This window comes from Aegilops tauschii, chromosome 1 (genome assembly GCF_002575655.3).
Source record: "Aegilops tauschii subsp. strangulata cultivar AL8/78 chromosome 1, Aet v6.0, whole genome shotgun sequence".
Lineage (NCBI taxonomy): Eukaryota > Viridiplantae > Streptophyta > Magnoliopsida > Poales > Poaceae > Aegilops > Aegilops tauschii.
This window is the reverse complement of record NC_053035.3, coordinates 415,837,080-415,981,258: the sequence shown is the minus strand read 5'-3', so window position 1 is coordinate 415,981,258 and position 144,179 is coordinate 415,837,080. Positions and strand designations below refer to the sequence as shown.

Here is a 144,179-nt window from a genome sequence, read left to right as displayed (position 1 = left end):
TGATGCTAGGAAAAGTGATTGAAATTATCATTGATCAAACTTATGCACCATGCTAGCATTCACATTTCATAAATTATTTCTCTTATCATTTACCTACTCGAGGACGAGTAGGAACTAAGCTTGGGGATGCTGATACGTCTCCAATGTATCTATAATTTATGAAGTATTCATGCCATGTTTACAACAATTATATATGATTTTGGTATGATGTGAATCGAACTAACCCGGATTGACGCAGTTTTCAGCAGAACTACCGTGGTGTTGTTTTTTGTGCAGAAATAAAAGTTCTCGGATTTGGACGAAACTTTTTGGAGAATTATTTTGGAATAAAAGAAAAATACTGGAGCAAAGCCCCACTGGAGGGGGGGGGCTGCTGCCCACTAGGCACCAGGGCGCGCGACCCGCCTTTGGCGCCCCCTGGTGTGTAGTGCCCCCTCGAAGCCCATATCAACGTGAGACCGATGCCAAAATCCTATAAATACAGAAACCCCCAGAAATAACCCTAGATGAGAAGTTCCGCCGCCGCAAGCCTCTGTATCCACGAAAACTCAATCGGGAGCCTGTTCCGGCACCCTGCCAGAGGGGGAAATCATCACCGGAGGCCATCTTCATCATCCTGGCGGCCACCATGATGATGAGGGAGTAGTCCACCCTCGGGGCTGAGGGTTTGTACCAGTAGCTATGTGTTTGATCTCTCTCTTGCGCGTGTTCTTGATTTGGCACGATCTTGATGTACCACGAGCTTTGTTAATATAGTTGGATCATATGGTTTTTCTCCCTCTCTATCTTGTTGTGATGAATTGAGTTTTACCTTTGAGATTTCGTTATTATCGGATTGAATACTTTTATGGATTTGAGAACACTTGATGTATGTCTTGCATATGAATACCCGTGGTGACAATGGGGTATTATATTGATTCACTTGATGTATCTCAACTCGCGGATTCCCGAGGTGACATTGGGGTAATCTATGCATAGGGGTTGGTGCATGTTTTCATCCTTGTTTCTGTGGTAGAAATCTTGGGGCACTCTTTGAAGTTCTTTGTGCTGGATTGAATATTATGAATATGAAGTTGTTTGATGCGTATCGTATAATTGACTCACGGATACTTGTGGTGACATTGGAGTTGGTTGATGCGTATCATATGGTGTTATTTTAGTATGAACTCTTGGGCTGTTTGTGACACTTATAGGAATAGCTCGATAGATCAATCGGAAAGGATAACTTTGAGGTGGTTTCGTACCCTACAAACAATTACTTCTTATGTTCTCCGCTAGATAAGAACTTTGGAGTGATTCTTTATCGCACATTGAGGGATGGTTATATGATCCAATTATGTTAGCACTGTTGAGAGATTGCACTAGTGAAAGTATGAACCCTAGGCCTTATTTTCAAGCATTGCAATACCGTTTGTGCTCACTTTTGTTACTTGCTACCTTGCTGTTTTTTATTGTTCCTATTACAAAAATCAATATCTACTATCATTACTACATTTGTATCACCATCTCTTCGCTGAACTAGTGAACATATACAATTTACCATTGTATTCGGTATGTTGGGGACACAAGAGACTCCTTTGTTATTTGGTTGCTGGATTGTTTGAGAGAGACCATCTTCATCCTACGCCTCCCACGGATTGATAAACCTTATGTCATCCACTTGAGGGGAAATTATTGTCCTACAAAACTCTCCGCTTGAAGGCCCAACACGGGTGTACAAGAATAAAGTTGCATAGTAGACATCAGTGACTTCACCCAATGTAATCTCCATAAAAGTACCACCCGCGGCGGAATCTAAAAGATTTCTAGAAACGAAGTTCAATCACGCATAATTTTTTTGTATGATCATCCACAAATTTAAACCATGACTAGGGCAATTTCTTATCATTAATTTCATCCTTTCCCAAGATTGGGCAACATGTTCATGCTCAAGTTGCTTGAAGTTCATAATTTGATTTCTAAGGGAAATAATTTTTGCAGGAGGAAAATATCTACTAATAAAAGCATCTTTGCATCCATCCTAAGAATAAATGCTATTTCGTGGCAAAGATGAAAACCAAAATTTTGCACGATCCCGATGAGAACGGGAATAATTTTAACTTCACAATATCATTATCCACATATTTTTTCTTTTGCATGTCACACAATTCTATGAAAGTGTTAGGATGGGATGCAACATCTTCAGTAGGAGTACCAGAAAATTATTATTTCATAACAAGATTTAGCAAAGCGGCATTAATATCACAAGTCTCCGCACTAGCGGCAGGACGAGCAATCGAAGTACTAATAAAATAATAATTATTAGTATTAGAAAAATCACACAATTTTGTATTTTCTCAAGACATCCTAACTAGGCAAACAAGGTAACAAGCAAGCAAAGAAGCAAATAAGAAAAAGGCGAACGGATTTTTTTTGGTATTTTTGTCAAAACTTTTTAGAAGTGGGGGAGATGAAAACGAGAGGCAAACGACAATTAATATAAATGCAAGGAGATGAAAGTTTATGCGTAGGTACTTGATAGTTGTTTATGATGTCTCCCCGGCAACGGCGCCAGAAATTATTCCTGCTACTTGTGAGCTGCGTTGGGATTTTCCCGAAGAGGAGAGGATGATGCAGTACAGTAGAGATAGGTATTTCCCTCAGTAACGAAACCAAGGTTATCAATCCAGTAGGAGAACCAAGCAACGACTAGTGAACAACACCTGCACACAAACAACAAATACTCGCAACCCAACGCGAACAAGGGGTCGTCAATCCCTTGACGGTTACAAGTAAGATTAAATTGTATAGTTTCTGATAGATAGATCGGACAAAAATGCAAAATAATAGTAAAAAATTGCAGCAAAGTATTTTTAGTTTTAATTGATGATAAAAGATAGACCCGGGGCCATAGTTTTCACTAGAGTCTTCTCTAAAAAAATTAGCATACGGTGGGTAAAAAAATTAATGTTGGGCAATTGATAGAAAAGCAAATAATTATGACGATATCCAAGGCAATGATCATGTATATAGGCATCACTGAGGGAGTCCTGGACTAAGGGGTCCTTGGGCGTCCGGCCTATTATCCATTGGGCCGGACTGATGGGCTGTGAAGACATGAAGGCCGAAGACTGTACCCGTGTCCGGATTGGACTCTACTTGGCGTGGAAGGCAAGCTTGGCGACCGATTATGAAGATTCCTTCTTATGTAACCTACTCTCTGTAAAGTCTATAGAAACGGAGGGGTTAGTCCGAAAAGGATATACACATTACCATAGTCATATAGGCTAGACTTTTAGGGTTTAGCCATTACGATCTCGTGGTGGATCAACTCTTGTAATACTCATATTCATCAAGATCAATCAAGCAGGAAGTAGGGTATTACCTCCATAGAGAGGGCCCGAACCTGGGTAAACATCGTGTCCCCCGTCTCGTGTTACCATTGATCCTAGACGCACAGTTCGGGACCCCCTACCCGGGATCCGCCGGTTTTGACACCGACATTGGTGCTTTCATTGAGAGTTCCACTGTGCTGTCGACAAAAGGTTCGATGGCCCCTTCAATCGTCGATAATGACGCTGTCCAAGGAGGAACCTTCCTCCCCGGACAGATTTTTGTGTTCGGCGGTTTCGTACTGCAGGCCAACTCGCTTGGCCATCTGGAGCAGGTCGATAGCTACGCCCCTGGCCATCAGGTCAGATTTGGAAGCTTGAACTACGTCGCGGATATCCGTGGAGACTTGATCTTCAATGGATTTGAGACCGCGGCAATCGCTCCCCCTCGCTCCGATGAACATGACTTAAATCTGTCATCAAATCACATCCAGGAGATGGTTCCTGTTGCTGCAACGGCCTTAGAACCAGAGCAGATCGTGCCATCCAAAGCCATAGAGTCCTCGGTGTTGGAGCCGCACACGGACTCAACACCCTGCAATATTTGCGTCAACGGAACTTCGGACTCGTCTCCGGCTATAAGTTCCGGACCGTGTACGCCTGCGGACATCGAGCTAGATCGGTTATCGATGTTCGAATTCAGCGCCGCAGACGTTTTCCAGCACTCACCTTTGGGCGAGGTCTTGAACTCTTTAAAGAATTTGTCCTTGGAGAAGGACTCGTAGCCGAACTATGTTCGGTTCGAGTTAGAGGCTGATGATGGGGAATTTTTCTTCCCACCCGCCACCCACTTCATAGCTACCGTCGAGGACTTAACCGACGAGCTCGATTATGGCTCCGAAGACATTGATGGTATGGACGACGGTGCCGACAAGGAGCAAGGCCAAGACCCGCCATTCACTGGACGTTGGACGGCCACCTCTTCGTACGACGTGTACATGGTTGATACAACTAAAGGATCTGGCGACGACAAAGAAGAGCCAGATGCGAATAAACCCTCTGAGACGCAGTCCAGGCGTCGGCGCCCTAAACGCCGCTCTAAGTCACGTCGCTCAAAAGACAGCAACACCGGAACCGGAGAAAATAGTACTCCTAACGACGCCGAAAACAATGAAGACCCTGTTGGAGCAACATCCGAACAAGAGAAACAAGACAATGAGCAAGTTAACCCTGATAAACAGGCCACGCCCAATGACCCGGATGATGATAGTTATCGTCCACCCTCCGAGGATGATGAGAGCCTTGGCAATGAGGACTTCATCGTGCTTGAGGCACCCCTCGAGCAGGAGCGCTTTAAGCGCTAGCTCATAGCTACTGCAAGAAGCCTAAAGAAAAAGCAGCAGCAGCTCCAAGCAGACCAAGACCTACTCATCGATAGATGGACCGATGTCCTGGCAGCCGAAGAATACGGCCTCAAGCGCCCAGCCAAGAGTTACCCAAAACGCAGACTGCTACCTCAGTTCGATGAGGAGGCACCAGATCCCATACCTCCCTCGCGCAATGCGGACCGACCACCACGTGGTCGGGATAGGGCGGCGGACCGACCACCCCGCGGTCGGGATAAAACGACAACTCAGGTCGAACAATAGCCCGCCCCACGGCCTCGCAAAAACAGGGACAAAACAGCTTGGGACCATACATACGACCTTCGGCAGGAATTGGACAGTAGAGCAGGACACACCAGTTCAATCTATGGATCGCGAGGACGCTTCCCTACTCGGGATGACAGCTACCTATTCGGGCGTGACAAACTTAATCACACCCAGGCCAATAACCGCAGACGGACTTCATCGGAGGTGCGCCGTGACGCGGCCCGCTATAGAGGCGCCGCACACCCTCTCTGCTTCACAGATGAGGTGCTGGATCACGAATTGCCCGAGGGGTTCAAGCCTGTCAACATTGAATCATACAACGGAACAACCGATCCCGCAGTGTGGATCGAAGATTTTATTCTCCACATCCACATGGCCCAAGGAGATGACCTCCACGCTATCAAATACCTCCCATTAAAACTCAAAGGACCAGCTCGACACTGGCTAAATAGTCTGCCTGAGAATTCCATCGGCAGCTGGCAGGACTTGGAAGAGGCTTTCCTTGATAACTTCCAAGGAACTTATGTCCGGCCACCAGATGCCGATGACTTAAGCCACATAGTTCAACAACCCGAAGAATCAGCCAGAAAATTCTGGACTAGGTTCCTAACCAAAAAGAACCAGATCGTTGACTGTCCGGATGCTGAGGCCCTAGCGGCCTTCAAACACAGCATTCGTGACGAATGGCTAGCGCGCCACCTCGGCCAAGAAAAGCCGAAGTCTATGGCAGCCCTTACAGCACTCATGACCCGCTTTTGCGCGGGTGAGGACAGCTGGCTGGCTCGTAGCAAAAACACAGCCAGCGAGGCAGGCCCCTCCGAGGCCAAGAACAGCACCGGCAAGCTCCGGCGCAATAGACACAAACGCCAAAGCAATGGCGACAACACCGATGACACCACAGTTAACGCCGGATTCAGCGGCTCCAAGTCCGGCCAATGGAAGAAGCCCTACAAAAGAAACAATGAAGGACCTTCCAGCCTGGACCGCATACTCGACCGCCCGTGCCAGATACATGGTACCCCGGATAAACAAGCCAATCATACCAACAAGGATTGTTGGGTTTTCAAACAGGCTGGCAAGTTAAATGCCGAAAACAAGGAAAAGGGATCACAAAGTGAGGACGAGGACGAAGAGCCTCGGCAGCCGAACACCGGGCGGCAGAAGAAATTTCCCCCTCAAGTCAAAACGGTGAACATGATATACGCTACACACATCCCCAAAAGGGAGCGTAAGCGAGCACTTAGGGACGTCTACGCGGTAGAGCCAGTTGCCCCAAAATTCAATCCGTGGTCGTCATTCCCGATCACCTTCGATCGTCGAGATCACCCAACTAGTATCCGGCATGGCGGTTCAACCGCACTGGTCCTCGACCCAATCATCGACGGATTTCACCTAACACGAGTCCTAATGGACGGTGGTAGCAGCCTCAACCTGCTCTATCAGGATACAGTGCGGAAGATGGGCATTAATCCCTCACGAATCAAACCCACAAAGACTACCTTTAAAGGAGTCATACCAGGCGTAGAGGCCCGCTGTACGGGCTCAATCACGCTGGAGGTAGTCTTCGGTTCTCTGGACAACTTCCGAAGCGAAGAGTTAATCTTCGATATCGTCCCCTTCCGCAGCGGCTACCATGCACTGCTCGGACGAACCGCGTTTGCTAGATTCAACGCAGTGCCACACTATGCTTATCTCAAGCTCAAGATGCCCGGTCCACGCGGCGTCATAACAGTCAATGGCAATACGGAATGCTCCCTCCAAACAGAGGAGCATACCGCCGCCCTAGCAGCAGAGGTATAGAGCGGCCTTCTCAAGCAGCACCATAATACGGCTGCCGAGCCCCTGGACATCATTAAGAGGTTCCGGACTACACTGCAATAGGACAGCGCGGCACGTCAAGAGCTCGATTAGCAATTCAGCCTCCGTCCCAGTCCCGACGAAGTAGTGGCATTCGTACCTCGCGTACATAATTACGCACTCAAAATTCCATGGACATCGACGGAGGCACAAGCTAGCCCGGGATCTACAGTTCGGCTAGACCGATCCCGGACACACATATAACTTTACTATTTCCTTTTTCCTTTTTCGCAGGTTTCTCTTATGCGGGCCTCTTTTGACGGCCTGATTTATGATCCTGTCAAAGGACAAATACACCGGATCGACATGGAGCACAGGCGTACAGGGGCAGCCCTCGAGGCCAATCCAACGATCGCTCTGTCTGTTTCCAGGACCCACACGTGATACGTCCATTTTGCATCATGCTTTTATATCAATATTTATTGCATTATGGGCTGTTATTACACATTATGTCACAATACTTATCCCTATTCTCTCTTATTTTACAAGGTTTACATAAGGAGGGAGAATGCCGACAGCTGGAATTCTGGGCTGGAAAAGGAGCAAATATTAGAGACCTATTCTGCACAACTCCAAAAGTCCTGAAACTTCACGAAAGTTATTTTTGGAAATAATAAAAAATACTGAGCGGAAGAAATACCTGAGGGGGCCCACACCCTGGCCACGAGGGTGGGGGCGCGCCCTACCCCCTGGGCGCGCCCCCTGCCTCGTGGGCCCCCTGTTGGCCCTCCGGTGCCCATCTTCTGCTATATGAAGTCTTTCGTCCGAAGAAAAATCATAAGCAAGCTTTCGGGACGAGACTCCACCGCCACGAGGCGAAACCAATCTAGGGCTCCGGCAGAGCTATTCTGCCGGGGACACTTCCCTCCGGGAGGGGGAAATCATCGCCATCGTCATCACCAACGCTCCTCTCATCGGGAGAGGGCAAGCTCCATCAACATCTTCACCAGCACCATCTCCTCTCAAACCCTAATTCATCTCTTGTATCCAATTCTTGTCTCTAAGTCTGGGATTGGTACCTGTAGGTTGCTAGTAGTGTTGATTACTCCTTGTAGTTGATGCTAGTTGGTTTATTTGGTGGAAGATCATATGTTTAGATCCTATATGCATATTAATACTCCTCTGATTATGAACATGAATATGCTTTGTGAGTAGTTACGTTTGTTCCTGAGGACATGGGAGAAGTCTTGCTATTAGTAGTCGTGTGAATTTGGTATTCGTTCGATATTTTGATGAGATGTATGTTGTCTATGCTCTAGTGGTGTTATGTGAACGTTGACTACATGACACTTCACCATTATTTGGGCCTAGAGGAAGGCATTGGGAAGTAATAAGTAGATGATGTGTTGCTAGAGTGATAGAAGCTTAAACCCTAGTTTATGCGTTGCTTCGTAAGGGGCTGATTTGGATCCATATGTTTCATGCTATGGTTAGGTTTACCTTAATACTTTTGTTGTAGTTGCGGATGCTTGCAATAGAGGTTAATCATAAGTGGGATGCTTGTCCAAGTAAGGGCAGCACCCAAGCACCGGTCCACCCACATATCAAATTATCAAAGTACCGAACGCGAATCATATGAACGTGATGAAAACTAGCTTGACGATAATTCCCATGTGTCCTCGGGAGTGGTTTTCTCTGTATAAGAGTTTGTCCAGGCTTGTCCTTTGCTACAAAAAGGATTGGGCCACCTTGCTGCACTTTATTTACTTTTGTTACTTGTTGCTCGTTACCAATTATCTTATCACAAAACTATCTGTTACCTATAGTTTCAGTGCTTGCAGAGAATACCTTGCTGAAAACCGCTTATCATTTCCTTCTGCTCCTCATTGGGTTCGACACTTGTACCTATCGAAAGGACTACGATAGATCCCCTATACTTGTGGGTCATCAGTCACTTACCTCTCGAACTAGAACATAAGGCATATTGGGCCATTAAAGAGCTCAACTATGATTTCAAACTTGCCGGTGAGAAGAGGTTATTTGACATTAGCTCACTTGATGAATGGAGAACCCAAGCCTATGAGAATGCCAAGTTGTTTAAAGAAAAAGTTAAAAGATGGCATGATAAAAGAATACAAAAGCGTGAGTTTAACGTTGGTGATTATGTATTGCTGTACAACTCTCATTTAAGATTTTTTGCAGGAAAACTTCTCTCTAAATGGGAAGGTCCTTACGTTATCGAGGAGGTCTATCGTTCCGGTGCCATAAAAATCAACAACTTCGAAGGCACAAATCCGAAGGTGGTGAACGGTCAAAGAATTAAACATTATATCTCAGGTAATCCTATAAATGTCGAAACCAATGTTATTGAAACCGTAACGCCGGAGGAATACATAAGGGACACTTTCCGGAACATTTTAGACTCCGAAAAGGAATAGGTATGTGGTACGGTAAGTAAACCGACTCCAAAACAGTTCTAATGGCAATTTTCTCCGTTTTGGAATATTTAGAAAAATAGAAAAATAAGAAGCAGTCCGGGAAGGACACGAGGCCTCCACGAGGGTGGAGGGCGCGCCCTACCCCCTGGGCACGCCCCCTGCCTCGTGGGCACCTCGTGCGCTCTCCGGACTCCGTTTTCTTGCATGATACGTATTTTGGTCGGTAAGAATTCATTATATAATCTCCCGAAGGGTTTGACACCTGTATCACGCAAATATCCTCTATTCTTCTTTCGAGCTGTTTTTCTGACAGATCTAGATCATCATGACGTTTCCAAGTGCCCCCAAGGACAAGTTCTTCGAGAAGGTCATCAATCCCTACCTCGCGGAGGTGCTGCAACACCCTCAAACCATTGAGATGCATGAGGGGGTGCTGCACATCCGTGATGTTGAGGGACCGAGGAGGACCGGAAGCGTGGAGACAAGGCTCGAGGCAATGGAACAACAAGTTTTCAAGTGCCAGGAGATGGTGGAGCGTGGACTTGATTCCAATCACATGATGATCGCAGAGTTCACCAACAACCACAAGCTGGATGCCAAGGACATTGGGGAGGCCATCTTCAAGCTCCACGAGAAAATCGAGCACCTCCAAGCCCAAATCTATGACCTGCAAAACCAAAACTGAGTATGAATATAGATTCAAGAGAATGAGTTTGGCTGCAGATTTGAGGATCCCGGAGACTCGATCATCCTTCTATGATGGTGAGCCCATGCCTTGGAAGAGGGACGACAAGCCTGCTTCATCAACAACCCCATCACCACCACTTCTGAGGAAGGAGACATAATCACATGGGTATGGGCACTCCCCTTGGCAACTGCCAAGCTTGGGGGAGATGCCCCGGTATCGTATCACCACCACATCTCCTATCTTTACCGTTTTTCTTAGTTCGATCCTTTTTAGTAGTATCTTGATCTAGTAGAATAAAGTTTTGGTATGATCTAGTTTTGAGTTTTGCTTTATGATCCCTCTATGTAATCGAGTTCGTGAGCTATATATAATAAAGATTAGTGTTGAGTCAAGGGCTTGATTATCTTGCCATGATCTTGAGTGAATAAAAGAAAGAAAAAGGAATAAAAAGAAACAAAGAGATCATATTGATCTTATGGAGAGTAATGACTTCACATAGAAAGAGTATGATGATTAAAAGTTGTTGAGAGTTGACAAACATAGCTTTGGTCATCATTGCAATTAATAGGAAGTAATAAAGAAGAGAGGTTTCACATATAAATATACTATCTTGGACATCTCTTATGATTGGGAGCACTCATTAAAATATGACATGCTAAAGAGTTGATGTTGGACAAGGAAGACAACGTAATGGGTTATGTTTTCTTATATCTGAGATAAAGTATATTGTCATGGATCATCCAACATGTTGAGCTTGCCTTTCCCCCTCATGCTAGCCAAATTCTTTGCACCAAGTAGAGATACTACTTGTGCTTCCAAATACCCTTAAACCCAGTTTTGCCATGAGAGTCCACCATATCTACCTATGGATTGAGTAAGATCCTTCAAGTAAGTTGTCATCGGTGCAAGCAATAAAAATTGCTCTCTAAATATGTATGATTGATTGGTGTGGAGGAAATAAGCTTTATACGATCTTGTGATGTGGAAGAAATAAAAGCACGGACTGCATAATAAAGGTCCATATCACAAGTGGCAATATAAAGTGACGTTCTTTCGCATTAAGATTTTGTGCATCCAACCCTGAAAGCGCATGGCAACCTCTGCTTCCCTCTGCAAAGGGCCTATCTTTTATGTTTATCTTCTACCTTATGCAAGAGTCATGGTGATCTTCACCTTTCCATTTTACATTTTATCCTTTGGCAAGCATAGTATGTTGGAAAGATCTTGATATATATATCTAATTGGATATAAGTTAGCATGAACTATTATTGTTGACATTACCCTTGAGGTAAAAGGTTGGGAGGCGAAACTATAAGCCCCTATCTTTCTCTGTGTCCGATTAAAACTTCGTAACCACAAGTATTGCGTGAGTGTTAGCAATTGTGAAAGACTAAATGATAGTTGAGTATGTGGACTTGCTAAAAAGCTCTGACATAGACTCTTTCTGATGTTATGATAAATTGCAATTGCTTCAATGACTGAGATTATTGTTTGTTAGTTCTCAATAAATTTCTGATTCATACTTTGCATTGTGAATAGATTATTACTTGAGCATAAGAATTCATATGACAATATCCATATATGTTGTTGTTATGAGAATAATCATGATGCCCTCATGTCCGTATTTTATTTTATCGACACCTCTATCTCTAAACATGTGGACATATTTATCGTTATCGGCTTTTGCTTGAGGACAAGCGAGGTCTAAGCTTGGGGGAGTTGATACGTCCATTTTGCATCATGCTTTTATATCAATATTTATTGCATTATGGGTTGTTATTACACATTATGTCACAATACTTATGCCTATTCTCTCTTATTTTACAAGGTTTACATAAGGAGGGAGAATGCCGACAGCTGGAATTCTGGGCTGGAAAAGGAGCAAATATTATAGACCTATTCTACACAACTCCAAAAGTCCTGAAACTCCACGAAAGTTATTTTTGGAAATAATAAAAAATACTGAGCGGAAGAAATACTTGAGGGGGCCCACACCCTGGCCACGAGGGTGGAGGGCGCGCCCCCTGCCTCATGGGCCCCCTGTTGGCCCTCCGATGCCCATCTTCTGCTATATGAAGTCTTTCATCCGAAGAAAAATCATAAGCAAGCTTTCGGGACGAGACTCCGCCGCCACGAGGCGGAACCTTGGCGAAACCAATCTAGGGCTCCGGCAGAGCTGTTCTGTCAGGGATACTTCCCTCCGGGAGGGGGAAATCATCGCCATCATCATCACCAACGCTCCTCTTATTGGGAGAGGGCAATCTCCATCAACATCTTCACCAGCACCATCTCCTCTCAAACCCTAGTTCATCTCTTGTATCCAATTCTTGTCTCTAAGTCTGGGATTGGTACCTGTAGGTTGCTAGTAGTGTTGATTACTCCTTGTAGTTGATGCTAGTTGGTTTATTTGGTGGAAGATCATATGTTCAGATCCTATATGCATATTAATACTCCTCTGATTATGAACATGAATATGCTTTGTGAGTAGTTACGTTTGTTCCCGAGGACATGGGAGAAGTCTTGCTATTAGTAGTCATGTGAATTTGGTATTCGTTCGATATTTTGATGAGATGTATGTTGTCTATCCTCTAGTGGTGTTATGTGAACGTCGACTACATGACACTTCACCATTATTTGGGCCTAGAGGAAGGCATTGGGAAGTAATAAGTAGATGATGGGTTGCTGGAGTGACAGAAGCTTAAACCCTAGTTTATGCGTTGCTTCGTAAGGGGCTGATTTGGATCCACATGTTTCATGCTATGGTTAGGTTTACCTTAATACTTTTGTTGTAGTTGAGGATGCTTGCAATAGGGGTTAATCATAAGTGGGATGCTTGTTCAAGTAAGAACAGCACCCAAGCACCGGTCCACCCACATATCAAATTATCAAAGTACCGAACGCGAATCATATGAACGTGATGAAAACTAGCTTGACGATAATTCCCATGTGTCCTTGGGAGCGCTTTTCTCTATATAAGAGTTTGTCCAGGCTTGTCCTTTGCTACAAAAGGGATTGGGCCACCTTGCTGCACTTTATTTACTTTTGTTACTTGTTGCTCGTTACAAATTATCCTATCACAAAACTATCTGTTACCTATAATTTCAGTGCTTGCAGAGAATACCTTGCTGAAAACCGCTTACCATTTCCTTCTGCTCCTCGTTGGGTTCGACACTCTTACTTATTGAAAGGACTACGATAGATCCCCTATACTTGTGGGTTATCAACACGCAGCTCACCTTTTAGTTATGGCATGTCAAATAGCCGGTTGCTTATTGTATTATTTTGTACCAATGTGCTTTGACGCATTAACCCAACCATAATGGAAACAGTTCATGATCCAAGTTCAAGGGCCCCAGATCCTATCTCTGTTCTATCTCTGTTTTCCTTAATTACTTATTTACTAACAACCGTATACTCTGGTACGTTTCATATTCGCCAGGGGCTCCCGATCGCCCCATAATACGGCAAAAAAAGTCCGAACACTCCTTAAAGATAAGTTCGGCACCCCGAATTTAGCATTATATGCATTGGCTCCGAATCATGTCTTTGGTCAATAGTTGGGTTGCCCAGCTCCTGTGCTTGCTACCCTACGTTTCGCTAAATTGGCTAGGGTAGTAAAGGGAGAAATACTGCGATTGTGCCCTGGCCTTGACCAGATGAGCGCCTCAGTAGAAAAAGCCGAAAACTGACTGTCATGATACGGCGAGAGCCGGTCAGCTGTTTGAGGGTTACAAATCGTTGGAGATTTTTTTTCCGCATTACGGGAAGGATCGGTAATTCCCGATCAGATGCTGACAACACTCTGGTTCGCACCAGGGGCTGCGCCCATGCTTTATTATAAAACTCCTATGGCTAAGTGAGGGCGTTTAAGCCGCATAGTCTGATTGCCTTGTTCGTTGCGCTAAACAACTCCTTCAAGGACCATACAATTGGATCAAGATTGTTTAGATCCCATCCCGAACCCCTCTGTACTACCTACGTGAGGGCAGAAGCCGACGACTGGCCAACCCTCAGATTACATCCAACACGGCCGCACAGGAGGAAACAATTAAAGCATAACAAAATTATATTACAAACAGGCTTTGTTTTCATAATACAAGGTAGGGGCAACATGAATACATTTATTCAAATACAATGTCCTGCGAACATTGTGCTGCCGCAAGGCGAGACCCCTCCAGGACATCCGCAAAATACCGTTCGGGTGTGCGGTGCTCCTTGCCCTCTGGTGGCCCTCTGGTCACCTCGACGGCGTCCATCATACACCACATCTTGCAACGGGCGAAGGCCATGCGCGCGCCTTCAATACAGGTAGAGCGCTTGACGATGTCCAGTCGAGGATAGGCGTTCACCATCCGCCTCACGAGTCCGAAGTAGCTGCCTGGCATAGCTTCGGCGGGCCATAGCCGGATTATCAAATCCTTAATGGCTAGTTCGGCCACCCTATGCAGCTCCACCAGTTGTTTCAGCTGATCAGTGAAGGACACGGGATGCTCTGGCGCCGCCTATTGTGACCAGAATAGCTTCTCCGTAGAACCCCCTCCTTCGGCTCGGTAGAACTCCACGACGTCTGACACACTGCATGGTAAATCCGCAAAAGCCCCTAGGGAACTCCGAACCCGGGCTAGTAAAAGGTACTGCTTCTCCGCATACTTGCTTTGCATCTTAAATGCCTTACCCGCTGTGATCTTCTTGGCCTCCTAGATGTCCTGGAGGGCAGCCTGGGCCTCATTCCGTGCGGTCTCCATGCTCTGACAAGCCTTGGCGAGTTCGGCCCCTTGAGCCGACGCATCATGCTCCAAGGCCTCACATTTTTTCACCGCATCCTGGAGCTCCTGCTGGACTTCTTTGACCCGGGCCTTGAGCTTCTTACGGGCGGCTTGCTGCTAGACAGCCTTCTCCTCGACCTCGCCCAGGGCCTTCCTCAGGGCCTCGACCTCGGTCGCGGCTCCTGCACATATTACGCCACTACGGTCAGTATACAACGCTTCTTCTTTCCGAACACATAGCAAGTCGTCATTCACCTTGCTTCTCATGGAGCCGAATTTTAACCTCGCCGAGCTTGTTCTCGGTACGCTCCAGCCTCTGCTTCAGTTCAGAGAGTTTGACAGCATGCGAGGTTGCGGCCAACAGCGACGCCTGCTTATCCATAAATATTACGTTAGTCTCCTATAGCAAATGATTGATCCTCTGTCCGGTTCTTCTGCCGAACACCGGACAGTGTCTCAGGGGCTATTGTCTACACGGGGTTCTTCTCTTTCTTACCTCGAAACCTGTCAACAGGTTGCTGCAGGCTTCATTCAGTCCACTCTTGGCGGACTGAACCCTCTCGATCACTACACCCATAAGGACACGGTGCTCGTCCATAACGAAGGCGCCTCGTAGCGCCTCCATCAGGTTATCCGGCGCCCCTGGATAGACAGGGGCCACCGGTGGAACCGGCGCACCCCCCTCCTTCAAAGGGGGCTGCTCGCCCGACTCCAGAGCCGTATGGGTCTCCGGAATCGTATTCAGCTGAGGGCCAAACTGGATGCGGCCCTATTCGCCAGTCTCCATGGGGATCGGCTCCCCCATGTGTCCGGCAGTGGAGGTCTCGCCTTGTGGCACCTCCCGGACAGCGTCCTGGGCTCCTCCCTTCAGAGCGGTCCTCCGGGACAACACTTCGGTGTCGTCCCTGGCCCCAGAGGAATAAGCAGGCGGTGGCGACATGCTCGCCATCTCCGACGGAGCCAACAAACCTCCAGATGAGGATCGCTGGATAAGGTCGCGGGCCGGACTGCAATGGTACAGTTAACTATGTCAAAATAATGAAGAGAAAGGGCCGGATGTGCGCATGAGCGAGCCATGTCACTTACGATGCGGCCTGGGGCTTAGTGCGGGGCGTCGTTCCGGACTGCTGTCAACGTCCCACGCGGTATTGACCGCTGGGACGCCCTTCCCCTTCTTGGGCGTTTCCGCCTCCAGATGCGCCGAAGCCGCCCTCTTCTTCCTCCTCTCCTCAGGGGGAGGGTTGTTTTCCTCTTCCTCCTCCTCTTCCTCGTCATTGTCCTCAGGGACAGAGGAATGAGCTTCGTCGTCTTCGGACGTCACGTCCGAAGTGCCCTTGTGACGGGGGCCACTCTTGGCCCCCTTGGCCTTCTTCTTGGCCTTCTTCTCCGGCGCCTTATATGGCGCCGGCACCAGCATCTTCGCTAGACGCGGGATGACCGGTTCTTCAGGCAGCAGAGCCGGACACTGGATCCGCTTCGCCCTCTCCATCCAGTCTTGAAAAAGCAACAATAAAAGCTCAGGCATCATCCTTGAAACAAACAAGTGGAGAATGCATTAAAAATGACATACCTCGCTAGCGAGGTGTTTAGCGTCGTGCCCGCGATCTGAATCTGCGGCCGGTGGTTTCTCATTGCCCTTAAAAAGCAACTTCCATGCACCTCCGTGAGTAGTCTCGAAGAGCCTCACCAGAGTCTGGTGCTTCTTCGGATTGAACTCCCATAGAGGGCGGCTTCGGCGCTGGCACGAAACGATCCGGCGAACTAGCATCACCTGGATCACATCAACGACCTTGTCAGGTGAACACCAGTCCGGACTCTTCTCGACCCAGGAGGTGAGTCGCATAGGAGCGCCAGAGCGGAATTCAGCAGCTGCGGCCCAGGTGGTGCCGCGAGGTTCTGTGATGTAGAACCACTGCTTCTGCCACTCCTTTACTGTGTCCACAAAAGTACCTTTGGGCCAGGAGACGTTGGACAGCTTGCTCACCATGGCTCCTCCGCACTCCGCGTGCTGGCCATCCACCACCTTCGGCTTCACGTTGAAGACTTTGAGCCACAGCCCGAAGTGGGGTTGGATGCGGAAGAAGGCCTCACACACGACGATAAAACGCCGAGATGTTGAGGAAGGAATTCGGGGACAGATCATGGAAATCTATCCCGTAGTAATACATCAGCCCGCGGACGAAAGGGTGGAGTGGAAACCCCAGCCCACAGAAGAAATGGGGATGAATACTACCCTCTCGGTGGGCTTCGGCGTGGGGACGACCTGTCCCTCGGCCGGCAGACGGTGGGCGATCTCCTTCGCCAGATATTCGGCCGCCCGAAGCTCAGTAATGTCCTCCTCCTTGATGGAGGAGACCATCCACTTGCCCTGACCTCCGGATCCGGACATGGTTGCTTGAGTGGAAAGGAGATGAGAGCTTGGGCGCTGGAGCTCGAGATTGTGAAGACGGAGACAGAGAGAGGGCGTGAGAGAGGAAGGGGGAATTCTTATCCCCTTATAAAGGCAGCAAATATTAAACGCCTCCTCATTCGCCTCGAAACTCGCCTATTCCCAAGGCCTATGTAAACGACACGGTTGGATTACCCACGCCCGCATTGATGAGAATCCCGCAATAAGGGGACACGATCTCTGCTTCGACAAGATGTGCCAATGGCAACCGCGACAAAACATGGAGCGGCAGACGAAAAAGGTTCGAAATTATGACCGGACAGACGTGATGTCATGTTGTAAAAAGCTGTCAGCAGATTAGACTCGTGTAAAAATATATTCTCTCTGCGGTTGTGTATGGTGAGTGTAACAGGTCCGGATACTATCATCGCATCCGAAGACTATCTTGGAGTTCGGAAAAAGGGGGAACCCGCCTTGCAACGCCGAAGACAATCCGCGCACCGGACTCCTCGTCATTGAAGCCAGGTTCAGGGGCTACCGAGGGAGTCCTGGACTAAGGGGTCCTCGGGCGTTCGGCCTGTTATCCATTGGGCCGGACTGATGGGCTGTGAAGACATGAAGGCTGAAGGCTGTACCCGTGTCCGGATTGGACTCTACTTGGCGTGGAAGGCAAGCTTGGCAACCGATTATGAAGATTCCTTCTTATGTAACCGACTATCTGTAAACCCTAGATCCCCCGGTGTCTATATAAACCGGAGGGGTTAGTCCGGAAAGGATATACACATTACCATAGTCATATAGGCTAGACTTTTAGGGTTTAGCCATTAAGATCTCGTGGTAGATCAACTCTTGTAATACTCATATTCATCAAGATCAATCAAGCAGGAAGTAGGGTATTACCTCCATAGAGAGGGCCCGAACCTAGGTAAACATCGTGTCCCCCGTCTCCTGTTACCATTGATCCTAGACGCACAGTTCGGGAGCCCCTACCCGAGATCCGCCGGTTTTGACACCGACAATCACGTCCGAGACAAATAGACCGAAACAATACTGCATCTACTACTATTACTCCACACATCGACCGCTATCCAGCATGCATCTAGTGTATTAAGTTCATAGAAGAACGGAGTAACGCCTTAAGCAAGATGACATGATGTAGACAAGATAAACTCATGTATGAAATAAATCCCATCTTTTTACCCTTAATAGCAACAATGCATGCGTGTCATGTCCCTTTCTGTCACTGGGATTGAGCACCGCAAGATCGAACCCATTACAAATCACCTCTTCCCATGGCAAGATAAATCAATCTGGTTGGCCAAACCAAACCAATAAATTGGAGAATAAATATGGGGCTATAACAATCATGCATATAAGAGTTCAGAGAAAACTCAAATAATATTCATGGATAGATCTGATCATAAACTCACAATTCATCGGTTCCCAACAAACACATCGCAAAAAGTCATTACATCGAATAGATCTCCAAGAACACCGAGGAGAACATTGTATTGGAAATCAAATAGAGAGAAGAAGCCATCTAGCTGCTAACTATGGACCCATAGGTCCATGGTAAACTACTCACGCATCATCGAAGGGCAGCAAAGATGATGAAGAGCCCCCACCGTGACTGAATCCCCCTCCGACAGAGTGCCGGAAAAGGCCTCCAGATGGGATCTCGTGGTTTTGGAACTTGCGGCGGCGGAAAAAGTATTTCGTGGACTCCTCTGTTGGTTTCACGATTTTAGCGAATTTATAGAGGCAGAGTTAGGTCAAACGGAGCCATGTGGGCCCCACAACACACTATGGCGTGCCTACCCGTGCCCTGGTGCCTTGTGGGCCCATGGTCTATCGTCTGGTCTTCTCCCGAAGCTTCTAGTGTCTCTTTTGTCCAAAAAATTCTCCAAAAAGTTTCGTGGCATTTGGACTCTGTTTGGTACTGATATTCTGCGAGACCAAAAACAAGCAAAAACCAACAACTGGCACTGGGCACTAAGTTAATAGGTTAGTCCCAAAAAATGATATATAATTGATTGAAAGTGTATATAAAACATCCAAGATTGATAATATAATAGCATGGAACAATAAAAGTTATAGATATGTTGGAGACGTATCAGCTGTCTTCGTCAACAGGTCAAGGTCGAGGTGATCTATTCCACTTCTTGTGTAGTCCGACGGGTGGAGGTCGACTGCAAGCTGATACTATCAGGGGGAAATTGGCTTCAACCTCGGCGAACTGAAGACGAGGCACAATTCTGAGCTATCTGAGGTGCAGCCAAGGTTGAATACTGACTTAGGGGCTTCTGATGGTGTAACAGCCCAGGGGTCCCTCGCCATGTCGTCTATTGGCCTGGTGGGCCGGCTTGAGGACCCCTATGTCGGTTCTGCCCTGGGCCACGTTGGGCGGCCCATGGCATTCTACTAGAAGACTGTGGAGTCATTGTCGTTCAAGACAATGAAGCCAGATCCATGGAGGACTCCTCTCTACTATGTCGACCAGGACTCATGTAATCCTAGTCTGTCGATATCTTATATAAGCCAACGTTGGGCTAGTTGATGAAACACATACACAACATACAATCCCTGGCACTTTACATGTACTTTGGACACATCCCAACGCAATATATGAGCAGCAGGAGTAGGTTATTATCTCCTCCGTAAGAGACTATACCTGGGTAAATCCTTACTTTTGTCACCATCCAGCCAAGTCGCCTAGCTAGTATACACTACCGGGGGATCTGCAGGATCCAGCTCTGACACCGGTGTTGTCACATCCCTAGCCTTGCTATGCACTTGGACTAGCTTGGTTGCTGCATCATGTATAAATTTCATTTAAACTTGAATTGGGGACTGTTAAACCCTAGCATCAAATGAAATTCAAATAGGTTCAACCTAAAATAATCTTCAATGAACCCAAAATGCCCTTTGAAAATGTTCATGATTTCTGATAAAGGTGAAAACCTCTGCCAAAAATGATGAACATATTTCTAGGTCATCTCTGGATTTTTGATTTAAATCATTATGTATTTGAATTTGAGCATTTAATTACTATAAATATTTAAAGTGCTCAAATAATTCTGAAACTAAATGTGGGCCACTGGATTAATCCAGGGAGTGTCCACAAATTATTTCAGGATTTTACAAAATGCTTTAGTATTTTTACTAAAGCCAAAACAGTTCCAGATAAATAGAAAACATAAACAAATTAGAAATCGGAGAGGGAGGGATGCTCACCTGGGCCTCACCTGTGCTGGCCCAGCCCACCTGGCCTGGTGCCAGTCATCCCTAACCTCTGCCAGTAGGCAGAGGCGGGACAGCGCACGCGCGCGCGAGGCGCCACGCCTCCTCCTGCTTGCCGCCGAGCCTCTGGACGCGTGGATGAACGCCCCGGAGCCGTCCCGATCCATCCAACACCCCCACTCCCCCCTGCTCTCTCCCTCGCCTCTGCATCGCCACAGCCGGCCGCCGCCGTCTTTGTCCACCACGGCCATCGTCCATCACTCGCCTTGCCGACGCGTCAGGATGAACCGCGGCGCCGTCCTCGTCCTCTCCGCCGAGCCACGCGTCGTCAGACGCCTCCGAACGCCGCTACGGCCTCGTCTTCAACCTCGGGCATCCGAGATCGTTGCCGCCGTTTCGACTGCTCCAGCCCTTCCCCGAGCCCACCGAGACGCTCGTCTGACTCGCCGTGAGCCACTGACCTTTCTCTCCCTCTCCATTCTCGCTCTCGTGCGTCGTAGCCACCGCACCTTGCTCGCCCGCACGCACCGCCGCATGTGCTCGCCGCCGCCGTGTCTCCGGCCACCTAACGGTCCGGCCGTCGTGCTCAGCTTCCTCCCCCCGCCGCGTAGAGCATGTAGGAGCCCCGCACGAGCTACTCCGCCCACCGTAGCGTCGACCCCGAGCTCACCCGAGCTCCGGCGACCGCCAAGGTCAACGTCGGCGATGACTCTGACCACCCCAGGCCCAACCACCTACACCACTCGACGCGGATGAGTACCGCGTCACGTAGATGCCCTCCATCGGCCATTTGGTCGCCGGAGGAGGAATCCCGCACCTCGCCGCCGCGTCTGGCTTCGCCAGCGTCGAGTCGCCGGCAAAATTGACTCGTTTGACCAAGGGTTTGACCTCCCCTGGCTCAATGACAGGTGGGGCCGCCCTTCTAACTAACCTAGATTAGTGTTAACTAAACCTAGTTAGTTTAGTTTAGTTACTGACACACGGGGTCCACTGGTCAGTTGACCTGGACCGGCCCTGTTGACCTGCTGACGTCATCATGACGTAGTGCTGACGCAATAAGCTATTTTCTGGATTTAATTTAATCCAGGAAATTCCAGAAAATGTCCTAAACTTCAAAAATTCATAGAAATTAATCTATAACTCCAAATGAAATAATTTACATATGAAAAATAATCAGAAAATTCAATCTTTCCATCTATACCATTTTCATGCATGTTGGAGCAACTTAAAGTTGCTGAATTGGACCAATCAAATGAATGGCATTTAACTAACCACTTATGGAGTTTGATTTTGAACCTTGAGTTCAAACCAACTTCATTTAACTCGTTGCTAGTTGCATTAGGTCAATCAACAACATATTGCCACGTCATGATCATGCATCATATTGTTGCATTGCATTGATTGTGTTCTTTCTCTGTTGCCGGTGGTTGTTCCCCCCTCAGTAGACGTATGTTTCGACGATGAGTTCGATGACACCGATGAAGAGCTATATCATCTTCAGAAGTGCCAGGCAAGCAAAACCCCCTTGTTCATTCCGATACAATCCCACTCTCTCGCTCCTGCTCTCTTTTACTGCATTAGGACAACAGCGATTCAACTGTTACATGTTGCGGTAGTTGAACCCCTTTCCTCTGCATGACCTGTCATTGCCACAGTAAATAGATGAAACCCACTAGCATGAGTAGGAGTTGTTTGAGCCTTGATGTGCCTACTCATTCATGCTTGTTTTTCATGCCTGCTATTGCTTAGAGTTGTGTCAGGTCTGATTCACCGGGGATGAATTGGAAAGTTGTGAACATGTCCTACTGTTGAGAGCTAAGTGTGTGAACACGATTTGGTAAAGGTAGCAGTGAGAGGCCATGTAGGAGCACATGGTGGGTTGTCTCATTGAAACCGTCCTCAGGAACCGAGTTCTGTGTCTGTGATCCATGAACAGTTACTACCACACATTGGGTTCCGGTAACTCGACCCCTCTCGGCTTATTAATCGCCTCGATCTTTGTCCAGGAGTTGCAACTAGTTTCTGGTGTTTGTAGGTAGTGTTAGTAGTCTACCAAGTGGCACCCGGTACAGGTGGGCTTGGGACAGACTAGGCACCGTGGTCGGGTATACCAAGCGTCTCCCGTTTGGTGGGCTTAGGAACCCTGTACACATCGTTTGGGGCCGTGAGCGACACCCCGGCCGGATCTCCTTGCGGATGGAACCCGAATAGGCGATAAACCTGGACTAGAGACTTGCGTGGTTAGTCAGGTCATGGACGACTCCCTCGCCAGGCTTCCGCTTGAAGGTTGCCGAGATACACGACGTGTACATGGTGGTAAGTGGCGAGAGTGTGTGTGAAGAGGTACACCCCTGCAGGGTTAACATCATCTATTCGAATAGCCGCGTCCGCGGTAAAGGACTTCTGGGTTGCTTGTACAGTTCATAGACAAGTGAAAGTGGATACTCTAAAATGTGCAAGATAAGCGTGAGTGCTATGGATGGCCTTCTCGTAGGGAGACGGGAGCGGATCCATAGTGGTGTATTGATATGGTGAATATGTGGACTCGTGTGCGCCACCTCAAAAGAGTTACTTGCAGTCGTAGTACAGGATAGTCACCGAGTCAAAGCTGGCTTGCTGCAGTCAAACTCCACCACCCCCTTTGTTGATACTGATGCATATGTAGCTAGTTCTGATGTAAGTATTGCTGGGTACATTTGTACTCACGTTTGCTTAATTTATGTTTATGCAGAGAGACTTCAGTCTCGCTAGTAGTTCCGCGTGGACTTCGACGTTTAGCTTGTTACCTCAGCTACGATCTTGTGCCCTCGGCAGGGTCTTGTAGATAGTCAGGCTTCTCAGTGTTTTTTTCATTTGTAGTTGTCTGTACTCAGACAAGTTAAGCTTCCGCATGTGTTTGTTGCTTGTATGACTTGAATGCTGGGTCATCAGACCCATGTTTGTAATATCTTGCTCTTCGGAGCCTAATGAATAAATACTTTGAGTTATAGAGTTTTGTTGTGATGCCATGTTGTATTTGCACATATCGAGCATATTGTGTGTATGATTTGAAATGCTTGGTATATGTGGGATCCGACAACCTAGTTATTTATCCTTGGTAGCCTCTCTTACCGGGAAATGTCTCCTAGTGCTTCCACTGAGCCATGGTAGCTTGCTACTGCTCCAGAACACTTAGGCTGGCCGGCATGTGTCCTTCTTCGTTCCTGTGTCTGTCCCTTCGGGGAAATGTCACGCGGTGTCTACCGGAGTCCTGTTAGGCTGCTACAGCCCGGATTCTCCGGAGTCCTATTAGCCCAGCTGCTACAGCCCGGATTCACTCGCTGATGACCGACACGTTCGTTGTCGGGTCATGTATGCATGTCCCTGTAAGTTAGTGCTACTTTGGGTTCACGACTAGTCATGTCAGCCCGGGTTCTCTGTCATATGGATGCTAGCGACACTATCATATACGTGAGCCAGAAGGCGCAAACGGTCCCGGTCCAGGTAAGGTGGCACCCGTGGGAATACCGTGCGTGAGGCTGCAAAGTGATATGATGTGTTACATGCTAGATCGGTGTGACTTAGGATCGGGGTCCTGACAGGTGTTCGTGGAGCAGCAGCCACCGAAGTGGCCTATCAGAGCCACCGTCATAGCCATGGCCACTCCCTCCTGGTAGGATGACATTGCCTGTCAATGGCTCCTTTTGTCAAGTGAATGGTTCGGGGGGCCTGATATGATATGTGGAGATGATGAGGGCTCCGTGATTTTTGGGATATATAAATGTCTCTACTACTGCAATGATGCTCTGGAGGCTGAGATACATGCGATAATGGAATGTATTGGTTTGGCGATCCATCGGACTACCTTATTAGTATTACTCTAGTCTGATTTTTAGGACAAACTCGCTCACTTTATTGACCACTCAAAGAGTTCATAACAATACATTGAATATAACGGGGCTGACTAAGCCAAATATGTCTACCAACAGAAAGATTTAGAGCGAACTTGGCGAGGCTATGTGTCTCGATATTGGACTCCCGTCCCTCAGAGATGAAGGAGCAGGATTGGAACTCCCTTGTAGTCATGAGGATTTCTTAGAAGATACTTGCATGCTTCCCTCGAGCTGCTTGATTGATGTCTTGAATCACTTTTTTGTAGTCTGATGTAACCACTATATTGCTCAAAGATAAATCCTTTGCTAAGGCCAGGGCTTCACAACACACAAATGCTTCTAGTGTTGCAGGTTCAATCACATCTTGACAATTAATGTTGGACGCTCCTAGATATGTACCTTCCGAGTCTCTGCAAACAACACCAAAAAAGCCAATGTTCGAAGATCTTGACAACACCCAGTCCACCTTGAGTTTTGTGAACCTAGATGGTGGAGTCCAACAAATTCTCCTCGATTCGATAATCTCCACTTGATGGTTCATCAGTTTCTTTGGTTTGGAAGCTTCCAAATCTTTAGATATCACATGATGAATTGGTCTGTTGCATGAAGGCTTTGAAATACCTGTTCATGAATGGCCTTCCGGCGTGCAAACCATATCACCCATAGGGTTACTAGAATTGTCACAAAATCGATGTGAGGCATCAAATCCATCAAAGTGAATACCAACGTTTTGCTTTAGGTTCAACTATGTTGCTTATTACATCCACCAGATATTGGTCAAATAATGCCCACACATGAGATATGTTGTAATCCAGCACAAGATTGGCAGATCGTTCGATAAATCAAATTATGGCCAGTTGATTGCTCCATTGCTTTATCCGCAATTACAGATAGATCTTTGGACAAATTAGCTTATAGCCATTTGATTGCTCCACTTCTTTATCGGAGATTACAGACAAGTCTTTGGACAAATCAAATTATGGCCAGTTGATTGCCGAGATCAAACACTCGATGGAAGATAAGGTTTTTTCTCTTAAAAATTCTCATTAACAAAATAGGGTTGCCGATTGCTTAACACACTTTTGGTGTAGCGGGGATAACAGCTAGCTTAACCACCCCTACATGTGTTACGAAGCTTGTTGCTATCGATTGTAAACCTATGACCATTAAATAAAAACCCTATACCCCCTCCAAAAAAGGGGCATCATTCGCTCGAGGGAGCTTCCCAGCTCAAAACAGTGTTGTTCGCTCGCGGGAGCGTCCTGAAGCGTACGATCATTCGCACCAGGCCCCAGTGCATCTTTTTTATCCGGTTTTATTTATAAACTGAGTCAATCTTTTTTTGAATAAATTCAATCAATCATTTTTTAACACAGAACATACACAGATGCTCATACATACGCATGTGCTCATATATACGCACATACAATCACCTCTATGAATGTGCACACACACGTCCTACCCCTATGAGAACCCCCGAGAGACTGAGTCCGCACATCATTTCAAGATTGACGAATTCATCACAGACACCTTCGTAGTCGACAAGAAGCCGCCGCCATCTCGTTTTCCTGAGCAGGACACAAACCCTAACAAAACTTGAAGGAGCACCTAAAAACGGAGCCATCCCGTCGGCAAGGGCCAGGATCCATCGCGCACCCATGGCCCTAAGGCCACATGAGACGTGGCAGATAGGCGGCGGCGCCGCTGACGGAAGGCAGAAACCCTAGGCGCCTTTCCTTAGAGAGGAGACAAAGGGATGAGGGATTTGTTAGTTTAAGAAATGTCAGGAGGTGTGTCTCCTGCGGATTTGTCCTTGGTGGATTTGCTCGGATCTAGTCGTAGTTCGTCTACGTTGATGTGTTTTCAGGTTGGATCTTTCTGATCTACGCTACTCTTCATCGGCGGCAGTTGCTGTTCTGCTGCGCTGGTCCTTTGAGGCCTTACCACGACGACTTACCGACTGTCTACTACAACAAGTTTTGCCCGACTCCAGCAAGGGAGAGGCAATGACGGCGGCGTGCCTTCGGCTCGCTTCAGTGCTTGTAGTCGTCACTAGGTGGTCTATGTATCGAGATGTAATTTTTATTATTTCTGATGTTTGTTGTACGACCAAGATTAAAGATGAATAGAATGGAATTTTTCTCGAAAAAATGGCAGGAAATTTATACTTTATAACCAAGCCATACTATTTTGTACTCCTTTATTGGTGGGGTACTACTTTATAACTAAACCATAGTACTATTCTTGTTATTGTGTTATAAAAAGATATTTGGTCTCCATGACAACTCTCAGGCACATACCTACCTAGTAGCATGAAATATAAATGAAATATAAAAAGACCCAGTGAGGCAGATCCAATAGATCTCGGCCATCCATTAGCGTTAATCCGACAATCCTTATTGTCCTAATGGTGAGCAACTAAACACGTTTAGCGCTAAACGCGTTTACTGCTAATCAATCCTTTCTCTTCCCGATCCCCTTTCTTACGTACCCTTTCACATGAAAGGAAACTGCCACAGTGAACCGCCCCACAGCGCCGCCCCATCACCTCGCTTCAGCGACGCACGCCGCCCCCATCGCCTCAACTCGCAACAGCTTCAAGGACGCCGCCCCTCACATCTCCATGCCGCCTCTACCCATCGCCTTTGCGTGGCCTCGGTCGTTGCAGCGACGCCGCCGCAACTTCAAGGACGCCAGTTGTCGGGGACACCGCCTAGACCGCCTGGCTGACCGGTGGGGGCGCGTCGGAGGCGCTGCCTGGACCGCCCATCGCCGTCGGACCTGTCAGGGACACCGCATGGCCGTCCGTTGGCGTCGGGCCGTCGGACCATCATGGACACTGTCTGGACCGTCTGCCCGTCCCTCTCTGTCGGGCCTAGGTCGTCAGCGCCGCCATCAGGGGACACGTCGCCGTCAAACACGTAGCCGCCGGGCCAGAGGTCTTTCATCTCTGCTTTCTTCATTTCTTCCGGAGAAGATTGATTCACGTTTCACTGAACAGAAAAGCAGCCTGTATGCACTAAAAATTGAACCCAAATCAGGATTCGTAAAACTAAACCAAAAGCAGCCTTCTATGCACACATTCAGCAGTTATTAAGCATTGCCAACGTGCGCTATGAAACAACTAGAGGTTACATAGTGATATGGAATTTTTGGTAGCAGCTGGGTAGTGGATCAGGTGTGCTGATTTCAATGGATTGTGCTTGATGTTTGGATTTCTGCCTGAGGACAAGGTATGTGCCCCCTCCCCTGTTCACTTGCATATACCATTAACTACTTGGATTAGTATAATTTTCAATCCATTTGAAGGAAGAGATGGACCTGCCGCTGGTGGTGCTTACACAAACTATTTCTTTTGATACTACTTTTCTAAAAAAAAATTCAGGTATATCTTCAAGCCAGATTAAGATTACACATGCGTTGCACACGTACATATTTACTAGTAGCATGAAAAATCTGTAATGTCAAAAGAGAAATTGAATCACCTCTCTTTTCTACCACCTGATTCTCGATGGACACGGTCCACATTTACCGCCCAAGTTAATGGCACCGCACACAGATGGACCCACGCACCAGCTGGCCCACGCTGCCTGCCAGTTCTATGCGCCTTCCACGAAGAAATCCGGCCCCACCTGCCGGTGACCCTCCAAGCACCTCCCTATATAGACTTCCTCGTGTGCGGCCATCTCGGCCTCCCTCTCTCTCCTCCATTTCTCTCCTCCTCCTCCTGCCACCGATCCCGAACCAGGGAGGAACCCGGCGCGAGGAGGGCAAAGGAAGAGAAGAGGAGATCACCGAGCCCAGCGCGCGCACAGGACAGCAGGCGCCGCGATCTCGGTAACCACCATTCGCCGGATCTCTCACCTTCCCCCGTCGATCCTCCTCGCGCTCGATGCGGCTCCATCTCTGATCCGATCGGTTGTTCGGTCGGCCGATTCGTGATCTTATTTTGATGTTGCCGTGATCATGTTCAATCTGCGTAGTTCCTGTGGATCGGGGGTGTTCGATCTCATTCATCATCCTGTCGGTGTCCGGTAGATGCGGTCGGTTTTTTGACGGTGTGATTTGAGGAATCTGCCGCGATTGACCGGCTTCGGTCGGCCCAGCTTTGTTCTCACGCGGGTGCTCGGGAATCCGGCACGATTCCCGCGCGAGTTGGTCGCGAATCTGGTCCGGTTTGGCGCTGTTCGTGCGCAGTGCAGCGGATCTGGTTGCTGCTCGCATCAGATCTCGTAGATCTAGTTGGGTGGCTTCGATTCTAGAGTTTTTTTTAATACCAGTAATTCTTATAACGAGCCTGTGTCTGTGTGGATCTATGGGGTTGACGCCTTGGCCTTAAATTTGTCTCGTTTGGTTTCAGCACAGGAGCGGAGATGGGGCTCACGTTCACGAAGCTGTTCAGCCGGCTCTTCGCCAAGAAGGAGATGAGGATCCTCATGGTCGGTCTCGATGCGGCTGGTAAGACCACCATCCTCTACAAGCTCAAGCTCGGAGAGATCGTCACCACCATCCCCACAATCGGTAAGCCCACTTCTACGCAAATTTTCTGTTGCAGCATGTTGTTTATCTTGTTGTTACTTTGTAAATATAGTCTCAATATGTTGTGGCAGCTTTAGCTTAGGACCGTGTGAATGTAATGGGTGTTCCATGGTAAGCAAGTTAGAGACCAATTTAGTGCAAAGATGGTCTTGCCTGCCTTAGGAATAACATTAATGCTTTTGACAATGAAGATAACTTGAAGCTCATCTCGAGTTGATTATATGTCTCATTTGTATCTTATTTTGGTAGCTTATGTATGTGCTACTTTCTGTAAATGAACTTCACGCGCCATGTTATTTGTACGTACATTAAAACTTTTATATTTGAAAAGCAACAAGTTGTTGTCCAAAAGAAGCCTAATCAAAGACAAACCATTCATGTTTAAGATTGCAAGTTGTCTGCTAATTGTTTTGCATATCACCAAGTTCAGTTTGATAATTGAGCTTGGGAGTTCAGTCAAGGCAGGATAGACTGTTTGCACTGTAATTGTGATCACACAGATCCAGGTGTGTTAGCTCTATCATAGTGACCACACAGATTCAGGCGTGTCAGCACTGTCATAGTGATTACAGATCAAGGCGTGTCAGCACTGTTATAGTGATAGTGATTAGTGATAACAGTATAACACTAACTCATGTCATTTTGATTGTTGCTTATATTGGATGAAAACAACTATGTTTAGTAACCACGACTCCTAGCGAACGCTGAATCATTCATTCCAAAGTGTCCAACTCATGAGCAGCATAACCACTGGTGTTTGACCTTGACATGCCTGTTATTTTTCTATTAACAGAGATATGCATCTCATGCTGTTGCTGTGTGTTCAGATGCTTATTTTTTAAATGTTGATTTTATCAAGGATTTTGACCATGTTCATGTTCTAGATCTTTACTCTGCTACTTTGACATCACTGTCTACATATGCTGATGAAATCTGAATGTTTTTGAATCTGCAGGGTTTAATGTCGAAACTGTAGAGTACAAGAACATTAGTTTCACCGTTTGGGATGTCGGGGGTCAGGACAAGGTAAGCAAAGTTCCTAAAGGCCAATAGTTTATGTTTGGCCACATGTACCCTAGTTTAGTCATTTATATAGCAGTTGCGCAATTGAAATTACACTGAGGTGCATGCCTTCTTTGAATTGCTGTTAACTTCATCTTCTAATTGGAATTTGGAACATGCCATCGTGTTGTATTGAATATTTCTATCTTCATGACGTGATCTATTTTCCTTGTGTGCTTGTCACCTAATGTTTTATGCACTTGCTCAATACAGATCAGGCCCCTGTGGAGGCACTACTTCCAGAACACCCAGGGTCTCATTTTTGTCGTGGACAGCAATGACAGAGAGCGTGTTGTTGAGGCAAGAGATGAGCTTCACCGGATGCTGAATGAGGTATCACCACAGGGAATAAACCAATGTCAACACATAGACCACTATTTAAATTCATAAGTGGCTTATGTTTTGTAGATTCCTTCACTAGGTTGTCGGATACCTATTGGATGTAATCTCTTGTCTATTACTTACCATAATAACCATATTAGTAAAGATGCTGCCTTGTGGACGTTTAGCTCTTATCATCATTTCAGTGACACAATTATTAATGATGGCAATGCTGTATTATTGTTATAGGATGAGCTGCGTGATGCTGTGCTGCTGGTGTTTGCAAACAAGCAAGATCTTCCTAATGCCATGAACGCTGCTGAAATCACTGACAAGCTTGGCCTGCATTCTCTGCGCCAGCGACACTGGTATGGTTTCTAATCTATGGTGAATGAAAGTTTGTGCACCGTTGCGCCATATTTTTACGATTGATTTCCGTTTCTTCAATAACATGCTTATTTCGTATAAGTACATTTCTATGTATTGGAAGGAACAAAAACATGAAACGCTTGCGTCTGTGTATAGCATTGTCTTGAGGTGGTACTATTATTGTTACACAAATTAAGCAATCAAGTAAATTACTCATTTGGCAGCATCCAACATACTCCCTCCGTTCCAGAATAGATGACCCAATTTTGTACTAACTTTAGTACAAAGTTGGGTCATCTATTTTGGAACGGAGGGAGTATATTTTATGGCCTTTTTCCATAATGACTCTATTTGCTACATGTGCTTTGATCTTATGTTTTGATAATCATTTCAGGTACATCCAGAGCACATGTGCTACCTCTGGAGAGGGGTTGTACGAGGGGCTTGACTGGCTGTCCAACAACATTGCCAACAAGGTGCGTAAGCTGGCCTTACTATGTGCCTTGTTATTTGATCAAATGATTGAACATCCATACTTATGGCAACTAGGTCCATTTGATACTTTACGAACAATTGATGGTTTTGAATTAGTGCAAACACACATGATTTCCCAAGCTGCCACCTGGAACATAGAAATAAACTGTACCTGGCAGCTTTAGTATATGAAAATGCCCCGCCTGTGCATTTTCTCTTCTATTGTTGCTACTTAGTTTTACTCTCTTTGGCTTCTTTTGCTCGTTTGATTTCTGCAACTAACCACCTGTCTGTAATTTCCTGATATAGGCTTGAAGCATCTCGGCAGGGGCTTCTATGGATCTGGATAAGCTGGATATTCGGACTAATACTGCCTTTACGTATTATAAACTATATAGTCTTGACAGATAATGTGGGTGTTTTGGAAAGATAAAGCTCTCTGTCAAAGAGCTAGCTATCAGATTGTTTTCGTGGGTGTTAAATTGTCCGTGGCGCTGTTTGTTTGCCCATCATGGTTTTACTATGTCCGCTCTGTACTCTGTACCCGCCACTCCGACAGACTTGATACATTGTAGTATTGACTTGTCTTGGCATAGTTTGTCAGTGTGTCTTCTGAATTGCTATCTCTTGTGTTGATTTCATGTGCAAAGTACATTTTCCATCCCGAAACAACGTGATCAACTGGAAATGCTGTGCAGGGGGCATTGCATGGTCTGCAAATTTTATTGTATGTTAGGGAAGGCAAAAAATGGTTTAGACAGTAATATTCCCCTTCCCCAAGTTACCAACACGCTATTGGAAATAGGAAACGATACACCTTTCAACGCTCGCATCAGGTGGAAGCGTTTCCACGGTTGTTGAAGCGGAGCACCTGGTTGAATTTGCCGTTGAGCCATATGAAAAAAACTCACAATTTATGACATTTTAGGCTGGACCACTTAGCTCGTTAAAGAATCTAAAGTGTTATGTGGGGAGAAAAAAAAAATGTATACTAAGAGCATATAGAGACGGGCGCCTCAACACCTGGGCGTATGGTCTGGTCACTGGCCGGTAATAAAAAAACCGATCAAGACATACGTCTCAATCCGGCCTTAAATGCCGGTGCTCACCGCCACCCCTCCTATCCAGCCCAAATCTGAGGCGGATATGGGGTGGCCCAGCCCCGGTCAAAAAATGATCCAACGGGCTCCTCAAACCGGTCTGAAAAGCCCGCGCTGACCGGCACCCGGACGGACGGCCGGATAAAAAAGAAGCGATCTAGACGGGCACCTCAAACCATTCTCAAACGCCCGGGCTGACCGGCATCCCTCATATCCAGCCAACTTTGGGGCGGATATGGGGTGGCTCAGGCGGACGGCCTGGTCAGTGACCGGTCAAAAGAAAAGCAATCCAGACGAGCGCCTCAAACCGGCCTGAAACGCCCGAGCTGACTGGCACCCTTCATATCCAGCTCAAAGCTGGGGCCAAGGTTGTCAGAATCGCGATCCTGTTATACGATTCTACGATCATGATAGTGAAGATTCTATGATATGCGATCCTACCATCGGAGCTCCGATCCGATTCAAAATCGCGATTCTGACAACCTTGGCTGGGGCGGATATGGGGTGGCCTGGGCGGACAGCACAGTAAAAAAAAAGCGATCCAGACGGGCGCCTCAAACCGGCCTCAAATGCCCGGGTTGACTGACGCCCCTCATATCCAGCCCAAATCTGGGGCGGATATGGGGTGGCCCGGGGGCGCCGGGCGCGTCCGCCACGTCGACCCGATCCACGCTGGTCCATCCGACCCCACATATATCCGTCCCCATCCGCTCCATGGACAAAACCCTAGCCACTCCACTTCAGTCCACTCCACTCCACTCCGCCCCAAAGCTCCCGTCCGGCGATCTCCGGCCTTCCCCACAATGGCGGGCTGCGAATCTGACTCAACCAGTCCAGATCCGTCTACTGGGGTCGTCCCGTGCGGGTTGGAGGAGACTATGGCCCATCCACATTGCCCTCCGCCGCTCCCTGGAGGACCGGACCCAACCGACGGTGGGATCTGTCCGGTGCGAGACATTGCGTCGGTACATTGGGCGCTCGGATCCTCCGAGCCTGGATCATCGTGGTCCTCCCGGGAGCCTTCCAGTCTCCCTTTCCCCATCACTGGTCCGCCGGAGTATGAGTGCTAGCGGGGCCGGTGTGCCCGCCGTGGGAAGTAAAGGATGAGGGTGGCCGAGGCCCGCCTTGCTCCCGACATGGCGGTGACGCACATTGCTTGAGAGGAGGAAGCCATCCGCGCCCGTATCTTAGGGAAGCGGCAACAGAGGAACACGCGCGCCCTCGCCCTAGATCAGAATTGGGCTGTTCGTGCCATGGCCAGACCCCCCTCCCCCCCCCCCCCCCAGGAGGAGAAGGAGGGGAGCGATGGGTCAGACAACTCCGGCGAAAAGCAGATTCGGCTTGATCCATACTACGTTTTTGACCGCTACTTCCGCGAGAAGGGCGTCAAGGGCACCGGGAAGGGCAAGGGCAAACATGGACAATCTTCTCCATATTTAATATGTAGGTAGAACATGCTAAATTTTGATAGTGTGATGGCATGTCCTGATGTAGCAGCCGAACGATGTGTGTTGCATCGTTTATGTTTACGTTGCAAGAGTCTGTATGGATTTGAGGTATGCTAATTGAGATGTCTAATTATGAGAAGGAAATTTTGAGATGTGACCGTTAGTTTGCCAAAGTCCGGCTATAGGTGCTCTATGAGTTGCAACTCTGCATATTTGGCCATTTGAGCAGATAATTAAGGACATCGATGATTTTCTTACTGAAAGAAAATGGGTTGAACCTACCGTGAGAAAGAATTCCATCTCCTTGTCACAACGATCATACGAAGGTTGGTCTCAAAAAAAAAAACGATCATACGAAGGTTGTTTGCTCTTATTCAGTCTTAACCTTAAAATTCTGTAGCCTTGTGCTTTCTCGAAAACTCAAAATCTAATATAAATACAAAAGGCTGCTAAAAGTTCTTGTCGCGTCCACATAAGACAAATGGAGTAAAAATGTATGTAAAAATTCAGTTTCATCAGCTTTCAGTTTTAAGTAGAGGATGAGGTCATAACACACGACAATACGTAAGATATGGGTAGTTGGATGGAGAGATAGTGGTATCCCAGCCCACCAGGGTGGCATGATATGCCGGCTCTCATAGAGGTAGGGTGTACGTGTGTGTCTTCATAGAAATGAGTGTATGCACATATGTATGAGCGTTTACTTTTGAATTTTTTAAAATAAAATCCATAGAAGAGAAACAAAGAGACGGTAGATAACTTTTTACCTGCCCACGTATGCATGCCTGGGTGTTGTGCAATCAGCATGTTGTTGAAAACACAGACCACATATTTTTCCGCTGTCCATTCGCAGATGCCGCTGGGCCTCTATCCGAATGTTGATCTCTCTGATGCTCCTATTAGGGATAATTTGCACCAGTTAAAGCCTGCATTCAATGTTACTTTCTTCATGGAATTAATTGTGCTGGTTGCTTATCGAGATTAGATAGACCCCTCCCCCTCCACCTTATATAGGCGTTAAGATTACCAACTAAGCAAAAAAAAATCTGATGTGGCATGCTAGTTAAGAAGAGAGAGAATAGTACGGTGACACGAGAAAGAAACGGTGCTAAGAGCATATCCAATAGCCGCGCTATATAAGCACTGCGCTGGAAATTTTGGGTTTTTAGCGCGCACGCAACCGCTCCGGGAGCTCCAGGCCTCCAGCGGAGGCGCAATAACCACGTGCGCGGCATAAGTAGTTCATCGTGCGGTCCGAAACGCCATCGCACGCCGTTTATTTGCTGCGCCCGCTCCCGCGCGCTGCACACTCGAGCGCCCGCGCCGAACCCTCTATGCCGCGCCACTTTCGCCCCGCCCACGCCGCAGCCGGCGAATTCGCCCGATGGACGGACGTGCCGACGTCCCCCTCACCTCTTCCTACACCCGCGACCCCTCCGCCGCCGCCGCAAACCCTAGTGCGGGGAGCTTTGTCTTTGCCTCCGTCGGTGCTCCTCCAAGCACCGGCATCGCACACGGGCTTTTCATGCCGCCACGGACGACCTCAGCGGCGGGTGGCGTCGCGTCGGCGCCCGCCATGAAGCCACGTGCCCCCCTCTCGAAGCTCCCAAATGCGACGCAGGCGAAGAAGGGCAAGGTGTCCGCGAAGAAGAACAAGGCGGCGGACGGCTCCTCTAGGCGGCCGAAGAAGAAGCTTGAAGGGCGTGCGACGGACGCGGCGGCGACTGAAGTGCCGGCGAGCTCACTTGTTGAGCCGGCGGCCGACACGCACAAGGTGTTCGATGAAATGCCCACAAGGTAAAATTTCGCCAACTTTTGTTGTTGTTGTTTTTTGAATGCATACATATGGATAGCTTATTTGCTTTATTGTATATACTTTGTAGTTTCAATGATGAGGCATATATGTCAACTATGGGTGTTGGCTCCAACAATTCTCATTGGTCTCAAACCAATGAGATGCATTTCGATGATCATGAGTTGAGGTGGACGAGGATGGTGAGGGCATCGTTGATGCACCGAAAGGAAGAGGGGGCAACTACACCATGGACGAAGACATCTTGCTATTACTTGGTTGCAAGTGTCGAGAGATCCCTCCGTTGGAGGGGATCAAAGTAGAGATGCATATTGGCTCCGGATGAAGGAGCACTTTGATCTACACAACAATAGTGGAATTGACCGCTCCGGAAGATCTCTTCGCTCCCGGTGGTCGACAATCAACCAAGATTGTCAAAGGTGGGCGGCCGCACTTAAGGCGGTTGACTCGTTGAGCCCAAGTGGCACTAATGATAGAGATAGGGTAAGTGTCATTTCTTTCATGATTCTTTCATGTTCATCATGCTTCTTCTTGGTGTTTCAAGTGCTAACTTGTTCTTTTGTTTGTAGCTCACTATTGCACAAAACTTGTTCCAAGGAGAGGAGAAGAAGACCAAGAAAGGGAGACCATTTACCTTGCCTCATTGCTATGAATAATTGAAGGATGATGAGAAATGGAAGCCCCATGATGGTGTCGATGAGGAGAGCAACAAACGCAAGCGAACTATTGATTTGGATGATGATGATGAGGAGGCATCAAGTGATGACGGCAAGAGAATCCCTACGCCAACTCGGTTTCGTACTCCAAGCCAAAAAGACCAGATGGATGCAAGAAAGACGGAAAAGAAAAGAAGAAGAGGAAAGGAGATGACGAGCTAAAAAATGCTATGGAAGCTATTGTGAACGCAAGAAAAGAAGCGAACGAGGTGAGGAAGATGGCAAGGAACCAAGATGCCGCGGCCGAGGAGAGGAGGGTGGCGGCCGAGAGGAGGAAGGTGGCATTGGAGGAGAAGAAATTGGCCATGGAGGAGCGAACTAGGTTGTTGGAATGGGAGAAGTACTTGTTCTTCATGGACACATCTACCCTCGATGAGAAGCAAAAGGAGTACGTCAATCTTGCCGTGAAGAAGTCTTGGTCCAAAAAAGAGCCATGGTTGGTATGGGTGGCATGCACGACATGGGTGCAGTGGCGACAGCAGGTGTATGCCTGTGTATGCACGGGAATACCCAAGATTTGGAAGGGAAAAAATTATATACATGTCAGCCCAAAGCAAAGTAGCAAACGCAGCCCACAAAATCTCTGGTTCGCTCCAGTTCGCACCGACGCCTCTGAAAGGATCGATATAGTTGACTAGGGGGGGGGGGGTGAATAGGAAACTAACAATTTTTAGCTTTTCTTTACCAAATTAAACTTTTGCATCAAAATAGGTTGTCTAGATATGCAACTAGGTGAGCAACCTATATGATGCAATGACAACAAGCATGCAAGCAAATAAGAGATATAACACGAGTAAACTTGCGAAAGTAAAGGGATGAGATAACCAAGAGTGGAGCCGGTGAAGACAAGGATGTGTTACCGAAGTTCCTTCCTTTTGAGGGGAAGTACGTCTCCGTTGGAGCGGTGTGGAGGCACAATGCTCCCCAAGAAGCCACTAGGGCCACCGTATTCTCCTCACGCCCTCACACAATGCGAGATGCCGTGATTCCACTATTGGTGCCCTTGAAGGCGGCGACCGGACCTTTACAAACAAGGTTGGGGCAATCTCCACAACTTAATTGGAGGCTCCCAACAACACCACAAAGCTTCACCACAATGGACTATGGCTCCGCGGTGACCTCAACCGTCTAGGGTGCTCAAACACCCAAGAGTAACAAGATCCGCTAGGGATAAGTGGGGGAATCAAATTTCTCTTGGTGGAAGTGTAGATCGGGGCCTTCTCAACCAATCCCGAGCAAATCAACAAGTTTGATTGGCTAGGGAGAGAGATCGGGCGAAAATGGAGCTTGGAGCAACAATGGAGCTTTTGGGGGAAGAGGTAGGTCAACTTTGGGGAAGAAGACCTCCTTATATAGTGGGGGGAACAATCCAACTGTTACCCCCCACACCAGCCCCGCAGAGAGCGGTACTACCGCAGGAGGCAGCGGTACTACCGCTGATCACAGCGGTACTACCGCTCCCCCGGGCGGTACTACCGCTGGGCCCAGAGCGGTACTACCGCGGTGGTCAGGGCGGTACTACCGCATATGAGCGGTACTACGGCCCCCACTGCCGCGGCTAGTACCGTAAAACCCGACACGAAAAAAGACCCCTCGAATCGAGGCGGTACTAGCACGAGACCGTAGCGGTACTACGGCTGGGGGCTACCAGTGGTACTACGGCTCTAGAGCGGTACTACCGCTTGTAGCCATAAGCGGTACTACCGCTCCGGCCCGCGGTACTACCGCTGGGACCAGAGAGGGCACACTCAGAAGGGGAACGAGCCCATCATAGAAGCGGAAAGGCTCGGAGGGGGGCAAAGGAAGTGTACGTGATGATTCTGCCCTAGCCTTTCCAAAGCGGACGCCCTCTTGATAGTACGGTGATCCCTATGAAACTAGTCCACCAAACTAATTCGAAAGGACTACACCGTCTTCGCTTCAAGCTCCGAGGGGAGGGAATCGTCTCGTGCCAAAAGGATGAATCTCTGAAAACACTCAATGCACACGATTAGTCCGCAAAAGCATTGTCATCAATCACCAAAACATCTTAGGGATAAATATGCCCTTACAATCTCCCCCTTTTTGGTGGATTGATGACAATACGGGATTTGCACAAACGGGAAAAGACAAAGGACATAAGCAAACCCCAAATCTCTAAAATATAGACGGGCTCCCCCTAGATGTGTGCCATCAAGATAAGTGCTTTGGACTGCACGACACACATACTAGGATCAACACTCCCCCTGTATTTTAGAGACCAACAACCTAAGCGAGATTCAAGAGAGCAGGATATATAACATAATAAGCATGCAACTCATGAGATACCAAATGACTAGAGACATAGATAAAGATATGATAAGGATAAGGTAGCATATAAGGTAGCATATGTCTCACACCATATGACTGGAACTAAGGTCTTATTGAACACAAAACCAAACAAAGCAAGGTAGCAAACACAACAACGAAAGCACAAAGACAAAGACACACTCGCAACACAACGACGCAAATCCCTAAACTCTCTCCCCCTTTGGCATCGAGACACCAAAAGGGGCAAAGAGCTAACCTACGGCTCCAGGTGAGAGCATGCTGAGGATCTCGAACATCAGGACTCTGCGTGATCATCTGCATCGCCGTCCTCGGCCGGAAACTGCTCGGCATCTGAATCGGTCCACGGACAGTGCTGCTGGATCCACTCCTCCTCAGTGATCTGACCCTCAGAGCCGCTGGTGACTGTCGCACCCAACTGACGCATAAGCTCCTTGTGACGCCCCCTTGCCTTCTTCTCAGCCACATGAGTCATGTACTGACCGTGAGACTCCATGCAGAACGGCTTCTTCATCTTGTGTTTGAGCTTCTTTGCCCAAGAGGGCTCTGCCGCAGAAGGCTCTGTCCCAGAAGGCACATAATCCTCATCGTCATCATCGGCATCAGTCTCGCCCTCAGTCTCCATGGCAGTAGCAGAAGATGGAACTCCAGATCTAGGAATGCCCCAATTATCCTTCTTCCTCAGACGCTTGATCTCATGAGAAACCAACTCTCCAGTTTCCATGTGCTCCTCAGGATAGGTACGTCTCCAGGCCTTCTCAATGAGCAACATAATGAACGGACCATAAATCGGGCACTTGCGCTCAGAAATAGCAGCAAGAAGTTCAGACCACATAACATGAGAGATGTCCAGGGACTCGCCAGTGTTTGCGTCCTTCTCACGCTGGCAGAAGAGAAGCATGTCCACGAGATAAGAGTGTACCATGTCCAGATTCCCGATACGAGGGAAGAGAGTCTCGCGGAAGATACGGTGAAGGATGTCCAGATAGGTAGACAACTCATAGGTTTCCTTCCTGGTCTCAGGGTTGACCTTCCGAGTACAGTAGGGCCAGAGAGCTTGCTTGTGAGTGGAGGTAACATTGTGGTGAGGACGAAATCCGACTGGAGTCTCGAGCCCTTGATCTTCCACCTTTAGCAACCCCATGAAGGCCTTCCACTTGACAGCTAGCACCTTCCCATTAGTCATCCAAGTCAGAGTCCTGTCTTCATCAGTTCCTAGGTGGACAGTGGCAAAGAACTGAGCCAGCAAATCTGCATCAAAGTCCTTGTTGAACTGCATGATCCTGAGAATGTTCAACTGAGAGCACATCTGAAGGGCATCACCAAAGTACTCAGGGTCCTTCTCCATAGCATCCGTGTTGATGGAATGAACATTGACAAAGAGGTTCTTCTTAGCCTTGATCACGTCAAAGTAGGTGGCATACTGAAACCGGTTCCAGAACGGGCAATTGACAAGGTTGGGTTCTTGGTCTTCCTCATATGGGTTGCGGCGACGCCTGTCCCAGAATTCCTTGCTAGTCATCTCAGTCACCTTCTTGCCACTTGGCTTCGGCCTGTTGGCAGTCTTCTTCTTGAGAGGAGGATTGGCACTTGAGGAAGCACCCACTGGCGGCGATGGAGCACTGGAAGAACCACCTGCAGCCTCAAATGTGCGGTACCGCTTTGACGTTGAACGCCCGGGGTTGACACGGCGGACTTGCTGCTCAGGATGTTCATCACCTGGAACCAAACACACGGACACACGAAACAACCAGAAGGAACGATCAAAACCAAATAAACACAACAAATATGGATCAACATGTGGTAAGAAACGATGGAACTGGGCATCCGGCGGTAGTACCGTGCCTGCACAGCGGCAGTACCGCACCAGCGGTAGTACCGCGCCTCCACAGCGGCAGTACCGCTCTGTTGGGGAACGTAGCAGAAATTCAAAATTTTCTACGCATCACCAAGATCAATCTATGGAGTAATCTAGCAACGAGGGGAAGGGGAGTGCATCTACATACCATTGTAGATCGCGATGCGGAAGCGTTGCAAGAACGCGGATGAAGGAGTCGTACTCATAGCGATTCAGATCGCGGTTGATTCCGATCTAAGCACCGAAGAACGGTGCCTCCGCGTTCAACACACGTGCAGCCCGGTGACGTCTCCCACGCCTTGATACAGCAAGGAGAGAGGGAGAGGTTGGGGAAGACTCCGTCCAGCAGCAGCACGACGGCGTGGTGGTGATGGAGGAGCGTGGCAATCCCGCAGGGCTTCGCCAAGCACCGCGGGAGAGGAGGAGGGAGAGGGATAGGGCTGCGCCAAGAGAGAGGTGTTCTCGTGTGTATGGCAGCCCCAAATACCTCAAGTATATATAGGGGAAGGGGAGGGGCTGTGCCCCCATCTAGGGTTCCCTCCCCAGGGGTGGCGGCAGCCCCCAAACCCATCTAGGGTGCGGCCAAGGGGAGGAGAGAGGGGGGCGCCAATAGGGTGGGCCTTAAGGCCCATCTGGACCTAGGGTTTGCCCCCCCCCACTCTCCCTGCGCCTTGGGCCTGGGTGGGGGGCGCACCAGCCCACCTGGAGCTGGTCCCCTCCCACACTTGGCCCACGCAGCCTTCTGGGGCTGGTGGCCCCACTTGGTGGACCCCCGGGACCCTCCCGGTGGTCCCGGTACATTACCGATAGCACCCGAAACTTTTCCGGTGACCAAAACAGGACTTCCCATATATAAATCTTTACCTCCGGACCATTCTGGAACTCCTCGTAACGTCCGAGATCTCATCCGGGACTCCGAACAACATTCGGTAACCACGTATATCTATTCCCTATAACCCTAGCGTCATCGAACCTTAAGTGTGTAGACCCTACGGGTTCGGGAACCATGCAGACATGACCGAGACGTTCTCCGGCCAATAACCAACAGCGGGATCTGGATACCCATGTTGGCTCCCACATGTTCCACGATGATCTCATCGGATGAACCACGATGTCGGGGATTCAATCAATCCCGTATACAATTCCCTTTGTCTATCGGTATGTTACTTGCCCGAGATTCGATCGTCGGTATCCCGATACCTTGTTCAATCTCGTTACTGGCAAGTCTCTTTACTCATTCCGTAACTCACATCATCCCGTGATCAACTCCTTGGTCACATTGTGCACATTATGATGATGTCCTACCGAGTGGGCCCAGAGATACCTCTCCGTTTACACGGAGTGACAAATCCCAGTCTCGATTCGTGCCAACCCAACAGACACTTTCGGAGATACCTGTAGTGCACCTTTATAGCCACCCAGTTACGTTGTGACATTTGGTACACCCAAAGCATTCCTACGGTATCCGGGAGTTGCACAATCTCATGGTCTAAGGAAATGATACTTGACATTAGAAAAGCTTTAGCAAACGAACTACACGATCTTGTGCTAGGCTTAGGATTGGGTCTTGTCCATCACATCATTCTCCTAATGATGTGATCCCGTTATCAACGACATCTAATGTCCATGGTCAGGAAACCGTAACCATCTATTGATCAACGAGCTAGTCAACTAGAGGCTTACTAGGGACATGGTGTTGTCTATGTATCCACACATGTATCTGAGTTTCCTATCAATACAATTTTAGCATGGATAATAAACGATTATCATGAACAAGGAAATATAATAATAACCAATTTATTATTGCCTCTAGGGCATATTTCTAACAGTCTCCCACTTGCACTAGAGTCAATAATCTAGTTCACATCGCCATGTGATTAACACTCACAGGTCACATCACCATGTGACCAACATCCAAAGAGTTCACTAGAGTCAACAATCTAGTTCACATCACTATGTGATTAACACTCAATGAGTTCTGGTTTGATCATGTTATGCTTGTGAGAGAGGTTATTAGTCAACGGGTCTGAACCTTTCAGATCCGTGTGCTTTACGAATATCTATGTCATCTTGTGGATGCTACCACGCGCTATTTGGAGCCATTTCAAATAACTGCTCTACTATACAAATCCGGTTTACTACTCAGAGTCATCTGGATTAGTGTCAAAGTTCGCATCGACGTAACCCTTGACGACGAACTCCTTTTCACCTCCATAATCGAGAAAATTCCTTAGTCCACTAGATACTAAGGATAGGTTCGACCGCTGTCATGTGATCCATTCCCGGATCACTATTGTACCCCTTGACCAACTCATGGCAAGGCACACTTCATGTGCGGTACACAGCATAGCATACTATAGAGCCTACGTCTAAAGCATAGGGGACGACCTTCGTCCTTTCTCTCTCTTCTGCTGTGGTCAGGTCTTGAGTCTTACTCAATACTCACACCTTGTAACACAGCCAAGAACTCCTTCTTTGCTGATCTATTTTGAACTCTTTCAAAATCATGTCAAGGTGTGCGTTCTTTGAAAGTATCATCGGGCGTCTTGATCTATCTCCATGGATCTTGATGCCCAATATGTAAGCAGCTTTATCCAGGTCTTCCTTTGAAAAACTCCTTTCAAACAACCCTTTATGCTTTCCAGAAATTTTTTACATCATTTCGGATCAACAATATGTCATTCACATATACTTATCAGAAATGTTGTATTGCTCCCACTCACTTCTTTGGAAATACAAGTTTCTCATAAACTTTGTATATAAACCCAAAATCTTTGATCATCTCATCAAAGCGTACATTCCAACTCCGAGATGCTTACTCCAGTCCTTAGAAGGATTGCTGGAGCTTTGCACACTTGTTAGCATCTTTCAGGATTGACAAAAACCTTCTGGTTGTATCACATACAACCTTTCCTCAAGAAAATCTTCGAGGAAACAATGTTTTGACATCCTATCTGCAAGACTGCTAATACAATTCCAACAGACTCTTAGCATCGCTACGAGTGAGAAAGTCTCATCGTAGTCAACTCCTTGAACTTGTCGGAAAACATCTTAACGACAAGCCGAGCTTTCTTAATGGTGACACTTACCATTATTGTCTGTCTTCCTTTTAAAATCCATCTGCACCCAACAGCCTTACGACCATCAAGTACATGGATCCTCTCTCGGATTTTATGGCCTCGAGCCATTCGTCGGAATCCGGGCCCACCATCGCTTCCCCATAGCTCGTAGGTTCATTGTTGTCTAGCAACATGACTTCCAAGACAGGATCACGTACTACTCTGAAGTAGTACGCATCCTCGTCGTCCTACGAGATTTGGTAGTGACTTGATCCGAAGTTTCATGATCACTATCATGAGCTTCCACTTCAATTGGTGTAGGTGCCACAGGAACAACTTCCTGTGCCCTGCTACACACTAGTTGAAGTGACGGTTCAATAACCTTATCAAGTCTCCATCATCCTCCCACTCAATTCTTTCGAGAGAAACTTTTCCTCGAGAAAGGACTCGTTTCTAGAAACAATCACTTTGCTTCCGGATCTGAAATAGGAGGTATACCCAACTGTTTTGGGTATTCTATGAAGATGCATTTATCCGCTTTGGGTTCGAGCTTATCAGCCTAAAACTTTTTCACATAAGCATCGCAGCCCCAAACTTTTAAGAAACGACAACTTAGGTTTCTCTAAACGGTGTCGTCTCAACGGAATTGCGTGGTGCCCTATTTAAAGTGAATGCGGTTGTCTATAATGCCTAACCCATAAACGATAGTTGTAATTCGATAAGAGACATCATGGTATGCACCATATCCAATAGGGTGCAGTTATGATGTTCGGACACACCATCACACTGTGGTGTTCCAGGCGGTATCAATTGTGAAAAACTTTCCACAACATCTTAATTGTGTGCCAAACTCGTAACTCAGATATCTCTATGATCATATCATAGACATTTTATCCTCTTGTCACGACGATCTTCAACTTCACTCTGAAATTACTTGAACCTTTCAATAATTCAGACTTGTGTTTCATCAAGTAAATATTCTCAGCATCTACTCAAATCATCTGTGAAGTAAGAACATATCGATATCCACAGCGTGCCTCAACACTTCATTGGACTGCACATATCAAATGTATTACTTCCAACAAGTTGCTCTCTTGTTCCATCTTACTGAAAACGAGGCCTTTCAGTCATCTTGCCCATGTGGTATGATTTGCATGTCTCAAGTGATTCAAAATCAAGTGAGTCCAAACGATCCATCTGCATGGAGTTTCTTCATGCATATATATAGCAATAGACATGGTTCGCATGTCTCAATCCTTTCAAAAACGAGTGAGTCCAAAGATCCATCTACATGGAGCTTCTTCATGCGTTTTATCCCAATATGACTCAAATAGCAGTGCCACAAGTATGTGGTACTATCATTACTTTTGGCATGAACATGTGTATCACTACGATCGAGATTCAATAAACCATTTATTTTAGGTGCAAGACCATTGAAGGTATTATTCAAATAAAAAGAGTAACCATTATTCTCCTTAAATGAATAACCGTATTGCGATAAACATAATCCAATCATGTTTATACTGAACGCAAACACCAAACTCGATGGTAGAGGGAGCATGCGATGCTTGATCACATCAACCTTGGAAACACTTCCAACACATATCGTCATCTCATCTTTAGCTAGTCTCCGTTTATTCCGCAGCTTTTATTTCGTGTTACTAACACTTAGCAACCGAACCGGTATCTAATATCCTGGTGCTACTAGGAGTACTAGTAAAGTACACATTCATATAATGTATATCCAATATACTTCTGTCGACCTTGCCTGCCTTCTCATCTACCAAATATCTAGGGTAGTACTGCTTCAGTGACCGTTCCCCTCATTACAGAAGCACTTAGTCTCGGGTTTGGGTCCAACCTTGGGATTCTTCACTAGAGCAGCAACTGATTTGTTGTTTCATGAAGTATCACTTTTGCCCTTGCCCTTCTAGAAACTAGTGGTTTTACTAACCATCAACAATTGATGCTCCTTCTTGATTTCTACTTTCATGGTGTCAAACATCGCGAGTTGCTCAAGGATCATCATATCTATCCCTGATATGTTATAGTTCATCACGAAGCTCCAGTAGCTTGGTGGCAGTGACTTTGGAGAACCATCACTATCTCATCTGGAAGATTAACTTCCACTCGATTCAAGCGATTGTGGCACTCAGACAATCTGAGCACATGCTCAATGATTGAGCTTTTCTCCCTTAGTCTGCAGGCTTAAGAAACTTGTCAGAGGTCTCATACCTCTTGACGTGGGCACTAGTCTGAAATCTCAATTTCAGTCTTCGGAACATCTCATATGTTCTGCGACGTTTCAAAAACGTCTTGTCGCCACAATTTTAAACCATTAGCATCACACACTGAACTATCACGTAGTCATCAAAACGTGTATGTCAGATGTTTCGTAACATCTACAGACGACGCTGAGGTTCAGCACACCGAGCGGTGCATTAAGGACATAAGCCTTCTGTGCAGCAATGAGGACAATCCTCAGTTCACGGACCCAGTCCGCATAATTGCTACTATCAACTTTCAACTAAATTTTCTCTAGGAACATATCTTAAACAGTAGAACTAAAGCGTAAGCTATGACATAATTTGCAAAGACCTTTTGACTATGTTCATGATAATGAAGTTCATCTGATTATTGAACTCCCACTCAGATAGACATCCCTCTAGTCATCTAAGTGATACATGATCCGAGTCAAACTAGGCCGTGTCCGATCATCACGTGAGACGGACTAGTCATCATCGGTGAACATCTCCATGTTGATCGTATCTTCTATACGACTCATGCTCGACCTTTCGGTCTTTCGTGTTCCGAGGCCATGTCTGTACATGCTAGGCTCGTCAAGTCAACCTAAGTGTATTGCGTGTGTTCCGAGGCCATGTCTGTACATGCTAGGCTCATCAACACCCGTTGTATGCGAACGTTAGAATCTATCACACCCGATCATCACGTGGTGCTTCGAAACAACGAACCTTCGCAACGGTGCACAGTTAGGGGGAACACTTTCTTGAAATTATTATAAGGGATCATCTTACTTACTACCGTCGTTCTAAGCAAATAAGATGCAAAACATGATAAACATCACATGCAATCAAATAGTGACATGATATGGCCAATATCATTTTGCTCCTTTGATCTCCATCTTCGGGGCACCATGATCATCTTCGTCACCGGCATGACACCATGATCTCCATCATCATGATCTCCATCATTGTGTCTTCATGAAGTTGTCACGCCAACGATTACTTCTACTTCTATGGCTAACGCGTTTAGCAATAAAGTAAAGTAATTTACATGGCGTTATTCAATGACACGCAGGTCATACAAAAATAAAGACAACTCCTATGGCTCCTGCCGGTTGTCATACTCATCGACATGCAAGTCGTGATTCCTATTACAAGAATATGATCAATCTCATACATCACATATATCATTCATCACATCTTCTGGCCATATCACATCACATAGCACATGCTGCAAAAACAAGTTAGACGTCCTCTAATTGTTGTTGCAAGTTTTTTACGTGGCTTGTATAGGTTTCTAGCAAGAACGTTTCTTACCTACGTAAAACCACAACGTGATATGCCAATTTCTATTTACCCTTCATAAGGACCCTTTTCATCGAATCCGTTCCGACTAAAGTGGGAGAGACAGACACCCGCTAGCCACCTTATGCAACTAGTGCATGTCAGTCGGTGGAACCTGTCTCACGTAAGCGTACGTGTAAGGTCGGTCCCGGCCGCTTCATCCCACAATACCGCCGAAACAAGATAAGACTAGTAGCGGCAAGAAGAATTGGCAACATCTACGCCCACAACTGCTTTGTGTTCTACTCGTGCATAGAAACTACGCATAGACCTAGCTCATGATGCCACTGTTGGGGAACGTAGCAGAAATTCAAAATTTTCTACGCATCACCAAGATCAATCTATGGAGTAATCTAGCAACGAGGGGAAGGGGAGTGCATCTACATACCATCGTAGATCGCGATGCGGAAGCGTTGCAAGAACGCGGATGAAGGAGTCGTACTCGTAGCGATTCAGATCGCGGTTGATTCCGATCTAAGCACCGAAGAACGGTGCCTCCGCGTTCAACACACGTGCAGCCCGGTGACGTCTCCCACGCCTTGATCCAGCAAGGAGAGAGGGAGAGGTTGGGGAAGACTCCGTTCAGCAGCAGCACGATGGCGTGGTGGTGATGGAGGAGCGTGGCAATCCCGCAGGGCTTCGCAAAGCACCGCGGGAGAGGAGGAGGGAGAGGGATAGGGCTGCGCCAAGAGAGAGGTGTTCTCGTGTGTATGGCAGCCCCAAATACCTCAAGTATATATAGGGGAAGGGGAGGGGCTGTGCCCCCATCTAGGGTTCCCTCCCCAGGGGTGGCGGCAGCCCCCAAACCCATCTAGGGTGCGGCCAAGGGGAGGAGAGAGGGGGGCGCCACTAGGGTGGGCCTTAAGGCCCATCGACCTAGGGTTTGCCCCCTCCCACTCTCCCTGCGCCTTGGGCCTTGGTGGGGGGGCGCACCAGCCCACCTGGAGCTGGTCCCCTCCCACACTTGGCCCACGCAGCCTTCTGGGGCTGGTGGCCCCACTTGGTGGACCCCCGGGACCCTCCCGGTGGTCCCGGTACATTACCGATAGCACCCGAAACTTTTCCGGTGACCAAAACAGGACTTCCCATATATAAATCTTTACCTCCGGACCATTCCGGAACTCCTCGTGATGTCCGGGATCTCATCCGGGACTCCGAACAACATTCGGTAACCACGTATATCTATTTCCTATAACCCTAGCGTCATCGAACCTTAAGTGTGTAGACCCTACGGGTTCGGGAACCATGCAGACATGACCGAGACGTTCTCCGGCCAATAACCAACAGCGGGATCTGGATACCCATGTTGGCTCCCACATGTTCCACGATGATCTCATCGGATGAACCACGATGTCAGGGATTCAATCAATCCCGTATACAATTCCCTTTGTCTATCGGTATGTTACTTGCCCGAGATTCGATCGTCGGTATCCCGATACCTTGTTCAATCTCGTTACCGGCAAGTCTCTTTACTCGTTCCGTAACTCACATCATCCCGTGATCAACTCCTTGGTCACATTGTGCACATTATGATGATGTCCTACCGAGTGGGCCCAGAGATACCTCTCCGTTTACACGGAGTGACAAATCCCAGTCTCGATTCGTGCCAACCCAACAGACACTTTCGGAGATACCTGTAGTGCACCTTTATAGCCACCCAGTTACGTTGTGACGTTTGGTACACCCAAAGCATTCCTACGGTATCCGGGAGTTGCACAATCTCATGGTCTAAGGAAATGATACTTGACATTAGAAAAGCTTTAGCAGACGAACTACACGATCTTGTGCTAGGCTTAGGATTGGGTCTTGTCCATCACATCATTCTCCTAATGATGTGATCCCGTTATCAACGACATCTAATGTCCATGGTCAGGAAACCATAACCATCTATTGATCAACGAGCTAGTCAACTAGAGGCTTACTAGGGACATGGTGTTGTCTATGTATCCACACATGTATCTGAGTTTCCTATCAATACAATTTTAGCATGGATAATAAACGATTATCATGAACAAGGAAATATAATAATAACCAATTTATTATTGCCTCTAGGGCATATTTCTAACACGCTCCAGCGGTAGTACCGCGCCAGATGGGCGGTAGTACCGCCCGAGACGGGGCACAGAGGATTCCTACTGCCGTGGTCAGATCCGGCACTACCGGGGATGCCAAATTCAAAAATAAACCTACCAAACATCAATCCAAAGAGTCTAGTTGCCTTCTCCAACCTACTCAAGCCTAGATTTGGCCAAAAATCTAGAGATGCAACCACTATTGCCCCTAAAACGCGAGATCTGAAAACTAGACAAGAAGAGAAGAGGAACGGGGGCAATACCGGCATCCATGGCAAGAGGACGAGGTGGGGATCGACTCCACCGAAGGAAATGGAGAGGAACGGTCCGGAGACGGAGGGCCGCCGGAGCCCTCCCGCGGCGAGATGGCGCTGGAGAGAGAGGAAGAGGAACGAGGGGACGAAGCAAATGGGTATGGGGGAGGAAACCACCCCTGCCCACGACTTAACCCCCTGGCCCCGCCCCTCAGCGGTAGTACCGTGGTGATGGGCGGTAGTACCACTCAGCGGTAGTACTGCGCCTTCACAACGGTAGTACCACCCAGCGCAACTCAAAACAAGACTCAACACCTATGGCACAAAAAGAAAAGAAGGGAAACGACGGCAAGAGGAGAAAACCAACACAAAGCAACAAGAGCACCAGCACGAGAACAAGAACCACACACCTCTACACGAGAGGGCGGTGGCCGAGGCCACCTATGTTTGAGTCAATTGGTATGGCACCGCGAAGAATTATCCTTGGGCCCATGACCAAAACTCGTCTTTGAAGCACAAGTACCATAAAAAATGGCTAATGTGAAAGAGTGAGATTAGTTTATGCATTATGGGGGGAGGAAGAGTTCATTGAGAGAACAACACTCCCCCTAAGTCCATGCCTACACCTAGACAAGAATGCATGATGAATGTGAGGGGTGTGCAAAGGTTCAAACCACATTGCTCGAATCAATGATATTTAGCTCATGCCTTAACTCGCGAAATCTTGCTTCATCCAACGACTTCGTGAAAATATCTGCAAGGTTATCATGAGTGTTGACATAGCTGAGCTCGATCTCCCCTCGCCTAATATGATCCCGGATGAAGTGATACCGAATCTCAATATGCTTCGTCTTGAAGTGTTGCACCGGGTTGAGAGAAATCTTGATGGCACTTTCATTGTCACACCAAAGAGGCACTTTGTCACAAATGACACCGTAATCCTTTAAAGTTTGCCTCATCCATAAGAGTTGTGCACAGCAACTCCCGGCCGCCACATACTCCGCTTCGGTGGACGAGAGAGACACACAACTTTGCTTTTTAGAAGACCAACTTACCAAAGAGCAACCAAGAAATTGGCACCCTCCGGAAGTGGACTTCCTATCCACTTTGTCTCCCGCCCAATCGGAGTCCGAATAACCTACAAGCTTGAAGTTTGCTCCTCTTGGGTACCATAAGCCAAAGTTTGGGGTATGAGCCAAATATCGAAAGATTCGCTTGACCGCCACAAAGTGGCTTTCCTTAGGTGCGGCTTGAAACCGTGCACAAATTCCCACACTCAACATGATATCCGGTCTAGATGCACAAAGGTAAAGCAAGGATCCAATCATGGAGCGATATACCATTTGATCCACCGCTTTACCATTGGGATCAATGTCAAGTTGGCACTTGGTGGGCATTGGAGTGGAAGCCGGCTTGACATCACTTAGCTTGAATCTCTTTAGCATGTCTTGAGTGTATTTGGCTTGGTTGATGAAGGTTCCTTCTCTTCTTTGTTTGATTTCGAATCCGAGAAAGAACTTCAACTCTCCCATCATAGACATCTTGAACTTTGAGGTCATGAGAGCGGCAAATTCTTCATTGAAGGCTTTGTTAGGGGAACCAAAAATAATATCATCAACATATAGTAGGCACACAAACAACTCCCCTTTGACCTTCTTAGTAAAAAGAGTGGGGTCGATTTTCCCGATTTCGAATCCACGATCTTGTAACAACTCCGTAAGATGCTCATACCACGCACGTGGGGCTTGTTTAAGGCCATAGAGCGCCTTGTGGAGTTGATACACATGATCGGGGAAATAGGGATCTTCGAACCCAGGGGGTTGTTTGACATACACCAACTCATTTATGGGACCATTAAGAAAAGCACTCTTCACATCCATTTGTTGCAACGTGAAATTATGATGAGAAGCATAAGCAATCAACAAACGAATAGATTCAAGGCGAGCGACGGGGGCAAAGGTTTCACCGTAGTCGATACCCTCGACTTGGGAGTAGCCTTGTGCCACCAAACGAGCCTTGTTGCGAACAATGATCCCATGAGCATCTTGCTTGTTCTTGAATATCCACTTGGTTCCTATGACATTATGGTTCCCGGTTGGCCTTGGCACTAATTTCCACACTTGGTTATGTTCGAAGTTGTTGAGTTCTTCATGCATGGCATTGAGCCAATCCGGGTCCTCGAGCGCTTCATAAACCTTTTGGGGTTCGACACAAGAAACAAACGCATGATGTTCACAATAGTTTGCTAATTGTCTACGAGTGCTTACCCCCTTTCTTAGGCTTCCAACCACATTCTCCATGAGATGACCTTTGGTGGTGAGCTTGGAAGCGATCTTAGCGGCACGACGCTCCAATTCCTCCTCGGAAGTGAAATGAGGAGGGGTTACTTGATCATCTTGAGCGTCGTCTTGAGCTTGTCCTTGATCTTGAACTTGCTCGAGGGGGAGAACTTGACCTTGGGCATCATTTGGTGGATCACCACCATCTTGAGGTTGATCTTGCCCTTGATCTTGTTCATGAGGTTGAGAGCCTTCACTTTGTTCTTCGGAAGCGTGTGGGTCTTGGGTTGGTGATGGCTCCACTTGAGTGGAGCATTGTCCTTCTCCTTCGGCCACAAGGGGTTCCTCAATGGGTAGGATATAACCAACACCCATTCTTCTTATGGCTTGGGGAGGAATTTCATCACCTACATCACAAGTACCACTTTGCTCCACTTGGGAGCCGTTATTCTCATCAAACTCCACGTTACACGTCTTCTCAATAAGTCCCGTGGACTTATTGAGAACACGGTAAGCATGGGAGTTTGTAGCATAACCAACAAATACGCCCTCATGAGCTCTAGACTCAAATTTAGACAAACGAACACCTTTCTTGAGAATGAAACACTTACACCCGAACACCCGAAAGTACTTGAGGTTGGGCTTGTTACCGGTGAGTATCTCATATGGAGTCTTGTTCAAGCCTTTGCGGAGATAGAGCCGATTTGAAGCATGACACGCGGTGTTGATGGCTTCGGCCCAAAAGTTGTATGGAGACTTGAACTCCGCCATCATGGTACTTGCCGCATCCATCAACGTCCGGTTCTTCCTCTCCGCAACACCATTTTGTTGAGGGGTGTAAGGTGCGGAATATTGATGCTTGATCCCCTCATCACTAAGAAACTCATCCAAGGTGTAGTTTTTGAACTCGGTGCCGTTGTCACTTCTTATTGTCAAGATCTTTGCATTGTGTTGACGTTGGGCTTCATTTGCAAAGTCAATGACGGTTTGTTGGGTCTCACTCTTCCTCTTGAAGAAATACACCCAAGTGTATCTTGAATAGTCATCCACAATTACCAAGCAATACTTTCTACCCCCAAGACTATCAAAGGATGGAGGCCCAAAGAGATCCAAATGAAGGAGCTCCAAAGGCCTCTTCGAGTAAATGAGAGTCGTGGGAGGGTGAGCCTTCTCATGAAGCCTTCCTTCGATACAAGCACTGCAAGCACGATCTTTAGCAAAACTAACGTTAGTTAGTCCACGGACATGGTCCCCCTTGAGAAGACTTTGCAAAGATCTCATATTGACATGGGCTAAACGGCGATGCCAAAGCCATCCCACGTCAACTTTAGCCATTAGGCATGTCGCGGTCTTAGTGGGTCGCTCCGAAAAGTTAATCACATAGAGACCGTTCGACATGCCCAACAAAGGCTACTTTAAGAGTCTTGCTCCACAAGAGGGCCACGGTATCAATATCAAAGAAAGTGGCAAAGCCCATGGTAGCAAGTTGACGAATGGAAAGTAAATTGTATGCAAGGGACTCAATTAGCATGACCTTCTCGATCGTGAGATCATGAGAAATGACAACTTTGCCGAGTCCCAATACCTTAGAAGACGAGGCATCACCCCACTCGACATTGGTGGGCATAGATGGAATCTTGTGCACGTCCACCACCAAGTCCTTGCTTCCGGTCATATGATTTGTAGCTCCACTATCGAGCAACCATGATCCCCCACCAGAAGCAAACACCTACAAGAGATCAATGCTTGGTTTTAGGTACCCATTTTGTAATGGGTCCTTTGATGTTAGTAACAAGGGTCTTAGGAACCCAAATGGACCATTCAATATACTCATTAGGAGAACCAACAAATTTTGCATAAACATGCCCATCACTTGCACGGCATAACACATAAGAAGGATTAAAGTCGCCGGCTTTGTTGGATGGGGTGGTATTGCCCTTCTTGACACCGTCACCCTTCGCATTGTTCTTCTTCTCCTTGGAAGCACCCTCTCCCTCCTTCACAAAAGTTTGCTTGAGAGGAGGAGGTCGTTTGGTCTTGTCATTCTTCTTCTTGTTCTTGGGCTTGGGTGCGAACCCAATCCCCTCCTTGGCTACAACTTCCTTTTGGTTTCTCAAAAGATCGTTGAGGTTCTTCTCACCTTGTATGCATGACACAAGGCCTTTCTCAAGTTGCTCCTTCAACTTAGCATTCTCCTCAACAAGATGCACATGCTCACAACAAGGGTTAGTAGCATTTGCATTATCAATTAACACCATATGAGGAAAGGTGGCTTTCTCCTTAGTTAGCTTTACTTGGAGTTGATCATGAGACTACTTGAGGCTAGCATGAACGCCCTTCAAGACTTTGTGAGCCTTGTCAAGAATGTCAAACTCCTCTTTAAGTCTAGCAAGATCAACCCCAAGTTTTGCCTTCTCGGAGTTTAGCACACGAGACACAACAAGAGCATGATCAAGATCTTTCTTTAACTTAGCATGATCATCGTTGTATGACTCCTCAAGAGCCAAACGAAGACCACGCTCTTCGTCAAGAGCATTGGAAAGATCCGAAATCTCATCGGCATAGTCACGACTATGCCCCTCCATCTTAGAGATGGTACCTTCGTGAGCCTCGATCATGTCATTGGCTTCACCAAGTTGTTCCAAGAGAGCAACGAAGTGCTTCTTGGATTTACCCTTGAGTTTACCCATAAACATCTCAAACTCATTTTCCTCCACATTTGTCCCCTCATGTTCATCAATGCTATCTGTCGAAGAAGGATGATTAATGATGGTAGTTTTGATGTTGGAGGTTACCTTATTGGTGGCTTTAGCCATGAGGCACTTGGCGGTGATGTTCTCATTGGGTGAGTCGAAGAGAGACACCCGTGGAGTCTTCGCAATGGCAACGGAGGCCATGGCAACCGACTCACCATCTTCATCATCGTCATCATCCTCATTGTACTCTTCTTGTACCACCAACGCCTTGGGAGGAGTCTTCTTGGTGAAGTTGCTCTTGTTGGGGAACGACTTGGCCTTGTCCTTTCTAATGAGCTTGCCACCATTGTCTTCCCTCTTCTCGTAAGGGCACTCCGCAACAAAGTGGCTCACATTGCCACAATTGAAGCAAGTCCTCACTCGTTGCTTGCCCTTTGCGCCACTTGAATTGCTCTTGTTGAAGTTTGGCCTTGTGTTCTTCTTGCTCCAAAATTGCCTTGAAGCAAGAGCCATGTGTTCATGATAGGCATACTTCGTATCTTCGAGGTTGCCCTCCTCTTCTTCCTCTTCATCCTCTTCCTCCATACTAACCTTGGCCTTTAGAGCAAGGTTGGGCTTCTTTACTCTTTGAGAGCGAAGAACCGCATTGTCGGCGGTCTTGTCCAAGATGCTCATAGCAACAAACTCATCCAACACTTCACTTGATGACAAGGTGTGGAAGTCCGGCCTTTGACGAATTATGGAGGACATGGCTTTGTGGTAGGGCATCATTGCCTTGAGGAATTTGCGCTTGATCCAATTGTCATCCGTGTCCTTACTTCCATGATCTCGGAGAGAGACCGCGAGTTTGGTTACTCTCCGAAAAAGCTCACGAGGTTCTTCATCTTCTTTCATTGCAAACTCATCGGCTTCATCTTGCACCACTTCATAGTTGGAGCGTTGAATGCTTGCGCTTCCCCGATAGAGGGAAACAACTTGGAGCCAAGCATCTTTGGCCATGGTGTAAGGCCGGAGATGAGGAAGATCTTTGGGTGGGATTGCTTCTTGGATGATGAAGAGAGCATTCTCATTGAATTGATGATCCACAACTTCTCTAGGAGTGAAGTTACTTCGGTCATGCGGATAAAAACCTTCTTCAATGATTCTCCAAAGGTTAGTGTTCACATGATTTAAATGACGCTTAAAATGATAGACCCAAGAATCAAAATCTACATTCTTCTCAATCTTAGGGGCCGGGCCGGCACGATTCAAATGAGTGGAAGGGAGCGGTCCACCATAGACAGGTGGAGGTTCCACATGGGCAAAGATGCCGGTCCCATTTTTACCACTAGAAAAAGGAGCTTTCTCGCTAGTAGCTTCCCCCTTGTCGGAGGTAGCATCCGTCACCTTGTTAGCGGGATCACCCACTTTCAACGGTGCGGTGGTAAGTTTAAGCCCTTCTAAGAATTTATTAAACATGCTTTCGACCTCGGTCGTCATGGAGGTTTTCAATGTGTCCAACGCCACATTGAATTCCTCACGAGAGACCGCGGTTCCCCCATCTCCCGTAGACGAGACCGGATTCACACCGGAGTGCTCCTCCACACCGTCTACGGCGTCAACCATACTCTTTGGACGGTTAAGTCCTTAATAAAGAGACGAGGCTCTGATACCAATTGAAAGGATCGATATAGTTGACTAGAGGGGGGGGGGGTGAATAGGCAACTAACAATTTTTAGCTTTTCTTTACCAAATTAAACTTTTGCATCAAAATAGGTTGTCTAGATATGCAACTAGGTGAGCAACCTATATGATGCAATGACAACAAGCATGCAAGCAAATAAGAGATATAACACGAGTAAACTTGCGAAAGTAAAGGGATGAGATAACCAAGAGTGGAGCCGGTGAAGACGAGGATGTGTTACCGAAGTTCCTTCCTTTTGAGGGGAAGTACATCTCCGTTGGAGCGGTGTGGAGGCACAATGCTCCCCAATAAGCCACTAGGGCCACCGTATTCTCCTCACGCCCTCACACAATGCGAGATGCCGTGATTCCACTATTGGTGCCCTTGAAGGCGGCGACCGGACCTTTACAAACAAGGTTGGGGCAATCTCCACAACTTAATTGGAGGCTCCCAACGACACCACAAAGCTTCACCACAATGGACTATGGCTCCGCGGTGACCTCAACCGTCTAGGGTGCTCAAACACCCAAGAGTAACAAGATCCGCTAGGGATAAGTGGGGGAATCAAATTTCTCTTGGTGGAAGTGTAGATCGGGGCCTTCTCAACCAATCCCGAGCAAATCAACAAGTTTGATTGGCTAGGGAGAGAGATCGGGCGAAAATGGAGCTTGGAGCAACAATGGAGCTTTTGGGGGAAGAGGTAGGTCAACTTTGGGGAAGAAGACCTCCTTATATAGTGGGGGGAACAATCCAACCGTTACCCCCCACACCAGCCCCGCAGAGAGCGGTACTACCGCAGGAGGCAGCGGTACTACCGCTGATCACAGCGGTACTACCGCTCCCCCGGGCGGTACTACCGCTGGGCCTAGAGCGGTACTACCGCAGTGGTCAGGGCGGTACTACCGCATATGAGCGGTACTACGGCCCCCACTGCCGCGGCTAGTACCGTAAAACCCGACACAAAAAAAGACCCCTCAAATCGAGGCGGTACTAGCACGAGACCGCAGCGGTACTACGGCTCTAGAGCGGTACTACCGCTCTTAGAGCGGTACTACCGCTTGTAGCCATAAGCGGTACTACCGCTCCGGCCCGCGGTACTACCGCTGGGACCAGAGAGGGCACACTCAGAAGGGAACGAGCCCATCATAGAAGCGGAAAGGCTCGGAGGGGGGCAAAGGAAGTGTACGTGATGATTCCGCCCTAGCCTTTCCAAAGCGGACCCCCTCTTGATAGTACGGTGATCCCTATGAAACTAGTCCACCAAACTAATTCGAAAGGACTACACCGTCTTCGCTTCAAGCTCCGAGGGGAGGGAATCGTCTCGTGCCAAAAGGATGAATCTCTGAAAACACTCAATGCACACGATTAGTCCGCAAAAGCATTGTCATCAATCACCAAAACATCTTAGGGATAAATATGCCCTTACAGCCTCTAGCCCTCCGCTCGACCAGTCGCCGCACTCGACCACTCCTCGCATCGTTCCCGCATGCAGCGCACCGGAGGTAGATGTCAACTGTCGGAGGCGACCCTAGCGGTGGCGCCCCGCCCCCCACGCCGGCGGCGCCCGGCCCCACGCCCGCCCCTCCTCTTCGTCTCAGAGGAAGCAACAGCCGAGCAGGGATGGGCGACCCTGGCAGCGGCGCCCCGCCACCCACGCCGGCGGCGCCTGGCCCCCCGTCCGCCCCTCCTGTTTGGCTCGGAGGGAGCAGCAGCAGCCTAGCAGGGACGGGCAACCCTGGCAGCGGCGCCCCACCCCTCGCGGCACAGAAACAAAAGGTGCGACTGTCGGTGTCAAAACCGCCAGATCTCGGGTAGGGGGTCCCGAACTGTGCGTCTAAGGTCAATGGTAACAGGATACAGGGGACACGATGTTTACCCAGGTTCGGGCCCTCTCTATGGAGGTAATACCCTACTTTCTGCTTGATTGATCTTGATGAATATGAGTATTACTAGAGTTGATCTACCACGAGATCATATGTTGTGGTCTAAAACCTGAGGGTATGATGAATAATGTCATAATGATCTATCGACTAGCCTGGCCCTGGCTTATATAATGCACCAGAGGCCTAGGATAACAAGAGTCCTAGCCGAATACGTTGGTGGAGAGGAGTCCTTGTCTTGATCGCCAAGTCTTGTGGAATACTCCTTGTATGCGGCATGGGCTGCCCGAAGTGGCCCATGAGTGAACCGCCATGGGGGTCCTCGGCCCGATCCACCTAGTTGGGAGACGATGTGGTGAGTACCCCCTAGTCCAGGACACCGTCAGTAGCCCCCTGAACCGGTCTTCAAGTTGGGGACGCTCCTCGATCCTTCCGAACTGTTCTTCATCTTAGGTCGTCGGTCTTGAAAACTGGTTCAACAAATCTTCTCATCTTCTTGAGGATCGCCGAAGTAAATCCGAAGAGTTTACACATCGGGTATCCGAGGAGCCCCTTTAAGTTGTCGGCCTTTATCAATGCCTTGTTATTTTTATGCCACACCTCGGGTTTGAAGTTGTTCCCAGGCGGCAGTGTCCTCTTGCTTCCGGGCTCCAACGTCGGACTGTATTCGAGGTATCTTTTGCAGTGGAGCACCAACGCCGAACCTCTTCCGAGCTCCAACGCCGGAATGTATCCGAGCTCCAATGCCGGACTGTATCCGAAGAGTATTGTTACAGCCGAGCTCCAATGCCGAACTATATCCGAGGTGTCATAGATCACCTTGGTTCAAAAAAGTTGAAGGAGTTTAGCCGAGCTTAATGCCGGAAATGCCCTCTATGGAGCCAGCCACTGGCGCCTGAGCTTTATGCCGGACTGCTTCCGAGGTGGTGCACCACCCCGACTGCGGGCCGATTTTTCGTCAATATTTTTGATTGGTGCAATTTATTCTCTGCGGAGATATATAGCGAGTAGCCCTCAAGGTGTGTATCAGTCAAAAACCCGAGATGCACCTGAAGGATGACATAAGACCACTGATCCCAGTAGCCCCTGAGACTCAGGTTGATTCGCAAAATCGGCCCGAGGATCAAATCCTAGCTCGGCAGAATACTTCGGGACACAAAAGGCGGTGTGCAAAGTCCTCGAGACTCAGGTTGGGTGCGGCCGACCAACCTGAGGATCATAATCTCCTCGAAAACTATATTGCACTTAAATTTTCTGCATTGGATTGCCAATGCAGTAGCCCCCGAGACACTGGTCGGGTGGCAACACCACATCAGGGGATCGATGTGCCCCTTTAATATTTATAAATAATGAGCGTGAAGCCCAGTAGCCCCCGAGCCTTAATGTGGGCACGGGTGGCCGAATTAAGGATCGATATCCGGAGTAAAATCACAAATTATGTGTAATGATTCTATGTATCCAAGTACTTGACATCATTAATGCTCGGATCCGCATTGTCCAAAACTTTGTTGACCGACCATCGGCTTCAACCTCCTCGGCAAGTAGCTGGGGAGTGTTTGTCCTACTTTATTAAGCCTTTATAAGGGCAAAGGTTTACGGCAAACAAGGCAATCCGGTCATACGGTTTTATAAACAAAGGTATGCGGAGAGATATGTTGTATTACTTTTTAATGTAAGAAACATCTTCCAAAGAAAATAGTCCTGCTATCGGTTCTTTTCTTTGGGTCATCATGCTTATCATGATCATGAAACCTCACCTCTGATCAATGTGGGAGGAAAATATTGAGGATTTAGGTCGGGGAAAGTTCCCGAACTCTATGGTATTAATGAACCAAAATTTTCACTTCCGTCGTTGCCGACCAATGTGATCCTTTAAGATTGCTAGTTTTCGGCTTCACCCAGTCTGAGGTACTAACTCGGATGACCCGGTAGTAACAATCACAGTGGTGCTCCCTTTACCGCCTAGCCGAACAATCGGGAACGTAGGGGTAAGCACAGGAGCCAGGCAGCCCAGCTTGACCAAAATCTTAAGTCAAATTGATGCATATTTATGGCTTTATAACGATGATTACGGAAGGCGGCCCTCGTATATTAAATACAAACACCGATGATATGTTTATTTTGACTCCGTTGCGACCGTTTATCAGTGGCCCATCGTCGGCTTCCACCCCCTTGTAGATGCTACACTGGGTGTTTCCGTAATAACAAAACAACCCTTAGCCGACGTCTCGGTGCCCGAAGGCAGTTGTGTTAGCGGAAACAAGGCAATCAGATATGCGGACTTTATAACTTTCACTTAGTCATAGGAGCTTAAAGCTGGGAGGCTAGTTACTAGCCCCCGGTTAGTGTTCGGCGACAGTCGAGGTCAAGCCGTAAACACTTCGGCCAATGTTATGAACGGCCCGTCATTTAACACAGTCATCAGATCGCTGACCAGTTTACGCTTATTGTGACAGTCAGTTTTCGGCTTTCTCCACTGAGGTGCTTAGCCATGCGAGCTGGAAGCACAATCGCAGTGGTTCTCCCTTTGCACACCTAGCCGAACAAAGCGGAACGCAGGAGGCAAGCACAGGAGCCGGGCAACCCAACTATTGACCAAAGACACAATTCGAAACCGATGCATATATAGCAATATCCGAGAATGTTTTTGCAGAATCTCTAAAGGTGTCCGGTGTTGAACTACGAGACTTATGCTGGAAACACACAAATAGTTAAAAAGCGCTATAGGCTTGGAAAACCAAAAAACTTCAGTAAAAACTTGATGTCCGAACTAGATCAAGTGTTCGGTGCCAATCCGAAAATTGGTCTTAGAAAAAAAAATTGTGCTTCTGTCGTGTTTTAACATGTCACATCCTATCTCAAGACTTCAAGCGGGTCAGCCTACGGCTTCAACCTCCTATCCCGACGGCGGAGTACTTTTTGTTAGGCCAGTTTAGCAAACTAAACTCTAGCGGTTTTGAGAGAGAAATTAGGCTCCCCGGCTATTGACCACACACTCGCGTCGAAAAAAGGAGTGATAGAAAAAGACTTTGCAATGACTAAGAAGAACACTCATTATAAAACAGCTCATACTAATTTAAGAGCCCCAAGTGACTTGGGTAAAAGAATTTTATGTATAATGATTGTATGTACCAAAGTACTTATATCATATCTGTGTTCACTCGAACTTTAAACGCGTCTTAACCGACCGTCGGCTTCTCCCTCTTCGGTCAAGGGCCGAAAAGTGTTATGTACTCCACCTGTCGAGAATATCGATGGTGTTTCCGATAACCAGGCAATCAGGCCATAAGGCTGTAACAGACGAAGCGCGCTCCGGAAACTTATGCTACATTACTGACGAAGTGTAAGAAGCAACTTCGAAGAAAATAGTACCCCCACCGATACCTTTCTTCGGTTGCTCATTGTTACTATGAGACTTGTGCAATAGATTTTTTGTACTCATGAGTTCCGTTGTGTGCCGACCATGATTGAAAACAATAAGAGTGCTAACTTTCAGCTTCACCCAGTCTGAGGTCCGAGCTCGGATGACCCGATCGTGACAATCGCAGAGGTGCTCCCTTTACTCCCTAGCCGAACAATCGGGAACATAGGGGTAAACACAGGAGCGAGGCAACCCAGCTTGCGGAACACTTAAGTCAACATGGTGCATATTGTGGCGTAATACACGAACAAGGAACGAAGCCATACAAGTATAATCACATGCAAGAGGAAAGGCTTCATAAAGGAAGCCCCCAAGCAAACGAGGTATTTGAGTTTGTGTGTCACAAACAACTTTTTGCCAAAAAGTATAATGCTTGGTCGAACCGAACAAAATTTAAAACTGAAAGTTTTTGAGCATGAAAGCGACTTAGCTGGTTAATGTGCTCGGTGTTGATGCGTGGCCCGAGCTTGCGGCGGGACAATGTCCCAGCCCCCAAGCCAGTCCTGAGGTGGCGGAGCGAAGATCTCGGCACTCCGAAGTGGCGACATAGCACGGCCAATGCAGGCCGACAGTGTGACGCCGAAGTCCCCGGTGTGGGTTAATGAAGTGATGACGAAGCCCCCGGTCCAGCCGAGGTGACGTGGTACATCGATACGCCGAGGTGACGGTGTTGCCCGTCCCGGATCATTTACCTGTGCACAGAAAATAGTGCAAGCCGGAGATAATAGGACTAATAATAAAAAAATTGTTGCATAATTAATAATTTATGCAAAGTGAGTAAAGAAATATGGCCCGTGTGCCGAACACTCGATGAGGTAGAGTTCTCTCAACGATGCCAAAGTCCCCGAGGCAACCGAGCATGTCGGTATGGCAATTCAACCAACAAGGTGATCATGCGAGCCGATTTATGCCGATTGGGACGATGACACCGGCTTGCGGAAGTGACCGCGTGATGCAGTCGAAGTCGATCACCTGTGTACAGATGATGGAACAAACCAGAGTAATAATTCCTCAGGAAAAATAAACCCAGACAAGAAAATTATTAGGATTAATAGCACCTGGTTTATCTGCTGTAGCAATATGAAGAAAAGTTACTCCCAAAATTGGGACTTGACCCGCACACCCATTGCATGATGGACGATGAAGCGACGGGATGGCGATGGTGACAAAGGTTGGCTCACCGAAGCAAAGCCCCCGGTCCAGCTAATGTGACGAAGCTGGTCGGCTGGTGACGCCGAAGCCACCGGAGTAGGTTGATGAAGAGATGGCGAAGCCCCCGATCTAGCCGAGATGATGGAGCGGGTCGGTAAGGAGACGTTGCAGCTGCCATGTCAGCCGAGGTGTTGAAGCAGTTCGGCGTGATGGACATCGGCTTGAAGAAGCAGCAGTGCGGCCATGCCAATGCTGGTCATAACATGTGACGCAGTCAATGCCGGATTGATGAAGTGACCGAGCGGCGATGTCGGCGCGCCTGACCCGTGCAATCCGTGGGGCGATGGTGTTGGTGATGGTTTATCCTTCGCGATGCCGAACTCTTGTTCGGCTTGCCGAGCTGATGATCCGATAAGGTTAGGCTCGGCTCGATGAAGTGACGATCCGTCTAGTGCAGGTCGGCAGACATGGAGCAATGTTACCGGACTGGTTTGACACCAGCGCAATGGTGAAGGGTGCCTCAGAGAAGGCTTAAAATTTTATGGGCACGTGTTAAGAACAACGCACAATACCCTAGAAGAAAATTCCTTTAAAAAGGTCATCCAATATCACGTTCATAAAGGAACATGAATTCTGGTCGGATCCGTATTCGCGCAGAAAACAGATCCGAAAAGTGATGCACTAATCGGAAGGTTACCGGAGTTTGGACGGTCGGATCGAGCTGAAATTTTGAGGGGTGGTAGATATAGGAATTCCACATCTGATCAACGGTTGGATCTTCCAAAGGACATCCAAGCTAGGTGCTGGAGACCACGCCATAAACTCGTCCAGATTCCCGTCCAGATTTGACAGGGCTCCGGTATATCGTAGATTGCCGGAGATTCCTCCATCGGAACTTGACGAAATTTTGCACAGTTGTTGTAGACTTAATTCCGCACAATTCCACCAAAGGAATGGTCAAAACGATGCTCGAGGAGGTGGTGGCAACGGATACAAGTTTGCTGTTCGGAAAAACAGCGCGGTCGCCCGAGGGCAATGTTGACGTTGAGCCCCCGAGCTCCAAGGATGATTTCTCCATGATCATAATAGGGATCGGAGTTGATGTTGATGGAGGCCCGCGTCCGAATATGACGATCGGAAGTAGGGCGCAGTCCTCGGTCGAGCCAAGGTGATCAGCCGAGGCGGCGACGAAGACGCCGACGTCGCAGTTGATCTGTAGTCGAGCCATTGATCCTTTGCCGATCACACAGCGGAGCTCTCAATGAAAGCACCATTGTCGGTGTCAAAACCGCCAGATCTCGGGTAGGGGGTCCCGAACTGTGCGTCTAAGGTCGATGGTAACAGGATACAGGGGACACGATGTTTACCCAGGTTTGGGCCCTCTCTATGGAGGTAATACCCTACTTCCTGCTTGATTGATCTTGATGAATATGAGTATTACAAGAGTTGATCTACCACGAGATCATATGTTGTGGTCTAAAACCTGAGGGTATGATGAATAATGTCATAATCATCTATTGACTAGCCTGGCCCTGGCTTATATAATGCACCAGAGGCCTAGGATAACAAGAGTCCTAGCCGAATACGTTGGTGGAGAGGAGTCCTTGTCTTGATCGCCAAGTCTTGTGGAATACTCCTTGTATGCGGCATGGGCTGCCCGAAGTGGCCCATGAGTGAACCGCCATGGGGGTCCTCGGCCCGATCCACCTAGTTGGGAGACGATGTGGTGAGTACCCCCTAGTCCAGGACACCGTCAGCGACGACCTCTGCCCTCGTGGCCTCGCCCCCTATTTAGGAATTTCTTGATTTGCTGAAATTACTAGATGCAGGCAGTCGATCTATTTAACAGATGCAAGTATCTAAATTTATGTTCCCCTTGTTTGGCCGAACGTAGATGAAGATGAAGAGGAGTGGAATTGTTGGCAGTAGCATATTTGCAATGTGGGAAAAGTCTTCAAAGGCAAGGAAAATAGATGAAGTATCCACACCGAATCAGACCGTAGCTGCATCTAGTACTTGTACTTCTCCTGTTCATTTGGAGAGCAATTTGCAATTGGTGTTATGGCAAGAACCGGAGAATAGAGGAGAAACCTCAACGCCTCATGTAGAAGATGATGAATTTATTGATGAAGATGATGAACCGATGCAAGCTGATTTGGAGGCACTCGAACATGATCCTGGAAAGCGGATTCCCATCTCAGTGTATGCTGTCAATGACCAGTGTATGCGACCACAAAGTTATATTGTAAGAAGGATATCATCACTTTATCAATCAAAAGGTACTTATGTATTCATGTCGTTATGGTCTGATACATTGAAATATTGCTATTGCCGTTATGCTAGTGTTGGTTTGTTCATATGTTGCTACTGTTGTGTTGTTTGGTTCATTCACTACATTTCGAGCAATTTTTTTTGGATGAATACCCAGCCTTCATTTCCTGGCGCCGCCACTGAATGGGTGGCGGTGGCATGGGCGGCATGGGAGACATCGGTGGCTTCGGAGCTACCATGGGCGACATGGGTGACATGGGTTTCTTCGGAGCTACCATGGAGGCCATGGGAGGCATGAGTGGCTTCGGAGCTACCATGGGAGGCATGAGTTTTGCGTCTCTCATGGGAGGCATGGGAGCACCTCCTGGCGGCATGGGTGGAATGCCTTCCGCTGTGCCTCACACACCTTCGCATGATGCCGTTGAAGATCTTGCCAACACCTTCCGAGCTCCACATGATGATGCGACGCGCGACAATGAAGAGGAGGAGGAAGAATCGTCACTGGATGAGGATGATGAATCGGAGTAAGAGGAGGATGAAGACGAGGACGAGGCATGATTGTTGATGTGCCATTCGTTTGTGTGAACTTTTATGTCATGAACTTGGTTCGGATTTTAAACTTGGTTGGATGATGTTGTGGGCATGAATTTGAACTTTTATGTCATGAACTTGTTTGGATGATTTTAAACTATGTCATGTCTTGTTTTGATGTTTGAAATATCACCATATTGTCTCCAAAATGCAAGATATGGCAAGCGCCAGTTGCTCGCGCGCTGCAGTTTAGCGCGCCTGTTGGAGCGGCTCAGGCGTGCTATATTTTGCAACTGCCGCTGGAGCCAGCGCACCGCGACGCGCAAAAGCTGACGATTCCGGCGCTGTATACTATTTTTTAGCGCGCCGCGCGTTGCGTGTCTGTTGGAGATCTAAACCCTAAACCTCCAAGTACGTGTACCTAGTTGAAAGCATAATTTTAAGCCTACAACTAATAAAATGCATGAAGCTTAGTATCCAAAAGCTTAGCACCTTTGCATTGTGAACTTAAGTTGCTAAGACATTTAATATACTTAGCAACTTATCTAAGCACATTTTTTATGGCCGTCGTTGGCGTCCGTCATGCGTTCTTGTCGTTACGATTGGCTGCTAAGATTTGAGTGTTTCGCCTGTAAATGGGGATACTTCATGTATCGCTTGGCTTGTGCGTATTGGCGCAGTCGATTGGGGTCTGGCTTTCTTTGCCGGCGGCCGCCGCCGCCACGCCGTTCTCGGCCGACCTCCCCTGCTTTGCCTCTGACCGCATCCAGTCGCTCTCCCGCCATACCTCTGCTTTGTTGCCAGCAAGCAGCCGGCGCCGCCGCCCGAAGCATCGGACGGACGCCGCCACGCCACCCCGAGCAGTCTCTCCTCCTGCCGCCACGCCATATGTGTACACGACTCTTCTTCTCGCATGCGTATGTGCGTGCGTGCGTGCTCTGCGTACGTCTGTGTGCTCTTGCATCCTCTGTACGTGTGTGCCTGTGTGTGTGTGTTGCACTGCTGCTGGTGCTACTGTGTGCTCTGCGTGCGCGTGTGTTGGGTGTGTGCTCGGCGTGCTCGTGCTGCTTCGCTACTGCATATGCTTATGTCGTGTTTGATTTGAAGAAAGTCCCAAGGTTCAGTTTTTTGTTTGCATTGGCATATCCAAGAAAAACATAGCGTCATATGTTCATGCAGTTGCGGGAATTTTGATTTGTTATAGCCTCAAACATAGATAGCCATAAGTGAACTAATTTTTGTTTACAGAGAGGAAGCTGCAAAGCGGCAGTTATTAATATCATAATAAGAGACGATGGTGTTTTTATCTTTTATAATCGAGGAGCATGAGCTATTCATGTGGTCAACACAAATTTGGCCGACAAAATTGCAGGTTTGTATGGTGCTTGATTTTTTGGTGTGTAGTATTGTTATGTTACCTGCGGGGAATATGACTAATTTTTAATTATTCTGGGACTGTGAATTGTTGTATCTAAACTGACTATGCTTTGTCCTCCATGACATTGCAGATTCTTATAGTTCAGTACCTATGAATGTTGATTTATGTTCTTAAAACAAAATTATGTTCATGCATGTGGTGTGTGGCATGTGTTGATCAATTCTAAACTTTAATGGACCGAGAGTTCTCTGAAATGCTCTAGTTAATTTCTATAAGATTAGTTTACAAGTATGCTTGGGTACAATATGTTACTCCGTTATTAATTCGTTGATATATATAAGATGGTGTGATGCTCTAATCACGTGTTTTTCCCAAAAAGAAAATCTTGAGACGAATGTGTTTTTTCCATTCATACATTTTAGCAACCCCTATGGACCGAAGAGGCCCATAGGCTAGATTAACTAACCAGGTCATTTTTTTTGCGGGGGTGGTCATATTTATATTTGTATAATAAATAAGTATCTTATGGTTATATTTCAAAGATTTGATTTATAACATGGCTCCCTTTTGCCCACCCCTAATGCCGAAGACTCCAGAAACTCGTGTCATCAAAATAAGGAAGTTGAAATTGACATCTATAAACGATGAGGGAAATTAATAATCCGTACCATCTATTAGTTTTTCTACAAATATAGGAGTAGAGGCTGGAGATTTGCGACCTCAATCAGGTTTTAATTATTTTAATTTAATATAAAAAACAAGAGAGCATAGATGGAACGTGCCCCTAAAATTTCTAATCTTTTAGTATAAATTGTTTCAGTTCGAACATATTAAAAACTTAACTAAAACAACTTAGATTTCCGAATAAAGATTATAAGCCGCTATGCATGAAAAGAATAAGCAGACCTTGAGGTCGGGGTGCAGGGGATTTGTCCATCGCTCATGGCATTGCTTCCCAATCCGTCTTGGGAGGTGTTTTGAAATCTCCGCCCATTTACGCTTTCCATGCTCAGGCACCAATCTCTCGAGAAGTCTGCAAACAAGACAATACATTGATCACGGAAATTAAGCAGAACAACATACATACCATGAGATCAAGCTGCTATTAAAACAAATTAGATTCAGCTCTTTCACATACTCGTCCTCTTGCTGCAACCTCCCTCCTCTGGACGGTGCCACCGCTCGGTTGTTCTTGGCGGAAGGCTTCTATTGCTAGAACTCAGGGATCTCCACCGGGATGGCAGCAACGCCATAACCAGCGATCAGGAGGGGGTCCTTTGGCAAGGCGAACATGGAGGGAGACTTGCCGAAGCCGGAAACGAGCGATCCCGTTCATGGATTCCGGTCGAAGTGGTGCCAGCTTGCTGGAAGTGCGAAAAACTATGGCTAGAGCTCGGGAAGTACCCTCCAACCCTCCCTTCCGCCTCAGCTATCATGGTTGCCACACCCAAGGTTGAAAAAAGCGGTAGGCGTAAGCAAGGCAGTTGGCCTTCGCCTAGTGCTTAGGCGGTGCTTAAGCGCCCTAGGCGTGGCCTAGGCGGTAATATTGTTTTACTATCAGGGCATATTTGTGGGTATTATATGCATGTTGATATTAATTTAGGGCATATAAATAAGTTAACTGCGAACTACTACCATTGGAATATGGTCCATTTGGCATATCAGTGCAATATGACATTGTTCCTCACTTGGGGAGACAATTCTTTGCTTGCGCTGCCTAGACTTCCATTTATGCCCTAGGCGAGGCGTTTGGCCATCGCCTAGCGCCTAGGCATGCCTAATCGCCTCCTAGGCACTGCCTTTTCCAACACAGGCCACACCGCTTGCTCCTGGTTGAAAAGGATGTTCACTGATGACACCATGGGCTCGGATGGAGGTTGGAAGCAAGTCAGAACTGCGAAGCAGATGGAATTTTTGGAGGAACCCAACGAGAGATAGAGGAAGAGTATGGCAAAGGTAAAAAGTCAAGTCGTTGTCGAGATCCAGGGTGCGCATAATATAGAGGAGGAGGTGCCGCTTCAGTCGTTCATCTATGGCCCTACTTCCATCAAACGACACAAAACCTTCCAAGATATAATGTTCCAATTACACACATTTCACGAATCGGTTCACGAGAAAGGTGAACGTCGGCCCCATCACTGTCCAGCTCTTTCTCTATGGCCCATGTACACCAGTGCAACCAGTTGCCTCAGGAGGTTAGCTGTTGCGTAGTGGGTCCCAACTAGCTATCGGTACACCTCACTAGAGCGAGTGCAAGTTTGGGTGGCGATTTTTTTACAATTGTCAGGGAGGCCTTGCTCGACACAAATTTCCAACTCTGTGTGTGTTGTATGCACATAAAAGGCTCTTGCCAGTGGGGTCCCTATGAAAATGGATCTTACCACTGATCTTTGCTTCCTATCAAATCGGTCGAAAGCCCTACAATTAGAAGCAATCTAGTCATCCAATCTGGCACGAAAGCCATGCGGCTGGTAGGTTGGTTTTCTTTTTGATCGCCTTCTTTTCGGTAACTGCTTTCCGTTTATCAAGCCAGCCATACGTAATATGCTTTCTCTCCTAAACTCGCTTCCACAAATGACGTGATGTAGTGACGGAGCTTAGTGGAGGCCAACCTGAGCTATCACCCCATGCCCACGAGATTTGTTTAGATTATCTTAACAAAATGGCCCATGGAATCACTGAAATCCAGCCCAAGCATGGTGTTGGTTGCCCGAGCCCATTGCCCCCCCCAAAGATGTTGCACAAGCTCCACCACTAGCATGATGCAACATTTCTTGCGGAAATAATTTTGATAAATTGTAATTAGGGAACATAGCTAAATCCATCAATTAAATATGATCTTTTAAACATATTTCTTTATATATACCACATAAACATGTTTTTAAACCGACCACAGAATCATCCCTATTAATGCATGGAAAATTAACTTTTTTAATGTGCCAAAAAATTATTCGCATGATAGTGCACACCTTTTTCTATTCTATGGCCACAATAGAAGTGTGTTAACAAGCATCATTTTCTACTAGTTTTTAATTTACGAATGTGTATCTTACATCTTTTGTCCAAGGTCAATATAGTTAAAATGGTGCAGCCCAGGTGTGCGTGGTGTGCATGGTCCGTTGAATTGGGACGTGAGTACACCAACATGTGTGGTCGGAGAGCTGCATGAGAGGAGATAAGAAATAGAGAATGCACATTAATGTTCAAGCATGAAAAAAAGGAAGAAATACAACCTCCTGTCTGAAGCCGTCATCCAGCTAGCCAAGAGGAAGCGACAACGTGTAACCGCATGTATTCTTCTTCCACTACCCTCCACATTACCATTTTGCAGCTATCCCGGAGCGAGCAACAGTGCATCGCACACCTGTCTAGCCAGTACATACATATACACCGACCCCTCTATGCCTTGATGCAAACCCTAGCTCATAGCAATAGCAGCACCGCCACCTCACCTCCTCCCGACCCTGTTTCTCTCTCACACTATATCGATAGGCTCCATGACCTCTATCCTTTGTCGTCGACTATCGTTGAGCCCACCGCCGTGCACCCGCACCACCGACTGGTATGTCTCGGTCTTTATCGTCCCTGTCCTGCTCAACATTCTAGCATTGTCGTAATCTTGTGCGCTTGTGTATGTAGGAGGGATATATAGGGTAGGCATCCATAAGGGCATGCTGGAGTAGATCCCTAGGCACGCACTGGTAAATCATATCGCCAACTACCTGCGATTCTGGGCAGCATACACGGAGTGGAGGGAACATACCGATGACCCCAAGAAGCACAACGTCCTCGACCAGCGCTTCCACTGCTCTGTTGGATCCTACTGCGAACGAGTGCCATAGTTGGGACCGCATGGTGAACCTATCCAGCCAGCCGAAGATCATCGCGAACCTCCCACACCTCCTAGGCCAGGCATCGAGGCCGAGTCCGGTGGCATCGTCGTCCTCGTACACGAGAGTAGCTTTTTCATTTCTATTTTGAACCCGGTCAGCGGGTAGCATTTCAACTGTTCGAACTCCTTCCGTCCCTCCCATGTTGAGCCGCCCCTGCATTGGACACCACGCCAAGGACTTCCCCTACCTGTTTAAAGTGAAAGGAGCCACGTTCGTCAGAGTCTCAATGCTGGTCCTTCATTTTGAGTGGGATAATAAGATCTTGGCACCAAGCTCCAAGATGGTCAGCGAAGACTCGTTGCTTTGCTCGGCCTTCCTATTTCGTGGAAAGGTCTACTTCGCCGACCGACAGAGGGAAGGGCCCATGGTCGTGAACGTCGAGGTTGCATTGTCGAAGCTGACGCTAGCCACAAGATGTCTGCCGGTGGCGTTCAAGTTCGTGCACAACTTTTGGTTCCGACCAACAATGTTGATGATAAGAAAGGAAGTGCGGATTGGATGAAGGAATTCGGCACATTCTGACTGAACATAGACGTCACGACACCGATCCTGATGAGGGACATCGTTGGTGGTTACTGCGGCGGGTTGGTCATGTCGTCCAAAGTTATCATTAAACCTAACGCCAACTACATCTAGTTCTATCACGATATTGATTCGACAGGTTTCTTGTGTGTGGTGTGTCTCGTGCAAGTGGAACGACCAGGCCGTTGACTGAAGCTGAAGCTCAGGGCTGCTTCATTCATGATTTGGCATCTTATATGGCTTGGGATGGGTGCAAAATTGACGTGGTTAATTTTGATCAGTGGTGGCATTTGTTTTGATCATTTGCAACTGCAATAGTACCTATGAATGTTGATGTATGTTCCTAAAACAAAATTATGTTCATGCATGTGGTGTGTGGCATGTGTTGATCAAGTCTAAACTTTAATGGACCGAGAGTTCTCTGAAAACGCTCTAATTAATTTCTACAAGATTAGTTTATAAGTATGTTTGGGTACAATATGTTACCTTGTTATTAATTCACTGATATATACAAGATGGTGTGATGCTCTAATCAGGTGTTTTTCCCATTATTTTTTGTTTCTTGAGACGAATGTGTTTTTTCCATTCATACATTTTAGCAACCCCTATGGACCAAAGAGGCCCATAAGCTAGATTAACTAACCAGGTCATATTTATATTTGTATAATAAGCGTGTATCTTATGGTTATATTTCAAATATATGAGTTATAACATGGCTCCCTTTTGCCCACCCCTAATGCCGAAGACTCCAGAAACTCGTGTCGTCAAAATAAGGAAGATATAATTGACATCTATAAACGATGAGGGAAATTAATAATCCATACATCTATTAATTTTTCTCCAAATATAGGAGTAGAGGGTGGAGATTTGCGACCTCAATTAGGTTTAATTATTTTAATTTATGCTCATAATATAACAAAAACAAGAGAGCACAGATGGCACATGCCACTAAAATTTCTAATCTTTTAGTCTAAATTGTTTTAGTTTGAACCTATTAAAAACTTAACTAAAACAACTTAGATTTCCAAATCAAGTATAGATCTATGCAAGGTTCCCCCTAATTAAAATAAAGATTATAAGCCGCTATGCATGAAAAGAATAAGCAGACCTTGAGGTCGGGGTGCAGGGGATTTGTCCACGGATCACGACATTGCTTCCCAATCTATCCTGGGAGGTGTTTTGAAATCTCCGGGCATTCACGATTTCCATGCTCGGCCACCAATCGGTTGAGAAGTCCGCAAACAATACAGTACACTGATCAAGGAAATTAAGCAGAACAACATGCATACTGCGAGATCACGCTTGTTTTGATCATCTGCAACTCTAATATTACCTATGAAGGGTTGATGCATCTTCCTAAAACAAATTATATGTTGATGGATGTGTTATGTGGCATGTGTTGATCAAGCCTAAACTTTAATTGCCCGAGAATCTCTAAAAATGCTCTAGTTAATTTCGACAAGATCAATCTATAAGTATGATATGGTACAATATGCTCGGTTCTTAAGTCATTGATATATACAAGATGGCGTGATGCTCTAATCATGTGTTTTTCCCATTATTTTTTGTTTTTTTGAGAAGAATGTGCTTTTCCCATTCATACATTTTAGCAACCCTTATTGACCAAATTGGCCGAATAAGCTAGATTAACAAAACATGTCATATTTATAGTTACATAATAAGTGAGTATAAATATATGAGTTATCATAGAAGTGTATGTGCAATTGGCACTCATGCTTGCATTTCATGTGAATTTCTCAATATTTCACACATTACAAGTTATAAAATCAGCTATAAAACATAAGTCCTACTTTAGAATTTAGGAATTTCACACACATTAATATGTTACCGTGTTGTGAGTTTATAATTCATTATTATAAAAGGATTGCAAATGTTCATTATAATAGCTCATACGATACAATTTGCTATTGTGTGTTGTCATGTGCTACAAGCTGAAAAATAAAACACATGAATTTAGGATCCACAATTGTATCGGTCGAGTTTAGTGTCTTGTGCTAGAGAAAGAAAAGATAATCAACAATGCTTAGGAAGGTAGAGATATGATTTGCTGTCTTACGGAATAATTGTCCTTAAGGTATCCACTATCTGCGCTCATGTTTGGATTTGTGCCTACCATTGCTGATAGCATGTGTTTTTTTATTGGCTTTCATTGTCTGAGACCAAGGATTGTTCTGAGGGTCTTGAATCTAAGAAGTAACTTACATGTCATATATCTAACAATACATGGCCATATTCAACATCCTTTCCCTATCATCAAATACCGACCATGTCGAGTACTCCCTCGTTAACACATCACACAACACAAGAAAGGTCACCTAGCTAGACCCATTGTGCTATCTAGCTAATAGGTACTCGTACATGCACATCGTCAGGCCCGTACGTGTAGCGACCAGACCTCAAATGGTCTGTGCTGCTGTGCACCAGTGTCATCACTGGATCAGTAATGCTGACACGCACAGTACAAATGAAGGATTTATAACAGAGTAGCAATCACACACTTATTACATCGAATATCTCCGAAGAGATTAAGTATGATAAACATGGCTTAAGGCCATCTAAAACGATAACAGTGGAAGGCTTGAAAGATAAGTGAGTCCATCAACTCCAGCGGCATCACTGAGTATAAGACCACAACCTAAGGCACCTTACTCGTCGTCTGAAAAGTCTGCAACATGAAACGTTGCAGCCCAAAAACGGGTCAGCACATAGAATATGCTGGCAATGTAACACATAGAGAATAATGAACAATAATAGTGCTATACTACATGCATATATGGCTGGTGGAAAGCTCTATGGTTAAGTTTTATGCGAAAAGCCAATTTTTTTCCCTACTGCAAAGGAATAAATTTTATTTAACTATCATGGTGGTTGTTAAACATTGAGAAGGTACCTCCAACTCAATCCCAATTAAGTGTCATCATTAACCCACAAAATTAATTAAAAGTAACATGGTGATGAGATTCAAATGATAATCCAGGTACTAGATACTCAAGTTGTCCATAACCGGGGACACGGCTAACCATGATTAGTTTGTACACTCTGCAAAGGTTTGCGCACTTTTCCCCATAAGACTCGATCGCCTCCGCTTGATTCTCGCACTACATGATGTTTGAGAAACGGATGACCGAGACACAGTCTTTCAAAAACAATCACTCTTTACTCTGGATGGACCGGTACACCTACTTTCCCCTACATCTGCTAGCCCACCTCTTCAAGAGATCATGTAACCTACTCAACTATGCTGGAGCCCATAATAGCTTGTGGTTGCACACGGAAGTTTCCGGCATGAATAATCTTATGATCCCTTTGAGCCTGGGTGGCGGTCCTTATACAAACAGACAACACTGGATTCTCCAGGTGCCTCAATCCACCCAGATGTGAGTTTTAGTTGCCACCTTAGGTAAACCATTATTAACAATCTCACATCTGTCATGAATTTCTCTCAAACCCAATCCACGTCTACGAGCATAGCATGGCAATATAATAGCAACGTAGAAGTAACTCCCAAGGGTTTGATAATAAAACAGGTAATAGGTACTACCTCAACTACTTCCCAAAACCCACAGTTTAATTAGATCCTAATCATGCAACATTTGAGGAATAGATCTAATGCAATAAAAACTGGGTATGGAAAGGTATGATCAAAGTGTTACTTGCCTTGCTGATGATCCGAGAAACCTAGCGATTCGAAGTAACAAGCGGCACACTCCGGGTACTCTATCGCAAACAAACAAGCAAACAATAAGTACTCATCTAATGCACAGGTAAAACTCGAATGAAAGATCCAACCAGAAAGTTCAACTTAAGAACTCCGGTTTGCAAAAAGAATCAACTCGAAAGAAGCAACGGAAGTCAAACTGCGGAAGAAACAAGCTTCGTTTACTAATATGGATCTAGGTCAAATTTTACAGTAGCAAAAACTTGTTTGAGTAGGTTAAACGGAAAGAGAATTTCGAGACGAAACTCTAGGCGCTTGAATCGCCTGATTCCGATAAACGAGCGAAAAGTTAAACAGAAACGAAGATTCGATCAGAAATCGAATCTGAGAAAATAGCGGAAAAATCCGACGAAAAAGAAAAACGGACGAACGGTTAAAGAACAGACGTTCGTTAACAGAGAAAAACCGACGAACGCGTTCGTTAAAACGAACGGTTCGGTGAACGCTCGCAAAATAACAAAACCGAAAAAAAACCGATCTAGGGTATTTTTTTTAAACGAACGGTTTTTTTTAAAAAGAAAACTGGCAAACGAGGCGAGGTGCGGCTACCTCGGGGACGGGCTCCGGCGAGGCTCCGGCGACGGGGCGGCGGGGCTGCGGGGCTCGGGCGGCGGCGCGGGTGCAGCGGCGGCGGCGAGTGCGGCTCCGGCGACGGGGTGAGAGGGAGAGGGGGGTGCGGGGTATATATATAGGAGGGGGAGGGGCGGTGGCTTGGGGGAGGGGGCGGCCGGGGAGGCGTGCGGCGGCGGGACTCGGCGGCGGCGTCGTGCTCCCCTCGGTCTCCAGGGAGGAGACGGGCGCGGGGTGGGCCGGCCTGCGGCTCGGTTGGGCTCGGCCCAGCGGGCGTGCGCAGTTTTTTTTTAAAACGTTCCGCGGAAAATAATTCATAGAAAAATAAATAAAAGTCCAAAAAAGGTAAAACAAATTTTCCCCGTCTAGTTAGAAAATCTAGAATAGGGTGAACATTTTTTTAACACAAAATAAACTTTTGAAAACATGCAATATTTTTAATGCAATAAAATTGCAAATAAAATCCGAATAAATTCCAATAAATGATTTTAACACTTTTCCTCCAGTATTTCAATTGTTTTGGAGAAGTCATATTTTCTCCTCTCGTTTATTTTTAAAATGAAATATTTTTTCGGAGAGAAAATAATTAAAACCAAAATCCTCGTCTTATTATTTGATGAAAATCAAATATGAAAATTCGAGAAAATCCCCAACTCTCTCCGAGGGTCCTTGAGTTGCTTAGGATTTATCGAGGATTTGTCAAAATGCAATAAAACATGATATGCAATGATGATCTATGTATAACATACCAAATTAAAAATTTGGGATGTTACAAACCTACCCCCCTTAAGATGAATCTCGCCCTCAAGATTCGGGTTGGCTAGAAAACAGGTGGGAGTGGTCCTTCCGTAGATCTTCCTCTCGCTCCCAGGTGGCTTCATCTTCCGTGTGGTGATTCCACTGGACTTTGCAAAACTTGATAACCTTGCTGCGGGTAACTCGGCTGGCATACTCAAGAATCTTAACTGGTTTCTCCTCATAGGTCAAATCACTTTCCAGCTGAATTGCTTCTAGTGGCACAGTATCTCTCAGTGGTATCTCAGCCATCTCTGCGTGGCACTTCTTCAACTGGGAGACGTGAAATACATCATGAACTCCTGACAATCCTTCGGGCAATTCCAACTTGTAGGCAACCTCTCCCATACGTTCCACAACTCTGTATGGTCCGATAAAACGGGGCGCTAACTTTCCCTTAACTCCAAAGCGCTTCACTCCTCGAAGTGGTGATACTCGAAGATACACTCTGTCTCCGACTTCGTGAACTGTCTCCTTTCGTTTAGAATCAGCATAACTCTTCTGCCTGGACTGGGCTACCTTGAGTCTATCGCGAATCAACCTCACTTTCTGTTCAGACTCTTTAATCAAATCTGGTCCAAACAACTGACGGTCTCCAACTTCGTCCCATAACAACGGTGTTCTACACCTCCTTCCGTACAAAGCTTCGAAAGGGGCCATCTTCAAACTGGTCTGATAACTGTTGTTATAAGAAAACTCCGCATATGGCAGGTTGTCGTCCCAACTAGATCCATAATCTAGTGCACAAGCTCTCAACATGTCCTCCAAAATCTGGTTGACTCTCTCGGTCTGTCCATCTGTCTGCGGGTGAAAAGCTGTACTAAATTCCAGCCTGGTTCCCAATGTTTCATGTAACTATTTCCAAAACTTCGAGGTAAATTGGGTTCCTCTGTCTGATACAATGGTCCTCGGAACTCCATGCAAACATACGATCCTGGTCATGTATATCTTTGCCAACTTAGCACTGGTGTAAGTGGTCTTCACTGGAATGAAATGAGCCACTTTCGTCAAACGGTCGACTACAACCCATATTGAGTCATAGCCTGAACGAGTCCTGGCAATCCTGTGATAAAATCCATGCCTATTTTATCCCACTTCCATTCGGGTATCGGCAATGGTTGTAGCAATCCTGCTGGCTTCTGATGCTCTGCCTTCACTCTCTGACATACATCACAAACTGCTACATACTCCGCAATATCCTTCTTCATTCCGGTCCACCAGAAAGTATTCTTCAGATCCAAATACATCTTGGTATTCCCTGGGTGAATCGAGTACGGTGAATCATGGGCTTCTTGCAAAATCAACTTCCCGATCTCCGGATTTCTCCAACTGTCGTGGGTGATTCCCAACTTGTCACTGTGTCAACCTTGGCAGGGTCCACTGCTATTCCTTCTCCAGAAATAACATGTCCGAGGAATCCAACTTCTTTCAGCCAAAATTCGCATTTGCTGAACTTGGCATATAGCTGATGTTCTCTGAGCTTCTCAAGTACCAATCGCAAATGCTCCTCATGCTCTTCCTCATTCTTGGAAAAGATTAAAATATCATCAATGAACACCACAACGAACTTATCCAAAAACTCCATAAACACTTTGTTCATCAGGTTCATAAAATAGGCAGGTGCGTTAGTCAGACCAAATGACATAACTGTATACTCATACAATCCATATCTGGTGGTAAATGCCGTCTTGGGTATATCCTGCTCTCGAATCTTTAACTGATGGTATCCTGATCGTAGATCGATCTTGGAAAATACTTTAGCTCCTTGTAGGCGGTCAAACAAATCATTGATCATCGGCAGCGGGTACTTGTTTTTGATGGTCACTTCATTCAATCCTCGGTAATCAACAACCATCCTCAGCGATCCATCTTTCTTCTCCACTAGAAGTACTGGTGATCCCCAAGGTGACGAACTTGGGCGAATATAGCCTTTATCCAGTAACTCCTTGATCTGCTTCTTAATTTCCTCCAAATCCTTTGCGGGCATCCTGTACGGTCTCTTAGATATTGGCCCTGTGCCTGGCAAAAGTTCAGTCAAGAACTCAATGTCTCTATCTGGTGGCATGCCTGGCAACTCTTCTGGAAATACATCCGGGTAATCCTTCACCACTGGTACTTCCTCATGTACAACTCCTGATAAGGAATTCACTTGAGTCCTCTTCGGCATATGCCAGGATACATACTTGATCCTTTTTCCTTCCGGGGTGATAAGCAAAGTCGTCTTGCTGGCACAATCGATGTTTCCTCCATACAACGATAGCCAATCCATTCCCAAAATCACATTCAAACCTTGCGACTCCAAGACTATGAGGTCTGATGGGAAAACATGCCTACCAATGGCCAATGGTATCTGAAAACATCCTTGGCTGGCCATATACTCTGCTCCTGGCGAGGTTACTAACATAGGAGTTTTGAGAACTTGGGTGGACATCTTAAACATATTCACGAATCCCCTTGATATGTATGAATGCGATGCACCAGTATCGAAAAGAACGGTTGCAGTAAATGACTTAACCAAAAACTTACCTATTACTGCATCAGGCTGAGCTTCAACCTCCTCCACGCTCACGTGGTTCACATGTCCTTTGTTGAACGGGTTCGGCTTCTTCCCAGAGCTTCCATTGCCATTTCCATTTTGGGCTTCAGGACAATCAGTTGCATAGTGTCCAGCCTTCTGGCACTTGAAACAAGTAATGTGACTTAGATCCCTCTTGGTTGGGGTAGATGGGTTGGTGCGGTTCTGTCCGTTGCTTCCTCCATTCCCATTACCATTCTTGGAGCCATTATGGTTGTGCGAACTACCTCCTCCATGGGTATGCTGAAACTGTCCTCCCGGCTTCGGGGTAAATCGTGGCTTCTGCTGAGCTCTGGAATTATACTTCCCTTGTCCATACTTCCTCTTACGGTTTTCAATCTGCTGTTGCTTCCCTTCAATCATGAGAGCTCTGTCTACCAGCTCCTGGTAGTTGTTGAAGGTTGCTACCATCAACTGCATACTCAGTTCATCATTCAGCCCTTCCAAAAATTTCTCCTGCTTAGCCGCATCTGTAGCAACGTCATCTGGGGCATAACGTGCTAACTTACTGAAATCCTCCACATACTGGCCTACGGTGCGTCCTCCTTGGCGTAGGTTGCGAAACTCGCGCTTCTTCATAGCCATAGCTCCTGCTGAAACATGAGCTGTACGGAAAGCTTGCTGAAACTGGTCCCATGTGACAGTGTCAATAGGGTGCGTGGCTGTATAATTCTCCCACCATGATGCTGCGGGTCCATCAAGCTGATGTGCGGCAAAACGCACTCTTTCCGCATCTGTGCATCCTGCAGTGGTCAACTCCCTTCCAACTTTGCGGCGCCAATCATCTGCAACAATTGGCTCGGTGCTACTGGAAAACACCGGCGGGTTTAGCCTTAAGAAACGGGCTAGGTGATCAACAGGTGGTGGTGGCGGTGGGTTGTTGTTGTTGTTGTTGTTGTTGTTGTTGCCTTGGTTCTGCACTAACACTTGCATCAGGGCATTCTGTTGCTGAATCAACTGAGTGATCTCCGGTGGAAAAACAAATCCGGTGTCGCGTCTCAGAGGCATCTGATAGGTTAGAAAAGATGAGAGTTAAGAATAGAATGAGGTCTAGAGGGAAAACACTACCCATATGCTCATGAGACAAATACAATCAATATCACTCAATCAATTCAAACAAGGCAAAACAATCGATCTAACTAGCGTTACAAAGTGCTTGAACTATACTATTAAATGGGGGAAAACTACTACTGATATGGTGGTCTACTAGAAATTCTGATCCGTTGAAGACTCCATGATGTCTGCTCCGGCTTCCTCAACAAAGTCATCTTCACTTGGTTCCGAGTCGGTGTCGTCGATGATGATGTAGTTATCCGGACAAGTGCATTCGTCGACTTCTGCTTTTGGCACTGGATTTCCCATGAATACTCCAATCTTCTTCTCCAGGTCGTCATTCTTCCCTACTAGTGCGATGATTTCCTCCATATAATCCTCGCGTGTAGCCTTGAGTTCTTCTTGGAGCTCCTTGATCTTCGTCAATGCCTTCTTCAGTTCTTCCTTGTCCGTGCACATCTGGTTCTCCTGGCGATGAATATGTTGGTTCTGCTCCTGGATGAAAGCTGCAATTGATCCATTCTTCTTGGTTCTGATCATCTCCCATTGCGCGTCTCGGCGTCCACAAATTTGGTAAATTGTATCCTTAAGCTCCTAGTGATAGACTTCTCCAATGCGTCCCATGGCGATGTGTGCGGCCATGCTCTTCCCTAAACTCCAGGTTGGTGCTTCGAAAACCAATCTTATGGGTTCAGTAACTGGCACAAACGTCCTTCCTGGAATGTGAACTTGAATCTTCCAGCTCTCCTCTTCGGGTAATGTGGCGTTTTAGGTTCCGGTGATGCTTGGTATTCCTATGTTCAAGTACTTGGTGACTTCCTTCAAGTGTCGACCAAACGGCGTGTCTTCATCTGGTTGCATGAACTTGCTCCTTGCATCCGCCATTCCTAAGAGAGTAGAAAAAACGAGAGGGGTCAGAAATGAGAAGAGAGAAGCTTTCTAGGGCTTAAGCTTAGTGGTCGTGTCCTACAGTCAGCGTGTGCTCTGATACCAACTTTGTAGCGACCAGACCTCAAATGGTCTGTGCTGCTGTGCACCAGTGTCATCCCTGGATCAGTAATGCTGCCACGCACAGTACAAATGGAGGATTTATAACAGAGTAGCAATCACACACTTATTACATCGAATATCTCCGAAGAGATTAAGTATGATAAACATGGCTTAAGGCCATCTAAAACAATAACAGCGGAAGGCTTGGAAGATAAGTGAGTCCATCAACTCCAGCGGCATCACTGAGTATAAGACCACGACCTAAGGCACCTTACTCGTCGTCTGAAAAGTCTGCAACATGAAACGTTGCAGCCCGAAAACGGGTCAGCACATAGAATATGCTGGCAATGTAACACATAGAGAATGATGAACAATAATAGTGCTATACTACATGCATATATGGCTGGTGGAAAGCTCTATGGTTAAGTTTTATGCGAAAAGCCAATTTTTTTCCCTACTGCAAAGGAATAAATTTTATTTAACTATCATGGTGGTTGTTAAACATTGAGAAGGTACCTCCAACTCAATCCCAATTAAGTGTCATCATTAACCCACAAAATTAATTAAAAGTAACATGGTGATGAGATTCAAATGATAATCCAGGTACTAGATACTCAAGTTGTCCATAACCGGGGACACGGCTAACCATGATTAGTTTGTACACTCTGCAGAGGTTTGCGCACTTTTCCCCACAAGACTCGATCGCCCCCGCTTGATTCTCGCACTACATGATGTTTGAGAAACGGATGACCGAGACACAGTCTTTCAGAAACAATCACTCTTTACTCTGGATGGACCGGTACACCTACTTTCCCCTACATATGCTAGCCCACCTCTTCAAGAGATCATGTAACCTACTCAACTATGCTAGAGCCCATAATAGCTTGTGGTTGCACACGGAAGTTTCCGGCATGAATAATCTTATGATCCCTTTGAGCCTGGGTGGCGGTCCTTATACAAACAGACAACACTGGATTCTCTAGGTGCCTCAATCCACCTAGATGTGAGTTTTAGTTGCCACCTTAGGTAAACCATTATTAACAATCTCACATCTGTCATGAATTTCTCTCAAACCCAATCCACGTCTACGAGCATAGCATGGCAATGTAATAGCAACGTAGAAGTAACTCCCAAGGGTTTGATAATAAAACAGGTAATAGGTACTACCTCAACTACTTCCCAAAACCCACAGTTTAATTAGATCCTAATCATGCAACGTTTGAGGAATAGATCTAATGCAATAAAAACTGGGTATGGAAAGGTATGATCAAAGTGTTACTTGCCTTGCTGATGATCCGAGAAACCTAGCGATTCGAAGTAACAAGCGGCACACTCCGGGTACTCTATCACAAACAAACAAGCAAACAATAAGTACTCATCTAATGCACAGTTAAAACTCGAATGAAAGATCCAACCAGAAAGTTCAACTTAAGAACTCCGGTTTGCAAAAAGAATCAACTCGAAAGAAGCAACGAAAGTCAAACTGCGGAAGAAACAAGCTTCGTTTACTAATCTGGATCTAGGTCAAATTTTACAGTAGCAAAAACTTGTTTGAGTAGGTTAAACGGAAAGAGAATTTCGAGACGAAACTCTAGGCGCTTGAATCGCCTGATTCCGATAAACGAGCGAAAAGTTAAACAGAAACGAAGATTCGATCAGAAATCGAATCTGAGAAAATAGCGGAAAAATCTGACGAAAAAGAAAAACGGACGAACGGTTAAAGAACGGACGTTCGTTAACGGAGAAAAACCGACGAACGCGTTCGTTAAAACGAACGGTTCGGTGAACGCTCGCAAAATAACAAAACCAAAAAAAACCGATCTAGGTTTTTTTAAACGAACGGTTTTTTTAAAGAAAACCGGCAAACGAGGCGAGGTGCGGCTACCTCGGGGACGGGCTCCGGCGAGGCTCCGGCGACGGGGCGGCGGGGCTGCGGGGCTCGGGCTGCTCGGGGCGAGGGCGGCGAGGGGCGGCGGCCTCCCGGCGAGCGGCGGCGGCGCGGGTGCAGCGGCGGCGGCGAGTGCGGCTCCGGCGGCGGGGTGAGAGGGAGGGGGGGTGCGGGGTATATATATAGGAGGGGGAGGGGGCGGTGGCTTGGGGGAGGGGGCGGCCGGGGAGGCGTGCGGCGGCGGGACTCGGCGGCGGCGTCGTGCTCCCCTCGGTCTCCAGGGAGGAGACGGGCGCGGGGTGGGCCGGCCTGTGGCTCGGCTGGGCTCGGCCCAGCGGGCGCGCGCAGTTTTTTTTTTAAAACGTTCCGCGGAAAATAATTCATAGAAAAATAAATAAAAGTCCAAAAAAGGTAAAACAAATTTTCCCCGTCTAGTTAGAAAATCTAGAATAGGGTGAACATTTTTTAACACAAAATAAACTTTTGAAAACATGCAATATTTTTAATGCAATAAAATTGCAAATAAAATCCGAATAAATTCCAATAAATGATTTTAACACTTTTCCTCCAGTATTTCAATTGTTTTGGAGAAGTCATATTTTCTCCTCTCGTCTATTTTTAAAATGAAATATTTTTCCGGAGAGAAAATAATTAAAACCAAAATCCTCGTCTTATTATTTGATGAAAATCAAATATGAAAATTCGAGAAAATCCCCAACTCTCTCCGAGGGTCCTTGAGTTGCTTAGGATTTATCGAGGATTTGTCAAAATGCAATAAAACATGATATGCAATGATGATCTATGTATAACATACCAAATTGAAAATTTGGGATGTTACAGTACGGGGCACGCAGAGTGTTCGACTGCACAGGGCCCCCAAATTAACAGGGCACCAAATCTTCTATGTAATATATCATGAATGACTAGATTATATGGGGGTAATCAATGCATCGATCAAATACTACGTTGGAACCTAGAACAAAAGAACTCCAATGCCCCATGTCACACACGACTCCTCCTCTTTTCTCTCCACCCTCTTTCTCTTCTGGAGCAGATCCCTTTCTCTCCCTACAATCCAATCGCGGCCTTGATTCTATTCCAGTTGATCAATTCCTTCATATCCCCCCCAAATGAATTGGTACCATTCTACTCTCCATCCATCTATTTATTCAGTCTCTTTTTTCTCAGTTTCTCACATATCTCCTCTGCTTCTGTCAGTCCCATTGTTGCTTGCCACTGTTCTGCGATATGGGTGCATTGATAGGAGTTGGAGGCATGCCAGAAGTGCGAGGTTGCTGATTCACCAAGACGAGCAAGGAGGCAAGAACATAGAGTGTAACCTTTTTGGCCACATTAAAATCGGAGTGCAGATACACGTGCTTATGAGGTTCATGGAAACAATGGGATGATATTTATAACAAAGCTTTGTATTTCTTGATTGACATTTGTTATGTTGAGAGCCGAATTTTTGATCACCGGGCCTCCATTTTCTCGGGTACGACCCTGCACATGGTAATCTGTGGGCAAAAGCCATGAGATGATGGAAGTTGAAGAGAAGATGTAAGTATGTAAATGTTGTCATTGCACGAGACGAGAATGCCAAGTCTCGACTTTACCAGCATGACCAATTGATGTTATGAGTGAATAGACAAAATGTGACCAAAAAGGCCACACTCTTTGTTCTTGCCCAGCCTTATTTGTTGTTATGTAGTTACATGAAACACCAAACAATTAGCAAGGAAAAAATCCCACGGCGTTTTATGTGTGGTTGAATTGACAACTCAACTGCCAAAGCCTATAAGTTTTTTCTCGGTCCCATAAAGTGAAATATGAATTAGAGTTGTAATACTTCCCAACGAAGACTGTTGCGATCCCTACACTTGTGGGTTATCACCTTTATTTGCCCTTTTATGTTCATATTTGCAACAACTTTCAAACATAAGCAAATTTATACATTTTTGAAATTATTAGCTATTAGTGGGCAACTTCAAGTGACAAGTTTAAACTTAGGAAAAGATGAGTGTAAAGTACACTCAATTGTAGGTGACATGTTTATTCATTAAGAAGTCTCGTTGTTATACACACGATTAATAATGTAATACTTTCAAAGTTTCACATAGCTATAAATAGGACTCATTGAAAACTTATGATTACCACGTATGTTGTGTAGATAGAAACCACACAATCATTTTTCAGAAACCATAGCAACCCAAATGTCCCAAAGAATCACCAACCGTGTGGAAAATCCTGAGACCGAGCAGTAGTTGTAGTTGATCAATGTGCAACCTATCTTACGATCTACATGGAATTGTCGAAGAATGTAGAGAGATGGGTGGTGTCCGAAGGGATCTCGCCGACCCCCCCCCCCCCCCCCCCCCCCCCCCACACACACACACAGAAAGAGAGAGCAACACCTCATACATGTTTCTTTATTCTACCGCCTTCTGCGTGTTGTTGTCCAACTAGGTGGGATAAACATAGTGTTGTCCAGCACATACATATAATCTCTCGGTATCTCGATGCAAACTCTAAGCCCTAGTAACAACAGTCCCGTGCCACCACCCCACCTCCTCTTTGCTTCGGTCTGATTGTAATAATGGCCACCATATCTCCCAATCCTTGCCGACCACCGTCGATGATCCCTTTACCGTGCACCCATGCCCCCAAGTAGTGCATCTCTATTATATCTCTCTATCACTCCCCACCTCTCTTTGAAGCACACATACATGTTTCTAGCTTGTCGTAGTGAATTTTTTTTATGTGTGCGCGTATGTATATTCAAAGGGATTGGGTGGGCATCCACAAGATCATGGCGGAGCAGATAGCAAGGTATGCGATGAGTGTATTCTCGGGCTGAACCATTAGATAGATGATCCGCTGAGAGAGAAGGCGGGCAGACATCTTGTGCCAGATCCGTATACATTCGGCACCGTCATTGCACTCATATTTTCCCAAGTTTAATTTTGATATTCCAAAGGTTTTTCTAGTGCCAGGTGCAACTAGAGTTCATGCATGTGTTGTGTGGCATGTGTTGACCAAGCCTAAACTTTAATGGCCTAGAGTCTCGGGAAATGCTCTAGTTAATTTAATCAGTCTATAAGCATGATACGGTACAATATGTTACTTTGTTCTTAAGTTTTCAAGTCCTTGATATATACAAGATGGCGTGATGCTCTAATCATGTGTTTTCCCCATTCTTTTTCATTTTTTTAGAAGAGTGTGTTTTTCCCATTCATACATTTTAGCAACCCGACGGACCAAATTGGCCCAATAGGCAAGTTTAACAAAACATGTCATATTTATAGTTAGATAATAGCGAGTATCTTATAGCTCGATTTCAAAGATATGAGCTATCAAAGAAGTGTGTGTGCACTTGATACTCATGCTTTCTTTTCATGTGAATTTCCCAAACAGACATTACAAGTTATAAGATTAGCTATGAAACATAAGTCCTATTTTGTAGTTTAGAAATTTTACATACATTAATACGTTCATATGTTGTTAGTTTTTAAGTCGCTGTTATAAGTGGATTGTTAAAGTTCATTATAACAGCTCATATTGTATGATTTGCTACTGTGTGTTGTCATGTGCTATGTTCGTTGGCGATTACTGCAGCGGGTTGGTAGTGTTGTCCAAAGGTACCGTCGAACCCAACGCCATCTACTTCTAGTTCTAGCGCGACCATTTCAACATGTTTCTTGTGTATGGTGTGTCATGGAAGTGGAACTACCCGGCCGCTGATTGAAGCTAAAGCTCAGGGCAGCTTCAGTGACAATCTCGCATTTATGTGGCTTATATTGGGTGCAAGACCGACATGGTGAATGTTGATAAGTGATTTTTTGGTTATCTGCAACTGTAATAGTACCCCTGAAATGTTGATGTACCTTCTTAAATCAAATAATATGTTCATGCATGTGTTGTGTGGCATGTGTTGATCAAGCCTTAATGGCCTGAGAGCCTCTGAGAAATGCTCTAGTTAATTTCGACAAGATCATTCTTATGTATGATTTGGTACGATATATTATTTTGTTGTTATATTTTTAACTCAGTTGATATATACAAGATGTTATGCTGCTGTAATCATGTGTTTTCCCATTCCTTTTCCCTTTTTGAGAAGAATTTGTTTTTTCTCATTCATACATTTTAGCAATCCCTACAGACCAAAGAGGCCTAATATATAAGCTAGATTAACTATCCATGTCATATTTATATTTTGATAATAAATGAGTATCTTATAGCTCCATTTGAAAGATATGAGTTATCAAAGAAGTCTATGTGCACTTAACACTCATGCTTCCATTCAGTAATGGAAAAATGGGATTTCCCGAGTGTTCGAACCATTGCAAAGGCCAGATCACAAGATCTCGGTAATAGCATGGTTAATAGTACAGCCAGCCGTTGGCTATAAGATGTTGCCACATCATCTATAGCTAAGCTTATAGCCGGAAGTATAATAGTCAGATGCAAATAAGTATTACTTCATTTATACATGGCCCACCTCCCTCTCTCACAGAGTTTCTAAGAGCACGTGCTACAGCCGGCTGTTAGTTAGTAGCCCGCTTCTCTTCTCTCTCCTCTTCTCTCTCTGCCAACTCAGCAACAAAATACTATTTTAAGTCTTACAACCGCCCACGTCACCTTACTATACTTTCTCTAACAACCACGTAAGCCGAGCACAGTTCTCGACAACTTATACGACTCAATAAAGGTGTGCCATTGCTGAGAGACAGAAAAAGAGGACTAGGTAACTAAAATAGGGACCGGCTGGGTGCCAGTCGACTGAATTCCCAAATTGGGCCAGTCTACTGTTCTCCGCCCTCGACCTTCGATCTAACGGCTGCAGACTCATCTTCAACCTCCCGATGCATCTTCTTCCAACCGCCCCACGGACAACCGGCCGGACCGCCGGCCACCACCGCCCGCGGTCGGTGGCACTACCGCACAGCCTCGCCGCCCCTCCCTCCCCGGAACCTCCTCCCACCGCCATGCTGCCGCCGCCCCCGGCCATCCCTCTAGGCCCAGGCCTCGCCGGTTTTTTCTCCGGCGAACCTTCACCACCGTCGTGCTGCCGCCCCCCTCCCCCCCCCCAACTGCCGTGCTGCCTCCCCCACCCCTCCACCCTAAGATAGATGATGGGGTAGCCTGTCCAGCGAGGTTCTTCCTCCCCTCCGGCGAGCTCTTCCTCCCCTCTGGCCGTTTCTTCGTTCAATCAAAAATCGACTGACTCCAAATTCGAAAGTCGGGCGATTGACATGTACCTATTGTGACTAAAATAAACTCGGCTTATACGACAAACGCTGAGTTCTAGATGGTCAGCTCACAACAAAGTTTGTACCACTTGGCGATAATGGGTTGTCGTATGCTCCATCCCGGTAGGCCGGTGTGGCCGAGTGCCCGCATGATGGGAGGGCTCGGGATACATTTCATCAGACGATATATGTTTTTTTTTTTCACCATGTGGACAACTTTTTCGAGTGCCCGACGAGAGGTACTCAGCGAAATGGTGCAGTCAGGTGTGTGTGATTCCATTGAATTGGGATGTGAGTACACCACCATGCATGTATGTGGTCATACGGCACCACACTGAACGCAGGAGAGCATGTATGAAACAGAGGATGCACATCCATGTTCAAGCATCAAAAAAGAAAGAAATATAACCTCCCGTCTGACACGTCATCCAGCTAGCCGAGACAAAGCGACACCGAGTAACCTTGGCTATCCTTCTTCTGCCATCCACATTGCCGTTTTTCAGCTAGCCTAGACCGAGCACCACTATCTGCGTGCCTGTCCAAGCAACACGTACATATACGCCGGCCCCTCCATGCCTCGAGGAAAACCCTAGCTCCTAGAAATAGCAGCGCCGACACCCACCCCCTCCCCGGCCCCATTTCTCTCTCCCACTGTAGGATGGCCTTCACGTCGTCCAACCTTCGCCGCCGACCATCTTGAGCCCTCCGACGCACACCCGCACCCCCGACTGGAAGGTATTTATCGTCCCTCTGTCGCTCAACTTTCTAGCATTGTTGTAATGAGATAGTTATGTGCGCTTGTCTGTAGGAGGGACTGGGCAGTCATCCACAAGGGCACGCCGGAGCAGATCACCAGGCACAATCTGGCAAACGACATCACCGACTACCTTCGACTCTGCATGGCATACACGAAGTGGGGGGAACACACCGATGATCCCAAGTAGTGTTGTTGCCGCCGGTCTCCCCCCTGCTCGCCGGAGCTCTACCTATCTGTCTCACTAAGCTCTCACCTCCCACTCTCAAGGAAGAAGAAGATTAGAGGAGGGAGATGAACACAGGGACACAGGAAAATTTTCTTGGCGCACGTACGCCACCGCCGCTCGAACGACGTCCTTTTTCCTTTAGCACGAACTCAATACACCCGGTCAGCGATACACAAAGGATCGGCGAGAGTTTATACTCACGCACGCACGCACGCATGCTGCACCCACGGCGCTCCCACTCGCCCACGCCCAGCATCCCTCGCTATACCTGGCCCGCGCTCCCGTTGCGCCCGCACGCGGACGACGCGGCCACCAACAGCCCTCGACGCGGTCATACCTCCGGCTCCATCGCTAGCTAGAAACGACCCACGCGCACGCACGCGCAGTCACACACGCACACATAACCCATACATAGGTCGGACCATGCCTCGACTATAGTCAGACTATGGCCAGACACACACTATGGGCATGGCTTGCTGCTAACATTCACGCCCCAAACCATGACCTTGCACATGTCAGGCGCGTCGTCGACGTCGCGCCATGGCCGCTCCTACGGCCTCCTCGACGCTTGACGCTGCCTTCATGTTCTTCCTCAACGATCGCACGCCGAGCTTCTTCTCCACCGGCCACGTCGAGCTCCTCGGCGACGCACGCCGAGCTTCTCCATGACGCCATGCCCTGCACGCCCCGGCTCGCGCACACGACCGCCCTCGCTCCGCTGGACGTGTTCTCCTCCGGTGATCCGCACGCCCGTACGCGCGCCCGCGGTCCCGACGCGCCCGACGCGTCCAGTGCGCACCCATAACACGCACCGGTCGCGCCCGGCTCGCCGCCACGGCTTATTGTCCCGCACCGCTGCGGCCTCAACCGCAGCGCAGCACCTCCACGGTCGTCGCACCGAGCCGCCGCGGCCTCTGCGCCACCACGCAGGTCCTCCGTGACCTCCTCGTCTCCGCGACCGCCGCTGTTTGTCGCGCGCACGGCATCACGCTGCATCGCCGCGCACCGCTGCCGATGCCTTCATGTCCGCCGCGCTCGCCACGTGCGCCGTGGACGTCGCCGCACGCCACGGCCGCCCCTCGAACCTGATGGCTCTGAATACCAATTGTTGTTGCCGCCGGTCTCCCCCTCTGCTCGCCGGAGCTCTACCTCTCCGTCTCACTAAGCTCTCACCTCCCACTCTCGAGGAAGAAGAAGACTAGAGGAGGGAGATGGACACAGGGACACAGGAAAATTTTCTTGGCGCACGTACGCCACCGCCGCTCGAACGGCGTCCTTTTTCCTTGAGCACGAACTCAATACACCCGGCCAGCGATACACAGAGGATCGGCGAGAGTTTATACTCACACACGCACGCATGCACGCCGCGCCCACGGCGCTCCCACTCGCCCACGCCCCGCATCCCTCGCTATACCTGGCCCGCGCTCCCGTCGCGCCCGCATGCGGACGACGCGGCCACCAACAGCCCTGGACGCGGTCACACCTCCGGCTCCATCGCTAGCTAGAAACGACCCACGCGCACGCACGCGCAGTCACACACGCACACATAACCCATACATAGGTCGGACCATGCCTCGACTATAGTCAGACTATGGCCAGACACACACTATGGGCATGGCTTGCTGCTAACAAGTAGCACAACATCCTCGACCAGTGCTTCCACCCGCGCTGTTGGATCCCGTTGCCGACGAGGTCCATAGCCGGCACCACATGGTGAACCTGTCTACCCGGAGCCATCACCGTCGGGTCCAGCGGCTCCCCCGGCCTCGTCCTCGTCCTCGTACAGTACTAGAGCAGCCTCGGCGCCTGGCTTCTGAACCCGCTCACTGCGGGCAGCACTTCAATCGTTCGACCTCGCTTTCGTCTCTCCCATGGTGAGCTGCCCATGCCTTGGACACCACGGCAAGGACTTTCCGTGTCTGTGTAAGCTGACATGAGCTACGCCAAAGACTCAAATTAAGGTGGCCCTTTATTTTGGGTGGCACAAGAAGCTCCTTGCTTCCAAGCTCGGCGTCAACGGTCAACCATTGGAGTATTGTCAGCGAATCCCCGTTGCTCTTCTCGGCTTTTACATTATGTGGCAAGGTCTACTTCACCGACCGACAGAGGGAAGGGCTCATGGTCATGGACACCGAGGCTACACAACCGAAGTTGGTGCTATTGCCTATTGGTGTGTTTAAGTCGCTGATATATACAAGATGTCGTGATGCTCTAATCATGTGTTTTCCAATTCTTTTACATTTTTTGAGAAGAATGTGTTTTTCCCATTCATACATTTTAGCAACCCCTATGGACCAAAGAGGCCCAGTAAGCTAGGTTAACTAACCAGGTCATATTTATAATTGGATAATAAGCGAGTATCTTACTGCTTAATTTTAAAGATATGACTTATCAAAGAAGTGTATGTGCACTTGATACTCGTGCTTGCATTTCATGCGAATTTCTCAATACATTAGACAAGACAAGTTATAAAATCACCTATAAAACACAAGTCCTACATTGGAATGTAGGAATTTCATAGACATCAATTTAATCAGAAATCAGGTGAGAGCCGGCATGCATGTTTATTCTGGTGTAGCTCTGTGTGTCTTCTCCGGTGGCCGTCTCCGCGTGATGGACTCGGCCGATCGAGCACACTCGTCGTCGGGCGGGTGTACGGTGCGGGCTCCTCGCGCTTCTGATCAGGCGGACATGGCGGGGCATTGTAGGGCATCATGGGGCACATAGGCATGATGGATGGTTGTTCTAGCCACCCGTCATCCCACCGTGGGCGTTGGTCATGTCTTGTGCCACTTCTCCTCCTCCCCCTCTTTCCCGGCCTGGTGCCTCCGGATCCAAATCTTGCGTGGTGGAGGTGCGCCTGTCATTGGCGACTCTGGCACTGGCAAGGTCTGCAGGTTGGTGGAGGCCCATTCCATTGGATGTTCTCTGGCGTGTTGGGATGCAGGGCGGCGACCCTTTGGTGGGGGCTGCGGTGTTCGTGGGCGCTGCTCGCGGCTTGCTTGCTGACTGGCAGCCTTGGTCACGTGGGTGGCCGGGTGGCTTGGGGTCGGCGCTATGTAGAGTGATGCGGCAGGTCTCTCACGACTAGTCACACCTTGATCAGAGGTGGAGGGTGTGTGCCGGGGTACAATCCTTGTCTGGTAGTCGTCCGACCAACAGTGGCAGCGTTCGGGGGTGTCGTACTCTTCTTGAAGGCTTTGTGGCGGCTGCTCCTGATCCTCCGGTTTGCTCCAGGTGAAAATCTTGATCATTTGGATCAGGCGGTGGCAGCGCTATGGTGCCGTTCCTTTCCTGAAGGCACCTCCATGGAGCTCATGGTTCGTCAGCGGTCAGCTTAGTTCTTTGCAGTGGCTAGGTCATGGTGGAGAGCTCTGCCATCTCTGTAGTGCTGCTTATTGTACATATTTTGTTCGCTTGGAGATGGTGTTGCTATGCTTTAGCGGCTTTGTATTTTTACCTTGGGTACGTTGTGGTGGTGTGTTGTACGTTTTGATTGTATGAGGTTCATGCTTTATCTATAAAACGGGGCAAAAATCTTTTTGGGTAAGGCATATCTATGGTACCATACTCTATCGATGATTGTCCTCACGATAATTTTCACTTGGAATGGTACTGCATTTACTTATGGAGGACTAAATGATCAATCAATGCAAATCTTTACCGCACAAATGCCAATATTTCTGGAAAAAATGCGCCGGAAAACTGTCCGGCCCCGGTGCCTTTGTGGGAAACATTTGAAACAAAGCAATCTTCACCTCGTTCTTTGTAATGGGCTTTGACAACTTGTCATTCACTTGCTGGTGACCTTACAAGGTACATGGGAAAGTACTTCCTCCATCCCTATTACCCCCTCGGATGCATATAATTTCTCATAAAGCTCTACTGCCATCTGCTCAAGCTCTACGGGGTTCTCACATATACAACCTGTTTGGTAAACACTTGCGCAGGGGAATGGGAGTTTGCACAGGGGTGTCCATGGAGGGATTAGGCATGGGAAGTAGATCTTTACTCCCATTACCTTGTTTGGTATATGATGGGAATTAGTGTGGGATAAAACTCTGCTCACGAATTAATAGGGTACCCCCAAGCAAAATTTTTTTGGGGATTCGCTTCCTCAATCCCCATTCCTCTTCCCACTTAAATTCCCATTCCCTCTAATCAAACAGTGGACTTTTAATTTCCTCACACCTCAACTCTCATTCCCCATCTCTAATTCCCCCGAACCAAACACGCTCTTGGCACCAAGCTCCAAGATAGTCCTTCATTTCGAGTAGGACAAGAAGCTCTTGGCACCAAGCTCCACGATGGTCAGCGAAGACTCGTTGCTCTGCTTGGCCCTCCCGTTCCGTGGAACGGTCTACTTCGCCGACCAAAAGAGGGAAGGGCCCATGGTCATGGATGCCGAGGCTGCATCGCCGAAGTTGATACTAGCCAATAAATGTCCGCCGGTGGTGTTGAACTTCGTGCACAACTTTTGGTTCTCACCAAAACATTGATGACAAGAAAGCAAGTGAGGATTAGACGGTGGAGTTCGGCACATTTCGACTGGACATGGACGTCAAGCACCGATCCTAATGAGGGACATCATTGGCGATTGCAGCGGCGTTTTGGTTCTGTCATCCAAAGTTATCGTCAAACCCAACGCCAACTACTTCTAGTTCTATCATGATATCGTTTTGATGGAGTTCTTGTGTGTGGTGTGTCTCGTGAAAGTGGAATGACCAAGCCGTTGACTGGAGCTAAAGCTCAGGGCTGCTTCATTCATGATCTAGCATCTTATGTGGCTTGGGATGGGTGCAAAATTGACATGGTTAATGTTGATCAGTGGTGGCATTTGTTTTGATCATTTGCAACTGTAATAGTACCTATGAATGTTGATGTATGTTCTTAAAAAATGAATTATGTTCATGCATGTGGTGTGTGGCATGTGTTGATCAAGTCTAAACTTTAATGGACCGAGAGTTCTTTGAAAATGCTCTAGTTAATTTCTACAAGATTAGTTTATAAGTATGCTAGGGTACAATATGTTACTCCGTTATTAATTCATTGATAGTGTGATGCTCTAATCATGTGTTTTCCCATTATTTTTTGTTTCTTAAGACGAATGTGTTTTTTCCATTTATACATTTTAGCAACCCCTATGGACCAAATAGGCCCATAAGCTAGATTAACTAACCAAGTCATATTAATATTTGTATAATAAACGAGTATCTTATGGTTATATTTCAAATATATGAGTTATAACATGGCTCCCTTTTGCCCACCCATAATGCCGAAGACTCCAAAAACTCATGTCGTCAAAATAAGGAAGTTGTAATTGATATCTATAAACGATGAGAAAAATTAATAATCTGTACCATCTACTAGTTTTTCTCCAAATATAGGAGTAGAGGCCGGAGATTTGCGGCCTCAATCAGGTTTTAATTATTTTAATTTATGCTCATAATATAATATAAACAAGAGAGAACAGATGGCGCATGCCCCAAAAATTTCTAATCTTTCAGTCTAAATTGTTTTAGTTCAAACATATTAAAAACTTAACAAAAACAACTTAGATTTCTAGATCATGTATAGATCCATGCAAGATTTCCCCTAATTAAAATGAAGATTATAAGCCATTATTCACGAAAAGAATAAGAAGACCTTGAGGTCGGGGTGCAGATGCTGAGAGGGAGCGACAACGTGTAACCGCGTGTATCCTTCTATCCCTGCCCTCCACATTACCATTCTGCAGCTATCCCGGAGCGAGAAACAGTGCATCAGGCGCCTGTCTAGCGAGTACATACATATACATCAACCCCTCTATGCCTCAATTCAATCCCTAGCTCCTATCAACAACAGCGTCGCCACCCCACCTCCTCCAGGTCTATTTAGCTCTCCCACAATACCGATATGCTCCATGTCCTATCGACTGTCGTTGAGCCCACTGCCATGCACCCGCATCCCCGACTGGTATGCCTCAGTCTTTATCGTTCTTCTCCCGCTCAACATTCTAGCATTCCCATAGGAGGGATAGGGCAGGCATCCACAAGGGAATGCCGAAGTAGATCACTTGGCACGCACTGGTAAACGATGTCGCCAACTACCCGCGATTCTGGGCTGCATACACAGAGTGAAGGGAACATACCGATGACCCCAAGAAGCACAACGTCCTCAACTAGCGCTTCCATCGCTCTGTTGGATCCTACTTCAAACGAGTGCCACAAGTGGCTTCGCATTGTGAACTTGTCCAGCCAGCCAAAGATCACCACGAACCTCCCTCACCTCCTAGGCCACGCCATCGAGCCAAGTCCGGTGGCGTCCTCATACACGAGAGTAGCCCTTTCATTTGGATTTTGCACCCGATCAGTGGGTAGCATTTCAACGGTTCGAACAACTTCCATTGCTCCCGTGGTGAGCCACCCCTGCGTTGGACACCACGCCAAAGACTTCCCGTACCTGTTTAAAGTGACAAGAGCCACGTTCGCCAGAATCTTAATGTTGTTCCTTCATTTAGAGTGGGATAAAGAGCTCTTGGCACCAAGCTCCAAGATAGTCTGTGAAGACTCATTGCTCTGCTCGGCCTTCCCGTTTCGTGGCAAGGTCTACTTCGCCGACCGAAAGAGGGAAGGGCCCATGGTCATGGACGCTGAGGATGTCCGCCGGTGGTGTTCAAGTTCGTGCACAACTTCTGGTTCTGACCAACAACGTTGATGACAACAAAGGAAGTGAGTATTAGACGGCAGAGTTCAGCACATTCCGACTGGACATGGACGCCATGACACTGATCCTGATGAGGGGCATCATTGGTGGTTACTGCAGGGGGGGTTGCTTATGTCATCCCAAGTTACCGTCAAACCCAACGGTAACCACCTCTAGTTCTATCACGATAACATTTCGACATATTTCTTGTGTCTGGTGTGTCTCGTGAAAGTGGAAAGACCAAGCCGTTTACTGAAGCTGAAGCTCAGGACTGCTTCATTCATAATCTGGCATCTTATGTGCCTTGGGATGGGTGCAAAATTGACGTGGTTAATGTTGATCAGTGGTGGCATTTGTTTTGATCATTTGCAACTACAATAGTACCTATGAATGTTGATGTATGTTCTTAATACAAAATTATGTTCATGCATGTGGTGTGTGGCATGGGTTGATCAAGTCTAAACTTTAATGGACCGAGAGTTCTTTGAGAATGCTCTAGTTTATTTCTACAAGATTAGTTATAAGTATGCTTGGGTACAATATGTTACTCCGTTATTAACTCATTGATATATACAAGATGATGTGATGTTGTAATCATGTGTTTTCCCATTATTTTTTGTTTCTTAAGACGATTGTGTTTTTTCCATTCATACATATTAGCAAACCCTATGGACCAAAGAGGCCCATAAGCTAGATTAACTAACCAGGTCTATTTATATTTGTGTAGTAAGCGAGTATCTTATGGTTATATTTCAAAGATATGAGTTATAACATGGCTCCCTTTTGCCCACCCCTAATGCAAAAAACTCCAAAAACTCATATCGTCAAAATAAGGAAGTTGTAATTGACATCTATAAACAACGAGGGAAATTAATAATCCATACCATCTATTAGTTTTTCTCAAAATATAGGAGTAGAGGATGGAGATTTGCGACCTCAATCAGGTTTTAATTATTTTAATGTTTGCTCACAATACAACAAAAACAAGAGAGGACGGATGGCACGTGCCCCTAAAATATCTAATCTTTTAGTCTAAATTGTTTTAGTTCGAATATATAAAAAACTTAACTAAAAAACTTAGATTTTCAAATCATGTATAGATCCATGCAAGGTTTCCCCTAATTGAAATAATGATTATAAGCCGCTATGCATGAAAAGAATAAGCAGACCTTGAGGTTGGGGTGCAGGTGATTTGTCCATCGCTCACGACATTGCTTCCCAATATGTCCTGGGAGGTGTTTTGAAATCTCCGCCCATTTATGCTTTCCATGCTTAGCCGCAAATCTCTTGAGAAGTCTGCAAAGAAGACAGTACATTGATCAAGAAAATTAAACAGAACAACATACATATCGTGAGATCAAGCTGCTATTAAAACAAATTAGATTCCGCTCTTTCACATACTCGTCCTCTTGCTACAACCACCCTATTTGGATAGTGCCACTGCTCGGTTGTTCTTGGCGGAAGTCTTTTGTTGCCGGACCTCGAGGATCTCCACCAGGATGGCAGTAGCGCCATAACCAGCGATCAGGAGGGGGCTCTCCGGCAAGGCGATCATGGAGGGAGACTTGCCCAAGCCAGAAACGAGGGACCCCGTGTCATGGATTCCGGGCGAAGTAGTGGCATCTTGTTGGAAGTGCGAAAAACCATGGCTAGAGCACGGGAAGTACCCTTCAACCCTCCCTTCCGCCTCAACCATCATGGTTGCCGCGCCGCAAGCTCCTGTTTGAAAAGGATGTCCACCGATAAAGCCATGGGCTCGGACGGAGGTTGGAAGCAAGTCAGGTACTGCGAAGGGGTTGGAATTTTGGAGTTACCGAGCTAGAGATAGAGGAAGAGTATCAAAGAGGGAAAAAGTCAAGTCGATGTCGAGATCTAGGATGCACATAATATAGAGGAGGAGGTGCCGCTTCATTCGTTCATCTATGGCCCCACTTTCATCCGACGACACAAAACCTTCAAAGATATGATGTTCCAATTGCACATTTCACGAATCGGTTCACGAGAAAGGTGAACATTGAGCCCATCGCTGTCCAGCAATTTCTCTATGGCCCATGTACACCAGCGCAACCAGTTGTCTCAGGAGGTTAGCTGTTGCGCTGTGTGTCCCAGCTAGCTATCGGTACACCTTACCAGAGCGAGAGCAAGTCTGGGTGACGAATTTTTTGCAACTGTCAGGGAGGCTTTGCTCGACACAAATTTTCAACTCAGTGTGTGTTGTATGCACATAAAAGGCTCTTGCCAGTGGGATCCCTATGGAAATGGATCTTACTACTGATCTTTGCTTCCTATGAAATCGGTCGAAAGCCCAACGATTAGAAGCAATCTGGTCATCCAATCTGGCACGAAATCCATGCGGCTGGTAGGTTGGTTTTCTTTTTGATTGCCTTCTTTTCGGTAACTGCTTCCATTTATCACGCCAGCCATACGGAATATGCTTTGTTTCCTAAACTCGCGTCCAGAAATGACATGATGCAATGGCGGAGTTTACTAGAGGCCGACCAGAGCCATCACCCCCAAGCCCACGAGATTTTTTTAGATTATCCAAAAAAGTGGCCCATTGGATCACTGAAATCCAGCCCATGCTTGGTGTTGGTTGCCCTAGCCCATTGCCCCGCCAAAGATGTTGCACAAGCTCCGCCACTAGCATGATGCATCATTTCTTGCGGAAATAATTTTGATAAATTGTAATTATACATCATAACTAAATATGATCTTTTAAAATGTATTTCTTCATATATACCACATAAACAAGTTTTTAAGCTGAATACAGAATCATCCCTATTAATGCATGGGAAGTAACTTTTTTAATGTGCCGAAAAATTGTTCACATGATAGTGCACACCTTTTTCTATTCTATGGACACAATAGAAGTGTGTTAAGAAGCATCATTTCCACTAGTTTTTAATTTACGAATGTGTATCTTACATATTTTGTCCAAGGTCAGTATAGTCAAAATGGTGCAGCTCAGGTATGTGTGGTCGGTTGAATTGGGACGTGAGTACACCAACATATGTGGTTGGAGAGCCGCATAAGAAAAGATAGGAAACAAAGGATGCATATCAATGTCCAAGCACGAGAAAAGGAAGAAATGCAACCTCCCGTCTGACACCGTCGTCTAGCTAGTCGAGAGGGAGCGACAACGTGTAACCGTGTGTATCCTTCTTCCCTTGCCCTCCACATCACCATTCTACAGCTACCCCGGAGAGAGCCATAGTGCACTGCGCGCCTGTCTAGCGAGTACATACATATACATCAACCCTTCTATGCCTCAATGCAATCCCTAGCTCCTAGCAACAACAGCATCGCCACCCCACCTCCTCCTGGCCTGTTTGGCTCTCCCACTATAACGATAGGCTCCATGTCCTATAACCTTTGTCATCGATTGTCGTAGAGCCCACCACCGTGCACCCGCACACCCAACTGGTACATCTCGGTCTTTATCGTTCTTCTCCCGCTCAACATTATAGCATTCCCATAGCAGGGCTAGGGCAGGCATCCACAAGGGCATGTCGGAGTAGATCACTAGGCACGCACTGGTAAATGATGTCGCCAACTACCTGTGATTCTGGGCAGCATACACAGAGTGAAGGGAACATACCGATGACCCCAAGAAGCACAACGTCCTCAACTAGTGCTTCCATCGCTTTGTTGGATCCTACTGCGAATGAGTGCCATAATTGGCGCCGCATGGCGAACCTGTCCAGCTAGCCGAAGATCACTGCAAACATCCCTCACCTCCTAGGCCACACCATCGAGCCAAGTCTGGTGGCGTCCTCGTCCTCATCCTCGTACACGAGAGTAGCCTTTTCATTTGGATTTTGAACCTGATCAGCGGGTAGCATTTCAAAGGTTCGAACAACTTCCCTTGCTCCCGTGGTGAGCCACCCTGCATTGGACACCACGCAGAGGACTTCCCGTACCTGTTTAAAGTGACATGAGCCACATTCGCCGGAGTCTCAGTCATGGTCCTTCATTTAGAGTGGGATAAAAAGCTCTTGGCACCAGGCTCCAAGATGGTCTGCGAAGACTCGTTGCTTTGCTCAGCCTTCCCATTTCGTGGAAAGGTATACTTCGCCTACCAACAAAGGGTAGGGCCCATGGTCGTAGATGCCGAGGCTGCATTGTTGAAGCTGGCGCTAACCACAAGATGTCCGCCGGTGGTGCTCAAGTTCGTGCACAACTTTTGGTTCTGACCAACAACGTTGATGACAAGAAAGGAAGTGAGTACTAGATGGTAGAGTTCGGCACATTCCGACTAGACATGGACGCCAGGGAACCGATCCTGATGAGGGGCATCATTGGTGGTTACTGCGGCGGGTTGCTTCTGTCATCGCAAGTTACCGTCAAACCCAACGCCAACTACTTCTAGTTCTATCATGATATCATTTTGACAGGTTTCTTGTGTGTGGTGTGTCTCGTGAAAGTGGAATCACTAGGACGTTGACTGAAGCTGAAGCTCAGGGCTGGTTCATTCATGATCTGGCATCTTATGTTCCTTGGGATGGGTGCAAAATTGACATGGTTAATGTTGATCAGTGGTGGCATTTGTTTTGATCATTTGCAACTGCACTAGTACCAATGAATGTTGATGTATGTTCTTAAAAAAATTATGTTCATGCATGTGGTGTGTGGCATGTGTTGATCAAGTCAAAACTTTATGGACCGAGAGTTCTCTGAAAATGCTCTAGTTTATTTCTACAAGATTAGTTATAAGTATGCTTGGGTACAATATGTTACTCTGTTATTAATTCCTTGATATATACAAGATGGTGTGATGCTCTAATCTTGTGTTTTCCCATTATTTTTTGTTTCTTGAGACGAATTTTTCTCCATTCATACATTTTAGCAACCCCTATGGACCAAAGAGGCCCATAAGCTAGATTAACTAACCAGGTCTATTTATATTTGTATAGTAAGCGAGTATCTTATGGTTATATTTCAAAGATATGAGTTATAACATGGCTCCCTTTTGCCCACCCCTAATGCAAAAAACTCCAAAAACTCGTATCGTCAAAATAAGGAAGTTGTAATTGACATCTATAAATGACGAGGGAAATTAATAATCCGTACCATCTATTAGTTTTTCTCCAAGTATAGGAGTAGATGTTGGAGATTTGCGACCTCAATCAGGTTTTAATTATTTTAATTTATGCTCATAATATAACAAAAACAGGAGAGCACGGATGGCACGTGCCCCTAAAATTTCTAATATTTTTGTCTAAACTGTTTTGGTTCAAACATATTAAAAACTTAACGAAACCAAATTAGATTTTCAAATCATGTATAGATCTATGGAAGGATTCCCCTAAGTAAAATAAAGATTATAAGCCGCTATGCACGAAAAGAATAAGCAGACCTTGAGGTTAGGGTGCAGGTGATTTGTCCATCGTTCACGACATTGCTTCCCAATTTGTCCTGGGAGGTGTTTTGAAATCTCCACCCATTTACGCTTTCCATGCTCAGCCGCCAGTCTCTTGAGAAGTCTGCAAACAAGACAATACATTGATCAAGAAAATTAAACAAAACAACGTACATACCATGAGATCAAGCTGCTATTAAAAAAATTAGATTCTGCTCTTTCACATACTTGTCCTCTTGCTGCAACCACCCTCCTTTGGATAGTGCCACCGCTTGGTTGTTCTTGGTGGAAGGTTCTGTTGCCAGACCTCGAGGATCTCTACCAGGATGGCGGCAGTGCCATAACCAGCGATCGGGAGGGGGCCCTCCGGAAAGGCGATCATGGAGGGAGACTTGCCGAAGCCGGAAACGAGTGACCCCATGTCATGGATTCCGGTCGAAGTGGTGCCAGCTTGCTAGAAGTGCGAAAAACCAAGGCTAGAGCTCGGGAAGTACCCTTCAACCCTCCCTTATGCCCCAGCCATCATGGTTGCAGCGCCGCAAGCTCCTCGTTGAAAAGGATGTCCACTGACGATGCCATGGGCTCGGACGGAGGTTCTAAGCAAGTCAGGAACTACGAAGGGGGTGGAATTTTGGAGGTACCGAGCTATAGATAGGAAGAGTATCACGGAGGGGAAAAGTCAAGTCAATGTCGAGATCCAGTATGTACATAATATAGAGGAGGTGCCGCTTCATTCGTTCATCTATGGCCCCACTTTCATCAGACGACACAAAACCTTCCATGATATAACGCTCGAATTCCACACATTTCATGAATATGTTCACAAGAAAGGTGAACATTGGGCCCATCATTGTCCAACAATTTCTCTGTGGCCCAAGTACACCAGCGCAACCAGTTGTCTCAAGAGGTTAGTTGTTGTGCTGTGGGTCCCAGCTAGCTATCGGTACACCTCACTAGAGCTGTCAGGGAGGCTTTGATCGACTCAAATTTCCAACTTTGTGTGTGTTGTATGTAGATAAAAAGGCTCTTGCCAGTGGGATCCCTATGGAAATGGATCTTACTGCTGATCTTTGCTTCCTATGAAATCGGTCGAAAGCCCTATGATTAGAAGCAATCTGGTCATACAATCTAGCATGAAAACCATGCGGCTGTTGGGTTGGTTTTCTTCTTGATCGCCTTCTTTCCGGCAACCGCTTCCGTTTATCACGCCAACCATACGAAATATGCTTTGTTTCCTAAACTCACTTCTAGAAATGACGTGATGCAGTGGCCGAGCTTACTGGAGGCCAACCTGAGCCATCAGCCCCAAGCCCACGATATTTGTTTAGATTATCCTAAAAAAGTGGCCCGTCGAATCACCGAAATCCAGCCCATGCATGGTGTTGGTTGCCCCAGCCCATTGCCCGGCCAAAGAGGTTGCACAAGCTTTGGCACTAGCATGATGCATCATTGCTTCAGAAATAATTTTGATAAATTGTAATTATGGATCATAACTAAAGCCATCAATTAAACATGATCTTTTAAAACGTATGTCTTCATATATATACCACATAAACATGTTTTTAAGCTGACCACAGAATCATGCCTATTAATGCATGGAAAAGTAACTTTTTTAATGTGCCCAAAAATTGTTCGCATGATAGTGCACACCTTTTTCTATTTGTTAGCCACAATAAAGGTGTGTTAAGAAGCATCATTTTCCACTAGTTTTTAATTTACGACTATGTATCTAACATATTTTGTCAAGGTCAGTATAGTCAAAATGGTGCAGCCGAGGTGTGTGTGGTCCATTGAATTGGGACGTGAGTACACCAACATTTGTGGTCGGAGAGCCGCATGAGAGGAGATAGGAAACAAAGGAAGCACATAATTGTCCAAGCACCACAAAAGGAACAAAGACAACCTCCCGTCTGATGCTGTCGTCTAGCTAGTCGAGAGGGAGCAACAACGTGTAACTGTGTGTATCATGTTTCCATGCCCTCCACATTGCCATTCAGCAGCTATCCTGGATCTAGCAACAGTGCATCGCGCGCCTGTCTAGCAAGTACGTACATATATATCAACCCCTCTATGCCTCAATGCAATCCCTAGCTCCTAGCAATAGCAGCATCGCCACCCCACCTCCTCCTGGCATGTTTAGCTCTCCCACTATACCGATAGGCTCAATGTCCTATAACCATTTTCATCGACTGTCGTTGAGCCCACTGCCGTGCACCCGCACCCCCGACTGGTACGTCTCGGTCTTTATCGTTCTTCTCCCGCTCAACATTCTAGCATTCCCATAGCAGGGATAGGGCAGGCATCCACAAGGTCATGCCGGAGTAGATCACTCGGCACGCACTAGTAAACGATGTCACAGCTACCTGCGATTCTGGGCAGCATACACGGAGTGAAGGGAACTTACGGATGACCCCAAGAAGCACAACGTCCTCAACCAACGCTTCCATCGCTATGTTGGATCCTACTATGAACGAGTGCGACAATTGGCACCGCATGGTGAACCTGTCCAGCCAGCCGAAGATCAATCGGCAGGTAGCATTGCAACGGTTTGAACAACTTTCGTTGCTCCCGTAGTGAGCCACCCCTGCATTGGACACCACGCCAAGGACTTCCCATACCTATTTAAAGTAACAGGAGCCACGTTCACTATAGTCTCAATGCTGGTCCTTAATTTAGAGTGGGATAAAAAGCTCTTGGCACCAAGCTTTAAGATGGTCTGTGAAGACTTGTTGCTCTGCTTGGCCATCCCGTTTTGTGGAAAGGTCTACTTGGCCGACCGACAGAGGGAAGGGCCCATGGTCATGGAAGCCGAGGCTGCATTGCCGAAGCTGACGCTAACCACAAGATGTCTGCCGGTGGTGCTCAAGTTCGTGCCGAGCTTCTGGTTCTGACCTACAACGTTGATGACAAGAAAGGAAGTGAGTATTAGACGACGGAGTTCGGCACATTCCGATTGGACATGGGTGCCAGGGCACCGATTCTGATGAGGGCATCATTGGTGGTTACTGTGGTGGGTTGCTTATGTCGTCCCAAAAGTTACAGTCAAACCCAACACTAACTACTTCAAGTTCTATCACGATATCATTTCGACAGTTTTCATGTGTGTGGTGTGTCTCATGAAAGTGGAACGACGAGGCCGTTCACTGAAACTGAAGCTTAGGGCTGCTTCATTCATGATCCGTCATCTTATGTGGCCTGAGATGGGTGCAAAGTTGATGTGGTTAATGTTGATTAGTGGTGGCATTTGTTTTAATCATTTGCAACTACAATAGTACCTATGAATATTGATGTATGTTCTTAAAACAAAATTATGTTCATGCATGTGGTGTGTGGCATGTGTTGATCAAGTCAAAAGTTTAATGGAGCGAGAGTTCTCTGAAAATCCTCTAGTTTATTTCTACAAGATTAGTTATAAGTATGCCTCGGTACCATATGTTACTCCGTTATTAATTCCTTGATATATACAAGATGGTGTGATGCACTAATCATGTGTTTTCCCATTATTTTTTGTTTCTTGAGACGAATGTGTTTTATCCATTCATACATTTTAGTAACCCCTATGGACCAAAGAAGCCCATAAGGTAGATTAACTAACCATGTCATATTTTATATTTGTATAATAAGCGAGTATCTTATGGTTATATTTCAAAGATATGAGTTATAGCATGGCTTCCTTTGCCCACCCCTAATGCTGAAGACTCCAGAAACTCGTGTCGTCAAAATAAGGAAGTTGCAATTGACATCTTTAAACGATGAGGGAAATTATTAATCCGTACCGTCTATTAGTTTTTCTCCAAGTATAGGAGTAGAGGTTCGAGATTTGCGACTTCAATCAGGGTTTAATTATTATAATTTATTCTCATAATATAACAAAAACAGGAGAGCTCGGATGTCACGTGCCCCTAAATTTCTAATCTTTTAGTCTAAATTGTTTTAGTTCAAATATATTAAAAACTTAACTAAAACAACTTAGATTTTGAAATCATGTATAGATCTATGAAAGGATTCCCCTAATTAAAATAAAGATTATAAGCCACTATGCGTGAAAACAATAAGCAGACCTTGATGTGAGGGTGCAGGTGATTTGTCCATCACTCACATCATTGCTTCCCAATCTATCCTGGCAGGTGATTTGAAATCTCCGCCCATTTACGGTTTCCATGCTCAGCCGCCAATCTCTTGAGAAGTCTGCAAACAAGACAATACATTGATCAAGAAAATTAAACAAAACAACATACATACCGTCTGATCAAGCTGCTATTAAAAAAATTAGATTCTGCTCTTTCACATACTTGTCCTCTTGCTGCAACCACCCTCCTTTGGACAGTGCCACCGCTCGGTTGTTCTTGGCGGAAGGCTTCTGTTGTCAGACCTTGAGGATCTACATCGGGATGGCAGCAATGCCATAACCAGCGATCGGGAGGGGGCCCTCCAGCAAGGCGGTCATGGAGGGAGACTTGCCAAAGCGGTACCAGCTTGCTAGAAGTGCGAAAAACCATGGCTAGAGCTCAGGAAGTGCCCTTCAACCCTCCCTTCCGCCTCAACCATCATGGTTGTCGTGCCACAACCTCGTCGTTGAAAAGGATGTCCACCGACGATGCCATGGGCTCGGACGAAGGTTGGAAGCAAGTCAGGAACTGCGAAGGGATGGAATTTTGGTGGTACCGGGCTAGAGATAGGAAGAGTATCACGGAGGGAAAAAGTCAAGTCGGTGTCGAGATCCAGGATGCACATAATATAGAGGAGGAGGTTGCTACCTCTTGAGCATGCGTTGGTTTTCCCTTGAAGAGGAAAGGGTGATGCAGCAAAGTAGCGTAAGTATTTCCCTTAGTTTTGAGAACCAAGGTATCAATCCAGTAGGAGACTACACGCAAATCGCCTAGTACCTGCACAAACAATCAGGAACCTTGCAACCAACGCGATAAAGGGGTTGTCAATCCCTTCACGGCCACTTGCAAAAGTGAGATCTGATAAAGATAATAAGATAAATATTTTGGTATTTTTGTTGTATAGATTGGAAAATAAAGATTGCAAAATAAACGGCGACAAAAATAGCTAGTTGACGGGAAACTAATATGATGTAAAGTAGACGGGGGGGGGGGGGCATAGGTTTCACTAGTGGCTTCTCTCATGATAGCATATATTACGGTGGGTGAACAAATTACTGCCGAGCAATTGATAAAAAAGCGCATAGTTATGAGAATATCTAGGCATGATCATGAACATAGGCATCACGTCCGTGTCAATTAGACCGAAACGATTCTGCATCTACTACTATTACTCCACACATCCACCGCTATCCAGCATGCATCTAGAGTATTAAGTTCATAAGAATGGAGTAACGCATTAGGCAAGATGACATGATGTAGAGGGATAAACTCAAGCAATATGATATAAACCCCATCTTTTTATCCTCGATGGCAACAATACAATACGTGTCGGTTCCCTTTCTGTCACTGGGATCGAGCACCGCAAGATTGAACCGAAAGCTAAGCACTTCTCCCATTGCAAGAAAGATCAATCTAGTAGGCCAAACTAAACCGATAATTCGAAGAGACTTGCAAAGATATTAAAGCATGCATATAAGAATTCGGAGAAGAATCAAATATTGTTCATAGATAATCTTGATCATAAACCCACAATTCATCGGATCTCGGCAAACACACCGCAAAAAGAATTACATCGAATAGATCTCCAAGAAGATCGAGGAGAACTTTGTATTGAGATCCAAAGAGAGAGAAGAAGCCATCTAGCTAATAACTATGGACTCGAAGGTCTGTGGTAAACTACTCACACATCATCGGAGAGGCTATGGTGTTGATGTAGAAGCCCTTCATGATCGAACCCCCCTCCGGCAGATCGCCGGAAAAGGCCCCAAGATGGGATCTCACGGGTATAGAAGGTTGCGGCGGTGGAAAAGTGGTTTTGTGGCTCCCCTGGATGTTTTTAGGGTATAAGAGTATATATAAGCGAAAGAAGTAGGTCGGTGGAGCTACGAGGGGCCCACGAGGGTGGGGGCATGCCTACCCCCCTCGGCGCGCCCTCCTGCCTCGTGGCCGCCTTGTTGCTTCCTTGACGTCCACTCCAAGTCTCCTGGGTTGCGTTTGTTCCAAGAAAGATCCTCGTGAAGGTTTCGTTCCATTTGGATTCGTTTGATATTCCTTTTCTGCGAAACACTGAAATAGGCAAAAACATCAATTTGCACTGGGCCTTCAGTTAGTAGGTTAGTCCCAAAAATAATATAAAAGAGCATAGTAAAGCCCATTAAACATCCAAAACAGATAATATAATAGCATGGAACAATCAAAAATTATAGATACGTTGGAGACGTATCAAGCATCCCCAAGCTTAATTCCTGCTCGTCCTCGTGTAGGTAAATGATAAAAACAGAATTTTTGATATGGAATGCTACCTAACATAATTTTCAATGTAATTTTCTTTATTGTGGCATGAATGTTCAGATCCGAAAGATTCAAGACAAAAGTTTAATATTGACATAAAAATAATAATACTTCAAGCATACTAACTAAGCAATTATGTCTTCTCAAAATAACATGGCCAAAGAAAGCTCATCCCTACAAAATCATATAGTTTGGCTATGCTTCATTTTCGTCACACAAAATGCTCTCATCATGCACAAACCCGATGACAAGCCAAGCAATTGTTTCATATTTTAGTATTTTCAAACTTTTTCAAATTTCACGCAATACATGAGCGTGAGCCATGGACATAACACTATGGGTGGAATAGAATATGATGATGGAGGTTGTGTGGAGAAGACAAAAAAGGAGAAAGTATCACATTGATGCGGCTAATCAACGGGCTATGGAGATGCCCATCAATTGATGTCAATGCGAGGAGTAGGGATTGCCATGCAACAGATGCACTAGAGCTATAAATGTATGAAAGCTCAACAAAAGAAACTAAGTGGGTGTGCATCCAACTTGCTTGCTCACGAAGACCTAGGGCATTTGAGGAAGCCCATTGTTTGAATATACAAGCCAAGTTCTATAATGAAAAATTCCCACTAGTATATGCAAGTAATAATATAAGAAACTCTCTATCATGAAGATCATGGTGCTACATCGAAGCACAAGTGTGGAAAAAGGATAGTAGCTTGTCCCTTCTGGCCCTTTCTTTTTATTTGGCCCTTCTCTTTTTTTTGGCCTTTTTTGGCCTTTTTTTGGCCTTTCTTTTTTTCCTTTTTTTTCTTTGGGACAATGCTCTAATAATGATGATCATCACACTTCTATTTATTTACAACTCAAGGATTACAACTCGATGCTAGAACAAAGTATGACTCTATATGAGTGCCTTCGGCGGTGTACCGGGATGGGCAATGAAACAAGAGTGACATGTATGAAAAAATATGCATGGTGGCCTTGCCACAAATACGATGTCAACTACATGATCATGCAAGGCAATATGACAATGATGAAGCGTTTCATAATAAACGGAACGGTGGAAAGTTGCATGGCAATATATCTCGGAATGACTATGGAAATGCCATAATAGGTAGGTATGGTGGCTGTTTTGAGGAAGATATAAGGAGGTTTATGTGTGATAGAGCGTATCATATCATGGGGTTTGGATGCACTGACGAAGTTTGCACCAACTCTCAAGGTGAGAAAGGGCAATGCACGGTACCGAAGAGGCTAGCAATGATGGAAAGGTGAGAGTGCGTATAATCCATGGACTCAACATTAGCCATAAAGAACTCACATACTTATTGAAAAAATCTACAAGTCATCAAAACCAAGCACTACGCGCATGCTCCTAGGGGTATAGATTGGTAGGAAAAGACCATCGCTCATCCCCGACCGCCATTCATAAGGAGGACAATCAAAGAAACACCTCATGCTTCAAATTTGTCGCACAACGTTTACCATACGTGCATGCTACGGGACTTGGAAACTCCAACACAAGTATTTCTCAAATTCACAATTACTCAACTAGCATGACTCTAATATTACCATCTTCATATCTCAAACAATCATCAAGTATCAAACTTCTCATAGTATTCAATGCACTCTATATGGAAGTTTTGTTTATACCCATCTTGGATGCCTATCATATCAGGACTAATTTTATAGCCAAAGAAAATTACCATGCTGTTCTAAAAGACTCTCAAAATAATATAAGTGAAGCATGAGAGATCAATAATTTCTATAAAGTAAAACCACCACCGTGCTCTAAAAAGGTATAAGTGAAGCACTAGAGCAAAATTATCTAGCTCAAAAGATATAAGTGAAGCACATAGAGTATTCTAATAAATTCTGATTCATGTGTGTCTTTCCAAAAGGTGTGTAAAGCAAGGATGATTGTGGTAAACTAAAAATCAAAGACTCAAATCATACAAGACGCTCCAAGCAAAACACATATCATGCGGTGAATAAAAATATAGCCTCAAGTAAAGTTACCGATAGACGAAGACGAAAGAGGGGATGCCTTCCGGGGCATCCCCAAGCTTAGGCTTTTGGTTGTCCTTGAATTTTACCTTGGGGTGCCTTGGGCATCCCCAAGCTTAGGCTCTTGCCACTCCTTATTCCGAAATCCATCAAATCTTTACCCAATAGCTTGAAAACTTCACAACACAAAACTAAACAGAAAATCTCATGAGCTCCGTTAGTATAAGAAAAAAACCACAACTTTAAGGTACTATAATGAACTCATTCTTTATCTATATTCGTGTTAAACCTACTGTACTAAAACTTATCTATGGTTCATACCCCCCGATACTAGCCATAGATTCATCAAAATAAGCAAACAACACACGAAAAACAGAATCTGTCAAAACAGAACAGTCTGTAGCAATCTGATTTGTTCGAATACTTATGGAACTCCAAAAATTCTGAAAAACTTGGACAAACTAGATAATTTGTATATTAATCTACTGCAAAAAGAATTGGTATTTTATCACGTACTGGTGAATGTTAACAATTACTTTAGTGAGTGCAAAGTTTCTGTCTTTTTCAGCAAGATCAAACAACTATCACCCAAGAAGATCCCATTGGTTGTACTTGGCACAAACACTAATTAAAACATAAAACCACATATAAACAGAGGCTAGATGAATTATCATTACTAAACAGGAACTAAAAGCAAGGAACAAAAATAAAGTTGGGTTGCCTCCCAACAAGCGCTATCGTTTAATGCCCCTAGCTAGGCATTGATAAATTCGATGATGCTCACATGAAAGACAAGAATTGAAGCACAAAGAGACCATAATATAGCTTGTGATAAACACATCTAAGTCTAACATACTTCCTATGCATAGGCATTTTATAAGCAAACAAATTATCAAGACAAGCAAATACTAGCATATGCAAGGAAGAAGTGAGAAACAATAGCAATCTCAACATAACGAGAGGTAATTTAGTAACATGAAAATTTCTCCAACCATATTTTACTCTCTCATAATAATTACATGTGGTATCATATTCAAATTCAACAATATAGCTATCACATAAAATTTTCTCTACATGATCCACATGCATGCGAAGTTGACAGTCTTCCAAAATAGTGGGATTATCATTAACTAAAGTCATGACCTCTCCAAACCCACTTTTATCAAAAATACCATAAGATTGAACATTCTCCAAATATGTGGGATCTAAAGTTGACACTCTTCCAAACCCACTTTCAATATTATTTCAAACACTATTATCAATCTCATATTCATCATGGGGATTAAATAAATTTTCAAGATCATAAGAAGAATCACCCCAATCATGATCATTGCAACAAGTAGTAGACATAGCAAAATTAGCATCCCCAAGCTTAGGGTTTTGCATATTATTAGCACAACTGACATCAATAGAATTTATAGTAACATGATTGCAATCATGCTTTTTGTTCAAAGATCTATCGTGAATCACTTTATAAAGCACTTCATCACAATTTTCAGATTCATGAATTTCAAGCAAAACCTCACAAAGATAATCTAGTGCACTCAACTCACTAGCAATAGGTTCATCATAATTAGATCTCTTAAAGAGATTAGCAAGATGGGGATCCATAAACTTTTAGCAAGCGAAGATGCAAGCAAAAAGAAGGCACATGGTAACACTAGATCGAACGGAAGGAGGGCGAAGAAAAGGCAAAGGTGAAGTGGGGGAGAGGAAAACGAGAGGCAAATGGCAAATAATATAATGCGAGGGAGAAGAGTTTGTGATGGGTAATTGGTATGTCTTGACTTGTGCGTAGATCTCCCCGGCAACGGCGCCAGAAATCCTTCTTGCTACCACTTGAGCATGCGTTGGTTTTCCCTTGAAGAGGAAAGGGTGATGCAGCAAAGTAGCGTAAGTATTTCCCTCAGTTTTGAGAACCAAGGTATCAATCCAGTAGGAGACTACACACAAATCGCCTAGTACCTGCACAAACAATCAAGAACCTTGCAACCAACGTGATAAACGGGTTGTCAATCCCTTCACGGCCACTTGCAAAAGTGAGATCTGATAAAGATAATAAGATACATATTTTTGGTATTTTTGTTGTATAGATTGGAAAATAAAGATTGCAAAATAAATGGCGACAGAAATAGCCAGTTTACGGGAAACTAATATGATGTAAAGTAGACCCGGGGGCCATAGGTTTCACTAGTGGATTCTCTCATGATAGCATATATTACGGTGGGTGAACAAATTACTGCCGAGCAATTGATAGAAAAGCGCATAGTATTGAGATCCAAAGAGTAGGCATGATCATGAACATAGGCATCACGTCCGTGTCAAGAAGACCGAAGCGATTCTGCATCTACTACTATTATCGCACACATCGACCACTATCCAGCATGCATCTAGAGTATTAAGTTTATAAGAACGGAGTAACGCATTAGGCAAGATGACATGATGTAGAGGGATAAACTCAAGAAATATGATATAAACCCCATCTTTTTATCCTCGATGGCAACAATATGTCGGTTCCCTTTCTGTCTCTGGGATCGAGCACCGCAAGATTGAACCCAAAGCTAAGCACTTCTCCCATTGCAAGGAAGATCAATCTAGTAGGCCAAACTAAACCGATAATTCGAAGAGACTTGCAACGATATTAAATCATGCATATAAGAATTCAGAGAAGAATCAAAAATTGTTCATAGATAATCTTGATCATAAACCCACAATTCATTGGATCTTGGCAAACACACTGCAAAAAGAATTACGTCGAATAGATCTCCAAGAAGGTCGAGGAGAACTTTGTATTGAGATCCAAAGAGAGAGAAGAAGCCATCTAGCTAATAACTATGGACCCGACGGTCTGTGGTAAACTACTCACACATCATCGGAGAGGCTATGGTGTTGATGTAGAAGCCCTCCGTGATCGAATCCCCCTCCGGCAGATCGCCCGGAAAGGCCCCAAGATGGGATCTCACGGGTACAGAAGGTTGCGGCGGTGGAAAAGTGGTTTCGTGGCTCCCCTGGATGTTTTTTGGGTATAAAAGTATATATAGGCGAAAGAAGTAGGTCGGTGGAGCTACGAGGGGCCCACGAGGGTGGGGGGCGCGCCTACCCCCCTAGGCCCGCCATCCTGCCTCGTGGCCGCCTTGTTGCTTCCTTGACGTCCACTCCAAGTCTCCTGGGTTGCGTTTGTTCCAAGAAAGATCCTCGCGAAGCTTTCGTTCCGTTTGGATTTCGTTTGATATTCCTTTTCTGCGAAACACTGAAATCGGCAAAAAAACAGCAACTTGCACTGGGCCTTCGGTTAGTAGGTTAGTCCCAAAAATAATATAAAAGAGCATATTAAAGCCCATTAAACATCCAAAACAGATAATATAATAGCATGGAACAATCAAAAATTATAGATACGTTGGAGTTGTATCAGAGGTGCGGCTTCATTCATTCATCTATGGCCCCACTTTCATCAGACGACACAAAACCTTCATGATATAACGCTCGAATTACACACATTTCATGAATCGATTCACGAGAAAGGTGAACATTGGGCCCATCACTGTCTAACAATTTCTCTGCGGCCCATGTACACCAGTGCAACCAGTTGTCTCAAGTGGTTAGCTGTTGCAATGTGGGTCCCAGTTAGTTATCGGTACAACTCACTAGAGCTGTCACGGAGGCTTTGCTCGACTCAAATTTCCAACTCTCTGTGTGTTGTATGCACATAAAAGGCTCTTGCTAGTGGGATCCCTATGGAAACGGATCTTACTACTGATCTTTGCTTCCTATGAAATCAATCGAAAGCCCTACTATTAGAAGCAATCTTGTCATCCAATCTCGCATGAAAGCCATGCGGCTGGTGGGTTGGTTTTTTGATCGCCTTCTTTTCGGCAATTGCTTCCGTTTATCACGCCAGCCATATGGAATATGCTTTGTTTCCTAAACTCGCTTCCACAAATGACGTGACGTAGTGACGGAGCTTACTGGAGGCCAACCTGAGCCATCACCCCCAAGCCCACGAGATTTTTTTAGATTATTCTAAAAAAAGTGGCATGTCGAATCATTGAAATCCAGCCCATACATGGTGTTGGTTGCCCCAGCCGATTGCCCCGCCAAAGAGGTTGCACAAGCTCCGCCACTAGCATGATGCATCATTTCTTGCGGAAATAATTTTGATAAATTGTAATTATGGATCATAACTAAATCCTTCAATGAAATATAATCTTTTAAAACGTACGTCTTCTTATATACCACATAAACATGTTTTGAAGCTGACCACAGAATCATCCCTATTAATGCACGGAAAAGTAACTTTTTAATGTGCCCAAAAATTGTTGGCATGAAAGTGCACACCTTTTTTATTCTATGGCCACAATAGAAGTGTGTTAAGAAGGATCATTTTCCACTAGTTTTTAATTTACGAATGTGTATCTTACATATTTGGTCCAAGGTTAGTATAGTCAAAATGGTGCAGCCCAGGTGTATGTGGTCCATTGAATTGGGACGTGAGTACACCAACATGTGTGGTCGGAGAGCCGCATGAGAGGAGCTATGAAAAAAAGGATGCACATCAAGGTCCAAGAACCAGAAAAGGAAGAAATACAACCTCCCGTTTGACGCCGTCGTATAGCTAGTCAAGAAGGAGCGACAATGTGTAACCGTGTGTATCCTTCTTCCCCTGCCCTCCATATTACCATTCTGCAGCTATCCCGGAGCGGCCAACAGTGCACCGCGTGCCTGTCCAGCGAGTACATACATATATATCAACCCATCTATGCATCAATGCAATCCCTAGCTCCTAGCAACAGCAGCATCGCCACCCCACCTCCTCCAGGCCTATTTAGCTCTCCCACTATACCGATAGGCTCCATGTCTTATAACCTTTGTCATCGACTGTCGTTGAGCCCACTGCCGTGCACCTGCACCCCCGACTGGTATGCCTCGGTCTTTATCAATCTTCTCCCACTCAACATTCTAGCATTCCCATAGCAGGGATAGGGCAGGCATCCACAAGGTCATGCCGGAGTAGATCACTAGGCACGCGCTGGTAAATGATGTCGCCGTCTACCTGCGATTCTGGGCAGCATACACGGAGTGAAGGGAACATACCAATGACCCCAAGAAGCACAACGTCCTCAGCCAGCGCTTCCATCGCTCTATTGGATCCTACTACGAACGAGTGCCACAACTAGCGCCGCATAGTGAACCTGTCCAGCCAGCCGAAGATCACCGCGAACCTCCCTCACCTCCTAGGCAACACCATCAAGCCAAGTCCGGCGGCGTACTCGTACACGAGAGTAGCCTTTTCATTTGGATTTTGGACCAAATCGGCGGGTAGCATTTCAACGGTTCGAACAACTTCCGTTGCTCCCATGGTGCGCCACCCCTTCATTGGACACCACGCCAAGGACTTCCTGTACCTGTTTAAAGTGATAGGAGCCACCTTCTACGAAGTCTCAATGCTGGTCCTTCATTTAGAGTGGAAGAAAAGCTCTTGGCACCAAGCTCCAAGATGGTCTGCGAAGGATCGTTGCTCTGCTCAGCCTTCCCGTTTCATGGAAAGGTTTACTTCGCCAATGACAGAGGGAAGGGCGCATAGTCGTGGACGCTGAGGCTGCATTGCCAAAGCTGACGCTAACCACAAGATGTCCGCCAGTTGTGTTCAAGTTCGTGCAGAACTTCTGGTTCTGACCTACAACATTGATGACAAGAAAGGAAGTGAGTATTAGACAACAGAGTTCGACACATTTTGACTGTATATGGACGCCAGGGAACCGATTCTGACGAGGGGCATCATTGGTGGTTACTCCGGCGGGTTGCTTTTGTCGTCCCAAAAGTTATAGTCAAACCCGACCCCCAACTACTTCTAGTTCTATCACGATATCATTCGACAATTTTCTTGTGTGTGGTGAGTCTCGTGAAAGTGGAACGACCAGGACGTTGACTGAAGCTGAAGCTCAGGGCTGCTGCATTCATGATCCGACATCTTATGTGCCTTAAGATGGGTGCAAAGTTGACGTGGTTTATGTTGATGAGTGGTGGCATTTGTTTTGATCATTTGCAGCTACAATAGTACCTACAAATATTGATGTATGTTCTTAAAACAAAATTATGTTCATGCATGTGGTGTGTGGCATGTGTTGATCAAGTCTAAACTTTAATGGACCGAGAGTTCTCTGAAAATGCTCTAGTTTATCTCTACAAGATCAGTTATAAGTATGCTTGGGTACAATATGTTACTCCGTTATTAATTCCTTGATATATACAAGATGGTGTGATGCTCAAATCATGTGTTTTTTCGTTATTTTTTGTTTCTTGAGACGAATGTGTTATCTCCATTCATACATTCTAGCAACCCATATGGACCAAAGAGGCCCATAACCTAGATTAACTAACCAAGTCATATTTATATTTGTATAATAAGGGAGTATCTTATGGTTATATTTCAAAGATATGAGTTATAACATGGCTTCCTCTTGCCCACCCCTAATGCCGAAGACTCCAGAAACTAGTGTCGTCAAAATAAGGAAGTTGAAATTGACATCTATAAACAACGAGGGAAATTAATAATCCGTACCATCTATTAGTTTTTCTCCAAATATAGGAGTAGAGGGTGGAGATTTGTGACCTCAATCAGGTTTTAATTATTTAATTTGTGGTCATAATATAACAAGACAAGAGAGCACGGATGGCACGTGCCCCTCAAATTTCTAATCATTTAGTCTAAATTGTTTTTTGTTGGAATATATTAAAAACTTAACTAAAACAACTTAGATTTTGAAATCATGTATAGATCTATGACAGGTTTCCCCTAATTAAAATATAGATTATAAGCCGCTATGCATGGAAAGAATAAGCAGACCTTGAGGTCAGGGTGCAGGCGATTTGTCCATCACTCACAGTATTGCTTCCCAATCTGTCCTGGTGTTGTTTTGAAATCTCCGCCCATTTACGCTTTCCATGATCAGCCCCCAATATCTTGAGAAGTCCGCAAACAAGACAATACATTGATCAAAAAAATTAAACAAAACAACATACGTACCGTGAGATCAAGCAGCTATTAAGATAAATTAGATTCCGCTGCTTCACATACTCATCCCCTTGCTGCAACCACCCTCGTTTGGACGGCGCCACCGCTCGGTAGTTCTTGGCGGAAGGTTTCTGTTGCCAGACCTCGAGGATCTGCACCGGGATGGCAGCAGCGCCATAACCGGCGAGGGGCACTCCGGCAAGGCGATCATGGAGGGAGACTTGCCGAAGCCGGAACGAGCAACCCCATGTCATGGATTCCAGTCGAAGCGGTGCCAGCTTGCTGGAAGTGCGAAAAACCATGGCTAGAGCTCGGGAAGTAGATTTCAACCCTCCTTTCGCCTCAACCATCATGGTTGCTGGGTCGCAAGCTCCTTGTTGAAAAGGATGTCCACCGATGACGCCATGGGCTCGGATGGAGGTTGTATGCAAGTCATGAACTGCGAAGGGGGTGGAATTTTGGAGGTACCGAGCTAGAGATAGAGGAAGAGTATCACGGAGGGAAAAAGTCAAGTCGATTCGAGATCCAGGATGCACATAATATAGAGGAGGAGGTGTCGCTTCATTCGTTCATCTATGGCCCCACTTTCATTAGACGACACAAAACCTTCGATGGTATAACGTTCCAATTACACACATTTATGAATCGGTTCACGAGAAAGGTGAACATTGGGCCCATCACTGTCAAACAATTTCTCTATGGCCCATGTACACCAGCGCAACCAGTTGTCTCAAGAGGTTAGCTGTTGCGCTGTGAGTCCCAGCTAGATATTGGTCCACCTCACTAGAACTGTCAGGGAGGCTTTGCTCGACTCAAATTTCCAACTCTCTGTGTGTTGTATGCACATAAAAGGCTCTTGCCCGTCGGATCCCTATGGAAATAGATCTTACTACTCATCTTTGCTTCCTATGAAATCGGTCGAAAGCCCTACGATTAGAAGCAATCTGGTCATCCAATCTGGCACGAAAGCCATGCGGTTGGTAGGTTGGTTTTCTTTTTGATGGCCTTCTTTTCGGTAACTGCTTCTGTTTATCATGCTAGCCATACGGAATATGCTTTGTTTCCTAAACCCGCTTCCACAAATGACGTGACGTAGTGGCAGAGCTTAGTGGAGGCCAACCTAAGCCATCACCCCCAAGCCCACGAGATTTGTTTAGATTATCCTAAAACAAGTGGCCCGTCGAATCACTGAAATCAAGCCCATGCATGGTGTTGGTTGGCCTAGCCAATTGCCCCCCCAAATATGTTGCACAAGCTCCGCCACTAGCATGATGCATCATTTCTTGCAGAAATAATTTTGATAAATTGTAATTATGGATCATAACTAAATCCATCAGTTAAATATGATCCTTTAAAATGTATGTCTTCATATATACTAATATACCACACAAACATGTTTTTAAGCTGACCACAGAATAGTCCCTATTAATGCATGGAAAAGTGACCTTTTTAATGTGCTCAAAAATTGTTCGCATGATAGTGCACACCTTTTTCTATTCTATGGCCACAATAGAAATGTGTTAAGAAGCATCATTTCCACTAGTTTTTATTTTACGAATGTGTATCTTACATATTTTGTCCAAGGTGAGTATAGTCAAAATGGTGCAGCCCAGGTGTGTGTGGTCTGTTGAATTGGTACTTGAGTACACCAACATGTGTGGTCGGAGAGAGGGGAGATAGGAAACAAAGGATGCACATCAATGTCCAAGCACGAGAAAAGAAAGAAATACAACCTCCTGTCTGACGCCATCGTCTAGCTAGCCGAGAGGGAGCGACAATGTGTAACCATGTGTATCCTTCTTCCCCTGCCCTCCACATTACCATTCTGCGGCTATCCCGGAGCGAGCAATAGTGCATCATGCGCCTGTCTAGCGAGTACATACATATACATCAACCCCTCTATGCCTCAATGCAATCCCTAGCTCCTAGCAACAGCAGCGTCACCACCCCACCTCCTCCTGGCCAGTTTAGCTCTCCCACTATACCGATAGGCTCCATGTCCTATCGACTATTGTTGAGCCCACCGTTGTGCATCCGCACCCCCGACTAGTACGTCTCGGTCTTTATCGTTCTTCTCCCACTCAACATTCTAGCATTCCCATAGGAGGGATAGGGCAGGCATCCACAAGGGCATGCCAGAGTAGAAAACTTGGCACACACTGGTAAACGATGTCGCCAACTACCTGTGATTCTGGGCAGCATACACAAAGTGGAGGGAACATACCGATGACCCCAAGAAGCACAACGTCCTCAACTAGCGCTTCCATCGCTCTGTTGGATCCTACTGCGAATGAGTGCCACAATTGGCGCCGCATGGTGAACCTGTCCAGCCAGCCAAAGATCACCACAAACCTCCCTCACCTCCTAGCCCACGCCATCGAGCCAAGTCTGGTGGCGTCCTTGTCCTCGTACACGAGAGTAGCCTTTTCATTTGGATTTTGAACCCGATCAGCGGGTAGCACTTCAACGGTTCAAAAAACTCCCGTTGCTCCTGTGGTGAGCCACCCCTGCATTGGCCACCACGCCAAAGACTTCCTGTACCTGTTTAAAGTGAAAGGAGCCACGTTCGCCGGAATCTCAATGTTGTTCCTTCATTTAGAGTGGGATCAAAAGCTCTTGGCACCAAGCTCCAAGATAGTCTGCGAAGACTCGTTGCTCTGCTCGGCCTTTCCGTTTCGTGGCAAGGTCTACTTCGCTGACCGATAGAGGAAAGAGCCCATGGTCGTGGACGCCGAGGTTGCATTGCCGAAGCTGACACTAACCACAAGATGTTCGCTGGTGGTGTTCAAGTTCGTGCACAACTTCTGGTTCTGACGAACAACGTTGATGACAAGAAAGGAAGTGAGTATTAGATGACGAAGTTCGACACATTCCGACTGGACATGGACGCCATGGCACCAATCCTGATGAGGGGCGTCATTGGTGGTTAGTGCGGGGAGGGGGGTTGCTTCTGTCGTCCCAAGTTACCGTCAAACCCAACGCCAACCACTTCTAGTACTATCATGATATCATTTCGACAGATTTCTTGTGTGTGGTGCGTCTCGTGAAAGTGGAAAGACCCGGCCGTTGACTGAAGCTGAAGCTCAGGACTCCTTCATTCATGATATGGCATCTTATGTGCCTTGGGATGGGTGCAATAGTACCCATGAATTTTGATGTATGTTCTTAATACAAAATTATATTCATGCATGTGGTGTGTGGAATGCGTTGATCAAGTCTAAACTTTAATGGACCGAGAGTTCTTTGAAAATGCTCTAGTTTATTTCTACAAGATTAGTTATAAGTATGCTTGGGTACAATATGTCACTCCATTATTAATTCATTGATACATACAAGATGATGTGATGTTGTAATCATGTGTTTTCCCATTATTTTTTGTTTCTTGAGACGATTGTGTTTTTTCGATTCATACATTTTAGCAACCCCTATGGACCAAAGAGGCCCATAAGCTAGATTAACTAACCAGGTCTATTTATATTTGTATAGTAAGCGAGTATCTTATGGTTATATTTCAAAGATATGAGTTATAACATGGCTCCCTTTTGCCCACCCCTAATGCCGAAAACTCCAGGAAATCGTGATGTCAAAATAAGGAAGTTGCAATTGACATCTATAAACGACGAGGGAAATTAATAATCCGTACCATCTATTAGTTTTTCTCAAAATATAGGAGTAGAGGCTGGAGATTTGCGACCTCAATCAGGTTTTAATTATTTTAATTTGTGCTCATAATACAACAAAAACAAGAGAGCACTGATGTCTACTATGCAACTTTATTCTTGTAGACACGTGTTGGGCCTCCAAGCGCAATTTTCCCTCAAGTGGATGACCTAAGGTTTATCAATCCGTGGGAGGCATACGATGAAGATAGTCTCTCTCAAACAACTTTGCAACCAAATACAAGAAATCTCTTGTGTCCCCAACACACCTAATACAATGGCAAATTGTATAGATGCAGTAGTTGGGCAAAGAGATGGTTGATAAAAGTGTAATATGGATGGTAAAATATATTTTTATAATCTGAATAAATAAAAACAGCAAGGTAGCAAATAGTAAACGGACACAAAAAATGGTATTGCAATGCTTAAAAATGAGGCCTAGGGTCCGTACTTTCGCTAGTGCAATCTCTCAATAGTGCTTATATAATTGGATCATATAACCATCCCTCAACGTGCAACGAAGAATCACTCCAAAGTTCCTATCTAGCGGAGAGCATAAGAAGAAATTGTTTGTAGGGTACGAAACCACCTCGAAGCTATTCTTTCCGATCGATCTATCCAAGAGTTCGTACTAAAATAACACCAAATAATTTTAAATTCATAATACTCAATCCAACACAAAGAACCTCAAAGAGTGCCCCAAGATTTCTACCGGAGAAACAAAAGACGAGAACGTGCATCAACCCCTATGCATAGATTACCCCAATGTCACCGTGGGAATCTGCGAGTTTAATGCCAAAACACAGATCAAGTGAATCAATATGATACCCCATTGTCACCACGAGTATTCATATGCAAGACATATATCAAGTGCTCTCAAATCCATAAAAGTATTCAATCTGATATCAACGAAATCTCAAAGGGAAAAAACTCAATTCATCACAACAAGATAGAGAGGGGAAAACACCATATGATCCGACTATATTAACAAAGCCCGCGATACATCAAGATCGTGACATCTCAGGAACACGAGAGAGAGAGAGAGAGAGAGAGCGATTAAACACATAGCTACTGGTACAAACCCTCAGCCCCGAGGGTGGACTACTCCCTCCTCATCGTGGTGGCCACCGAGATGATGAAGATGGCCTCCGGTGATGATTTCCCCCTCCGGCAGAGTGCCGAAACGGGGTATAGATTGGTTTTCGGTGGCTACAGAGCCTTGCGGCGGTGGAACTTCTGATCTAGGGTTATTCCGAGGGTTTTTAGAATATTTGGGAATTTATACGGCAAAAGGGGGTGCGGGAGGCCACCGAGGTGGGCACAACACACCTGGACGCGCCTGGGCGCCCAGGCGCACCCTGGTGGGTTGTACCCCCCTCGGGGCACCCCCCAGGTGCTGCTCTGGCCACTGGATGTCTTCTAGTCCATAAAAAATCCACAAAAAGTTCCGCGGTGTTTGGACTCCGTTTGATATTGATTTCCTGCGATGTAAAAACAAGCTAAAACCACCAACTGGCACTGGGCACTGGGTCAATAGGTTAGTCCCAAAAAATGATATAAAGTTGCTATAAAATGATTGTAAAACATCCAAGAATGATAATAAAATAGCATGAATACTTCATAAATTACAGATACGTTGGACACGTATCAAGCACGGATGGCACGTGCCCCTAAAATTTCTAATCTTTTAGTCTAAATTGTTTTAGTTCGAACATATTAAAAACTTAACTGAGACAACTTAGATTTTCAAATCATATATAGATCCATGCAAGGTTTCCCCTAATTAAAATAAAGATTATAAGCCGCTATGCATGAAAAGAATAAGCAGACCTTGAGGTCGAGGTGCAGGTGATTTGTCCATCGCCCACGGCATTGCTTCCCAATCTTACCTGGGAGGTGTCTTGAAATCTCTGCCCATTAATGCTTTCCATGCTCAGCCGCAAATCTCTTGAGAAGTCTGCAAAGAAAACAATACATTGATCAAGAAAATTAACAGAACAACATAAATTGATCAAGGTGCTATTAAAAAAATTAGATTCTGCTCTTTCCAGTGCAACAACCCTCCTTTGGACAGTGCCACCACTCGGTTGTTCTTAGCGGAAGGCTTTTGTTGCCAGACCTCGAGGATCCCCACCGGGATGGCAACAACGCCATAACCAGCGATTGGGAGGGGGCCCTCCGGCAAGGCAATCATAGAGGGAGACTTGCCGAAGCCGAAAATGAGGGACCCCATGTCATGGATCTGGTCGAAGCAGTGCCAGCTTGCTGGAAGTGCAAAAAACCATGGTTAGAGCTCGGGAAGTACCCTTCAACCCTCCCGTCCGCCTCAACCATCATGGTTGCCGTGCCGCAAGCTTCTGTTTGAAAAGGATGTCCACCGACGAAGCCATGGGCTCGGGCGGAGGTTGGAAGCAAGTCAGGAACTGCGAAGCGAATGGAATTTTGGAGGTACCGTGCTAGAGATAGAGGAAGAGTATCACAGAGGGAAACAGTCAAGTCGATGCCGAGAACGAGGATGCACATAATATAGAGGAGGAGGTGCCACTTCATTTGTTCATCTATGGCCCCACTTTCATCTGACGACACAAAACCTTCCCAGACATGATGTTCCAATTGCACATTTCATGAATTGGTTCACGAGAAAGGTGAATATTGAGCCCATCACTGTCCAGCAATTTCTCTATGGCCCATGTACACCAGCGCAACCAGTTGTCTTGGGAGGTTTGCTGTTGCGTTGTGGGTCCCAGCTAGCTATCGGTACACCTCACTAGAGCGATAGCAAGTCTGGGTGACAAATTTTTTGCAGCTGTTAGGGAGGCTTTGCTCGACACAATTTTCAACTCTCTATGTGTTGTATGCACATAAAAGGCTCTTTCCAGTGGAAATGGATCTTACTACTAATCTTGGCTTCATATCAAATTGTTTGAAAGCCCAACGATTAGAAGCAATCTGGTCATCCAATCTGGCACGAAAGCCATGCGGCTGGTAGGTTGTTTTTCTTTTTGATCGCCTTCTTTTCGGTAATTGCTTCCGTTTATCACGCCAGCCATACGGAATATGCTTTGTTTCCTAAACTTGCATCCACAAATGACGTCATGCAGTGGCGGAGCTTACTAGTGGCCGACCTGAGCCATCACCCCCAAGCCCATGAGATTTGTTTAGATTATCCTAAAAAAAGTGGCTCGTCGAATCACTGCTATCCGGCCCATGCATGGTGTTGGTTGCCCCAGCCCATTCCCCCGCCAAAGAGGTTGCACAAGCTCTGCCACTAGCATGATGCATCATTGCTTGCGGAAATAATTTTGATAAATTGTAATTATGGATCATAACTAAATCCATCAATTAAATATGATTTTTCAAACGTTTTTCTTTATATATACCACATAAACATGTTTTAAGCTGACCACATAAACATGTTTTTAAGCTGACCATAGAATCATCACTATTAATGCATGGAAAAGGTTTAATGTGCCCAAAAAATGTTGGCAAGATAGTGCACACCTGTTTCTATTCTTTGGCCACAATAGAAGTGTGTTAAGAAGCATCATTTCCACTAGTTTTTAATTTACGAATGTGTATCTTACATATTTTTTCCAAGGTCAGTATAGTCAAAATGGTGCAGCCCAGGTGTGTGTGTTCCGTTGAATTGGGACGTGAGTACACCAACATGTGTGGTCAGAAAGCCGCATGAGAGGAGATATGAAACAAAGGATGCACATCAATGTCCAAGCACCAGAAAAGGAAGAAATACAACCTCTCGTCTGACGCCGTCGTCTAGCTAGTCAAGAGGGAGCGACAACGTGTAACCGTGTGTATCCTTCTTCCCATGCCCTCCACATTACCATTCTGCAGCTATCCCGGAGCTTGCAACAGTGCATCGTGCGCCTGTCTAGCGAGTACATACACACATATCAACCTCTCTATGCCTCAATGCAATCCCTAGCTCCTAGCAACAGCAGCATCGCCACCCCACCTCCTCCTGGCCCGTTTAGCTCTCCCACTATACCGATAGGCTCCATGTCCTATAACCTTTGTCATCGACTGTCGTTGAGCCCACCGCCGTTCACCCGCACCCCTGACTGGTACTTCTCGATCTTTATCGTTCTTATCCCGCTCAACATTCTAGTATTCCCATAGCAGGGATATGCAGGCATCCACAAGGTCATGCCGGAGTAGATCACTAGGCACGCACTGGTAAACAATGTCGCCAGCTACCTGCGATTCTGGGCAGCATACACGGAGTGAAGGGAACATACCGATGACCCCAAGAAGCACAACGTCCTCAACGAGCGCTTCCACCGCTCTGTTGGATCCTACTATGAATGAGTACCACAATTGGCACCGCATGGTGAACCTTTCCAGCCAGCCGAAGATCAATCAGCGGGTAGCATTTCAATGGCTTGAACAACTTCTGTTGCTACCGAGGTGAGCCACCCCAGCATTTGACACCACGCCAAGGACTTCCCATACCTGTTTAACATGACATGAGCCATGTTCGCTAGAATCTCAATGATGGTCCTTCATTTAGAGTGGGATAAAAAGCTCTTGGCACCAAGCCCCAAGATGGTCTGCGAAGACTCATTGCTCTGCTCGGCCATCCCGTTTCGTGGAAAGGTCTACTTGGCCGACCGACAGAGGGAAGCGCCCATGGTCATGGATGCCAAGGCTACATTGCCGAAGCTGACACTAACCACAAGATGTCCGCCGGTGGTGTTCAAGTTCGTGCAGAACTTCTGGTTCTGACCTACAACGTTGATGACAAGAAAGAAGTGAGTATTAGACGACGGAGTTCGTCACATTCCGACTTGACATGGGCGCCAGGGCACCGATTCTGATAAGGGGCATCGTTGGTGGTTACTGCGGTGGGTTGCTTCTGTCGTCCCAAAAGTTACAGTCAAACCCAACGCCAACTACTTCTAGTTCTATCACGATATCATTTCGACAGTTTTGATGTGTGTGGTGTGTCTCGTGAAAGTGGAACGACCAGGCCGTTGACTGAAGTTGAAGCTCAGGGCTGTTTCATTCATGATCCGGCATCTTATGTGGCTTGGGATGGGTGCAAAGTTGACGTGGTTAATGTTGATTAGTGGTGGCATTTGTTTTGATCATTTGCAACTACAATAGTACCTATGAATATTGATGTATGTTCTTAAAACAAAATTATGCTCATGCATGTGGTGTGTGGCATATGTTGATCAAGTCTAAACTTTAATGGAGCGAAAGTTCTCTGAAAATGCTCTAGTTTATTTCTACAAGATCAGTTATAAGTATGCTTGGGTACAATATGTTACTCCGTTATTAATTACTTGATATATACAAGATGATGTGATGCTGTAATCATGTGTTTTTCCCATTATTTTATGTTTCTTGAGACGAATGTGTTTTCTCCATTCATACAGTTTAGGAACCCCTATGGACCAAAGAGGCCAATAAGCTAGATTAACTAACCAGGTCATATTTATATTTGTGTAATAAGCGAGTATCTTATGGTTATATTTCAAAGATATGAGTTATAACATGGCTTCCTTTTGCCCACCCCTAATGCCGAAGACTCCAGAAACTCGTGTGGTCAAAATAAGGAAGTTGTAATTGACATCTATAAACGACGAGGGAAATTAATAATCTGTACAATCTATTAGTTTTTCTCCAAGTATAGGAGTAGAGGTTGGCGATTTGCGACCTCAATCACGTTTTAATTATTTTAATTTATGGTCATAATATAACAAAAACAGGAGAGTTTCTAATCTTTTAGTCGAAATTGTTTTAGTTTGAATATATTAAAAAATTCACTAAAATAACTTAGATTTTGATATCATGTATAGATCTATGAAAGGATTCCCCTTATTAAAATAAAGATTATAAGCCGGTATGCATGAAAAGAATAAGTAGACCTTGAGGTTAGGGTGCGGGTGATTTGTCCATCGCTCACGTCATTGCTTCCCAATCTGTCCTGTGAGGTGTTTTCCATGCTCAGCCACCAATCTCTTGAGAAGTCCGCAAACAAGACAATACATTGATCAAGAAAATTAAACAAAACAACATACATACCGTGTGATCAAGCTGCTATTAAAATAAATTAGATTATGCTCTTTCACATACTTGTCCTATTACTGCAACCACCCTCCTTTGGACGTTGCCACCGCTCGGTTGTTCTTGGCAGAAGGCTTCTATTGCCAGACCTCGAGGATCTCCACCAGGATGGCAGCAGCACCATAACTAGCGATCGAGAGGGGGCCCTCCTGCAAGGCAATCGTGGAGGGAGACTTGTCAAAGCCGAAAACGAGCGACCCCATGTCATTGATTCCGGACGAGGCGGTGCCAGCTTGCTGGAAGTGTGAAAAACCATGGCTAGAGCTCGGGAAGTACCCTTCAACCCTCCCTTCCGCCTCAGCCTTCATGGTTGCCGCGCCGCAAGCTCCTCGTTGAAAAGGATGTCCACCGACGACGCCATGGTCTCGGACAGAGGTTGGAAGCAAGTCAGGAACTGTGAAGGGATGGGATTTTGGAGGTACCGAGCTAGAGATAGGAAGAGTATCGCGAATGGAAAAAGTCAAGTCGATGTCGAGATCCAGGAGGTACCGAGCTAGAGATAGGAAGAGTATCGCGAATGGAAAAAGTCATGTCGATGTCGAGATCCAGGATGCACATAATATAGAGGAGGAGGAGGTGCCGCTTCATTCGTTCATCTATGGCCCCACTTTCATTAGACGACACAAAACCTTCCATGATATAACGCTCGAATTATACAAATTTCATGAATAGGTTCACAAGAAGGTGAACATTGGGCCCATCACTGTCCAACAATTTCTCTGTGGCCCATGTACAGCAGCGCAACCAGTTGTCTCAAGAGGTTAGCTGTTGCGCTGTGGGTCCCAGCTAGCTATCGGTACAACTCACTAGAGCTGTCAGGGAGGCTTTGCTCGACTCAAATTTCCAACTCTTTGTGTGTTGTATGCACATAAAAGGCTCTTGCTAGTGGGATCCCTATGGAAATGGATCTTATTACTGATCTTTGCTTCCTATGAAATCGGTCGAAAGCCCTACGATTAGAAGCAGTCTGGTCATCCAATCTGGCACGAAAGCCATGCGGCTGGTGGGTTGGTTTTTTGATCGCCTTCTTTTCGGCAACTGCTTTCGTTTATCACGCCAACCATACAAAATATGCTTTGTTTCCTAAACTCGCTTCCACAAATGACGTGATGTAGTGGCGGAGCTTACTGGAGGCCAACCTGAGCCATCACCCCCAAGCCCACGAGATTCGTTTAGATTATCCTAAAAAAAAAGTGGCCCGTCGAATCACTGAAATCCAACCCATGCATGGTGTTGGTTGCCCCAGCCCATTGCCCCGCCAAAGAGGTTGCGCAAGCTCCGCCACTATCATGATGCATCATTGCTTGCGGAAATAATTTTGATAAATTGTATTTATGGATCATAACCAAATCCATCAATTAAATATAATATTTTAAAACACACGTCTTCATATTTTACATTCTTAAGAAGTTGATCCTCACTACAACCAATTCTCTCTACATGCTCACTGTCCACGTCATCATCATGCCACCTCATCAATTCAGCCAACTCAGCAACTCTCAACACATGCACGATGCCATGTCATGATGTGTTTCGTTTCCAGCATTGAATAATGATGGACACCTGTGTTAACATGCAGCATGACACACCATCTTCATATGGTGGTTCTTTTCATCTCCTATCCATAAATTAATCTCCACGGTGGTTCTTTTCATCTCCCATGCATCAATAAACCACCACCAAGATCTTCCAGATTCATCTTCTCTGCTATTTATGTATGCCACTCTCCACCTAGGTCGTTGCAAGAGAACTGCGTGTTGACCCTGTCCGGGAGTGCTAACCCAAGCCATTTGCCCCTGTATCCACCCAACCTCTCAGCAAACCATGCTTGCCACCATCGGCATCCTGCTTTAAAATCACGCTCTCCAGAGGTGGGGGCTCTCTTTCTGTTCTATCTCCTCTTATCTGAACATCTTTCTTTTACTAAGTTGGTTGGTTGGAAGCTTCCATTCCCAGCCGAAGTGTAGCTCGGAAGGACGAGGGTGCCAGCCCTAGGTGAAGTTTGGCGGCATTGATGGAGTCTGTTCGGATGCCGACCATGCACAGGACCACTGGATCCCAATTGAACTAGCGTCTCAGCAAGATCCCAACCGTCTCATAAGCTTTTCTGTCCGGATCTCCATGTCTGTGTTTTCCCCTCAAGGCATGGACATCACGTAATGTGACAAAGGACAAGATGTGTATTTGCTCTTTTTAGTATATACATAAGAGATGCATATTTGTTGTCCGTGTCTAATGTGTATTATTGTTTATACAGGTTCTTTTTTAATTTTTTAGCGATTGGTTTGTGCTTGAAGTACATGTACTGTGATTCATAATTAAATTAAGGTCATGTAAAAATTCTAAGATGTATGCAATGTGTTGCTACAAGACTTCTGCATATTTTATCACTACAAAAAAAGACACATCCGTGACATTTTGGGCCGAACGAAAAAAATTTCTGTCATACATATGACACTTCTATGACGATAATTGACAAAACCCGGTATCATCATAGATGTGGTGGGCTCCTACTTCTATGACAAAAAATCATGACAGAAAATGGGCTTTTCGTCCTGGGCGGGCCGGAGACGCAGCTGCATGACATTCTTTGGGCCGTCCATGACGGAAAAAACCGTGGTAGAAGCGAGGGGGAGGAAAATTTCGGGGAGTTCCCGGTTACGGTGGGAGGTCGGGGGCCGAGCGATGCGCGTTTCTCTCGTACACGTACGCGCATGTGTGCGAGGCGTTGGCTCTAACTGAACCCGAGCGAGGCGTTGGGCTCTAACTGAACCCGAGCAATTGCACTGCAGGCTACGCATTACTGAACCCGAGTGATCGATCGATGGCTGTTAACTGAACCCGGTCGAGCGATTCCTTCGCTACTGCTGCTAACTGAAGCCGATCGATTGGATGAACAGTGAGCGTTGCGGGGGGGGGGGTGGATGAACAGTGGGCGGTGGCGTTGCCTCTGGATGAACAGGACCCCGTGGTGTGGAGGGCTGGATGAACAGTAGACGGTGGAGGGGTGCCCGTGGAGGGGTGGTTGAACAGGACCCCGTGGTATGGAGGGCTGGATGAACAGTAGACGGTGGAGGGGTGGTTGAACAGTAGCCGTTGGAGTAGCGCGCGGTGGAGGCTGGATGAAAAGGAGCCCGTGGAGGCTGGAGGAGGTCGACGGTAGCCCGTGGAGGCTGGAGGAGGTCGATGGTGGAGATGAACAGTATCCCGTGGAGTCCCGTTTTGCAGTACGCCACACCCCTCCCGATCAACAGGACCCCCGTTTCGACCGTAGCGCTCCAACACAAGTTCGTTTATTCTGTTTTGCGGTACGCCACACCCCTCTCGATCAACAGGACCCCCGTTTCGACCATAGGAGGTCCGTTTCGTCCGTTTTGCGGTACGCCAGACCCCTCCCGATGAACAGGATCTCGTTTCGAACGTGGCCGGTCGAACACAAGGCCGTTTCCTCTGTTCTGCGGTACGCCAGGCCTCGTTTCCATCGCCTGTTCCGTCCAAGCCGTCCCGATGAACACGACCACGCATTCGTTCTGACCCAGCCGGTTGGCTCCCACGCGTTCCGTTGCGTCCCAATGAACACGACGCATTCCGTTGCCTCCCCATGAACACGACGCATTCCGTTGCCTCCCCATGAACACGACGACGACGCTGTTTCTCCGTTCCGACCCAGCCATGTCAACGAGCCCTCGCCGTACGTATGCGCGAGTAGGCGTTCGAGACCCCGCCCGTATGTACACATATGTGGCCGTATTTTCTTTCTTGCACCCTGGCCGCTATACGTACGTGTACATGCTACGTGCGCGCCTCTACTACGACACATGCGCGCCTCTACATCCACCAGTAAATATGTACGTACACGTTCGCGACCAGAATGACAACGTTACGTACGCTTCGACCAGGTGGGTCCCGACTTTCAGGCACTTCCTTGCGTGCGAAGATGTAGCTGGTGGGTCCCCGTAGTCAGGGGGGCGAATCGTTTTTTTTGCCCGGACGCACTTCCTTGCGTGCGAAGGTGTAGCTGGTGGGTCCCAGTAGTCAGGGGGAAACGTTTTTTTTCGCGAAATACGATGGCCCGTCCGGTGGGTCCCCGCTGTCAGGTGGAGGAATAATTATTCTGCGCGTAATAAGGAGGCACTTCCTTGCTGCGGCCGTGGACCCAGCTGTCAGCGTCTCCACGCACAGTACTCTTCCGATGGAAGTCGGTCGTTGGCCACATTGACCACGCCGCGCCGAGAGCACCACGGCGGTGGACGACGGCGAGGCCTAGGAAGGGGACGACATGGAGGCAGGGAAGACTCGACAGTTGTTTCCCACGCGGAGGGGAGTACGACTGTACGAGGGTTTACTGGTTCGTCTGCCGTCGTCGGAGAATAACAGCAGGTGTGGGTGAGTAGAGAGATGGCTAGGCCAGCGATGGGAGTACGGTGGGGCGGTGAGGCCTGCGCGGCAGCACAGCCGGCCATGGGGAGGAGGGAGCAGGCAGTTCCGTCGGCGCTTGTTTGAGCGGCTGGAGCAGGAAGAGCAGAGATTGAAGAAGCACGACGGCCGTTGGATGGACATCCAACAGTCAGTGCTTGTGCGTCAACCTTTTTTTAGGAAAGCCTCAAATCTGTGGAAAACAGCATACAGCCCATCTGCCATTATTTCTAATAATTTACAGCCCATTTGCTAATTCTTAAGGTTTTTTTTGGAGCCCATATTCTTTTTGTTACCATTACAGCCCATATTGTGGCCACGGTTAAAAAATTATACGAAATTTTGCATATTTCGGTGCGGTTCGAACTGTTTTTAATCCCGAAATTTCGATTCACATTCAAACTGATTTTAAAAATAAATGTATATCAATATAAAATCCAACAAATTCTCCACGCATAAAAATTAATGTAATTTAAAATCTTGAAATGAAAAAAAAGATATTTGAAACTAATTGCCGGTTTGATGTGTTTTAAAAATGTATAGCCCATTTCTCATTACTGATGGGCCATTTTCTCGGCCAGCCGGATGAAAGCTCTCGTCGTCTTGAAAGATTTGCAGCCCAACAGGCCTGACAAAGCGACTTACTTGCCAAATCACAAAAAAACTGGGTTGTGGCCGTGGACCCAGCTGTCAGCCTCTCCACGTACAGTACTCTTCCGATGGAAGTCGTTCCTTGACCACGTTGACCACGCCGCCCAGAGAGCTCCACGGCGGTGGACGACGGCGAGGCCTAGGAAGGGGACTACGCGGAGCCGGGGAAGACAGGGCAGTGGAAGCCCGCGCGGAGAGGAGTACGAGGGTTCACTGGTTCGGCTGCAGTGTGAGGCTGTCGTCGCCGCAGGGCCTGGCCAGTGGTGGCAATAGTAGGGGCGGTGAGGCCTCTGCGGTAGCACAGCCGGCCACGGGAGGCAGGAGCATGCGGCACGACCGGCGCTGCTTTGGGCGGCTGGAGCAAGAAGACCAGAGGTTGAAGAAGCACTACGGCCGTTGGATGGACATCATACGGTCACTGGAGCTAGAATTGTTCATATTGACTAAGTTGACAAAGCCCTTCGTCCCCGTCAACTTAGTAGGCCCACAAGTCAGCCTCCCACCAAGGTGGGTCCCAGCTAGCCGGGGGAGTATTCATTTTTTGTGCGTAATAAGGAGGCACTTCCGGTGGGTCCGAGCTGACAGCGGGGGGAACATTTTTTCACGAAATACGGTGGCCCGTCCGGTGGGTCCCAGCAGTCAGGAGGAAACGATTTTTTTCGCGAAATACTGGTGGCCCATCCGGTGGCCCGTCCGGTGGGTCCCCGCTGTCAGGTGGAGGAATAATTATTTTTCGCGTAATAAGGAGGCACTTCCTTGCGGCTGCCGTGGACCCAGCTGTCAGCCTCTCCACGTACATTACTCTTCCGATGGAAGTCGGTCATTGACCACATTGACCACGCCACGCCGAGAGCACCACGGCGGTAGACAACGGCGAGGCCTAGGAAGGGGACGACGCGGAGCCGGGCAAGACGCGGCAGTGGATGCCCACGCGGAGAGGAGTACGAGCGTTCACTGGTTCGGCTGCAGTGTGAGGCTGCCGTCGCCGCAGAATAACAGGGGGTGTGGGTGAGTGGAGGGATGGCCTGGCCAGTGGTGGGAGTAGTATGGGGGCGGTGAGGCCTCCGCGGTAGCACAGCCGGCCACGGGAGGCAGGAGCAGGCGGCACGACCGGCGCTGCTTTGGGCGGCTGGAGCAAGAAGACCAGAGGTTGAAGAAGCACTATGACCGTTGGATGGACATCATACGGTCACTGGAGTATTGACTACGTTGACAAAACCCTCCGTCCCCGTCAACTTAGTAGGCCCACAAGTCAGCCAACAATATGGTGGGTCCCAGCTAGCAGGGGGTATTCATTTTTTTGGGCGTAATAAGGTGGCACTTCCTTGCGTGCGAAGATATAGCTGGTGGGTCCGACCTATCAGCGGGGGGAACGTTTTTTCGCGAAATACAGAGGCCCTTCCTGTCAGGTGGAGGAATCATTATTTTGCGCGTAATAAGGAGGCATTTCCTTGCGTGCGGCCGTGGACCCAGCTGCCAGCCTCTCCACGTACAGTCCACTTCTGATGGATGTCGGTCATTGACCACGTTGACCAGGCCGCGCCGAGAGCACCAGGGCGGTGGACGACGGCGAGGCCTAGGAAGGGAACGACACGGAGCCAGGGAATACTCGGCAGTTGTTTCCCACGCGGAGGAGTACGAGGGTTTACTGGTTCATCTGCCATCGCCGGAGAATAAAAGCATGTGTGGGTGAGTAGAGGGATGGCTAGGCCAGCGATGGGAGTACGGTGGGGCCGTGAGGCCTGCGCGGCAGCATAGCCGACCGCGGGAGGAGGGAGCAGGCAGTCCCGCCGGCGCTTGTTTGAGCGGCTGGAGCATGAAGAGCAGAGATTGAAGAAGCACGACAGCCGTTGGATGGACATCCAACAGTCACTGCTCTCGTGTGTTGACTAAGTTGACAGGGCGTTGCGTGTGCGTCAACCTTTTTTTTATGGAAGCATATGTGTCATCCTGTAGTAGGCGCACAAGTCAGCCTCAAATCTGTGGAAAACAGCATACAGCCCATCCGCCATTATTTCTAATAATGTACAACCCATTTGCTAATTCTTAAGAATTTTTTTGGAGCCCATCTTCTTTTTGTTAGCATTACACCCCATATTGTGGCCACGGTTAAAAAGTATACGAAATTTTGCATATTTCGGTGCGGTCAACTGTTTTTAATCCAGAAATATCGATTCACATTCAAACTATTTTGAAAAATAATTTATATAAATATAAAATCCAAATAATTTTCCATGCATAAAAATCAATGGAATTTAACATCTTGTAATGAAAAAAATTGAAACTAATTCCCGGTTTGATGTGTTTTAAAAATGTACAGCCCATTTCTGGGCAAACCGAATGAAACTCTCCTCGTCTTGAAAGATTTGCAGCCCAGCAGGGCCGATAAAGCAAGTAGGCCTTGTTTGGGTATTTCTTTAAAAAAATAGAACAGGGCTAGCCATTTTCAACAAGAAAAAAACACAACTGGGCTCATGATGTGGTAAACATAAATAAAACCCTGGCTAGACGGGCCACAGCCCCCGCACAGCCCCGTTGTTACCCTGATCCGTCGCTAAAACTAGTATAAATAACAACTGCTTGTTCCTCAAAAAAAACTGCACGACTTGCTGGGTCCCTGGTGTCAGCCGCTCGTAGTGTAATTCTCTCGTTTATTGACTACGTTGACAATGGCGTGAGCCCCAAATGTCCAACCATTAGGAGGAACCATATTTTTGGGCTTGTACTATAGAGGCACTTGCTTGCGTACTGCCATGACGCTGGTGGGTCCCTACTGTCATCCTCTCCACGTACAGTCATCTCCTTGTTCCTCTCGGTTGTTGACGACGTTGGCAACGCAAGAGGGCGGCGCACCGCGCACGGTGAGCGAACCAAGGCTGCAAGGCGGAGGACGACGGCGAGGCCTCGGACGGAATGAACAGGAGCCGTTGAAGATGCGCCGGTCCAGTCGCAGACGGAGGGGAGTACGAGGGTTGACTGGTTCGGGCGCGGGTGTGTGTTGGGGCTGACGTTGCCGGAGAATAACAGGACGTGTGGGGGAATAGAGGGAGGGACTAGCCAACGTTGGAGGGTACGTACGGTAGGGCGGCGGAGGCGCAGCCAGCCATGGGAGGCGGGAGCAGGCGGAGCCGACGGGGTGGTTTGGTTTGGGCGGCTGGAGGAAGAAGAAGACAAGAGATAGAAGATACACGACAGATGTTGGATGTCAATCCAACGGCTGGTAGGCAGAATCATTTGTTGACTGGCTAGTAAGTCGACACCACCTTGGATAGGCTATTTCCTCGCGGGTCCCAAATGTCAGAATCCAAATCTGTCACGGTCATGCAGCCTTTCCTATGAAAATTTACAACCCATTTGATGTGCTAGTTCAAAATAAGTTTGTGGGTGCTGGTGGGGGCTAATCACTTGGCTTCTCTAATGCACAGTGAGCTCAAGCAGCCGGCGAGAGTGATGTTATTTCCCTTGGTTGGGATTTGTTACAATATTTCACTCTAAATTAAATGAATGGCAAGCCATTTGCCTTGTTTCGAAGAAAATATGACAGTCACAGCCGAGTTGAAAAGGGCAGGAACATCTAACTCTAGCTTACAAACTGTACAAAAGCACGAGGGTTAATTGTTCATCAGGTTTACAAAAAAACCAGATTGAAAAGGGCAACAACATCTAACTCCAGCACTGTTTTCGGCAGTCACAGTCAAATGGATCGGCCAGGTCCATAGAATGAACATCCTAGGTCGTAAAATTTACTGGATTATGACCACAATATGTTGTAAATAGAAGCCCGGCACGTTCAGAAGCTCTTTTGCCCACCTAAAACTCCTTTTTTTGCTCTTCGACATACCCATCCATCAAAACCATGCTGCTGATAAACTTAAGCCTGATGGACAATAGTAACCTCGCATTCAGCAGGAAGAATGTGACAAATCTTGTGTTTGCACGGTTGGCTACATATCGTTCTAGCGTTATTGTCTTCAATCGAATCTCATGAGAATTGAGAAAATCCCGATGCTTACGAATCCACCGATTGGTTATAACTTTCTTACCCCGTCCTGTTGCCTAAATAGACATGAAGATTGAAAACAGTTAAGGTCTAAAAGAAGAGTGTCGAAAGAGCAACAGTTGAACGGTTAATTCTAGTACACTATATGCGGGCTTCCAATGTGCGTGAAATTATCACCTTTATATACAACTTCTCTAGACATGGAAAGCATTGCAGCAAGCCAATAATCTTGTTCAGATCAAAACTATTCATTTGGATATATAAGATCTTGACAGAATCCAGCACCATTGATAGGCCATCCATGGAGAAACTCTTCATTGAGCATAGAACATAATATTAGTACAAAATGTGTACTCCAAGATGATATATAAATTGTGCGCAGAAATTTAAAATGCAGCTTATGGTTACAAGTGTAGATGATAATATAAAGTACCTGAAGAACTGTGGAGCCAAACACCATATTGAAATGAGCACAGAGATCATGTATTACACCCAAGGTCTCCAGTTTAGGCGCAGAGAGGACGGTTATTTGCAACGGTGAATAACTAGAATCAAGGATCAACCTTTGAAGTGAAGGGGCATCTTGGATGATGAGCTGCCTTCCGTCAAAAGAAATTCCAATTCTTACAAGGTTAGGCGACTTTATTTGGAGACAACCGATTCTAACTGTGAAAACAAGCACCAAGCACTCCAGCGCAGGGCAACTGGACTGGATGATGCTGTGCAATGAGGCCTCCGATATACGAACCCGCACAAGTGAAAGTTTCTTGAGAAATGGGAGTCGAAGGTTTAGTGAAAGTTGTATTCCAGCCTCACTGTTGTCAGGCATGTTGTCCAGGGTGTACTGAAGCACAAGAAGTTCAAAGCTACTCCTTCGTTTGTGAGGCATACTGTTCTTGTCAAGCTTACGCAGGAAGATGACGTGGCATGCCTCCACAAACAAGTTTATCAGTGGCAAGGCCACAAGGTTGTCTTCATGAAGGTTCACAGGATTGAGCTGCTGCGGGACGTCCTCGATGATGTTCATGGCAAGGTCCGTCTTGTGTCCAGCCCAAATTAGATCAAGGCATGAAATAGTTGCCCCAGCTAGTGTTTAATAGTAGTTTGGATTGTGTCTAATTATCCGAACCTTGCCTGTTATCGACCCCTCTGGGGCTAGTACTCTGTTTGAATCTGTCTATGGGAACTGCTGCTACTTTTGTGTGCCCGTGAATCATGTGAGAACCATCGTAATTGTTGCCGAAACAGATGCGTCCTCACTAGTTTTTTCATGAATATGGCATGGTAAGACATAAGTTGTCACGGTTTATCATACGAGCAGTGTGTGTTTTGATGAAATAGAGCACTCGTTCGAGAACCGTGCGCTGACGTATACATAAGTACTTGTAAACACTGTTGGTGCTACCCCACTTGTAAGCAGTTGTGCAAAACACGGCACATTGGCTCAGCTCGCTTCAACACTAGGCTATCGACCAGCTAACAATCAACAATCTGCTGTGTGACATATAATCAACTATGTATCTTGTTACAGTGGTTCATGCAGTTAATTGAGGCCATAATGTAATAAATTCCAAACGTTCACACGCTAGTCCAGCGCTCATGTGGAACACTCACATTAAACTCGTCTTCATAAAAAACTAGAAAGCATAAGTTAAGCAATTTTATAATCTCAATGATTCATAGAACATAACAAACATATACTAGTTCACAGCAAAAGACAAAGTTGTGAGAAGGTTTACAAATTAGGAAAAAACAAGCAAGGCTTCTCTGAGCAAAGGGCCTCCCGGCAGGCTTAAATTTCCTGGAGTTCACTCTGGTTTTTTCTTGTTGCCACCATTCAGGGTTAGGTTCTCTCATTCCAGAATAACCAATTATAATTGTGGTCTCAGCTGGAATGCTCAACTGAACCATGCAGTGTACTGACCAGCTGAAATGCTTGTGCATTCCACTAAATTTAAGCACCGCTATTTGCAGAAATAAGCAGACCACAATGCCTCTTGTCCGCGCACCTGTCTAAAAAACCACCGTGCAGCCGTGCCAGCTAGTCCTCGGTCCATGGATGAACTGGTATAAAGTGCATTTCGGGCTAGGCTGCAGTTGTTTTCGCTCGTCCCTGCACTGCAATCAGGAAGTAAAACATACGAATCAGCTTCTTTTAGATTGCGTTGGTCATTCTACCTTAGTTACTAGTACCAATATAGGGATACCTTGAAGACGGGAGGTTAGACGACGGCAACGAGGGATAGCCATCTCATTTTGTGCAGTGGCACTAAAACTGAGGTGTGTGCTTTTGATTGCGCGGATAGAAACGATACGGAGACAGACATCCCTGTTTGCGCAAATACGAAATACGGTTATTTAAACAGTGACAGATATTACTACTTTCCCCCGTTTCCTCTTAGAACCAAGTCCTAGATTCATGCTACAGCTTTCCCACTTTCTTCCCTGTTTGAACCAACGCTTTGAGTCGACTGTATGAACTAGCTTTACTTCTAATAATAGTAGAAGTCTAGGTGGCTTTGGAACAGCGGACGGAAGTAGAAAAGGATCCACACGAAGGGAGCTGGGGCAGTAGAGCAAGGCAGGTTTCGAAGGAATATATACCTGAGGGTCGTCGGCATGTGGCAAAGATGGCTCGGGAGGCCGCATCTTGGCCACAATACCACAGGGAGGAAGAAGGGGTCGGAGGCCCTCCCGAGCCGGCGCTCTCTCGGAGAGAACGGCACGGCCGCAGATCGGGACGCGCGGGCAGCCATTGGTCTCCTCCCTCGCCGCCGACGACAGCGTGAACGATGCACCTACACCCCTGCCCCGGTCGAGGTTGTCCGGCCGGATTTGTGACCAGCCGTGAGCTGAGAGAGAGTGTGGCCGCCTATGTGTTGCTTAGATCTGGAGAGCATGAGAGAGTGAACGAGAGGAACCCTAGTAAAGCAAGCGCTAAGGCTCCTGCTTTTATATATAGTGGAGTGATTTTGTTGTACCAGCTTCAAAAAAATGCGCTCCTGCGTGTACCCGTGAGTGGGTGTGAGAGAACTAGTGCGTGCGTGCACCGCTTCTCTTCGTGAGAGTACAATATACTATGCCCAAAGAACGTTCGCTGCAAGAGTAATAGTATAAGTGTGTGACGTGTGAGCTAAAATAAAATGTGCGCGCCGTCTTTTGTTTTTTAGAAGTTCTGAGGGTAGGGTGTGAAGAGCACATATGTGCGTGACGTCTACCTGCAGATAGACGGTGGGTGCGACGTGCGAGTCTGCGAGAGGACTCGGGAGAGTCGTGACTCGTGAGGGTGCGTGTGCGTGAGAGAGAGGGGGGAACGTATCAATGCAATGCATGTGTCCGTAAATCATTATCCGACAAACGTTCGCCACAAGCCTTTTCCTGACGAACACCGTAAGAACCGTTAGATCGGCATCCGACAGTGTCAGTTTTGCCATGTCATTTAACAGAACAGCCACTCCTCCTACACACAAATCTTCCACGTGAGTGTTAGCAACTGCCGTATACTCCCTCCGTTCCGAAATGCAATGCATATAGCTTTATTGAAAATTCGAACCTCGCAAACTTTTGCCGAGTTTTCGTGTACCAAATTGCACATGTAGAATACCATGTATATATCATTTCATTCATCTTCGAGAGGTAACTATAAAGATGGGTGAGGAGTCTACAAAGAAAGACCATCGTATCACCCACAGCAATTTCAAGCATCCTTTAGTGTCGAGGAATATCATAGGAACTCTATATGATATGATTTTTATAGGATTTTTTCCTTTAGAGCCAATTGGTTCATAGGAATAGATTCATATACTCCACATTTCAAAGGAAATAAACATGATATCATTTCTATAGCTTTAGAGCCACTTGGTTCATATGAATGGATTCCTATACTCCCTTAATTTCAAAGGAAAATAAACATTAGCGTATATTCAATAGAAAAGTTCCTATGATATGAACCAAATTACATCTCTTTTCTAATCCCTCCTCACAGGAATTGAGATACATGTCATCTCTAGATCCAATAGAAAAGTTCCCATGATGTGAACCAAATGACATCTCTTTTCCAATCCCTACTCATAGGAATTGAGATGCTCCATTTCATCTCTTTCCCTACAACTTTCATGTATACATCTTCTATTCCTAAATAGATAGTACAACCCACTAGTAGCTTTTTTCCAAAACATGCAACTATGGCACAAGAACTATATAGTGTGCCAATAACTTTGAAAGATGGTCGCTGGATGAAGCTAACCCGACAGTGCAGAGATAGGCAAATCCGAGCACTATTGGCCGTTGGATATCATCAACATTCCACCAGATCTGCCACATGTACAATTTAGAAGACTCCATGGTTGAACTTAAGCATAATGCACAAACCTCAAAACACAAGCACTTCTCCTTTGTTCTAGAATCTTCTGTATCATAATTGATTTTTTTTCTAAATGAATTGCCATTATTTGTTTTTTACTTTATGATTTACAATGCACAACCCCATGAATCTTAACATTTTTATAAAACTAATTGATTTTGAATGAGATGAACTATTAGAACTAAACGAACATCTACATCATGCATATATGACTCAAAGCTTTACATGCTATAGTGTGTATTTATTCGTAATTTGGTTTCAAAATCTCATGCGTTCAATACATGTGTACCTTACTAGTTTGGAGTAGAGTAGCAAATTTCATGCGGCCCTGGGTATATCAAAATGCAGGGCCCATGCATCATTGCCTTTCGGTCGAACCTACGTCCACAATTTTTTGTACGTACTATATCTCCACTGGTCCCCGAACCCAAAATGCTGCCTCGTTCCCGTAAAACCAAGCGGCCCACTCATATTTAAGGCGTCGACTCGAACCCGTTTACTACGACATGGCCCCACACGCCGTAGTACCCCTACAAACCCTACCGCCGCACTCATCATCGGTTTTCTTCAAGAGGACGAGGGAGAAGCCGATTTGTAGTGGAGGCGCTTTCAAAAAAAGGATATGTAGTGGAGACCCCTACCCTAGGGTGCCCTAGGTAGCTGCCGCACGCATCATTGTTTTCTCTTTTCTTTATGCTCTTGCGCCCTAGAGTGAAATGATGGTTGCTTCGTCCGTCCAGCTTAATGCGGGAAAGGTGGGGCTTTGTGATTTGACCCCTCATCGCTCATTTTCTACTACTGCGGCGCTACGACCGGGGTGCCTCCAATTCCAACCGCTGCTCCGAACAGTAATTTGGTGCATCGCACGTGGAACAAGACGGTGGATGAGCCACATGTCGGCCAAAGGGGTCCTGTTAAGTGTGTCGCCATTTCGTGTGCGGAGTGACCCTGCTTGAGTTGCTACGCCAACACGACAGGAGCAGCCTACCACTTGGTTTTGCTCCTTGGTGAATCCCGACTATATTGACCTAAAAAGATACGTGCTGAACTACCCTCTCCGTCTCGGTTTTTTATTTTTAGGCGTCTCGGTTTATAGGGCCTGCACGTAGTTCTAGGTCATCCATTTGACTAACTAAATATGAGTTACTATGACACAAAAAGTATATCATTGGATTCTTAAGCGGATGTAGTTGTATTTAAAAGTCGAGGGCGGGGCTTTTCCTGCGCGGTAGGCAGGGCAGTTCCGCCTAGTCGATTCGACAGAGACGCGAGAATACGAGGGAATAGGCTGCTGCAAACGTAGGGCTGTGTGATTTGACAGCGAGTTACTGCTGGACAGGTGGGGCCCCGTGATTTGACTTGCCATTATCATTTTAACTGCGGCACTACGACCGGCGTGAGTCTCCCGATTCCTGACCACCTCCATACAGGTGCCTCTCCCAATGCTCCACCATGTAGTAGAGGTTGGCTCTTGCATGAGAGCCCACTTCTCCACTTTTTCCTTGCCTCTCTTTCCTCCACATATGCAAAAATGCCATGTAAAGCGCACTATTGTACTTACTTTTACTTGCTCCTACAGGTGCTTAAGCTTGCCACATAGGCATAAAGTCTGATGTGGCAAGTTAATCAAGAAGAGAGAGACTAGTTGGTGACCCAAGGAAGAAACGGTGCTAAGCGCGTGTACCTAGGTGAAAAGACAATTTTGAGTCTATAGCTAATTAAATGAAGCAAACTTAGCAACACCATTTCATTGGAAGAGGTCACTCCTTGGCAAATGTAATAAATACTAGTACTCCCTGTGTCCCATAATATAAGAACGTTTTTGGCACTACACTAGTGTCAAAAACGTCTTATATTATGGGACGGAGGGAGTACGAAGAAAGAGATAGAGAGGAGTAAAAAAAAAATTACACTTATAGCCAACCTTGTTGTAGTATGAGTGACTAAGTGATGACTATGTATGACATGCCAACATCAGATATCCTAACGCACCGTGTTAAATCTCCAAGGGCGCGACCGCGCGAGCGACGCGACGGTCGTGGTAGGCGCGACCATGATACGGGCTACTGGCAGCCCTTGGATCTGAGATCAAACGGTCGCATGCTAAGTTGCTAAAAATTGCAGAAGAACCCTCCAGGATAGGATATTCACCCATAGGTCTAGAATCACGCCATGCAACCGTTCGATCTCAGATCCAAGGGCTCTCGGAAGCCCGTATCATGGGAGAATGGAAAGCCACTACCCTGCCGTTCGCACGCTGGCAGTTCGCTCCTACTCGTCCCCGCACGTCCTTCAATACTACGGCGGTTCGCTCCTAGTCGTCCCGTCCATTTACATTACGGCAGTTCCACTAATCCTAACCCTCCTCCCAAATCCATGGCGTCCCAAATCTCCACGATCAGCGGTGAGTACAAGGTTAGAACCATCACCGGCGATGAGTTCGACGTCATCTACACCCGTTCTTCCGTGACGGTGAAAGGATGCCTTTCTCGCTTTAGACGCATGTTCGAAAACTCAGATGATGAGTGGGTCGCTGGGCTAGATGTTGAGTACACCACAGTCCTGGGACGAGAGAAGGATCTAAAGGACGAAGAGAGGAAGAAGCCCGCCGTGATCCAGTTTTGAGTACATAACGTTTGCTTGGTCTACCACATATGCCATGCCGACGTTGAGTGCCAGGATTTTAAGAACTTCCTCAAGGAAAAAACAGTGAAATTCGTTACTGTAGACTTTAAGAACGACAAAGAAGTCCTGGGTCGGATATGCCTCGTTGTAGGCAACCCCTTCGACCTCCAGAAGAATCGGCTGATGCCCTCTCGTCAGCCTTCAATGCTGACCCTGGCAGGAGCCATGGTTCATCCTTCGTACCGTAAACTGGAGAAACCTCATTACATGTTTCATCGTCATGCATGGCAGTGGAATGTACTAGATATATACCACATCCACTACGCTGCAATGGATGGCTATCTTTGTTTCAATATCTACAAGGGTTGGATGAAGAGCAACAGCAAAGTGTGCGGTTTAAGCAAAGAAGTATCGGCCAAGAGGAAGAGGGACAAGGACGAAGTCGAGGACGTGGACGAGGACTCCGAGTAAGGTGGCAGTGTCGTTGCTCATGGTGGTTCTAAACTTCTAATGCAGTGTCTACCGGATTAGTTGCATAGTTTAATTTCAGGTGTGCTTAGTTTAATTTGAGGGGTGTGTTGTGCTGAGCCCCCAGCAGAACTATGTTATGTTTCTTCTCATTACTTTAACTCTTCAGTATGTACATACTACTAGTATTTCTTTAATAGAATTTAGCACCCCAATTAAGCACGTACTACCTTTTTTAATAGTACTATATGCATAATTTGGCGACGAGCGCTCTCTATATGTACGACCTTTTTTTTTAATTTCAATTTTTGCTCCATGGCGCAATCCATCGATAGTACTACTATACAAAAGTATACATTTTTAAAAGGATAGAGTACTGTTCATCACATATATAGCCAATTAAATTCTCAACCTAGAACGACGTGCATGCCATGTAGTAAACCGATACGGAGGAAGTATAGTAAAAATGAGGTGATTTTACCGAGCGATCAGCGGGGGAGCATGGCCTGTCATGCGGTCCCACGTGTCATGATGTACCAAGGCGATGCGCGTGTCCCTCTTGAGGCAGAAGCAATACTACGTGGTTTGAGATGATGGCGAACCGAAGTGTGAAATAATGGTTGCTTTGTCCGTCTGGGAAGGTGCGGCATTGTGATTTGACGTCTCATTGCTCATTACTACTACTGAGCCGGTACGAGTGGGGTGCGTCCCCCTGCTGTTTTGCACTGTTATTTGGTGCTTGACACATCGACCCGGTTGCTATATGTCCCACATGTCGGCGACAGGAAGTACAGAATTCATGAAAGGGAGCGTCGACGGAGGAGTATACTACAGAATTCATGAAAGGGAGCGACTTAGTTTTGGAAAAATCTGTTTTTACGGAGTACGTACCCACTAGGGTTTATAGGGCTCATCTAAAAAACATTCGTTTTTCCATTCGATAAGTCTCAATTCTACTATACTAGTAGTAGTACCATTACATGTTGGATTTCGAGGTGCGTTAGATCACCCGACGCAAGCAGTGTCAAGAGGAAACTAACCAATGCATGTACAAGTTCATGGAAATTTAGTGGTCATTCATGCATTCGTTCTAATTAATGCCTCGGTAAACATAACTTCTTGAGAAAAACGAGTGTACTAATTACTTGTGCAAACTACGAAATCAATTCGACCACTCACCGTCTACCTTGGTTGGAGAGATTTTGAAATTGAGCCATAAACTGGAAAGGAGGGAGTAGTAACTTTTGTCTCGATTTCTATTTGTGGCCTTGTATAGATGCAAAATGTATTTTTTTATAGTGGCCTTGTATAAGTAAATGGAGGGAGTACTAACCAAAGTACGTAGTAGGGACGAGGAGTAAACGGAGGGAGTAGTAAAATTTTCTCCTCGTGCTGCGAGCCACCGCGCGCGTGGGCGAGGGAGCAGGCATAAAGGCGTACCGTAGTAGTAGTAGTAGTACTACTACTACTCGTAAGCAAGCTTCACCTCATCGTGCGAGCCACCACGCCCGTGGGTGGGGGAGACGGCGTACTAAGCAAGCTTCTCCTTGTTCTGCGAGTTGACGGGACACATCAAAAGTACTCCAGTGTATAGAGCCTTGCCTCTAAGGTAGGCCCCACATGATTTGCCTCTTTTTTTAATTTAACATAACGCGTCAAGTCGCAATTTGTTTGTTCACCCGTGGTAGACGATCCTCCCTCCACCAAGTGGACAACCAGTACACGTGCCAAATTACCACGTGGGCTGCCTTTTTCGTACAGAAATGAGCTCCACCGTGTACCCG

At 46.4% G+C, this 144,179-nt stretch overlaps 1 protein-coding gene across 1 annotated transcript; it reads left to right on the top strand.

The window, feature by feature from the left end:
• Window positions 1–27,697: 27,697 nt before the first annotated feature.
• On the top strand, window positions 27,698–31,541 carry LOC109767091 (ADP-ribosylation factor 2). Its single transcript, XM_020325851.4, has 7 exons — window positions 27,698–27,990; window positions 28,514–28,674; window positions 29,648–29,718; window positions 29,968–30,087; window positions 30,325–30,443; window positions 30,839–30,920; window positions 31,228–31,541. Exons 1-7 carry the CDS (start codon window positions 27,713–27,715, stop codon window positions 31,231–31,233), a joined length of 837 nt encoding a protein of 278 aa, XP_020181440.2. The 5' UTR covers window positions 27,698–27,712; the 3' UTR covers window positions 31,234–31,541.
• Window positions 31,542–144,179: the final 112,638 nt, after the last annotated feature.

Excerpts from the sequence above, each read along its gene's own strand:
- LOC109767091 (XM_020325851.4), top strand. The coding sequence starts at position 27,713 with ATGGACCCACGCACCAGCTGGCCCACGCTGCCTGCCAGTTCTATGCGC. Across the intron at positions 28,675-29,647 it reads CACCACCATCCCCACAATCG|GGTTTAATGTCGAAACTGTA; the intron begins GTAAGCCCACTT and ends TTGAATCTGCAG. Across the intron at positions 30,444-30,838 it reads TCTCTGCGCCAGCGACACTG|GTACATCCAGAGCACATGTG; the intron begins GTATGGTTTCTA and ends TAATCATTTCAG.